The sequence below is a fragment of the Melospiza melodia genome, chromosome 6, assembly GCF_035770615.1.
Source record: "Melospiza melodia melodia isolate bMelMel2 chromosome 6, bMelMel2.pri, whole genome shotgun sequence".
Taxonomy (NCBI): Eukaryota; Metazoa; Chordata; class Aves; order Passeriformes; family Passerellidae; genus Melospiza; species Melospiza melodia.
In genome coordinates this window covers 69,308,350-69,452,528 of record NC_086199.1, presented here as the reverse complement: position 1 = coordinate 69,452,528, position 144,179 = coordinate 69,308,350, and the positions used below count along the sequence as shown (strand labels likewise).

At 36.5% G+C, this 144,179-nt stretch overlaps 1 protein-coding gene and 2 long non-coding RNA genes across 10 annotated transcripts; 1 reads left to right on the top strand and 2 right to left on the bottom strand.

Annotated features, from left to right (window-relative positions):
* Nucleotides 1-37,753: 37,753 nt before the first annotated feature.
* On the top strand, nt 37,754-137,443 carry FUT8 (fucosyltransferase 8). 8 transcript variants are annotated; one of them, XM_063158866.1, is made up of 13 exons: nt 37,754-37,793; nt 59,150-59,226; nt 79,845-79,939; nt 87,584-87,715; nt 89,234-89,462; nt 97,782-97,897; nt 98,031-98,199; nt 104,159-104,273; nt 110,300-110,537; nt 124,762-125,008; nt 126,156-126,332; nt 130,201-130,351; nt 134,076-137,443. In XM_063158866.1, the coding sequence occupies exons 5-13, from the start codon at nt 89,260-89,262 to the stop codon at nt 134,391-134,393; spliced, it is 1,734 nt and encodes a 577-aa protein (XP_063014936.1). In that variant the 5' UTR covers nt 37,754-37,793; nt 59,150-59,226; nt 79,845-79,939; nt 87,584-87,715; nt 89,234-89,259; the 3' UTR covers nt 134,394-137,443. The 8 variants fall into 8 exon arrangements, with proteins under 8 accessions (XP_063014936.1, XP_063014935.1, XP_063014938.1 ...); XM_063158865.1 differs by having other exon boundaries at nt 89,225-89,462; XM_063158868.1 differs by having other exon boundaries at nt 89,042-89,462; nt 98,034-98,199.
* LOC134419873 (uncharacterized) lies at nt 49,285-51,864 on the bottom strand. The gene is made up of 2 exons (XR_010028185.1): nt 51,118-51,864; nt 49,285-50,898 (listed from the first exon to the last, which is right to left on the bottom strand). It is a non-coding gene; the product is annotated as an uncharacterized LOC134419873 (long non-coding RNA).
* On the bottom strand, nt 55,947-77,036 carry LOC134419531 (uncharacterized). The gene is made up of 4 exons (XR_010028076.1): nt 76,936-77,036; nt 68,002-68,101; nt 58,048-58,163; nt 55,947-56,251 (listed from the first exon to the last, which is right to left on the bottom strand). It is a non-coding gene; the product is annotated as an uncharacterized LOC134419531 (long non-coding RNA).
* Nucleotides 137,444-144,179: the final 6,736 nt, after the last annotated feature.

Sequence of the window (144,179 nt, the reverse complement as noted above, 5' to 3'; positions counted from 1 at the left end):
GGCACAGGGTCAGTGCTGTGAGGTGTCCAGCACGGTTTGGGGCATGATCAGATACTGTGCTTGAGCTAAGCCCTTCTTATGGTAAGAAGCTCTGCTGATTCTTGCTTGTTTGCTGCCAGGAGAGTGAAGGTTGATCTAGGCAAGAAATCTTTCCACTGGGAAATACTTTATTTCAAAAGTGAATTACACCTGAAAATAAAGGCCAGATTTTCAGCCCCCAAGAAGATCCCTTTGAAGGTGAGGAGTGCCATGGATATTTGCCCTCCACACCAGCCTCACAGCCAGCTCTTGTGCTCTCATTTCTTGAGTGAGCACAATGGATTTATTTTCTGACTGCTGCCTTTGGCTTGAGGGATATGTTGAAGATAGTAGTGGGGGGGGTTAGGACCCAATGCAGTCCATCAGTCCCAGGTTAGAAGAATGGTTTGAAAGGAATCTGTGGACAGAATGCCCTGAAGCTTTTTGAACAGGAGCTGACCCCTGCTCACTCCAGAGTTAAAAGCTAGAAAAGGCATTATCTCCCTTTGATTACCCTGCCAAAGTAAAAGCTCATGCACCAGAGAGAGTCTTTAATTTTAGATCCAGGTCCTATTTTGTGCAGAGCAGCACCTGCAGAGTCAATGTTTTGACTAAAATGGCAAAGGCTCTCATTGTCTGTACTTGGCTATAAATGTATCCTCAGCTAGTGCTGTGTTACTTTCTAAATTACATTTTCCCATGATGGAATTTAAAGGATCCAGTGGGTTGATGTAATTGTTTAAAAATTATTCTGATGGGGGCTAACTTGTTGTTTTATATGTTTTAAAACATCAGGTTGAATGAAAACTGGCATCTGCTACCAATGAAACAAACCAACAACCCTCTTTTTCAGATCTCTTTCTTCCTAATAGAAGTCAGTGTCTTCTTCGGTGTACAACATTGAGTGAGGTACAGTGAGGTAGCTCCTAGTTGTTTTCCTTTCTTTGAACCTAGACTGAGAGTTGAGATAAGGTATCTGACTAAGTTATACTGAAAGAGAAGGAAAATCCCTCTAAGTTGGTGGTAAAAGATGAAGATCGACTCAGACTTTTTCCATAAAGGACTGGATTTGTTTTCAAAATGTTGTGCTAGTGTCTCCTACAAACCAGATTCAGCAATGAATGGGAATATCAGCCTGAAGATAACAGTTCTTTCAGAAACAGCATATCTGTTACAGTGTTATCAGGAAGCTGCAAAACGCTTGGATTTTTGTTACAGTAAACGCTGGAGCTGATTTTGTCAACATTTTAAATAATGGAAATCTTTGTCTCAGTTTATAGGTGAAGATCATTCAGATATATCTGAAGATGAATGCAGATATCATCTCTCTTTGCATGGTAGCACCAGCCATTTAAAGACTCAAAAAGATGATGGTGTGGAAAGCTATTATCAAAGAACTTCCCTCTTCTCTGCCTTTTTCCAGACTGGTGGACAGCAGGTGCACTAATACTTTACTTTGCAAGAATTAAGGCTTTTAAATAATAAAGCAGATGGCAAAGTTGACTGTGTTTATGAAGGGCAGTTTGCAAAGGCTGCAGTTCCCAGTCTGTGATATCACACATATGTTTGAGAGGAGGATCTTTGGAGTATAGAGGAGGAGGAGCAGCCACATGTACCAGGCGTTAAGCACGGAAGCATTTTTTCCACAGCCCCAGTGGAAGTGACAAGCTGGTTTCCAAACTAGAAAGGGAGATCTAAATATTCTGTGTGAAAATAGTTTAATGCATTGGTAAAGCAGAATTCCCTTTCTCTCCTGTCCTGTCCTGTCCTGTCCTGTTCCCCAGCTGTTATGACAACTTAGCAGTAAAGGCCCATATCTAAATAGGATAGAAAAAAAATTACTAGAAACAAAAAAATAAATCTAGGGCTCACATACAAAATCTAAAGGAAACACCTGATGGTGAAAAAGGTTTCAGCTGAACAGATTTGCTAAGAATTGCTTTTTGCAGACAGCTTTCATTGAGGGGGAAGAAAAATCAAAGGGTTGAACATTTTTTCAAGCCATAAAATGGATTTAGAGAGCTATTTTCAGTCCCTGGATTTGTCTGTCAAACTTGATGATACCTGCACTACGGAAAAGAGCAAGACGAGAGGTCACTGTGCCTCACAGAAGGTGTAAGCTGAAGGAGAGCTCAGGCTCCAGGGGAGAGTGTGGGCATGAAGCATATGCCAGTCTAGGGAGTTGTGGTTTGACATTGTGTGAGATGGAGCAAAATACTCTGCTTCAGCTTCATGTATTGGAACCTAAGATTTCTCTCTTGGAACACTGAAACATTTAATATTTTCATATTTAAGGGGGGAAAAAAGCAGAAATATCATTAGTTTGACAATTCTGAATGTCCCAGTTACCCAAGAAAACGCCCCAAACGCCAGTATATTTGTAGAAAATGACCCAAAGAGAAAAGAATGCTTTGTCCAGCCTTTATTCCAGTAGGAGACTGTTATGTTACCTTGTGGATAAGAGAGGAACTGAAGGTCTTTCAGCTTCAGAAAGTGTTTCTACGACTTGGACAAAAGCATCTTCGGATAATACCTAGAATTAATAGCCAGATCTTAGAAAAGAATCTGGCAACTTTGCACCCTCTCTCCCATCCAAAAAAGGGAAAAGGTAAAGAGGTACAAGGAAAAAGAAAGCTGGTAATCAGGTTTTGTCTGCATGGGATGAAATCTTGTAGACATTGATGGAGCACCAGCATCCCAACCAAAACCCAGTGAGGCTGTTTTTCTGAGAACAAAGCTGCTTTCAGAGGGCTATTGTTTCCATTAGAGAATGTTGTGCTCTGACAAAGAAATCTTCATGTGTTTAATGCATTCTGCTGTTTGTCAGTGAAAGTGCTCTATCACATGTTTGTCACCCGGCAGGATTCAGGCCCAGATCTCCTCTAAGTGACTAATGCTATCACCTTTCAGCCTGCCACTGACAAGCTCACAATCCCCTATTACTGTCAGCATTGTGGGCATGCTGAAGTATTAAAAGCTCTTTCTTGTTCCATCAAAGGAAGAATTAACCTTTTGATCTACTTTGCAGCATTCTGAACCTTGGGTTGTTTGTTTCATGTTAATGAAATTCAATCTTTGTGCAACAGCAGAGGCTTCTTAAGTATTACAATTCTTCAACAGAGGCTGGGAATGGAAACCTGATCTCACAAGTGTGGTCTGAAATCTTGCTGTCAAGGTCATTCAGCCTTTTCTGAACAGAAAGGAATTGCAGGAAAAAAAAGAATATAAAATGTTTTCTGCTTTATTTTTGACCATTTATTGGACAAAAGATATTTTTCACCTTCATCTTTAATATTAGGTCTAATAACAGTCCTATAAACAGCCTCCTGTCAAAAAATTGTCTCAAAGCAATGCTGTGAGAATGTCTTCTATTCTTAACTCTGCATCAGAGAAGAGCTGTGAAGACAGTGCTGAATCAATTACATTAGAGGCTATTCTAGATATTTCTAAGACTTTGGTTTGTCTCTGTATATCCAGAACATGTGTAGAACAGCATAACTGGTAGCTTTTTTGAAGGATACTGGTGGATGGTCCTTAGTCCAAGAGCTGAGGATGACACAGTGGAAGAGTGGTAATGACACTAGATTCTGTCATTGATCACTAAAATAGTAGAGCTGGACTGGAAAGGTGCTGGCACTGTCTGGCTGCAGGGCACGTTTGTTCAAAGCACAGTTTGCAGTGTTATGCCATGTCATACAACATACAAGGAAAAGAGGCTGCCTTGCTCTTTGCAGCAATTTTCAACAGCCATTTTTCCTGTTTGAATCCCTTGCATGGAAGACATGCAATTTCTATGACTCTGGAGCATGTTTTTCATTGCTTGAAGTAAATCAGTTCTGTGCTCAGGTGGGGAATGCACTACAACTGCAGAACAGTGATGCCATAAACCTTTCTAATTCCTTTGTTTTTGAGAGGCTGTAGGGTAGGCAACTTGCAGCTCATGCACTCGTGACTCCTTGTGCTTGTAATAAAGTTATTTAAATGAATCTTTCACAAAATATGGCTCTGATAATACCACAAGAATTTCTCAGCAGCTTTTTTGGAACTTCCTTTGACTGCCAGACCTGTGCAGACAGGTGGCTTAGTGTGCGTGTGTGTGAGAGGGGCAGAGCTTTTTCATGTGACTGTGGCCATCACCTGGTTCTATGCAGGCTGAGAGATCACCTTGCATCCTGATGTATCAGCACCTGCAGTGCAAGCTCTAAGCACAAATACAGAGGCACAGCCAACAACAAAACCCTTTGAATAGATAGATGCAAGACAAAAATAGGATTGGTTCTGTGTCTACATGAACAAGCAGCAAGATCCATTGTCTGCCTTACAATTTAAAATGTAATGAATTGTATGAAGTATGACTGTCATACTACCCCATGTGTACCGACAGAAATTGAGGCCACAAAGAGAGAAAAAGCCTGGCTTGTGATGATACAGCTGTTCTTCAGCAGAGGCTGGGAATGGAAACTTGATCTCACAAATATAGTTTGGAGTCTTAATGTCAAGGTTATTTAGCCTTGTCTGTACAGAATGAAACTGCAAAACAGAGAACACAATCTATTTATCATTTAATTTTGAACTGTTTATTGGACAGAACTACAAATTTCTGTCTTACCATTAATACTGCTTCTTCATACTTGCTTTGAAACAAAAATACTTCAAGACATGGAAACTGTCTGAAATTGGTAAATGTTTTGTTATCTAGTCCCACACTGTATCATTATTCTTCTTTTCCTTCTTGGTTTCTTTAGAAGTGAAAAGAGACATCTAGAAGCTGGCATTGATGCTTAATTTGTAGACTGTAAAAATAGGAGATGTTTGGAAAGGTACATCAATATTGATTGGAATTGTGTCATTCCCAGTGCAGTACATTCTTGTGTAGAAGACTAAACTCTAAATTCCCTGTTTCACTGATGACAAGGTTTTGCAGTATTCGTAATAGCATGGCATTTAGCCTGCAAAGACCAGAGCTGCAGTGCAAGGGTGCCTCCCTCACCTCTTTTAATTCCTCTTCAACCCTCTGCAAAGCAAATTTACAGGTAGAAAGTCTGAATGTTGTAGAAACACCTTCTGCTCATGTCTGCTCTTATTCCAATGACAGAAACTGGAGTCCTCTTTTTCCTGACATGTGTCTAGCTTTCTGACCAGGCTGTATTTGCTTCCTTATTTTCGTCTATCATCTCCATTTCTTAAATAATTAAAGAGCTTTCACTGACTTGATCTGTACTTTAATGCTTTGAATGCATATATGCAGCAGCAATTTTTGCCCTCTAGCATCAGGATAAATAAGGATGTTGTACCTCTGAACTGTTCCACCCTTGTGGTAACAGTCCTAAAGTAATCTGAGTAGCCAAGATGCTGAAGGAAAGAAGTTGGTTTTGATCTGCCCCACTAAACTAATTTTTCTTTGCATCTCTTTGCAGATTAGTTATTTGTCCTCTGTAAATTAAAGCACTTTTTTGAGTAGGAAAAAGTAACAGAGAAACCAAGAAAAGAGTGTTTTTGTAAAAAAATTAAAACAATGTCTTCAAAATTAAGAATATTTATTTTTAACCATTTGCAATAAAGCCATTTCCATTGTAGTTACTGTGGTAAGCATTAGGACAGCTTTCTATGTGACTAAGAATACATAACTGCATATTGAGTGTAGCTGTCTTCTGTTTTTAAATTTTATGGATAGTTAACCTTTTCCAGTAGCTTTTACTATGGACCTGAATATTTGCTAGGATGGAGGAGGTGAAAATGCTTTGGAAGGAAGGCAGTATAGGCGATTAGAGAAGGAGAAATACCCAATTCAATGATTTTTTCCTTGGGATATTCTTTGCTTCTTTTCTTCTTGCAAGATTGCACGATCTGCATCAAAGCTTCTCCATAAGCTCAGTTCTTCTGCTGTGTCATCTTTTCTCTGCAAGGTGCACCACCCCTTTTGTCCAATTTTGAGAATTTTTGTGGCACTGCTCTTACAGAATATGTCAAGTCTTCCATTATTAGATACTGCACTGACCATTTTTTTCCCCAGTGATATATAATGGGAGCTGTTCCTTGGCTCCATGGTTTTTAGATTGCTTTTTTTTTTTGCCTACAAAGAGCAGAAGCAAGAGTAGCTTCCTCATGCCCATCTTAAATCTTCCAAATGGACCGAATCCCAATGCACATGTCTATAAGTCCTGTTCAAGTTCTGTCTCTAACAATTTTTTATTGCTTTCAAGATGAATTTTCAAAATATTTTTACCATCTAGTATTCTCATATTGTATGTATGATGGAAAACCAGACTGTTTTGCATTTCATACAGACATCTGGGGCAATATTACGTATTTTGTGAGATAACAATAGGGAAATACACATTCTGTAAACTAGATTGTACTGAATCCTGCCTGACAGTTAGTTTTGGAGCAAGTATTTATCATGTGCATGATCTCATCTCAGTCTTCTGCTGTTATTTCATATTTACAGTCCAGACTAAATAACTTAATAGTTTTTATGCAGTTTGTCTTTTAAAACCAGCTATGAATCATATATTCTAGACATAATCTTGATCATGGAAACTTCAGCCTTTGCATTATACTTTCTAATGAAGCTAGCCTAGTTTGTCTCTTGTCCAGAAATATTATAAATAACATAAGCAAGCAGTGTACTTTTATATTGAATGGCCCTTTCCCTAGCTTTTCCCTTTCCTTCTGATAAGAAATCATCTATTTGCTACAGTTTATTTTAATGAAGATATGAAAGAATTTTTATTTTCCTTCTGAATAAGAGAAATTTCTAAGTTCTTTTTTTTTCTTTTTCATTTCTTCTTCTTCTTTTTTTTTTTTTTTTTTTTGACTTTATAGCTTGCCTCTTATGTGACCAATTAATAAATATAGTTTTAATTACCAGGTGATATTTCATGGGTACCAGAATTTTGGGGGGAAAATCTTGTAACTGCTATAATGAGAGTTAGTTTGCCATTTTATGATTGAGTCATAATTGCCTTCTAATGCCCCATCCTCCAAAGGTTCTCATACACATGACCCTAACATGTTTTTCAAATGTTCTCAGTTACTGTGTTTTAATCTTGGGCATTTTAATCTCTTCTGTAATGTTTCTTTGTGCTTTTGGCTTTGTTTGCTTGTTTTGGTGAAAGAGGGGTAAGAAGTTCCTGAATTTTGCCAGATAATTTCACCTGCTTGAACTACCGTATAGGGCTCCAATTAATGTCTTAAACAATGATTTTTGTTTAGTTTTTCAACTTTTTTTCCCCTCCAGAATAAGGTAGATGATTTTTGTAGATAATTTTGATCCATTTGAAAATGAATCACAAAATAATTTCTCCAAAATATGACGCACTTACCATTGGTAGCTAAAATGTTACGGTTTTCTTCTTCATATCCTGGGTGTGCTATTCCATATGGAGAAATCCTCTTTTATATTTTTAAATTTATATATACCAAAGAGCTCCTTTTTTTATAAAGCCTTTTGGGTCCTGCTTCACCCTTGTAAATATTTCTGTGCACAATCCTCAATAGCAGCATTTTAAACTCTTTCATTTACGTTCAAAAAGGAGGTCTATAAGACTCTGGATTAAGAAAAAATTTCCATATTTGGTTTAAGTTTTAAAATTACCTCTTTGTGACAAGTTGATGATCAGCAAGCCTTCTGTCACCAGAGGGAAGTGTTCTTATAATCAGGGAGATGACTGTATCTCAAACATTATGCAGCATTTATGAGCACATCCATTTGTTCATGTCTCCTTCATTTTTAAGAATTTCATTGTCTTGCTGAGGTCACCAGGCTCTTTCCTTATATTAGAATCAGACATTTTTAAACCTGTTTCATACTAGCTCTTGCAGCAAAACAAATTGTCTTGATTTTCTTGTTCACTAGAGCTTATTTTCTAAAATGCTCTGAAGTTGTAAACAGCCTTGCTCTTTAACTATACCATTTTTGTCTTTAAAGTGTAGTGTGGCTGGCTGGACACGTTCATTGAAATCACTCAAATTCCTACCCTCTGTGACTTCCCCACTTACAGAGTCTGTCTTTGCCAAATAGATGAGCTGTCTGGGATTTTCATTATATCAGTGGTTTAGATGCCATTTGCATCTTTTTAATCTCTTGGAGAAAGTCTGCATCATTCTGCAGTCATCTTGAATTTTCAGGCAACTCATAGTGAGGTACTGGGAAGTTCTTGGAGAGCACTTCACCCCCAGCCAGAGAAAAAAATGGGACAAGACCAACCAAAGTCTTGAAAAATGCTAGTATATGTGAGGTTTAACTGAAGCCTACTGTTTATCTGTGAAATTACTGAGCTTTCTTGCATGCAGACAGGTAATTTTTGAGAATCTTTATGTCTGGTGTAGTGGTGAAGCTTTATTTAAGTAGGATTTGTGAACGCTGACAGGGAAGAAAGGTGTTTACGAAGAGGAAGCACTTGAGTTCATTGGTATCTGGTATTTTGGAGCAAATATCTGATTAATCACAATTGACAAGGATGATAAAAATCATCCATAGGCTGAAATGAAAAAAATTTAGTATTAATCAGTAATCACTGTCGTGATAATTAAGTGATTCTGTCTTCAGGTGACAGTTAAATGGACATGTGGCAAAAGCTACCCATGAGTTTCTTTGGGTTGTCTTCTCTCTGCCTCTGTTGGATAGCTCATATGAATGGAGAATTTCTTTCCTTAACTAAATATGATTACAAATGAAAAGTGCAAGCTTCTTTGTTATGCAGCTGTGGGCTTGTCAGTCAGTTACTGTCAGATTTCTTTGGGAAGTTCAAACATGAAGCTTAATAGCTTCGAGTAAAGACCAAATTGGGGTAATCAGTTTGGGTAAATCAGAAGAGCTTATTTGACTTCAGCTGAAAATCTTGCTGTCTAGGTCTGATTCTCAGTGATACCCTTGTATTTACATATTTAAAAACTGGGAGTTGCAGAAACCTAACTTGTGATAGCAGCATTTTTCCCTGTTAAATGCAAAGCAGCAGAGAATTAGGTCCCAGCTTCCAGTCAAATTTGGAAAAAGAGAACAGCAGTGGGAGATAGCTTTTAAATATATTACAAAGTAAAAAAACCTCAAAACTATAATACACTCCATTTATTTTTCATCACCTTCCTTGTATGTGTGAATAGTCACACTGAAGCACAACTATATTTAATCCTCGTTTAAGTCAGCTCCTGTCAACATAAGCTGTAATTGAAGTCGGTACAACCTCACCCAGGAGCGGAAGCGATTGTGGCATGAATTCCATCAGCTCCCTGCCTCTCAGGGCACAAAAACAAGTGCTGCAGTGCCTGGCACCTCACCAGGGCCGGGGCTAGAGACACCAAGGAGAGCCTTCTTCAGCAGACTTTGCTGTCTGCCAGCAGGAAGCCAGGTGACAAAGCCAGCTCTCAGTCTTGTGAGGGCAAACCCCTGCGAATGACCAATGCACTGTTGACAGCAGGAGGTATGGCTCACTCTTTGGGTTTGGTTAACTGGAATACCAACAGGGTGATTCTGGGGATGTGTTACTGTCCCTACCACAGCAAAGACCTAAAGTGTCAGCAACTGTCTAGGTCTCAGTAATGTTTTCATCTTTTTTACACTGGTAAGTGCAATAGAGATGCTATGAACTGAAAGTCAGTAATTCTTGACCCAAATAGTTCAGAGGTAAATTATGTAAGTATAGAAGCCGTGTAATAAATCCTCAATTCAATGTACAATTATTATGAGATATATAGAGAGTACTTGACTGTCTTAAATTTGTCCCTTTGTTTTTCATGTTCTCCTATGTGAAATAGCATGAAAATATGATTACCCAGTGAATGAGAAATTAACTGAAAGAAAATTTCATAGATCTGAGCAAGGTGTTTGAATTCTGCTGCATTTACACAGAGCCTCTCACATCCTGACTGATGTCATTAAGTGACATCATAGTGAAACCTGACACAATGCTCTTTTAAATGTCATCAAGTCCAAAACTGGTGGTACACTAGATGAGAATAAAACCTCAGGGCATCCAATCATATTTTTTTTCCACAGACTTCTTGTGGAAAAGATCCTTTCAGCTCTTTTTGTGATTCTCTTCCTAGTTTCATTTTCTCATAGTGAGGATATTATGCACCATGAATTGGTGAAAATGCTATTTAATGTATTAACATGGTCCTGAGGGTTCAGATTGGTGAATGCTTTTGTGCTAATATTACTTTGCATCATCTTCCCCTTTTATCTTTCAGATTGGTGAGTTTGTCTCTCGCATGACTCCCACAATTGTTAAGGGTCTGAGTGTCTCTGTGCCCTTGTGAAATCCTGCCATTGTTTCTCTAAAGGTCATTACATTAAATAGAAGCTGCAGTGATCTTTATGAAGGCAAGAAAACCTGCCCAAAAATGATAAAAGAGCAGCCACACACAAAGCCTTTGGTAATTCTTTTATTGAATGAATGAGTTCCTTGACCTGTTGGGAGTACTTCAGTATATTTTTGCTTTAAACTGAGTTTTGGTTTAAACCATAAACTAGTATTGTCAGCACAGTTGCTCAAAATGTAGGAAAAAAAATCAGAGACATAATCCAGTCAAAGAAACAGAGCTACTGAAAACCTTCACAGCAGTACACTTCTTTGTATGGGGAGGGATGCCAGTTTTCTTCAGCTGCTGCTAAGGCTGATGAGACTGGTTGCATTCCCTGAAAACAACCCAAGGCATAAAGCCACTGGGCTCCCCTACTCCTTGTTCATATGGATGTGCAGATAGACCAGGAGTCCACAGAACTGGCTATCTCTGCTCTTTCCTGTGGGACTGCTTTCAAGCCATGGACTCTGATCCATGGCCTCAGGCTTTTCAGGCTATGACAGGCAATGGCACAGCTTTCTTGTTCCATGCCTATGAATCTGGGACCACTGAGACCACTTGAAGGCCTCCAGGAGTACAGATATTGATTGCTGTATAGCCTAAAATGTTTATAAGCAACTCTTTGTGGATCAATAAATGACAATGTTTCAATTTGAATGTTATTTTGTAAAGAAAATGCTGCTCTGCTGAAGGGATGGTCAGCTAGACTGGCCAGGTGAGTTGTCTCAAGCTGGACAGTCTCTCAGAGCTCAGATATACTGGAGCTTCTTTGCTTTCCTGGCATTCTATATTGACCAGGTGTTAAGGAGCAGCACAGAGACACAAGTAGGCAAGAGCAGATCTGAATCCCATCTTGTCTGCCATATGCCTGACATCCAGGCTCCTGTTTACTCTTTGGTCAGCTTGTGGGCACTTTTAGAGAAGATATGAAGACAGCCTCTCTAGTCCAGCCGCAAGGGATACCAAATTCAGAACTCTCTTCCAAAGAGGACACTTATATTTCAGACTTCTGTAATTTCAGGGTAACGCTTACCACCTAAGGTTAATTACTTCATGCCGCAGTTTACCTGCAGTAAAAGTCATCCACCTCTTGGATTGGTGCTAATGGATGCTTCAAATGGTACAGAGCAGAGCTACTCAAGGAGCAAGGGCTGGGAGCTTCACATCTCCAGAGTAGTGTCTGTAGGTAGCAGAGGCTCCCCAGCACCTGTGTTTGAACTTGGCACAAGACAAGGGCTGCTACTGGTCATTTGCCTTTAGGTTAGGAGGCAAAATACTGTTGAGCTGGTGGCAACATGCCTGATCTAAGATTGGAACAGCTGATATCACTGCAACTGTAAGGCTGAATGAGGATTTCTCCTCTTCCATGCAGAATGGGACACTTCATGTAAGGATCTGTAAAGTAAAATTCCAGAAGTATAGCACTGGCCAAAAAATGTAATCAAAACAGCGTGGCAGTTAAATGTCTCAAAAGAACATTTTTTTTTGGTGAACTTCCAAATTTCAGTAAATGCTCCCCAGGAAAATGTAATAAAATGAAAAATGGTTTTGGAAAAATTAATTTCAGAATTTTGGTATTTCAATTTAGCTTGGGATGTTTTTACTTTAGTGTTTTTGTTCCCAAAACAAGTAGTTTTAACTACTAGTGAACGTTTTATGTTACTACTGCCATATTTGATAGTAAAAGAGCTGTGTTTACTTCAAAAATAATGAATTGAGTTTGCTATTTTGTAATGGTTGAGAAATTTTATCTGTTTGCTAGATCAGAGTATCTTCTGTTTGTATCATAATGAAACCACTAATATAAATAGACAGCACTTTGATCTAGAAAAAGTACTTGTTTCAACTTACTGTTGAGTAACAGCTTATTTTTCTTTCAGGTTTTTAAAATGAAGCAGTATCTGTGTTTTTTTCAGAAAACTCTTCCTGACTTCCTTTAGAATTCCACTGTAAAATAAATATATTTTCCCAACGCAGCATAATGCCAATCAGACAAAGGTTAGGGAGAATTTTACACTGGTCCAAATGCATTTTTGGCTCCTTTCATCACTCCTGCAGGAAGCAGACAGGGAGATGGAGCTCCAATGTCTTTTCCTGGTCAGATGCACGTGAGCAAAGCCCAGGTGTCTTGAACTTGGACATCCTGCCTGCTGTTGTGGCAGAAGGGATGTGTGACTGCCCAGCTTCCCTGGGCCCCAAGGCAGGGTGGGGAGAGATGGGGATTGTTTCTGCTTATGAACGAGCACAACCTGGCTGACCACGGTGTTGGGGACAAAAGACTTTCTTCTACGACTGCTTCTGGCCAGGGGTAGCTTATCTTGTTCCACTGGGCTCTAAGTGCAGCCTTCTGTAAGATGGGAAAAAGAGAAAGGGGATTGAACAGGGTAGGAAGGAGAAAGCGAGGATGGATTTCTGAATTGCTTCACATGGAGGAAAACACAACTCTTTCTCTTGATTTGGTGAAGGAGAAGGTAATTTCTGAAGCTTGAAATGCAAACTGAGACTCTTGCATCATTCTGGGAAAGGGAATAAATTGCTTGGAAGAAACTTAGCTTTAAAGAGGTTCTTGATTTTTGATGATAATGGCTATCAGAGAATGATTACAGGATTTTGTGTGGAGAGGGCTATGAGACCCAACTAAGCAGAAAAACCACAGAAAGTGCTGATAGAAAAGATATGTGCAAGATTAAAAATAAACACTGATTTTTTTCTGGATGATTTTTGCCAACTGCTGGAAGTAGCTCTCTATTCTTGCTGGAAAATATCTCACTGTGTTCTCAACTACTTCATTTTATTCCAGCAGGTTTGATTACTTAAGGGCATACATTTGTCTTGGTATATGATTATGCAATGCATTTTCTAGTGGCTAGAAACTAGAAGTAGTATCAAGGTCACACTTGGTAACCAAGGAAATAAGGTGCCAATATTTATAGATATATTTTTCACCTGCAGAGTTATCTCATGCGGATCAACATAAAATAACAATAATGGCAAAGTCTGGAAGAAGTTTGTACCATTGCTGTTGCAGGTTTGTGGCTGCATGGAAGATTTCAGCCTCAGCAGCCACCATCACCAGCATCTTCTCCACCATTACAACACATCTTTCCTTTTGCTCAGACCAGCCTGAGCAAGGTGCTTTGTGAAGAACTGTGTGTGCTATTTGTAGGTAAAGGACTTGCACAGTCTGGTCTATTTATAGATAATACAGTTAATCTCATCTTGAAAACAAGGAGAAAAGCGATATAGACAGTGGCAGCTGTGACACTATTATATTATATTTAGCCATCACATCCTCTTCTAACCTGCTGTTTATTGAATGTCACGACTGCACACAATTAGTCACTGTTTTGTCGTGGCTGGTTATCTCCTTCTGGTCTCCTCCATTCAGCTTTGCAGACTTGTTAATAGTTAACTTGTGGTTTTCTTCAGGGAGCTTAACCCAGTTTGTTCCAATGTTCAAACCATATTTAGCTGGGAGTTTTATATTGTTCCAGCTTCATTTCCCACACAGCTGTACGTGCTTCTTGCAGACAAAAGATCTGTACAGTCCTATTTATTTATTGATTACAAGATTCACACTGCTTGGGAGCAGGAAGAAAACAGCAGCCTGTGGCAGGTGGAACACTTTTTTCCAATTATAGTTGAGAAGTCTTTATCATTAGTCCAGTTATACCCATCAGAGCATTCTGGACTGACCTGCCAGTACATCTTCCTTGGAAATTACCCCATCCAAGGCTGTGTGCTGAACAAGATGGTCAAGGCTACATTCAGCATTGTGTGTTTCCTTGAGCTAACCACTGGTTAATTCTGATTTTTTTTTTTCTTGCTATATTAAACCCTTCTCTCCCATATTTAAGAAATCCAGAGCAACAGATTAAAATAGCCCATTAGACCCATGAGAGAAAACAAATGTGGTTATATCAGCAAATGATCTCTTCCAGATGGCCATGATTCTACAGTTCCTTGCTCAGAAAGGGCTTGGTCATTATTTTCGTTTTGTCATAGACCAGAAACTTGCTATAAAATCCTTGTCCCAAAGTTCATCTATGTATAACACTAAACACATAAATAATATAGGGAAAATGTTTATATCTAGAAAGATGAGTCTATCTTATAAATACTTGAAATGTGAGACAGTAATGGTACTAGTAAAGATAACCTTACAGTTACATAGTACTTACAGTTGAGGGTTAAATATTTTTTCTATATTTTCCATTTTATGCTTACGTCCAAAAGCCAGATAAAGAAGGTTATTTTTTTCTTGTAATAGAAATATTTCTTTCTAAACTACAACATGCAACATGATAAGGTGACATTTTAGACTTGGTCTATGTCAGAATGATACTGAAAGAACAGTTAAGGCAGCAGCAAGGAGAGATCATGTTAAAGGCAGCTAACTTCTTCCTGATAAGTAACAAGGAGAGTAGCTCCTGCCAGCTTGTCACTGCAAGAAACAAACCCTGGGATCTTAACCAGTTTCCAATGTCTGTATTTCAGCAGTGGCTGACAGAGAAACAAATCTGCTTTTATCATCCTCGTGCAGGCTGCTGTAATGTCACTGTGGCTAACCTCCACTGTGTGAAGGACAGGACATTGCTGCAACCTCAGAGAACATGATAGAGAAAGTCAAGAAATGGGATGCCATAAGCAGTGAGAGGGAGGAAAAATTAGCTGAAGAAACCTTTTGGAAGAAAAGTAACTCTTTTTAGTTTTGTGTCTTCTTTTGTGTGTTTAGAAAGCTTGGGTTTTAGTGAAGCTGTATCCAAACAACAACAAAAAATTCTCCTCCACGCTGTCCCCAAGAAAAGATCCACGGCGTCTTCTGGCTTATGTATACATTAAAATTATTGGGATTGCATCTCAGAGTATAGAAGCCTGTTTCCAATTTTCAGATGGTGAAATACAAGTGCAGTAAATCATAGGTTGAAATTTTTGAAACTTCTCTTGGCTTGAGGAACAAATATTTCCTCAGAAAACATCAATGATGAACATTTACAGTTTATTGACTCAGTTTGTATTTGTCTGTTCTGCACCTTTGCTGATCTGGAACAGCATCAGCTGAGGGTCGCTTCCCCTTTGCATGAACTGCATTTGAGAAGACTCAAGTCATGCCAGAAAGATTTTATGTCCATCATTAAATCAGTGATGTGTGTTGAAGAATGATGCACAAATTTCCAAGTGCAAAAACTTTTTAATGATTCACCATGACTCAGAAACCTATGATCCTGCAAATAGTAAATATATGTGGCAAACAAAGTTAGCCGAGTCTTTTCTTCAGCCAAGAAATACAGATATATTTTATTTAGACTGGGAAAGACACCATTTTCTGATGTTTCCTGTGAGATGGATTTTTTGTTGAAAAGATAGTCTGCAAATACCAACACATGGGATTTCTGAAATGAAGTATGACCCCTGGCAGCTGCTGGCTGAAATTGGTGTGGTGCTCACTGGGCTCAGTGCTGCCCACCTCCTGAATAGCAGCTGTGACTTTCATGATTGTGTTAATTTTGCTCAGTGCCTGCTCCCTTCCCAGGTCTGGATTGCTGGGATGTGTCTGCCCTCTGGAAGCAGTTTCAGAGTTTCTAGGCCCCCAAGCCAGTTGGCTGCCTGGCTTGCAGGGGCTGGATGCCTGGCAGTCCCTTGGAAGCCCACTCCATGATTCATCAAAGATGCGGATCTCATCCCAGTGCTGATACCAGCCTGCTCTGATGAAGCCATGTCTTGTTGGAGAGTTCACAACCATCTTTGACTGGTAAAAATTATTGATTGATACTCCCAGAGACACTGATACACAGTCACATCATTATAATTAGTTCCCTTGCTGTATAATTACCAGACATAATTCAGTATTTCTCTCATGAACAAAGCATTTCCCAGTTATGCTCCACCTGCCCCTTTGGCAGTGTCCACAGCACAGAGTAGCTGAGCAGGCCTGCCAGCCCTTTCCAGACTCATCCTCACGCCCTGGCACACAGTTGCAAGGCAGAAGTGATCTAATGCCCATTACCCAATTGTCTTCACACAGCTCATCCTTATGTCAGCCTATCCTTTCCCCATCTCTGTCCTTGGCTGCTGGGCCTACTGCCTTCTGTCACTTCAGTAAGGTGGCACCACTGTATTTTCCACTGCTGCATATACTCACTTTTCTTCTCATTATCTCCTCCTTCAGTTTACTGATCTCTCTTCTGCCTTCAAAGCTCTTTTTCCATATTGCCTATCACTGGGGAGCCAGAGCTTCCTCTTCCCTTCCTACTTCAGAAGCAGTCAGACACAGCCTTTTCACATCCCATCCCTTTCTCTCCTGCTTTTCAATAAATCAGTCTCTTCTGCCTTCTTCTCAGGTCTCTATTCAACACTGTCTTAATATGTTTTACCTCCTCTTTCACTATTTTTCCTGGAGCCATGACAAAGTCAGTTTTCTCTTTCTCTTGCCTCATTCATCTCCTTTCCACTCCATAGCCCCAGCTCTTCTTCCACTGGGATTTGTTCCACCCAATTTGTCTTATTTCTTAAGGCTTATTTGATTCAGCTATGTGTGTGTTTATGTGAGCATCTAAGTCTAATGACCCATTCTTTAACCCATTGGTAAGCTGAAACCTCAGCAATAACAGTGAAGATCTTAAAAACTACCAACTTCCTGCAGTTTTCATGAAGATTGATGACTGGGTGAGGAAAAAAGATTTGCACTTGCCTTTTCTGCTGGAAAGGCTGCAGCATGTGCTCCTTGTTCCAGTGAATGTACAATTATTAATTAATTGTCAAGACCGGGAAAAACTCCACTCAGAGTTTGCATTTTCCTTGACAAAGGAAAGTGTAGTCATAAGCAACACATTTTTAAGAAATCAGACATCAGGAATTCTGTTGCTCATGGGGCTGCTCCTTTTTCACTCTTTAACTCAGTGTTTTATTATTTTACTTTGAAGTTTTACTTTTTTATTTCATATCTACTTTTATCTACTTTTATCTTGGCTTTATCAAAATGTCTCATACAAATTTTTAGTCACTCAGGTTTCTGGTTTGAACTCCGTTTGTGAATCTGTTCTTTCTGCATCTTGACTTCTTCAAGGTATCCCTCTTCATGTCTCCTTTCACCTTTATGCATTGTCTTCTCCCTTAATGCTTCTATTTCTCTTATTTTCTGTCTGAGGACTTTTCTCATGAATGCCAGTTCCTGAAGTTTTGTATCTGCTGGTGACTGCCACCATCCTTGAGCACTTTCTTTATAGTCTTTGCCTCTGTAAGGAGAAAATTGCCTTTTAAATGCAGAACTAAAAAAACCAAAAAAAAAACAAAAAAAACCCCAGGCATTGATTTATCTGGAAGAGAAGGGAAGAATATAGAACCTTTCTGAAACCTTGTAAATTAATTCATAGCCACAGTGAAAACTGATCTGCCCTCTTATCAGACTTGAAAAATTTTCATAAAAATGTTCACAGTTCTGTCACGTACAGAAGAAATCTTTCTCTTATTATGCAGATCTGTTTCTGAGACATGTAAAGTTATTCTGCAGTATAGTTCATGCAATGAGAAGGCTGTATGGCTTTCAAGTCCTACAAGTCTTATTTTGCTTATTTTATTCTCAATGACCTCTCAATAATATTTAAAAAAAATAGTGGGAAATTAAGTTGGGACCTTCTGAATAGAAGAATTTCAACACTTGGAATGGAAATCTATTAAAAAACAATGAGACATGAAAACAAAAAGAGCAGGATAAATTGTTCCTTTGTCCTGTGTTGCAAACATTTTTTTCACAGAGATTCTTTCTTTCAGATTTCTGCGTCTTCTGGAAGGCAGAGGCCTCAGAAGAGAATGTAAACAATTGTTATCAGCTGCTGTGAAGTGTAATGGGATGCACCTTGATTGGCTCATGCTTCTATGTTTATAATTAAGGGCCAATGACAAAGTGCAAGCTGGGGACTGATCCCTGGACACAACTTTGTTTGGGATTCTTTCTTTCTATTCTTAGCCTAGCAGCAGCTCTGCAAACTTCTCTCTTATTTCTATTTAGTATAGTTATAATGTATTATATATCATATATCAATAAATCCAGCCTTCTGATCTAGAAACAAGATTCACCGTCTCTCTCTCACCCTCAGCGACCCACTCAGGACGCTGTAATAGTCCTGGAATACCATCTGAATTGTTTCATAAATATCAACAATGAGTTAAATTCAGCATTTCAGAGGTAAGATCCTAAATCATATACTTGCAGAGAGAATTTCTTACAACCTGAAATAAAAATATAAGTGATGCAAGAAATCAAGGATAGAAGTCTTTTATAATTGAATGACAGATAATGAGAAGCAGCAGAGAATAGATGCTCTCTAGTGGGCCTGGTTATGAGGGATGCTCCTCATTTTCAGTCCAGGAGCACATAGAGCAATCTCTCCAGCAGAGTTTTCAATCACTGTATTTCATAAATCCCAGAGACCACACACAAGTGCCTGCATAGGACTGAAATTAAGATCCTGTACTAAGTGAGAATTCGATTTTGCCCTGAGCAATTTCAGCAGAAAATTTTCTTAGTACTTCAGCCTGTGAAATATTCCAGGTCCAGCGTTACGACAGGTAGCTTCATTTCCACAACCAGTAAGAGCTCCTGAGTGACAGTAGCTTCAGCTCCCAGTTTCACACCTAAATTGAGCAAAAGGAAATCAAGTAAATAGGAGCAAGGAAATTGCAGCTTGTTGGTGTACAATCAGATCAGGCCAGACCACAGCTCTTACACTAACATGAGATAAATGGGCACATCATACTCGACAGGCAATAACCTCAGTTCTGACCAATAGGTGGAGAGTTTTGAAATATTTTTTTTTAACCTGGATTTTAGTCTTTAAATCAGGCTAGAAAAAGAAAGCTTCTCAATATATTATTTAATATATGTGTCAAAACCTATTGTGTGGGGAGCAGTTTATGGTTTAGATTTGTAATAGCTGGTTGCCTTGTAATGCACTACCATTCATGTAATTGCCATCAAATTTTAGTGTTTTGGTGGAATAGTTATTTGCTGTTAAGTCACAACCTGCTTCTTATGCACTGCTTGTAGGAACTATGAAATTATCTGTCTATGATAAAATGGCTTATGGAAGTGGGTAGCAGTTGAGACTAATAGTAATGGTTATGTAATTGCAGTGAAATGTGGAGAGATTCTTCAGGTCACTATTTTTCTAGAGTGTGTGCAGACAAGCAGTTAAAAAGTGCCTACTTTAGTTACAGGAAACATTGACTGTATGAAACATGCTGAGAAAGGGGAAACAATTATTGGTACATTTAAACATAGTTAAACAAAAATAAAAGTAGGCCTACGTATTTCATCAATGAGAATCTTCGTCATATGACCATTTCAAGTGGAATCTAGCAGACATTGCAGACACACTGAATCAGGTGCTGAAAAAAAGGGTAAATTGATTAATATCATCTCAATAGCACTGATTTTGTACCTCAGATATCACAATGTTCATTCTTTGCTTTAGACTGTGTTAGTGAAAACAGTTAAGAAGCATACTCTCCTTATTGCTTTATATTCTTAAGTCTTCTCAAAATCTCCCTTGCCTCTGGATTAAATGCCAAACCTTTCCTCACTTGATTTATTTTGCATTTCTTCAGTTTTCTGTTTGTTGTTGATTTCAGTTTTCTGGCATTTCCTTTTAAATTTGTGGGATTTTATTCAATAAACTTTATCCAGGAAATTGAGTGAAATGCAGCCACTTTGGTGGAATATTTTCCCCCGATCTTCCGTAGCAGAAAATAAAAGCAGTGTAAACCTCTGCCATTATCTCATTTAAATCTGTTTCTGCTTTCAGATTATAGCCTCACTAAATTAGCATTAGAGAAACAGACCTTTATGTTAAATTCATTGCAGGGTTGTGCCAGCAGGACTAGTTGCATTTTAGTGGTCCCTCATTGCCTGTTTGCACAAAATTATAGCAAAGCCTTGAATAGTAAATTAAAATGGAACACAACCTTTTTATGTTAAACTTCGAGTAGTTGAAAGCTTAAGCTTCTGTAGAACCCCATTACTATTGCATAAAGCATGTTTCCCATATTTAAAATTCTGATTAATTAAAAACACTCGCAGTAATTAACATGCATGCTAGAGGAATCCAGAAATTATCTGCACAAAATTGCTTGTGGTTTATTTTGGTGTACATACAAGAAAAGTTGATACACAAACTCTTTTCCTGGACTTCTGACTCCATGAAGTAACACTGTCTGGGTGTCTGGTTTTATGTTATTCCTTACAGTAGATTTTTCTCTTACAGGCAGCTCTGTCTCTTCGAGCAGAGTTCTGCCTTTTGTGTATTTAATGTCCCCAGTTTGTGTCCCAGAAGTTTGTGAACAGTTCTCCTCTTGCTTACTACTTCTACCTTTTTTTGGCCCATGAGCCCTTCTTTGTCTTCTTTACATGGATTACTGTATTAATACAGTATAAGACACTGTAGGAAATGTAATAATTAATAACTGATAACTATTGGAGCCAACTGCAGTGCAACCAGGGTTGCTGAAAGATGTTGCCAAATGAGGTGAACTCAATGGCACCTAACAGTATTTAAGGCAGTATTTTGCCTTACCTCCCTGCCATATATTTCTTTCAAAACAAGGGTTCTCTGGGCCATAATCCTCCGAAGATCCATAATAAGATGAAGTATCTATACATAACTTAGGACTAAAAATTGCTAAAAGGATATAGTAAACACCCCAGTTTTATAGCACTGCATCTCAGTAAGCTCCTCTTTTATTTTACAGTCTGAGCAAGAACAAGAGTAAGCCAAGCCCATCTAAACAGTAAAGATATAGTGCTGGTTTTCATGGAGGCTTTTAACAAAATCTACTCTGAAAACAGATTTTACCTGATAGCTAACCTGCCAATGCATACTGAATGAAATGTGACATTACTGAAATGGCTTTAATTCTTTCATAAATACAAATAAGATCCATATCAGCTTGTACCAGAAGATGGGGAAAATATTTAATCCACAGTTTGTTTTGTTCTTGTTTGTGTCTAGGTTGTTTGGGAACATGTGGCCACTACATGTGGACCAGAGAGACCATGAACCTGCTTAAGTATCATCACAACATCTTTTTGATGAATCTCCATTTTAAGATTTTGAGTTGATTTTGATGATACTTGTAAAAGATAGTGTAGAGTCTGTGGGTGATCTGTTTATTCAGAGTGCATGTGTCCAAGCACACCCACTGAATGGAAATTATTCATCTCATAAAGCTGGCAGAAGACACATACTGAGTCTGAAGCTCCCCTGAAAACTCTCCCAGAGTTGTAAAGGTGAGTTCACCTACCAAGACTGACTTTGTGGATTTGGTTTTTCTACCTGTTCCTATGGCTGTGAATTCAGTGTGGTGCTGTTGGTAGATGTTCTTCTTCTCCCCTGGTTTACTAACAAACCACTGTGATTCTTCATGGATATGCACTTGTGTATGAACAGTCTATGGAAAAGACAAGCTCAATGACTTTCAAACACCTGTGCTTTCTTCCAGTCAAACCCAGCACAGCCTCCCCCAAATTTACAATTAATAGCTGCAAGTGTATTTCAAAGAAAAGTGTTTTTCTGTATATGCAAAATTTCCTTAATAAAATAACCTCTGTGCAGTGCCTCATAGGGGCAACTACAATGTTTTCTGTAGGTGAAGGTGGAAAGACTTCAGGTGACTAAAGATGATTTTTAGACAATAGAGAGAAGGCTTTTAGCAGTTAGAGACCATGATACTTCTCACAGCGTCTGTCACTTATTTATAACTTTGTGTAAGTCTAAGTTGTCAGGTATAAGATACTGACATTAATTTTTTCCTGCATGTGGAAATAGACTATGATAGTCATTGCAAGCTGCCTGAGATGCTGTGGATTTATCTCCTGCTTTACTGTGCACTGATTACTTCTTGTGGACAAGCCCATTAGTCTCTGTTGGTGTGTTAATGGTTTCCCCAGATCACTCTGCAGCAGGACTTGTGATGATGGAGTCACCTCACTTTACAAGTAAAGCAATTTGAACAAAAATCAAATTTGAATCAAAGATTTCATAATTGTTTAGGAAGCTGTTTCCTAAATATTTATCCCTCTTTGCTCCTTCTCCTGTTAGTACATGAAGACGATATTATACCACACCACCATGAAAGTTTTTTGTCATTGTTTGAGTAATTCCAGGACTCAATCAAGTAAAAACATAACCAATATAAATTCTAGGTGGTGACACCTTTGAATTCCAACAATTATGTATTCTGTATATCATATAATGTATTTTTAACTCTTTCAGGTTACACAGGAATCAATTAGCCAGAGTGTGAGGATGTCAGACTACTAGGCTACATATTTGCTGGTATTTCAAATTTGCACTTGTTGCTAATTTATTTGATTAAAAATTAGCATATCCAGATTTTGCCATGCTGTGATTATGAGGACTGATTTAGGAGCAAATTGTAGAACAGACTTATTTGGTAGTGTGCTGCTCTAGAACAGGAAGAGATTGTTGAGCTTACTATTAGATGGGGTCAAGGAGGTAAGGCTTCATTTACTCTGAAACGCATCACTGATGTTTTCATGCAAGAACCTGACTCATCTAAGAATCTGTACTGAGTGTTCTGGGTCAGATAAGAGGCCCAGCTAGCCCAGTGACCCATGCCCAGCACTGGCCATACAGAGAGGCCCAGGAAAGAAGCACAAGGCAGGCAGGAATGACCTTTCTCCTAACACATTCCTGCACTCCAGCTGTTTCCAGCCGTCTTTCCTTGGGCTGAATTTTTGGCAGTCTTTAGTAACCCTTGGAAGACCTCTCTTTGTGCCCCAGTGAGCTTTACTATCTGCAATTGTGACAAGATGTTGCACAGGTCCACCACCTGTCACATGAAAAATTACCTTTCTTGTTTGCTTTGAACCTGGCTGCTTCTAGCCTCTTCTCTAGATGATCAGTAAGGTCCCCTCCAATCCAATCCAGTCCAATCCAATCCAATCCAATCCAATCCAATCCAATCCAATCCAATCCAATCCAATCCAATCCATTCTTTTCCAGACCTGGGAGGCCTAACTAATTTAAATCATGCTCTAAATGGAAATATTTCCTTTTGCCTTTCAGCATTACTGGTAGATTAGACCTTTCTGCCCTTTCATAATAGAAATTGTTTGGTAGCTTTTAGAACAGCTGACTCCACAGCTTCTATTGCATGGAAATATTTAACTTCTGTATAATTCTGTGTACATGTATGTCTGATCCTGGAATGGTGCAAATCTGTAAATTTGCTGTTTTCAAAGCAGCTCTGTTTAGACCAAATGAAGCTCTCACTGGGGATTTGCCTTTCTGTTTATTGATGATGATAAAAATTTAGTAAGTGTTTGAGGATTTTTAGAACTTTTGTAGCCTACCTTAAAGAAAATCAATAACCTGAATATTCAATATAATCTCTGTACAGAATTAAATGATAAAGACAAGTGTGTAAAACAAAGCAGAGCTCTGTTTTGTCCTTTTTGGACTTGGGCCTACTTGCCAATTGATTTTGGTCTGATATTACTGATCTGGTAATTCTGGTGAGAATTTGGATTATGGAAACAGGAGTGCCTTATGTAATTTATTCCATGGGTAGTATGAGAACACAGCATATTTCAGTAGTGAATATTTCAGTGCACATCTGATAACAGTGATTGGCATGGACGAGTAGCCTCTGTAAATGAAAGGTCCTGTCCTTTACATTGTGTATATTTGGAAGAAATATTCAGTAGCATTCAAATTAAATGTGAACTGTAATGAAACAAAGGAAGATCATAAAATAAGCAAAGTGAAGCTGAGTAAGTGCTTTATTCAAGGAACCTGTGGAAGAAACAGGAAATGGTGTAGGCACAGTCCACCTTTTTAATTACCATGTTAAAAATCCACATGCAAATTGTTTATGCAGAAGTCAAAACCAAACCAAGCAAACTGCCTCAGAGCTGGGCAGCATTCCACCCGCAGAAGATTTGTTACATCATGCCTTAAAACTGCCAGCAAGAGCTTTGGGGAACATTAGCACTGCAATGTTGCAACAGTCCCAGCACCACCCAAGGAACTGGCACACAGAGTGCACAGCTGGGCTATGCTTTGTAGGTCTGGCCACAGTTCAATTGCAGGAATTCAGTGCATAAATATTAACTTTGAGCCACACATATGCCCCTTTTCAATAGTTTGAACAGTCATCTGAGACAATAATGCAATAAAGATCTTGTTTGCAATTTCTGAACGAGATAACATTTAACAGGAAGCAAGTCAGATAACTGACTTCTGCATTCAAACTTGTCACATGACAAACTGTATTTCACATTTAAGATATAAAACAACTCTGTCATTCCTTGTTGCCTTTTGAGCCAAATTTTGTGCCTTTATGAGAATGGATTTTAGCTTCTTTTTGGCTTAGGAAACTTTGGGTAGAAGGTGACAGCCTGAAGAGTTTACTGTCATATCATAGTTTCCATTCCTTCAGAGATACAGATGTACAGTTTTAACCAGCTGATTTTGCCAAGGCAATGAAACTAAAGGTTGACCAGAAATATAGACTCTCACACTTAACTAATTAAATGTCTTTTATTACTAAACAGATGATAGAGACATATGCTCTAGCAGACAGGTTATTTGGTTATTTGGCTAGCTGCAGATCTTTCTTTGGCACTGCTCTATTAGTCTCAGCTTACAGGGAACCTTAAGCAGTGTCTTCAGAAGACACAGGGACTGCTGAGAGGCTACAGCAAGTCACAGCAGAGGCAGGGCCCTGAATGCTGAATGACGTTTCAGCAACCAAATCCTCCAAAACTGTCAGGATAAACAAGACTCTAACACTGTTGTTTTAGTATCAGTGAGTAAGGCATTACTTTATTCCTAGCCTGGAGGCGTGTGTGCGGCCAACAAAATTCATGCCTCTACACAAATGCAGATACAAAACTCATTCACTTATTTATACATTTTTAGCAAACAAAGAAATTAATGTTCATTGGTTCTAAATTACATAATTGTCTTTCATTAATCAGTATCATGTTTCCTATTGGTTATCGTTTTCTCACTTCTCATGCTAATTAGTTTATATTTTTCAGTCTTTTTAGTATTTTTTTTTCCAGGTAGAGACTTTTCAACACACATATACTGAGTCTTTATTAGCTTCTTCTCTATCTTCCGGTTTCTGCAAAAGTCCTTGTAGTCCATAAATTCTCTGCTTCTTGTATCCAATTTCAACAATACATCACTCTCTACCAGGCCTTGTTCATTGAAGCATATCAAGGTTAGCTTAGCAAAACTCTAAGTTTCATTAATTTTCCCAAGCTCTATTCCCACACTAGCTGCTTATGACTACTTTGCTAAATGCTGGCTAAGAGTACTTTAAGAATAGTATACTATTTGTAATATATATATATAGGTAACAATTAAACAATTAATTTAGAAGTTAATTAAAACCACTAACTGAAATTATTAAGAGTTTCTATTGTTTCCAACACTTTCAGAATAATTTCACTACTTCTGTGCTATTTTATAGAGCCAGCTTGGGACATCAGTGCCTATGCTGCTGTCTCAGTTACTTACACAATCAGCTGATTTATCAAACAATAAGAGTTTCTACCAGTTTCCCTAAATTATGCATGGCACAGCATGTAAACCTTTTCCAAACTGTTTGTCACTCACACCCCTCAGTGTGGATTCTGGGCCATATCTTCCTCTTGATGTCAAGGAAAAGGACCAATTCCTTATGAAATTACTGCCAAAACCATACCATTAGCTGGAATTAAGCTGGTTAGCCTCCTGCAATGAACTGCCTTCTGTGCTACATGATCGTCTAATTTGTGAAGCCTTATTTAAAAATGCACACAGTGTGCCAGGTGGAAAAAGTGGCACGGAGCTTGACACGGAGTATTTTCAACTCCTCACCCTGCAGGATCTCAGAGCATTTTCCAAAACAATATACATGTGTCATTTACTGAGCACCGTATGGGGCTTATTACGCCTCAGTAAATATTTCACCCGTTCAATAAAACCTACATTCAGAGCCTACATAGGGTGTGTGTCTGTAGGAGTTCAAGAGTTGAAGAGAGGAGGCAATACCAGAGAATATAAAATCTACTGAAATAAAATTTGAACCAATAGGACTGTTAACAGCCAAAAAATCCCCCAGGAACAGGGTGTGTGATGAAATCTTATGATAAAAAAGCAGCTTGCCTGCATTCACTGAAGGTCTGAACTTTAAAACAAAACACTCCAATGCAATTAACCTCCCCAAGATACCCATAAAAGAACATCTTTGTCATGCCAACAGAGAAATAAAACTTTCCAATAAATTCTGATGAAAATCCAGTGTCTAACACTATTTTAAAAGAAACTGTAGCATCGATATTTGATACATCCCATTGCTGTCCTGTGAGAGCCACCTTCTATCTGGTGATATCAGATCTCTTTGGCACAGGATGGCTCGCTGCCTTTGAGAGAGTTGTTATCTCACCATTCTTCAGATGAGAGCAGGAAAAGTAATGATGAATAGAGCTATAAAGTGATCAAAGTTCACACAAAAAATCAACAGCAGAGCTGATAGGAGAAACATCTTCATTCCAGTTCATCTACTGTAACCACATTTGTCTACATTTGCAAGGTATGTCTAACAGCAGGTTTATCCTGGCAGGTTATTGTATACAAAATGTGTCAGGTTTTGTGTGGCTGCCCTGCCGGAGGCATGGGTTAACAGTTGTGGTGGGTACATGGGTTGGAGGGTACATGGGTTATAGTGTAGCTGTGCTACACAACAGGCTACGCGCACTCCAGCGCACCAGTTCCACACCTGTCCATCACAGCGATGGAGCAGAGCTTTACCATTTACTTGGCACAAAATTTCAAAAGTAGCCAAAACCCAAATTTAAAATCTGTACAGAATAAGTTGGAGATTGGAAAAAAAAAATTGGAAAGTTGGGATTGGAAAAAATAAGACAGACAGGAAATCCAGATCAGTTTTACAGTGCTGATGAAGCTCATAGGTACTGCAGCCCAAGGAAGCAGTTGGTCTTAGTGAAAGGCAGATTGCATGAATTGCAGGATTATCAGCAATCTAATAGCAAAAAAAACCCCAAAAAAACTAGTAAAAGCCACTTCACATATTTCTCTTTCTTCGGAAAGAGACTACCCACACTCAGAGGAACAGAATAGCATGAACGTTTCTCTTCACTAGGGGCCAAGTGGATATTTTGAAACATTTCAAACTATTGCAGTAGAGATTTAAAATGTTCTTTTACGTGTGCATATTCTGATTCAGAATATTTAGAAACTTGTTAACAAGAACAGCTGTACTATTTTAATATGTGAAATGGTCAAAGGTTTTGTACATATTTTTACAGCTGCATTGATGATGAGAGTGAGGTATGGCTGACTGCCACACAGAACTCAGAGAAGTCATTGGCAGATGAAACATGACCTGCATCATTTGTTTAGGTGGGCACAGAAGCTGCTTTGCTTACCCTGGATATGTAAAATATAATGTCAGTCAGATGGGCACACACATTTCTTTCCATGAGCTGCTGCTGGTCACCCTCTGGGACTCTGCCTTTAGAAAGTACTCCTAAGTTGCTTATGCAACCAAATCTTTTTTGGGTTTTGACTGACTCATATATTTGCAGCGATTGGGAATACATGTACAGGTACTTCACAACAATACAATTTATTATTTAATTCTCTAATTGCATTATTTTAGCTACGTAAAATTTTATCTTACTCAAGCGTGAAAGAGAAAATAAAAAACAATCTTATAATAATTACTACAGGTTTGAAGGCTTTCTGGATTGTGGCTATCCTTTCTGGCATTGCTGTAGAGGAACCCTGGAATGATTGAACCCTGCTATATAAATCTTTCTGCTCCAAGATCTGTGCTGCCATTGAAGTGTTTTTGACTCCTCAGTGTTTAAGCTGTATTTAGATATATCAGTTTTTACCAGTTCTCTCTCATGGCACTCCTATTTCTCTTATCAAATATGAACTTGGCTATGGGATCAAGAGGAAATAGAAACCTTAAAAGGAAGCAATAATTTGTATTAAAACATGTTTGTAAAAGATTATGTAAACTTTCCACCCTTGATGTCTCCAATGACAGGGGAGCTAAGCTTTCTTCAACTCTTCCCTGGAGGCAACTCTTTGAGTTCAGACGAATAGCAAGCCTTATTTGAACACAATATAAATGTAGACCACGCTGGCTTTATAAGATTGCATTCCTGCACTGCCCATCAAAGAGGGTGGAGTAAAATGCTACAACTTATCAGTTGTTCTGTGGCCACCCTGCAAAGATACATTCAGTTAGGCGGAATTAGGAAAGAATTTTGGTTACCTCTGTTAAGATAAGACTAGATAGATTATATATGTGTTCCTAGCTCAGTCTATCTACCATCTGCAGCATACTGGGGAAGGGAAGAGCACAAAAAGAAGCTCACCCATTTTGAGTCCTTATGAGGAAGGAATCTGTACTTATGTACTGCAGACTTTTGAGCATAATTCCCAAATTAGTTGGGACATAATTCCCAAACAACTTCTCTCTAGATTCCCTGTGCAAATTAAAGTTTTGTGCTACCAGTCTAAATAAAATATATTTTAATCTCACACATGCACCACATTTGTATCCAAATCTTACCTCAGAATTGGAAAAAGCTTGCAAACAGTAGATTGCTTATGATTAGTGCCAATAAACACTACTACAGTAGCCAAACACATATTTGCTTAGAGAGAAAGAGTGAGTCTTTTAATCCTCTTTCAGCATTGGCCAGATCAGCAACTGCCTTTGGTAGTAACCAGGTCCTAACCTGGGCCTTGCTCTGCTGCTTTCTGTGCTGCCAAAAGGCATTGCAACAGCTCAGCTTAATCTGGCACAACTGAGGAGAGAAGGCTGCCTTAGGCAATGCTTACATACTTAATCTAAGAACTATTAGACTTTACAAGAAGTGTACCTGTATATTACTGGAATTGAACCCGCCCCAGCTGATTGTTAGAGATGCTCTGAAGTAATCACTTGAATGTTAATTCAGGAAAGGTGAAAGGTTAGCAAGGAAAACAATTTCAATTCTTCATATCATGCAATATAATATTTTTCAAAATTACTAGAGAAGCCTTAATCATTTGGCTTTTCTAACTATATTGAATAATTTTCCTTCTTTAAGGTTAGAAATAAATTGATTATCAAAAGAATCCAGAGAAAATTACAAAATGAGATAGCCAGTTCTAAAGCCTGGTAACAGTGCAGTGCCTCTGAGCATTACTGACAAAAACTTTCTCTCCAATAGCTGACAGCTTTGTGATTACAGTGGGACACTAAGGGAGCTGCCACCAAGTGGGAATGCTGGATGTTAGAAGCAGAACCTTAAACAACCTTGGCATTTGGTGGAGAAACAACACAGACGGGCATGCCAGAGTAGCTTGCTCACAGCAGCCCTTCATTCCCTACAGCCTTTCATTCCCAGCAAAGAGCCTGGTATGTTTTTAACCATCTGGAAGTTGGGGTTGGTTTTTTTTGTTTGTTTGTTTGTTTTTGTGGGTTTTTTTCCCCCAGGGTTAATACGGTTTAATAAGTTAGAAATAAAGTCTTGAGTACATCCATCACTGCAGCAAGACCCACTTCCAGAGCTGCAAGTAGATGTTTTTCTTCAACTGTAGAAGAGCTGGTGGAAGTGAAGGCTTTACTTATTTTCTGGGTTTTTTTTGTTTGTTTGTTTGTTTGTTTTTTTCATGAGACACAAAGCCATACTTAATTGTTAGTCACAATCTTTGTGTCCATGCTGCTACAAACAGGAAAGCAATTCTAGTGAATGCCCTGCATAGAACTGTTAAATTTCCAGGTGGGGTACAGTATCTGGCTTATCTGGCGCTTGCTAGGAGGTAGATCCTTTTTCTTAATCTACTTGCTAATGGAAGGAAAAACTGGTCGTTCAAGTTACATGTGGGACATGTGACATGAGAATGGGCTGATAAGTAAATTGCACCCAGAAATTGATTTGGTTGCTTATTAGCTGTTTTTCCATTTGTGCCAAATACTGATAGATGTAATAACAATGAAATGCCCTTGGGAAATTTAAGAACTCTTTCAATTGCAGCTACTGATGTAATAATAAATTCACATATATTAGTCAAAAGGAAAACAAAATAACTGAATCTAATGAAAGCTTAATTGAATAAAATGAGTTGGTCTTGCCTGGTTTTAGTTTACAGAAGTATTTCTGTCCAGAATGCAGCAGCATTCCCTGTGACATGCCAGGCCAGTGCAGCAGACTGTCCTTCTCCAGCAGATCTGATCTTTTATTGGCTGCTCATTCTTTGAAAGTGTGTGCATAAACCTCTTGCAAAGGCCTTGCTGAGAAAGAGGACAGCTGGGGTTATTATTTGAAAAGCCGATAGTACTCTCTTTATAAGCCACAGATAAAATGTTTCACATTTCTATTTCAGGCTGTAAACCAGACCAGGCTGTTCTTGAGTGTAAGTTTACCTTCACAGGAAATCCATTGTTTGGAAAGCTAATGGAATCACCACACCCTGTGAGCACACAGATAAGGCTCTCAGATAAGTTCTTCTTCTCCATGAATACCTAGAAATTATCGGATAATGCTATTGTTAAATTGCAATATTGAAAATCTTACAAGAAATGATACCTTTATTTACACAAATCTGTTGGGGTTGGGAACTTGATCTGAGAAAGGAAGCAAATTAGCAAGTGGGAATTTTCATGTCCAATGCAAAGATAAATCATCAATCTGGAATAAATCACTAAGCAAGTTAGCAAGAACCTAAATCTAAGGTCTAAGATCTTAAAGCAAGAGAGCTTGACCTTTTGTATAAAAACACTGGCAACCCAGTAGCTTTATTTATTTCCCTCTGGATGTGTACAAACCAAAAATTACTCTGAAGAAACATTCTTGCAGAGTCAAGCCTTCAGAAAAATGTAGCACTTTCCCCTTCCCTCTTGTGGCAGAAATAGGAGCTGAGTAAAGATAGGAAATTTTCATGTGAAAATGTGTGGGTGATGAACAAGTGCATTTTCTCCCTAGATGGAAAGAAGTCCAGAAGACAGAATTAATACAGCTGTAAAGTACTATGAAAATAGTGTAGACACCAGCACTCTTTTGAATGTCTTGCATTCAATTCTTATAAAATAAATCTGAGCAAGGAAACCTTGAAATATTGAGGCAATTAGCATCTTAGCAACACCACAATGACATATTTATAAGTTTGTAATTACTACTCAGCTCTAGAAATGCTGCTTCTTCTAGTATTTTACAGTAGAAAAAGTGATGAGTTTGTCTGTAAGGATACCCTAGCTACTCCAGGCGTAAGAAATGCATGGAGATGATGTGAAACATGAGAGAGAGGACTTCCTTCTTTTAGTCTCCATATACAGCGAGACCAGAAACTCAGTTTCAGATTAGGTCCCATTAAAAGAGCAGGACATATCCATTAGCATATTTGGAAAATTTGATGAGAAAATCTAGTTGCAAAACTCAATTTGTTTATGCAGCAGTTCTGAGGGCGTGAAACATCTGATTTTTAAAGTCATATCCTCCTCCTTGCTCCTTACAGGAGTAGTCTGGTTAAATACACATAGATTCTTAAAGGAGAAACTAAAGGCACATTTTTTTTTACCTGCATAATCCTGACAAATTTGAAACTGTCACTCTGAAACTTAAGGCACTTGAGAAAAAAAGGGACAGAGCTTTAAAAATGCTGGTCCAAGCAGCTGAGAGTTTATGAAAAGTATTTCTGCTGTCAGCAACTGAAATGAGATCTTAAAGTGGAAAGTGCTGGGCCAACTTCAGGTGTTATGTCTACATTGCAGCTCATCCAGCTTGTAAAGCAAGTTACATTGTTGGATTTTAATCCTGAAGTAGCTTTTACTGTGCATAGTTTTGGATAATCCAAATCACAAGTTTTGGATAATCTGTATTTTACTTACTCCTCTGCAGGGACAAATGATTGTGTTTACACAGCTGTACTACTTGAGGCTCAGTTTAAAGAAAGAATGTACACATGGAGAAGATCCTTTTGCCTTTGCAATTACATTTCTGTCTTTCCAATATAACACAAGAATGGTCTCTGTTCTGCTGAGATGTAGAGACTACTGCTGTTAGTGAAGCTGTCCCTGCTTCATTTCCCAGAAGAGATACCACTGTGCAGCTGTATTTTCCACATAATCATAGGCATCTCTGATACTTAATGAACATTCACAATATGATTTTTAGATTACACAACTTACCCAGCACATTTTAATTGTGTTTGCCCTTTGTTCCTTTTGACCTTTAAGCCTTTGCTTGAAATAAAACCAGTAAAGAGACAGAAACAAACTGCTGTGCCACATCAAATCAGACTACAATTCAAGGAGAAGAACTGTAAATGTGGAAGTGTCAAGAAAGAGTAAGTTTTTCCTGATTCATATAAACACTTTATTCAAATGCTTTGGGCACAGATAAACAGTCCTTGTGCAATGTTTGTTATGGTTTCACCTACTTCAAGCTGGAAACTGAAAGTGTTTTGGTTAATGGGACAGAAAAGTTTCTTGAGTTCTCTGCAGCTGCAAGTACTTCAGTATGTTATGATGAAGCACTATCTCACATCTTTTAACAGCAAAGCATCTCAGTAATTCAGATTTTTTTTTTTTTGGTTTGTTTGTTTTGTTGTTTTTTTTTTTTTTTTCCTCGAGGAGGAACCATTGCTTTGTAGTGCACTTACAGTGACTGGCTGTACCTGCTGGCATTTCCTGGAAAAGCAGAAATAAATTTTCATGATATCCTTTAGTAGACACAGATATAAGTCTTAGTAAAAATGTTTTAAAATTTTCTTATGACACTACTAACTTGGGAGGGGTGCTTCAAGTATTTGAAATTCTTTTCTATGTAAGCTGAGACCTAACAAGTACAAGATCTGATTTCAAGTGAAAAAAACCAGGAAAAATTCTGAGGGCTACAACAGAAACATCTGATGGATCCTTTAAAATGTTCTTTAGAATTTAAGAAATTTGGTTTTATATTAAATGATTGGTAATAGTCTTAGAATTTTTTTTAAGTTTTATGTAATATTGGCAGTTTCTGTAATCTTATTCCTATTGTGTATTGACCTACCTTTAACCCTTGTGAAATATTTTCTGTAGTTCTTATGTTACAGTTACATTTCTGCAGTTTCCTGACTGGTGCAGTGTATAGGTACTCATAGCATGTTGACTTCTACTTCGAGGAAAAATTAACTGATTTAGATTTTTGGGTTTTTTTTTTTTTTCCCAACTCATCCTCCTCAGTATATAAAATCTTTATTTAAGAGGGACAAAGGCATAACACCCTTCCACTCCAGTTGCATTTTTTTTTCAAACATAATTTCTACATTTCTTTCTTGAATATACTGGTTCTTGAGCTGGTTCTACCCATGTCTGCTTCCTACTTCATATGACAAAACAAAGCTTGGATAAATGATGCTAGAAACTGTATTATTCTTTATAGCAAGCAAAGAGAAAAATATCTGTAACACTCTCCTGTTCTGATCTTAGTTTTAGTGATCCTTGAGTATTACCATTTTACAGTGGTCTGCAACAGGTAATATAGAATAGTTGGTATGAAGTAAAGCCAATTTGCAGCACTAAGCTGCATATGGGAGGATTCCAATACGTGTGTGGTTTAACTCTGGTGTCACCTGAAGAATTGGATGTCTTTATAAGGGAAGTATTTCCAAGGTACAGTTATACTGCAATAAATAAAAAGCGTTCACAAAACCTAAAGTAACCAAAGCCCTTAACTGACGCTAAATTAAAAAAAAAAAAAATTAATCTGAGAAGTACTTTTTTTAACTTCCCTTCCTGCTCTGGTGATTCTTTCTTTTAAGTTTACTTTTACTACTGTGATAGCTAAAAACTGAATGCGCTTCTAATCATTTAATATAAAGGGATAAGGACTTAAGGTATTTTTTGGAGGAGTTGTTGTTATCCATTGAGAGGGTTTTATGGCTCTGGGGTTCAGAGATAATGAAGAATAAGAGACAACTTGTTAACACTGTGCAGAGAAATAGAAGAGATAATGAAGAATAAGAGATGACTTGTTAACACTGAACAGAGAAATAGAAAGTTCACAAAAGTAGAATTTTGCTTCTAGGGAGGTTTAAATGTGGACTTCAGTATGTGCTCATGTGTTTGGGGGAAAAAGCCAAAATACCTTTACATTCCATTTTAACTCACATTGCTAATCAGAGGAGCTTCTGAGACAGGTGGCAGGATGTCTCATCAAAGTGAAACTAGAGTCACCCTGCTGAGGTTCCACCTGCTATGTAAAAGTCCTACCACCTTCTTGCCAAGTGGAAAGAATTAGCTGACTCAGTAGATTTTGGGTCTGTATCAGGTGAAAGTGATTCATTAGGCTGTGAGATTGAGCACTAGAAACTGTACACTCCGCAACTAGAACTAGAATCTGCCTTAAAATTGTTTAAGAAAATTAATTTCCTAACCATGGTAGTGAAAAATTGTCCCATATTCTAGTGTAAATTTCTCTTCCCAAGGATTTCAGAGCACTAACAAACTAAGGCTCTGCCCCTTGGTCATGGGATGAAGAAGTTGTTGGAGTCACAAGAGGTATTCTACACCTAAAAATGAGCTTTTTGTGGTGAAAATGAAATTAGCTGCTGGCCTTTCAGTATAATTTGGGAAATGTACTTCAAATTGTATGTACCTGCTGCATTTAGCATTTGTAAAAAGTTAGCACTCTGTAACAGCACTCTTCTTACTAACTTTTCATCTCTCTCCCTAGTAATTTAATTTTTTTCTCCCATTATGTCATGGCTTAGCACAGCTCAGGTCACAAATTGCTGATAGCAGTAGGTGCTATAACATGGTTAGAATTGCAATATAAATAAAAGTAACTCCTAACTGTACAAGTTATGTGCAGATTGATCACATTTTACCCACTGGTATCTCCAGTGGATGCTGGGCATGGTACTGTGTAATTTTCTTCGATTTAGGATCATAAACCTGTAGCACAGAATATCATGGGCTTGAAAGCAAGTACACCAGCAGTAGTTTCCTCATTGCATTAAACAATTACTTGAAATGAACTTAATTTCACATCACAGTAAGTACAACTGAGATCAGCACGAGTGTATCAATGAAAGAGCCCATCTAATGTGGCCTGATTTTTGTCCAGTTTGCAAACATTGTATCTAAGAACTGTTTGCATTGAAGGTACCCTAATATTTTGTGGGTTAATAATCAGATTTTTGTCCATAAAATAGTATTTTCCTACCAGACAAAAAGACCCACCACAAGATCTCCACTTTTCAGAAGTCTCCTGAACAATTTTATTGTCTTTTAGAATCCTTCTCTAGGTGACATCCTCCAAGCAAAGGCAACATACAGTTAAATGCATCATTTGGAAAGCCATGCCTTGGTTTCTGGATCATCAGCTTTGAGTCACAGAATGATTTGTGTTGGAAAGGGGCCTTTAAAGGTCATCTAGTCCAAACCCCCTGCAATAAGCAGGGACATCTTTCTTCAGCCAGATCAGATTGCTCAAAGACCCGTTCAACCTGACACATTGAATATTTCCAGGCATGGGGGCTTCCTTCCCTTCCCTGCACTGCACACACTTTTGGCCCATTTGCACATACCTAGACTTTTAAAATGCTTTTGATTTATGGAACTGGATTTTGGTATATAAATCCTTGACTAAATTTGTAGGCAATATAATCATTAGTAGATATAACAACTGTTGCAGTCACAGGAGCTAGCAACTGCACTCAGCGCTTGACAACCATCAGCAATCTGCTTATCGTCTCAATTTCTCAACTAATCTCTATTATTGTCAGTTAGGAATCAAAACCTTAGGGAAAAAAGATATATTAATTATTTCTGCATTTCCAGATTGCTCTGGAAGGTTGCTATGGGCACAGAATATTGTAACTCTTCTTGGCATCCCCCAGACAATGCTGGCAGTGGTTGTGCCCCAAGCTCCATCTTAGCACGCAGCTGATCCAGAATGTATGAAGTCAAGAAAGAAAAAAACAACAGACACTGGCAGAATGTCTCACACCTTACAAGCTCATTTGTGAATGTTTACTACTTCTGGGGAAAACAACAAAACCAACAAAACAAAACCCAACAAAACAAAAAAACCAACAAGAGGGCTAGTGAAATAAACCAGGGAAGACAAGCGTGAAGGAATACAGGACAGAACACCAATATGCAGGACAGCTCTTCTGAGCGCTGGGAGGGGGTGCAAAAAGGATGTGATGGTTACCAAGTATCCACCCTTAACAGCTCTGGCTTTAACCGAAATCACAGTATCGTCGAACATACTCCTACCGCAATTCCTACTTCCCATGCTACCTTACCATCGCTGCCATTTCGTCTCCCAAGCACACCGAAACATTATCGGTGCACATTGCAAACTTTTAAAATGTACATAGCTTCCCCAGATGAATCTTTAGGATACTATAGCTACGTCAAATGCCTGAAATTCCGCATCCATCCGAGTTTATCCGTTTACGTGCACTTTTGGGAAGGTTCTGTTAAGCCACAAAGGAAGGAACAGACAAGGATGCTTGGACGAGAGCGGGCCTCTCTCTAGTCCTGCTGTCACCCAGCAAATACAGAGCTCTCCTTTTTCTCTCATAATAGAAAATTTTGTGAGATTTCTGTCTTTTCTAGGGATCTTTGCATTAAAACCACAAAGTCTGTTCCCGGGCAGGATGCGCTGGCGCTGCGGGCGGGACCAGCCTGTTGCGGGCAGCAGCGGGGGCTGTGGGCGGCCCTGCCCGCGGCTCGGCATCGCAGCCGGGACAGAGGGCGCGGGGCAGGGACGCCGTCCCGGAGGGATCAAGCGGCAGTTCAGGGGTGCCCGGGAACGCCGCCCCCGCGCCCGGTCCCCGCCGCGCTCCCTCGCGGGAGGCAGGAGCGCCGCGGCGGCGCTCAGCGGGCGCTGCTGCTCCGCGCTCACGCCCGTCGCCGGGGTAAACGCGGTCGCTCCCGCGCCTGCCGCCGCCGCCCCCCGGTTCCCCGCGCAGCGATGCGGGGACGCCGCCGAGCCCGTCCCGGCCGCTCCCGGGGCGGGGGCGCGCGGGAGGAGGCGGCGGGGCGGGGGCAGCGGCGGCGCTGGGAGGTCCGGGGCGCGCATGCGCGCTCTGGCGCTCCGTGACGGGAGCGCTCCCGCGGCACCGGGGCCCGGCTCGCGCTCCCATAGGCTGCTTCCCCCGGCAGGCGCGCGCCCGCGGCGCGGCTCTTCCTACCGCGCTCGCGGGGGCGCGCGCTGCCCGGGCCGTGCGCCGCTGTCACGGCTGCCCGCGCGCCGCTCCCCGCCCTCGGCGCGCGCCCTGCCCGCGCCCCGCGCCCCGTCCCCGCCAGCTCCGCTCCGCCGCCGGCGGGTTCCTGCTTCCGTCTGCTCCCGCCGCTCCCCGCCCGCCAGCCCCGCCGCCCCCCCGCCCGGCACCCGCGGCAGCGGCAGCGCGGGCTCCGCCGGCGGCGCCGGCACTCCGGTAAGGGGATGCGGGGGCTGAGCGGCAGCCGCGGCGGCGGGGAAGCGGGTACCGAGGCGAGACCGGGCGGCTCCGGCGAGCGCTCCCCATCTCTCCCTCGGGCCTGGCGCCGCCGCTTTTGCGACTCGGGCGCTGCTCAGCAACCGCTGCCGCCGCCGCCGGGGCGGTGATGGCGGGGAGGGGGCCGGTCCCTGCCGTGTGCCGGGGTCCCCCTGGGCTCCCGCACCTGAGGGTCGCTGCTGGGGCCTGAGGCCGCCGGAGAGCGCGGCGGAGGAAGGGGAGGCCGGGGCTCGGCGAGCGGCCGGGGCATCACCGTGGGCGGCGGGGCCGGGCCGGGCCCGGGAGGGAGATGCGTGCGAGCCCCGGGCGGCGGCGTTGCCCCGGGCGCGGCGCGGACAGCGCGGTTCCCGCAGCGCGGAGCGCGGCTGCCGCCGTCCCGTGCGCCGCGGCCGCAGGGCAGGCGCGGGGGGCGGCCTCCAACTTTCCTTGTCCCGGGAACTGCGGCCGCCCGAGGGGACGCCCGCTTTTGGCAGGGAGGAATACACGGGGAGCGGGGGCTGCGAGGACGGACCTCACGCTTTGGGGCCGCCAAGTAGCTCGAGGAAGTGCTTGCCTGACACGGGTACAGAGCCTTCGGTTGTTGCCTGGGGCTTTTCCCACGGCGACCTTTCCTGTTTTTCGGCACAATTGGCTTTGGTCGTGGATCCTGTTACTGGTAAGGCTCTGGCGATTTAGTTAGTGCTTGATGTATGCTCAGGTCTTTCACACGTGTGTGCCAGTAGTGCGCGCAGTGTGTTCTTGGTGCACTGCAAAGACTGACCTTCTGCTTTCAGAAGCTCCTGGTTGAGGGTACAAGAGGCAGAAACTATAGTGCCGTGGTGCAGGGTGTACCAAGAAGCCTAAGGGCAAAGGCATGAGCTGTAAAATTGCTTGTTGAAGACTGTAACTTCCTCGGGGCAGTACCTGCTGTCCTTGTGCCCTTAGCGCACGCACGGTGTGCTCTGATGCACATGCTGTGTGTTCATGGATGTGGCAAACAACCCTGTGCTCACAACATTCGTGTGCTTTATCTGTGATCTTCTATTAGCACTTGGCACCTCTTGTTCTGTGTGTGTGTGTTTGTATACTGAAACGTACACATCAGCTGAAAATTGTATGTTTCAGTATACATGTGTACATATATATATATACATACATACTCTTTCTGTCCCCAAGAAGAGGATCTTAATGTCTAGGCCTGAAATTTACTGGTGTAAATGCTTCAGAAGGAGTGAGCATGAAAAGGTTTCTTGATTTTATAGTATTAATCTTATTTATTTTTCCAAGTAATTTTCCACTGCAAGTCATCAAAAACTTCAGAGAAGTCTGAACTGCAAAAGCAAATAAGTGGCCAACTTGCCTGTGCTGCTGGTGCTTGGGGTGCTTTTACAGATGACTGTTACAATTCCTTTCATTATTAAAGAAAACTAGTTATGGGGAGTTGGTGACTCTGCTTTGATGTATTTCCAGTAGCGTCTGTTTCTCTGGTTATTGCAGGTATGCTTACTGCCAGATTTTTAGTTATGCTTGTTAGGGTTTTATATGAATATTTACCTTAAGCAGGCACACTAGCATATTGCAAAGTTTGCATATTTTCCCAACTACATGTAATAAGACAGCCTTTTTCAAAGTTGGAAGTACAATTAATTACTCATATTTTCTGGGCAAAAAGTTCAACAATGAGAGAAGGGCAGGAATCAACTTGGAGTGTTGAATCAGGTAAATTCACTCTTTCAGTGATATAGTTGCCAGGACATTTGACAACTGGGAAATACAGAAGGTCAGTTTTAGCCCATTGTCTTCATTTGTTTAAAATTTTGGTGGTTTAATTAGCTGAACAACTGAAAGTACAGTAGTTCTAGGAAATACAAGAAAAAAATATGTTAGCTATACATGCTGGAGTAGAAATAGAGCTACTTCACCTTAAGTGAATTGGTAAAGGTGGTAGTAAACCACCTAGGGGCTTCCCTTTGGTTTGACATCTGTGGTTTGTGATCACTTTATTGCAACTTCAAATAGAGACTTCATTGTATAATTGAATACCTATATATTGCAAATATTGCACACCATTCATACTGTGGAAATTTTTTTGGATCCATTTCTGTCTTTGTGTGGCTGTATGGAATAGGTTCTTTATCTGTCAGATCTTTTCTAAACCAAATCATTTTCCCAGGCTTGGAATGTATGCAGTTAAAAGTAATAAATGTTAATTTTATTTATAGTTTATCAAATCAGTCTGTTCATTGACATTTCAATGGATAAAGAAGAAGAAGGTTGGGATTTGAGTATTTATATCTTGTTGCAGTCAGAATTAAAGTAAAAAGTAATGACTATAATCTTAAACTGGTCTGGAGGGGGAGCTAGTGTCAAAGCAAAACTGACTTAATTAAATCTTGTTGTCTGGTCATAGAATATGCTTCTAATACAATAAGAAAAACAAATATAGATGATGCATTCTATGTATGATTGCATTAATATGCATCTCTTGTATGATGAAAATAATCTGAAAGTGATGTGTGATTTTTTTTTTTGGGAAATAGAGTATGCGTTTTGCTGTTGTGCAACAAAAACTGTATCCAAAGAACTTTGAAGTTGCAAGATCAAGCTCTTACACATCATGAAATGGCACAATCAGAGATTCTTGTAGTCGTGTAATGTGGCCTATAAATGTAGGGTTAAATTTTACGTTTTTCCCTACAATGTTGCTTTCAGTTTATAGCATAGAATGGCATAGATGGTGTTCAGTGTGCCATACTGAATCCTTTTTCTTAGTATCAAATAATGTGTGGCCTCAATATTTGTTTATGTGCTGTTCATACTGTACTTTCTTAATTTCCTCTTTTGCTGTTTCATTACCTTCAGTCTCTAGTGCATGCATGTTTCACTAGTAATATTTTCACATAAGTCTCCTGAGATATATTATGTATTCCTTTGTGTTGAATATCCAATTTAGGAGCTTTATGATATGATTTTTCAAAATAATCTATCAGTGTTTTAATGATTTATGTATTCCAAGACGTTTTCCCATAAAGGTCTAATTTACTAACAATAATCTGGCTTTTTTTTTGTTGTTTTTAATAAACCCCTCAACAGGGATCCATGAATGCCTATCTAGGAAAGACCTCATTGCTTGATTTGTAGAATGGTGTGTGTTGATTTAGACTGCAGGGATAAATACTTAGATCTGTTGCAGTGTTAACCCCAAGGTACTAAGTCCATAATTTTGATGAAGAGTGGATTCCCCATTAAAAGTTTGTAGGGGGTTTTTGATATGTTTTTTTCCTTTAAAGATGATTTGTGTGCAAGAAAGAAGGAAAAAAAATCCAGGACAGTATTAATTCCCTCACTTTTTCTACAATACCTGTCTTATTAACAGCACACTTGCCAACATTTGCAGTGCATATGGCAAGGTCCTTATATAATATAATGTTGTTATTTATTGTTTTTCTAACACATTGTTCAGTAACACAGCAAGAGTACCTTGAGCACAAGGGCTCAGAGAACAAGAACAAATAACCTTTAATTTTTGTGATGTGACTATATATATATTTTTAACCAATGGGTAGGTTTTTGGTAGTCAACTGTTTAAAACTCTCTGAAATTCTTTGCACATAACCAAAATATTCAACGTTCTAGTTTAAAAAAAAAGTCAGCAAACCTGATGGACAGTAGGAAACCCTCTGTCCTGTGGGATTGCACATATGACTAATACGCCTATAGCATGAAAGTCTCTAAAAATGCTGACATTTGTCTATTTTGCCTTGCAACTTGTGCCACTTGAGCTAGCTGGGAATGTGATACTGGTAATTTGTTATTCAGCTGTACTCCAGATGATGTTGTCTGTGTATGGTTTTCTGAGATTTTGAAGTGTTTGAAAGTAGAGGTGAAACTCTGCAATCTTGGGCTCTATTCCAGGCTCTGGGAGTGAATGTATTCTGTTGGATGCTGATTTTTCTGCTTATTCCTTGTGTGATATCCCTGTCCCAATCTTCTTTGCCCTATCCTGAAATTTTTATCACAATTCTATTTTCCCCATGAAAACAGTTTGTTTCTTGCTAAAGGGCTTATCTGGCATCCAGTACTATCCAGTGTGCATAGAGGTTCTGACTAATAAGTTGTTTATCTGAGCTTTTTCCACTGTTTGAATCCTTTCACAGTCCTGTCTGCTGGTTTCAGGTTTCTGTCCACTATCCTCAGTTTCACATCCAGTTCTCTGTCATAAAAAGGATCTCTCTGTGTTGTGCATTTCCACTGGCTCCTGTAGTTCTGTATTCTGTAGTTTTCCCCCTTCAATGTTGTGCTTCATTCTTCCTGACTTCCCTCATCTGAATTTGTTTTTTCCTTTCATGCCATCTCAGACTTGGTCTGTATCCCAAACTCAAGATTGTGTTCAGTGTGTCAACTGTATCAGCTTTTTCCCATGTTGCAGTTCTTTCTTTAGTCAAATTGTATTGGTTCCTCTCTTTTCCATCCTTTTGTTTACATGGATAGCTTATATTTTCATACTTGTTGGATCCAGCAGGGGTATCATTGAGAATAAATTTAGATACCAGTGGTCCATCCTGATAATCGGGAAAGCAAGCTGGCCTATCAAAAGATGACTTTGTGGGGAACTCATGTCTGAGCTGCAGTGCAAAAATGGGATATACAAACAGGGGCAGCTGGGACAGGCTATAAAGGAAAAATTTAGAAAAATTGTCCTGGTATGTAGGGATGACATCAAGAGAGCCAATGCTCACCTAGAGATGATGCTTAGGAAGGAGATCAAGGGCAGCAAGAAGAGTTTCTTCTAGTACTTGAGTAGTGAAAAGCAGGACAAGTAAAAGATGAGCTTCTTTTGGAACATGATGTGTCACAGTGGATACAGATAAGGCTGGGGTACCCTGATCCTTCTGTTCCTTAGTGAGGCATCACCAGCAAGGTCTCCCAGGCCTCTGTGCTTAGTAACAAGGGTTTGAGGAGAGCAGCTGCCAGCAGTGGCTGAGGATTCAGCTGGGAATTGTTGAGATGACTCAAATCCTACCAGTGCATGGGGCCAAAAGGATGCCTGTAAACGTTGATAGAGCTGGCCAGTGTCACAGCGAGGTCCTTCCCTAGCGTCTTTGAAACCAGGAGATCCTCTCAATGGCTGAACAAATGCATATGTTGCACCCTCCAGAAAAGGCCAAAATACAGCCCAAAGAGCTACAAACTGGGTAGCTTCCTTTTTTGTCCCTGGGAAAATAGGGGCGTGGGTTTTCTCGGAACACATTTCTGGTCACAAGAAGTAAGTGAATGGGAGCAGTCAGCATGGATTTGTCAAAGGTAAATCATGCATGATAAGGCAGATTACCTTCTATGGTAAGATGACTGAATATTTGGAAGAGGTAAGAACAGTGGATTTAATTTTCCTGGACTTTAGCAAGATTCTCAACTCAATCTCCAGTGATATTCTTATATACAGATTTGGACATAACAGATTAGTGGAGAACTAGAAGATATAAAAAAGATTGGATGGATGGATGGATGGATGGATGGATGGATGGATGGATGGAAGGATGGATGGATAGATGGATTCAGAAAGGAGTGCTTAGTGTGTCATATAGGGAGGTTGGTAACAAGAGGGGTACTGCAGGGATTTGTGCTGAATAGTGACAAAGTGTGCTCTTGTGCTTGCAGATGACACCAAGCTGAGGGGAGATAGTTGTGCTTGATGATGGGGCTGCCATTCAGGGGGACTTTGTTGCTGTGAACACAAGGCCCATCTGGAGCTTTATTCAAGAACAACTGCAGAGTCCTACACTGGTGAAACAGGAGCACCTTGCAGTGTTACAGGCTGGGGACTGACAGGCTGGAAAGCAGCTCTGCTGGAGAAACCTGGGGTCTTGGCAGACAGCACTCTGCCTGTGGATCAGCAGCAGCATGCCCCTGCAGAATCATGGAATGGTTCCCAGCTACCAGTGTAAAGCACAGCACTGAGGGCTGTTATGGAAAAGGAAAAAAACAACAACTCTATCTCAGTCACACCCTATACAAAGGGATGTAAAAGATCATCCAGTTCCAGCCCCCCGCCATGGGCAGGGACACCTTCCACTAGACCAGGTTGCTCAGAGCCCCATCCAGCCTGGCCTTGTACACTTCCAGGGATGGGGTATCCACAACCTCACTGGGCAACCTGGTCCAGAGTTCCACCATTTTCACAGTAAAAGATTTCTTCCTAGTGTCTTATCGAAACTTTCCCTCTTTCAGCTGACGGCCATTCCGCCTTGCCCTATTACTGCATGCCCTTGTCAGAAGTCCCTCTCCAGCTGTTATGTAGACCTCCTTTAGGTCTGCAAAGTGCTCTAAGGTTTCAGAGGAGCCTTCTCTCCTTTTCCTCTTCGTTTCCCTCTTATTCTCCACAACCCTGACTCTCTCAGTCTAAAAAAATGAAGGGCAGCAACATGCAATGAGATGAAACTCTATGAGAAGGAACATAGCCAGCAATGGAGGGAAGTGGTTGTTGCTCTCTGCTTGGTGCTCATGAGACTGCATCTAGATGCTGTGCCCAGTTTTGGGACGCTGAATACAGGAAAGACATTGATAAGTAGAAGTAAAGTTGATGGAGGACTACCAAGATGATTAGGGAACTGGAACACTCATCCTGTGAGGAGAGGCTGAGATCGGTTTTTTCAGCTGGAGAAAGAGATGATCTCAGTGGGATCAAACAACAACATACTGTTTTTTTGAGGATATCACTGAGAAGATGGAGTCAGGCTCTTTTACTGAGATGTGTGGGGAGAGGACATGAGGCAGTGTTCATTAGTTGAAACACAGAAGGTTCAGGCTTGATATAAAGAAAACCTCTTTCCATGAGGAGTATTGAAGCTGTGTAGGAGGTTGCCCTGAGAAGCTGCGCAGCTTCTGTCTTAGAGGTTTTCAGGACCCAAATGGGAAAGCTGAGCAACCCATTCTTATATCTGACTTTGAGCAGGAGATTGGACTGAGGGACATGTGAAGGTCCCTTCTAAGCTATGTTATCCTGTGGATCTTTAGTTCCCAGAAGCCTTACAGGAATGGAATAAGTACAGACAGAATATGTAGGTGGCTCAGCTGCAACATATCAAAACAAAATCAGTAACAGTTACATTACAGTGAGCTTGACAAAAGCATCACTTGTATGTCAGGGTGCTGTCTCTTAGAAAGATGCATGTAGAGCTTAAAGCATATGAGTGATTAAACTTTTTGAAGAAAACCTTTTGTAATGAGACAAAAGTGTATTTTTATGTAGCTTTCCTTGGAAGGAGGAAAAATATGTTTTGCATACCGTGTAAACTTTGAAGCAGCTTTGACATGGACACCTGGCGCAGAATGGGTCGTCTTGAAAAGCCTTTGGCAACTTAAAGTAAAAAATTATTCTTTTACAATGAAGTATCTGTCAGCCTTAAAATTGGTGATCTCTCTTGGTCGTTTGTCATGATATGTATGTATATTCATATTATGTAGCTCATAATGCATCATTTCAAGGTGATGATTTTCTGACAACCTGTTAAATCAGTTGCAATCAATTCTGATTTCCACCCCCCCTCCCCCTACCCCCCTAAATATTGTATACTAGATCCCTCAGATGATTATTTTTTCTTCCTACTCTTTTCTCCCTCCCCTGCCACATTTTCAGGGTAGGGAATAAATAAAGGAAGAGATGTAGTCCTAAGATGCAAGGAGCCCAGTAACTGTTTTGGAAGACTTTTGACTAAAAGTCTTCAAATCAGAAGACTTGCCTGTTGCAGAGAGCTACTGTGAAATAACAGGCTGGATGTACATGTGTAGTTAAAATTCATTTTTCTTTTTTGTTATCTAAGTGTGAGATGTTATATGAGGAATGATCTTTTTCTGATGTTTTTGTCTCTTCATTTGTACTTGCTAACCTGTCCTCTGTAGATATCCTCCCTAAAACAAATGGTGATTCTGTAGCAAAGCGTAGTTTCCATGAATCAATGATTGTATTTAGTTCCTTCAAGTATTAGATATTTATAAGCATAATGTGCATAATTTATTTTCAGAATATATCACATGGTAAAAATAAATACTTCTGTTGGTCATTCTAGAGCTTGATGAAGTTTGTGGTGCTGCAATTGCTTTGTGGTAGCAATACTCTGAATGTAAATGCTTTTTAGGAGAGTGCTTTCATTATATGTTTGCTTCATAATCTTATAGTATGATGAATAATTTTCTGTAATATTAGAGAATTTCTTTTGTGAGGCAGTTAATAGCAATAAATATCACCATGACATTATTAATTCTGCATGCTACAGACTCTTTAGGAACTTGTGGAACATTGCTGTGAATATCTTATGGACGTCAATTTTGACTTGCTGTGAATTAAACTCTTTCTTCAAAGCATTGCTCTTACAAAAGGTTTTGTAAAAGAGCAATAGGAATTCTCTTCCAATAACCTCCCAATGTTCATCTTTAGTTTGTTATATTACTTTTGTTGTACTTCATCATAGTTTGTTTGCACAGTGACACAGTAACTTTTCAAAGTAAATCTGATTTGTATGGGTACTGATATATTTGTTAAGCTTTTTGGAGTTTATTTTTTTGAAGTTTTTTTTTTAATTGATGTAAAAAGTATTAAAGTAAGTATTTATCCAATATGCTGTTTATTGAAGAGTTTCTAAAACATATAATAAAAATATTTGTTTAAAATATTAATGTTTTCAATTACAAAATTTCTTCTTAAAACCCTTTGCCTCTAAGGAAAAATCCTGTTGACCAAGTTCAGAATGTGAGCTTTCAGATTGCCTGGACCCTTTAGCTCTGTGCCTCTATTTGTGATGATAAAATGTGTAGTATACCTGATATGCTATACTTATCTGATATTTTTTTCTCGTTTTGGGTGCTTGCTAAACAACTTCCTTTGTTTGACAATCAGTGCTCACACAGCAATAGCAAAAACTGTTCCCTCTCAAGGATACAGTCATCTAATGTGGCTGTAATGTGTTGATGAATACTCTGTCCCCCCACCCCTTTCTGATTTTCTCCCACCCCTGGTTGTATTAAACCATTCCTGGCAGGGCAACGTCTTTGGTTTCTCTCAGCTGCCTAGGCAAGCATTTGTTTCTTATTTAGGGCAAGATTTGAATACACAGGAGAAAAACTTAAACAGAAATGTTGTCCTTACTTTTGAGGGTTTCACTGGGACACCTTTGTGGTATTGTGCCATGGTTAGATAGTCTCTGCCCTTCCCTTTCCTGTAGTCTGGGGTTTAGAATGACTTGTTCACAGTTTACAGTCTTCTTGATGCATGTCTTCACATTTCTGTTCAATAACTAAATCTGTTTCACAGTTATCTTGGGATTTGTTTTTTAACAGTACAGCATCTGACTTTTTGATCTGTCTATTGCTTGGGGTGTTTTTTAAGTTATAGCAGCTAGGACAGCGTGACTTACACCTTTTTCCTCCCGTGGCCCACTGCAGGCATTCAGTGGCATTGAAAGATGTTCTCCTTGAGTTATTCTTCATTGCTGATGCCTACTCAGCAGTCTGAATTTTGGATTGAACTGCTAGACATTCTCTTTTCAATGGTTTTTACCTTTTAACGTCAATGAGGTGGTGCTGGACTAGGTATCAATACTCTGAAGTTTGCTCTGCCAGGCTGTAAAGATGGATGGCAATTTTGGTAATATGGCAGCTTACATTACACCCTATGACAGTATTTTCAGATTCTGCAGATATATGCTTTGTGTACTTCCTAGGGAGCGGGGGATGTCCTCTAGCAGATTGTTGATGTTTTTTTTCTGATGTAACTTTTTTTCAGTGGCAGCAAGATCCTTGTAATGCATGTGAGAAAGCCCTTTTATCCTTCTTCACTTAATTACAACAGATAGTGCTCTTACAGATGAGGAATTCAGTATAAGTAGAGCACAGAAATGTTTGTCTCTCAAGGAGCCAGGCATACATATGAGATAGAGAGAGATCAGCATAATTTAAAATGCTTGTTTGATTTTCCGGTACAACGTACTGCAGCATCATGCATAGGTAATGTTAATAATTCTGCAGATTCTGTGTCTGTAGAAGAGCTGAGAGAACATGGTCTGTACTCAGTTGCTTGCTCTTAAGAGCCTTCTGTGTGTGTGCACAAAATCACTCACAGTTTATCCTTAGGCACACTGAACATGTCTAGATGCTTCAAGCTGTTGGAACAAGAATAGGAAATATCCCAAGGACTGAAATCTGACACAGGGTCATAAAACCATGTGTTGAGATGTGACAGGGTGTGCTGGCATCTCTTCACCAGAGAGGTTTTGATCTAGACTTTCCGAAGAATGAGTTTGAAATACTGTTTTACAGAGCATTGATTTTTGCTTACTTCCAAATCCACTGTGTCCTCGAGTCCTTCAGCAGATACGATCCTGCTGTCCTGGCTTTGAAGAGACAGTCACAGATTTGTGACCAACTGTATTTTCAGTTAAGACTTTGAAGACTGTGCCTTTTGTGGCACATGTTCTTATGTAGATTGTGAGTACATTTACTGTTCCAGCTGTGTTGGTCTCAGGTGTTTGGGTGTTGTGGTTGTTTGGGGTGGGCTTGCTCATTCTTCACAAGAATGGAAGGGGAACTGACACATTTGTATGCCTGCTGAGGGGATTGGTTAACTGCATGCATGTCTCCAGTGTTGGTCTGTTCACAGTTACAGGTTTCACCTGTGGTTAAAATCCCCTTTTATCCAACTTTTTATGTCAAGTGGGCATCAGTTGTCATTAGAAAAAGATTAAATCTAAGTCCTTTTTAGCTGCAGTTTTTGTTGATGTGACTTGTGTTTCCCCCCCACCCCATCTGATCTTTGATTGGTCCTTTTATATTTGTTAACTTTTGGGATGCCTTTTGTTGTACCTTGGCCTGTCTGATTCCAGGTTTTCTCTTGCTTACCTAACATCCTGCTTTCTCCAGTGGAGAGCCCTTTTCTTAGAGAAGAGATTTGGAAGAGGAGCATAAAATTGAGATTTGGAAGAGGAGCATAAAATTGTGGCGCAATGTAGTACAGATTTTCAGGTGTTTTCAAGTCATGCCATGCTGATTAAGGCATTGGTATGATATCCTGAGTGTCATGGAATCATAGAATGGTTTGTGCAGGAGCAGACCTTAAAGATCATTCAGCTCCAACCCTCCTGCCATGGGCAGGGATACCTTTCACTGGACTCCCTTCAGGTACTGGAAGGCAGCATTTAGGTTACCCTGAAGCCTTCTCTTTTTCAGGCTGAACAATCCCAATTCTGTCAGTCTTTCCTCATAGGAGAGGTGTTTTGCTATAGATTGTTTAGAAAATTAAATGATTAATCTTGGGCTTTAGATTTTATAGACTTATATTACTAATTTTTTATGCTTTCAAAAATCTGAGCTAGTAAATTGAGGTAATAGTTTAGTGTCCCATCAGAAATATTAACCAGAGTATCAATCACATGGTTATATTTAGAAATAAGTGGAAAAATAGTAAGCAGAATTGTATCTTATTTATTTCACAGAGCTATTTTGAAGGTGCATACAGATTCTGAACAGCTTTCATGCTGAGTCAGACCTTTTGACTTTCTTCATGTTCATATAGCTAGTATAAATACAGAAACACTTTTTCACAGTTCCTAAATTTTCATTTAAATATATTTCCTTGTGATGCTGATGTGAAATGCTACAATATGGTCATACTGTGTTAGACAGCAAAGGTGCAACCTCGATGTTCTTAAAAATTGTTTCTTGCAGAGAAGTTTGTAAATAGTGGGTAACACTCACTGGCAACTGTAAGTCAAATATATTTAGCCAGGTTTTTGTTTCTTAAAGGGATTTACTGTGACCTGACTTCTAGGACAGTAAAAACCTGCTTGTGTACCTAATGTTCTCTGTGCCATTCTGTTATGCAAGACCTTAAAGTCATAAGCAAATAGGAAATCTTCAGATTGCTAACCTTTTGTTAGTGGCTTTTCTCATGAAGTCTTCTACAGTAGTATTTAACTTCTTACTGTCCCTGGCAGAAGCAACCACAATGAAATTGATTATTTATCTGGTTTAAGCATACCTTATCAAAAAAGATTATAGTTTTAACTGTTTTTTTTGAAATCATTAATACTGTGAAATGGAAGCATTTGGAGCGCTCCTTTGGACAGTTATTTTCCTGATTTTTGCTTGAAAATATTTTATTAATATGATGTTTATTAACTGCCATCACCTGGTGTTGAATTGTATCTAGAGCTCAGGGCTCTACTGTGGCTTTTTTAAAATTGTTATGTTAGGTCAAATGTGATTGTAGGTAAAAAAAATGCTGTGAACTGTGGATTCCCATCTGAGAATTTTTCAGCTGTGTTTGGATATGCGGTGCAAAGACTTACTGTTATTTTGAAGGTAGATAGTCCCAGATGTGCAGTTGGTATGTACTAACATAAAAAAATAGAGTGACAGTATATAAGAATAAACAATGGTAAACCGAAATGGAATATTGTCATTTGAACTGATTTCTAATGACACTTGTACTATTACAGGTGTCTGTTTCCTTTTAATTGCACTAATTACATATTTGTAATTGGTGACAGCGCATATAGTATTTAGAGAAAAGTTATTTAGAAGGCAGTCTCAGTACTTAAGGGTACATTTTGAGCTTCAACAATTTTGTCTCTCATCTGTCTTTTATCTTGTACTTTCTCAGCTTTAGACTATTTCCTGATGGAAATGTATGAAATGTTGTGACAAGTTTGTCCTTCTTTATCCAGTAGGCTCTCTAATGAGTTCACTGATGGACAGCACTGATGTCAAACTGTCTCTGTAAAACTAAATGTACAGTGAAAGCTCCTACAGAATTTGCTTGTGTATCAGGCTTAAGATTACATGTGGGTTTTTTTAATGTTGTCTCAATGTCTTTTCTTTCACGTTTCCCAGAGTTCATCCATATACTTCCTTTTCTTTTCCTAGTGTCCTGTTACTGGGATCAGGATTTAGCAGAAACCTCATTTTCATAATTCTGTGTCTCTTGGTGTTGGAGTACTGCCTTGTTTTCTTGGCTTGGTGTCTGCCAGCATCTCTTGACTGATGGGAAAGGGTGATCAATGGTCAAATGAAGCAGCTGTTACAAAGGGAAACAGAAGTGAAGCTCGGTGCAATTTATATAAAGGTCTTTGCTCTTTGAAAACTGGGTTATATGTATAGTGTAGATTAAACTTATCCACATTACATGCATATAGACTGAGATATATACAAAAATATGTAATTATACCAGATTATACTGATCAGATTGGGTGGCTTGTACCACAGTCATTGGGTATTGTAGGGAAACCCAACTTACTACCAATGTGTTCTTGCTTTGGGTATGAATGAAGCACTTTTTTGTGGAGCCTTTAACCCACAGTAAATTCGTTGCAGTGTCTGTCTGCTCTCCTTCATACATTATAAACTGAAAGAGAAAAAAATATGAAATTCAACTTGAATAAAAATCAACATGTAACTTTTTTTACTTTTTATCCCTAAGTAGGAAGGACATGTATAATTTGCTAAATATTTTCTTTATAAATTAAGCATGAGAGGAGTAAGAAAGTTATACAAGATTGGCTAATGGATAGTAAAAGTGAGAGACAGGAAAATAACAACCACTTCAGGAGGAACATTGAAGTGTACATTTGAAGGAATAGGCTCTTAATATCACACTGCTTTAGTCTGTTTGTGGTGAAGCCTGCTCAAGGAAAAGATGTCAAAAATTTTTCAAATACCAGCAACTTAAAAGACCTGAAATCTCTCTGAAATGAAATGTACTCTAGTACTAGTAGATGTTTTTTCCCCTAACGTTTAGGTTCTGTAAAACTGGGTGTGTAGTATCAAGGAATATATTCTAAGGGCATTTTCTGCTGCACTGAATGATATAAATTATATAGGTTTTCTGTATAATATTAATACTGATGGAATTATATTTAATACAGATTTTCATCTTCCTTCATTATCAGGCACCTAACAGATATTGCAGAAAGGTCTTTCATATTTTTTTTATTGAAAATCCCTGACCACTTCTTTGATCTTAATTCCAAGGATCTTAAAATTTGATAGTCTTCTTACTTTGTTTGAAGATCTGTTTGAAGATCTACCTTTGATTAACCCATCTGATAAACATGAACATTTTCCGTGACTGATAAACATGAAGCTGCACTGCTCTCAAGGGAAGCAGTGTTGTGTGTTCCTTTTTTTCTCAGCTTCCTGGTGGCTGAGTGCTGCTTGCATCTGTTCTTAGCCTTCCCACGGAGGAGCAGTGGCAGCGGTACAGGATTGACACTATCTTTGAAATCTGCGCAGCTGCTGGTGTGGCTCTGAGTCACAGCAGTGAGGTTGACCACAATCTTGTTAATGCACTGCTGCTTGACCAGTCAGTTAATAAAACCAGAATCACTCAAGCTGATCGATGATAGACTTTGAAATAGAGTGCTATGATTTTTATTTGCTTCTCGTTTGAAAAGCTTTAAAGGAAAAATGAAATTACGTATGAATTCCCAGTATAATTTCCATAGCAAAATCAAACCATGTGCTCACTGTGGGTAGGTTTGAAAAACTTACCCTTTTCTTTCTTCATTTTTTTCTACCTTCTGAAAAGGGTGAGGCATCTAAGGCACAACAGAAAATGTGGTTTCTTTCTTTTAATTTACTAGTGAATTGTTACAATTCATACGTAGAGGATTTTTAATAATTCTGTTGGTATTTCTCTTGTGTGTTCAAATCTCTTTCAAAATAAATTTTTTCTGACTGTAAAGGACTTGAGTAATGGTATTTGTAGGGGTAGCTGGTATTTGCAGTGTAAGGTGTATACTTTTTTAATTTTTAAAAAACTTCACCTGCTTTATGTCAGAACTTTGATAGTGTGAATTTAATTCCACAGTTTAAAATTATTCTGCCAAATTAATAGCAAGATTCTCTAGCTTTTTTATATAAATATGAACTAGAAACAAATAGGACTCTTTTTTTAATTGGCTTACAGCCATGTTTCTTTGTGTTGTATTTTCAAAATCACAGTTGTTTTTCAGTGAAATATATGGTACTGTCTTCTGTTAAGCTTGCTGATTTTTTTTTCCCATGACTGTCAAACATTGTCTTTTAGTAGGATGGACTTTCTCTTTTGAACTAATTACTGCAACTGGTAACAAATAAACATGAGGCTGTACTGAATGAAAAATTTCATCCCTCAAATTCAAAGCCTTTTAAAAAAAACCAAAATTGTCTCTTGACCTGATTTTAAATGAATGGGTTTTGCCAGCATTTCAGCTTGTAGACTGTTATTTCTTCTATATGTTGAATGTATTCTCACTTGACAACATTCTTAATTGGGTTTTCCTGACAGCTTTTTTTCCAGTATTTTCATTCATTAGTCAGTGTCTACAGAGTATTCTTTCTGTGTGATTTCCTTTCCTTTAAATTTTCTCATTCTTTTGGTTGAATTTCTAAAGATAGTTACTACTTTCTCCTCTTTTTTTAAATGTACTTTTCCAGACTTTATCTGCACTTAATTTTAGTTTCCTTAAGCTGGTTTGATTTCAAATCCCTTTTGACTGCATCATCACTAATAAAGTGGACCATTGTCTGTTACTGAGGACAGCTGGCACAGATTGAGATTTGTCCTCTCTGTTAATCTTTCAGCCTTAAAACAGGTAGCTGTGTGTGCAGTGCTGTTGGAAGTTTTCCCAGCCATGTGATAACCCTCAGATTGCTCCCAGAGGTTGGGAGAGTGCAGTTGGCCTTGATCAAAAGTATTTCAGGACTTGTTCTGACGTGATGATTTGCATTTCAGTGTCTGGGAAAGTTTTGGTCATTAATATATTGATGCAACCTTTCAGGTTAACTTTTGTAAATGCAATAGTTAAGCCAGTTACTAACAAGAGGTTAACTCAGTTTTATCTGTGATCTGCTTCCTAAAAGGCCTACTCTGTGAATCATTAATACTAAAATCTGATGCTTTGAATGATTCTGCTAGCTGTCTAGAAAAAAACCAAACTATACCCAACAACCAAAAAAAAAAAAAAAAAGGAAATAAACAATCTCATCAGTCCATCCAACTCCCTCATCCACTTAAATTTTCTGGTTTTGTCATTTATAGGAGGTCTACATTTTCCTGCTCATTGTAACTTCCCCATTCTGATGTTATGCGGAGTGTTTGGCTTCTTTTGCATTCTGTATTTCAGAGCAGACTAATCTGAAGATATTCAAGAGAAGACTTCCTGCCCCACCCTATATATCTGTCCTCCCCGAGCCAAGTGTGCCTTCTAACAGGGTGGAGTATCTCACGAGATGTCTTGTGTCAGTTGAGTTATATTCTTGTTCATTTTCCGAGATTTTCAGCTACCCTTTTTTTTATTCCCATAGTTCTTGTGTTAGCTTGCTAGAGGCAGAAATTTACAGAGAAGCTCTGGAGATATTCTACTGTTTGCCACTTTCTCCTCCCTGTGACCCTTTAGCTACCCACGCTTGCCACTCATTCCTTTGTTGCTGTGATCTAGGTTGCCATTTGTAAGTCTTGTTGTTTTATTAAAGAGGACAGTCTTTGCCTTTAATTTGCTCACTGGTGATTTGAATGACAGCAGAGTTTTAGCCTGCCAGGCTGGGAAGCACAGATGGCACTTCACATGGCTGAGAAAAAGTGGAACTCTGGGGAAAAGGAACATATGTTTCCCTGGATTTGAGAGAACTAAAAGAGGTCCAGTGCTTGATATGTTTTTCCAAATTTTCCCCAAATTTGCATCACATGTGCAATAGTGTAATGCATTAGCAACGTTACTCTAGCATACAGGAAATTCTGTAAAGTGATAAATGTAGGCCTGCAAACACTGAGCAACAGTGATGTGTCTTCCAGGTGTAATGGGATGTGTCAGCTAGGGCCATGCAAATAAAAGGGAGAAATGAGTCAAGTGGTTGGGCCATTGTGTCTTGAAGGAGAGGAGCAGGAAAGAACTTGAGAACTGTGCAATAATAGGTTTATTACCTTCTGAGTCGCCTGTCTCCTGGCGTGTGTTTATATTTGAGATGTTATTTTTGTAACTTAATTCTTCATTTGGCCCTTTAACATGTCCATGAAAGAAGTCAGGGGATTGTGCCCTGTTTTATGTACTGCATCAGTTTTGTAGAGTGCTCTGAGTTTGTTCCTTGAGAAACCATTATGTGTCAAAATTTCCATATCATGAAGAACCTTCGTACCTTAAAGCAGCTATTTTATATTTTTTTCTCTAAAGGATAAGCACTTAATGATACTAAGTTTTGTTCTTAATTGTTGATTATGCTGTTAAAAATGGTGTACTCTTAGAACAAGGTCAAAGTGGCAAAGTACTGTGTTACAAAAAAAAAAAACAAAAACAAGTGTGGGCACATCATTGTATTTTATGCTTATTTTGATGAATATTGAGGAATAATGCTCCCAGATCTGGCTTGATTGAAAGTGGAATTTCATTGACCAACTTCTATGTCCTTCTCAAACCATTGGAAATCAAAGCTTGTTTGAAGGGGAACCTCCTATACCAAATTGAGCTGCAGAAAGAATCCTGTGCACTTCCCTGCAAAACAGATGATTCCTGGGAGCTGCTTCTCTGGCAGTAGAAATTTGATGATTTGACTTTGTACCTTGCATATGCCAGCTTTTTTCACTCTTAGCAAGGAATCTGAAGGAAAAAAAAGCAACAAAACCAAACCCCAAACCATTATGTAATGTATATAGAAGACCCTATATGATTTTTTAAATATATACATTAAAAACAATAGCTTTCCTTCTGTCTCCATGGGATGTTTTTCTTTCCATATTTGTTTAAGGAAATTTACTTAGTGCCAGCAATTAGCAGTGCTGCCAGGCAGATGGATTGATAGGTATAGGAGAAATGAAATTCAGTTTTTCAGTTAAATACTCCTTCATTAGAAACATACATTATCTCTTAAAAACTGGAAAAATTGTGTTCTGAGTCTCACTTGGGCTTATAGAAGGAATAATTTTCCATTTCTTTTTCTTTACCAATTTGCTGATTTTGTTTGTTTGTTGGAAGTGGTTTTGTTGTGTTTAAATGTTTTTAGTTGTTTAAAATAGATTCTTTTCATGCAATGTTCTCCCTACCATGGGTTCAGTCACTTCTCTTGAAACTTGAAACTGTAGAACTGGCCGTGGAAAATGTGGATGACTTTAGTAAAAGCTGGTCTGTGTGCTTCAGAAATTGCCTGTACTAGAGAAGGTCGGATTATCATGCTTAGGAGCAGATTTATGTGTTTGGAGTAATAGAAAAATTGTTGAACAAATAAAAAGTAGGTTGCAAATTCACTTACTTGTGCACTGGTGAGAACTCTGGGTGGACCCAGACTGGTCACCAGAGGCAGATTGCTGTTGTATGACCAAGCTCCTGATCTGCTTCTTTCTCAGATGATGTGGCTTGGTGAGAGTAACATGGTTCTAAGCCACACCACTTGCTTTCTAGCTTTAAAAAGAAGATTGTTAGGACCAGCCAATAAAGGATTTGTTGATTTACATTTAGATCAGCATTAGCTCTGATCACAGTCACACTCAGAAAAGAGCAAGTCATGTGGATAAGAGCTAGTTAGGCTGAACTTGCCTTCTTAAAGGAGAAAGAAAGCATTTGGCAAGGAGGACCTGGGAAGAAATAACAATAGTCTTTATTGGGTGTGAGAGCATATATGGGAGAGAAACATCTGAAAATAAATATATCTGAGGTATAAATTTACAAGCAAATCTTGTTTGAAAATCAGAGGATGAGGTCTAGTCCCAGAAACGGGGAGAAAGAAACTCAGTGGCTCAAAAGATGATCTTTTATATATTTATCTAAGAATCCTGTGTAAGATGATGAAGTTGATCCTGGACTCAGAGGGTAGAGCAGATAAGGAAGTATATGATTGTTATTTGTCATAAAGTTTTCAGTTCAAATTCTGTTCCTCAGATCTTCCACTGGTATCCTGTCCATGTCCGAAGGGAATGTTTATTGTTTCTCTTTTTTATATTCTTAGTGCAAAGTTCATCTTCTTCTGAAACAGGACAATTTGCATTCTCTAAAGGTGGGATTTTGAGTGATGTGTCTGATTTGTCCTGTGGTATTGGGAAAGTAGTCCTGGCCTGGCATATGGGTCTAATGTCTGTGTTCAGAATTGAATCAGTTTTCCCAAGTCGAATGGAGAAAGGATGGGAAAAGTGTTTCTTTTTTTTTCTTTCTCCTTGCTGCAACCTTCTGTATTCCTAAGGTGATATAGGTATTTTCATGTTACACTTCTGTAGTTACAGTCACTAAAGCGTGGCATCCTTGAACTCTATTACCTTGCTCTTGTGCTTTCAAATTTTGTGTCTTTTTGAAATGCAGCTTTAATTACATGAAAAGTGTTGATGAAATGTCTTGGACTTGGTTTTGGTTGCAGTGCAGGAGACTGGATTGAACACTGCAGTTGTTATTGAATCCTTTATAAGGATGTATATAATTTTTTATAAATAGATGAATTTAAAAAAAAGAAAAAAAGTAATGACTAGTCTTTTTAAACACAGCAATTCAAAGTCAGAAATGGGCATATAACTAAAATTTTCTATCTATAAGTTCTCTTCATGACCTTTATATCCAAAAAGATCTGTGTAAGAGAGCAAATTTATCTGGAAGGAACAACTGTCTAATTAGTGATATTTGTACATACTCTTGAGGTGATTGAAACAGAAATGCAAAGATTTTTTAAAATACTTTCAGTTTTTACATTATGAATAGAATTCAAATCTCAGTGATTTATTAGAAATACTGGGCTGTAAAATTGTAAACTTTTTGGTAGTTTTGAATGTTTCAGAGTAGACAGGCTGTTTTAAGATAATGACAATTTATGTAAAGTGGCTGCATTCTTTTTATGGAATTGTGGGAAAAAAACCCAAAGAGCTTTATTTCTGTCCTATTAGTAATGTAGGACATGGGGATTTGCCCAGTCTGGTAGGACTGGAAGGCCTTTTGGTACTGCTTGCAATTCTGCTGCTTACAAATAAATCAACTTGTAAATTTTATAATAGTTCTTTTTGTTATATGAAATGTAAATGTTTCCACTTCATGTTTACCATGAGCCAATCTGTCTAAATCTATTTTTCCATATGTATGGCTCACATAATGTACTACCTTCTACTTGTTAATGAAGTTGGAAATATGAACTTGTGAGAAAATACATCATAATGCTTCATACAAAAGTAAGAATAAGCATCATTCTAGACCATGCTTTACTGTGTTCCATGTAGGCCTACCTCTTGCAGCATGTGGACTCTGAATTTTGTTCTGCTTGGCTTCTTAAGTCACCTTCAGCTGAAAGTTTCACCTCTCAATTTTTGTGAGGCAGGCAGTGTAGCTGATTTGATGAGTGCTACAATAAAAGAATGAGTTTATTTTTTCTGATTTTGCTTTTTATACATGGAACTACAGGGTTGTATTTTTTTGGTTTCTGAGATACTTTATCACATCAAAAGCTATAACCTTTTCATTGAGTGCCTTAGCCAAGTATACCTGGACTATCAATCTCCAATAGAAGTGAAAATAGGCTATCTCCGTTTCCCTCAGGCTTTCCATTTTTGGAAGTTCATAGGCTCTGACTTTGTAGGTGCTGATTACTTTAAATAATTTATTACATGAATAGGAAAACACAGAATTCAGATTTGTTTTTTATCACTGTTGCTGCTTCTGAGAGCTTTAGAGTCGCCAATTCACGTTTAACAGTACAGCTGCTGAAGCTTCTCTTTTAAATAGAAAATCACTTAATTTTCATTCAAAAATAAGAGTAATTTGGCAGAATTCTAATTGCAGTAAAAGTCAGTTATCTGAAGCATTTTTAATTTTTTGGCCTTTGTTCCTGTTCCTGGTACAATTGTTGCTTTAATTGGTTTCCTGTTTTTTTTTTTTTTTTCTTTCTTTCATTCCTTTCCTTGAAGTCAAGTTCACAAATAAGCTTTTTCAACAACCAGTTTCTAGTCTGATAGTGCAGCTTTTGATTGCTTTTCTGTTAAATGGCCAGGAATCAAAGTTTAGCTCACTAATTCAGTGTGCTGCCATCCTGAATTAGCGAGACAACTGTTAGGAAATGGTGTGCTAACTCCGTGCCTTGATAACCCCAAAGTAAGATTTTGTTTAAAATAGTTTTTTCTTCACTGAAAGAGTTGTCAAGCACTGGAACAGGCTGCCCAGGGAAGTTGTTGAGCCTCCATCCCTGGGTGAGTTTAAAAGATATGTAGATGTGGCTCTTAAGTTCATGGTGTAGTGGTAGATTTATGGCTGGACTTGATGATCTTCAAGGTCTTTTCTAACCTAAATGATTCTGTGATAAAAACTAATGAACTTTTCCTCTTCTACTTTCAGAGTCTTGCCTATGCTTCAAAATGAAAGTGAGGAAGAAGAATCCCTGAAAGTATTAATTTGAACAGTAATTATTGCTTGTAAGTAAGTACTTCTCATTCTTTGTGATGTTGCCTTCACAATTGAAAACTGCTCTGTCGATAAGTGTTTGTCAGCTGAGAAGAGAAAACTGCAAAAGAGTGATCAGGTTCTTCACTTTTCAGTGATCACTGACAAAATGGGTCAATCAGATACCCATTTCACCATTTGTTTCTCTGTACACCTATATCTCTCCCTTCTCCTCTTTGCCTCTCATCTCTAAAAAGATAAATTCTTTGGTAGGTTTGTTATGTACCCTCTGTCTTACATACTAAATCCTGTATTTCTCTGGCAGTGTTTCAGGGTGCTTTCCATCTGTATTGCAGATATTACATGTATTTCTCAGAGGTAAGCTGCTCTTCTACAAAAGCTGGGCACAGGCCCGACTCCATGAAGTTTTTCAAGATTTATAAATAACTAAGCTGTTGTGGGTGGAAAGTATTGTGTGCTCTGGGATATCCCAGATCCAATGCTTCAGATTCTTATGGTTTTGAAGGTCTGGGCAAGTACCATAATAGTCATGTTTGAGGACACATTATTTTTATTGAAATATAAGTTAGCAGAAAGGTAACTCTCTTCATTTTAAGAAGAACGTTTAAAGAATGAATTGACCTACACTGAAACATGAATCCAGGTGTGAACTTGGAAACCAAGAATATTATGACAATTCTTTCTTTGATGTAATTGTAGAAAAGACTGTTATGATCAGTATTCTTAACTATGATAAGAAAGTTGTGAAAATTTCTTAAACTTCTGCAATTGAACAAATCAGACTAAGAGTTCCAGCAAATTTGTTGCAGATTTGATGCTTTTACAGTTCACCCAACTTCACTAGTGCTTGTCAAGCTGGTGACATCTAAAGTGCTCTCAATTATTTTGATTTATTTTGTGCACTTATAACTTTAGAAGTATTGTGGTATTGTAGGAGTTTAATGGATAGTTTATTAAAAAAAAAAAAAAAAAAAAAAGAAAAATGTGGGATTTCAAATAATGTTCTAGGGACCTTCTGACCAGGCCAGAACAAAGAATATGGTGATAGCTTTCCAAGTGTCCAGGTAGTGTCCAGAGTTGGCTGTTGTGACTGCTTCCTGTTGGTGAGAAGACTTGTTTCCATTTCCTGAACCCAGCTTTCTTCCCTGTCTGACTCCTACTGAAACGAGTTACCTGATTTATCTCACAAATCCAGAGGAAAGGTTTTGTTTCTTGGCTTTTGGGGTGGATCAGCTCAGATGACTGTTCAAAGAAGTGTCCAAATGGTGCAGAAGAGGCAGAGAGACTCTGCAGGCAGGAGCAAAGTGTGGCCATGTAGGAGCGTAACCTGTCCCTTCAGGCAGCTGCCAGTCCATGGATTTGCCCAGCAGTGTGTGGTGCTGCTCTCTTGGAGTTGTTAGGCTGGGAATACATGGTTTCACTTTGGAGAAAAACAGGCTTCTCTGGATGTTTCAAACTAGAAGTGGCTTATCTTGCCAGATCCCTCCTAGCCATTGCAGAATGGTTTATTGATATGGAGTAGAAACAATGATTCAGATGGAAAAAAATCCTAGCAGGGAATTAGGAAATCTGTACAGTCTTTCCCCTACCTCACCTTCCAACTTTGCAGCCCCATGTGTAGTATCTGTGTGCTCCAGGCTCTGAAAATAAATGAAAGGTAGGAGAACTTTCATGACTTCTCAAAACCTCACTTGTAGTCAGAATTGGCTGGTCCCTTGTACATGATGTTATGCAATAGAACAATTTGTATCTTGATTTGAAGTTTTGTAAATTAAAATCTATTTCCTTGTGGGAGCCTGCTTGCAGGCATGCATGCATGCATATGAATTACTTTTGTACTTCCTGTTGTTCTGTGTTCCCACTAACTTGCTTTGTCTGGAAGCTGTGGTGATGGTTTGACTGTCTTTAGCAGAGATGTGTTCCTTTCTTTAGCAAGAAAGAGGCACAGTGCTTGAGAACTGCATGAAACCTCTTCTTGCCTTTTCTGTTTAGTTTGTGTGGGAGGGTAATTAAAAGGATTTGAGCAGGTCTATAAACTGCAGTGCCTGGAGCTGTAGTTAAGCCAGTGGTTTGGTATATGCATTGCTCAACTACTGAGGGAGGTTGAGCAGTGGAGGAAAGCTGATTTGGGCTCAGTGTCTGGGTAAGATCTAGGGAGTGCTGGTGGGTTGAGACAAGTAACTGAGCACTGCAGTGAGGTAGTACCTTCCCCTACTTGGATTGCATACTTGGTTATCCAATCCATGGATCGTCTTGGATTCCTGCTTCCAGTCAGATTTTGTAATAAGCGGCATTTGGAATTATGTTCTGCTGTCACAATATGGCTTGGGGAAACTGTATTATCATCCATACACTTATTTGATATTTTTTCCTGATGCTTTTCAGATAGAAAAATGTTTCCATGGTAACCTTTCTTTTTTTTTCCCAAATCATATTTCACACTTAGTCTAATCCATTCCATCTATGAACTGCTGTTCTGTAGTTTCTTGAGAAATAAAGATAAAATCAACATTTTTTATTGCATTCTATAACACTTTCTTATCCTTTCTTGGATATTCTGTAAGTTAGATTAATCTGCGATAGGCTTTTCAAGATAAACTAATCTCTGGAAAAGGCCTGTATATCTTGAGTTCTATTTATTGTAAGGGCACCTAAAATCTCAGATACATATTCTCTGTTTCTACATATCTAAATAGATCAGTGTATGATTCCTGATGGAAAATACCTTTTCAGGAGGGTATGTTGCTGATTTAGCCCTGCCATTTTATTAAAACTGTCCCTTTGTGGTTCTGGAGTATCTCCGATCATACTTACTACTTTCCCTCTTGCCTGAGGATCAGCAAAGTCTGTTTCTTGTTCTAACATTTGGCTTCAGTGTGCTCTTCTATCCTGGTAGGCATTTAACTTGGAGTCTTCTTTGAAAGATTGCTTCCTGCTCCTCTGTCTCTCTGAACTATATTCTTTATTAAAAGTGTGTTCTAGATATGTCATTTCTGATGCAGAGGCACAAACAAAATTCTTTTATGTTTTTCTTTTCAAGAAAAGAGAATGCTAATGGACCCATTGACACACATGTTTACTGCAGTGAAAAATCATACCAGGCTGAGACACTGCAGAGATGTTGGAAGATTGGAGGAGAATTTAAGCAAGAACTTAGAATGAACAGGGGAAAATGGGATTCAAGCTATTAAGGGCTAATTTGAAATCCTGATTTTAGATTAAAGAAAAAGAAAACAGGGGAGTCCAGGATAAGGGATGGCTGAGAGTTCTGAAGAAAGAAATTGGGAGTTAAGAGCTACCTTAAATCAAGAGTATTGGGCACAAAAAGTAGTTCTAAGAAAGTAACATCACACCAGGATGAATAAATGAAAGTGCTGTCATTCAGCACTGTAAAACTCACGTAGATCTCTCTGCACAACCTGGAGTAGAAATGGAGTCAGCTAGGTCATTGTGTCCAGTTTGGAACCATGCACTTAATGCACGCCAATAAATCAGAATTATCTTGCTGAATTGGGGAATCCAGGAGAAAATAGTATTGAAAGGGTAATGTTTCATCCAAGATCTGTGAGGAGAGGTTGAAATAATAAGAGGCTGATTAAGGAGCAAAATTTTTTCCCCTGTTAATTGTCTGTCTCTTTTGTGAATGAAGCATAGGGAGAACAGCTTTTTGCAGAGGATGCTGAGAAGGAGCACTGGATCTCTTTTTGCATATTGCAGTGTTTCTTATTTCGGTTTTTTTTAGCTTAAATACTTCTTTCAATGGACCAAGTAACATTTTATCTTGAATGCATCTGAGTTTAAGCTTAAATAGTCCCAATCTAAAACATCAACAGAATATTTGAAAAAAACTAGACATGATAACCTGGTGGATATTATTTGGCTCTAATTAGTACTATTTTACAGTGCCTGAAAAGCCAAATTTCAAATACCACTGATAGTCTGTACCTTTTAAAATGTCTAGGATTAGTCTGTTATTTGAAACTAAACTTTTGTAATGACAAATTCATTAAGGGGACAAGATCAGAGGAACTAGCCAGGCAAGAAGTTTCCTGCTTCACAAGTTCTTTCAGTTAAATAGGTGAGGATGTACATCACAGGGTTTTTAAAATTATGTTTATAGTATGAAATACAGAGAGATAGAGTATGTGGGATAAAGTTATCTGTGCGTTATGAATTTTTATTTAGTATTATAATTTTTAGATGAAATGGTAAGAGGGGGTGATAGTCTTGCACACTTTTTGCTGCTGAGTGAAAGAAATTGTACTTGCCACAGAGAGAAAAACAAGATGTGGATAAGTGTCAAGGTGACACCTACAGTATAGAAATGTTCTGCTGTTCTTTTGGCTTTGCTCTTTTTTTTTAATTATGTAATTATACTACACTGATAATTCAGTACTTCTTTATAGTTTGGATTATATTAAATAGTGCCTAATAAACATCTGAAATTGGCAGATCCTGTTAGCATAAGAAAATCTTCATTTAATTGTTTTTGCACTTCAGTTGTGGTGGGTTTTTTTTGTTACTTCTTTTGTTCTTAAACAAATGTTGAAATAAGCCAAGTCTAAGGGGAATGAGAAAAATTAGATGTTTGCCAGTATGTGGAAAAAAATCTAATCAAGACGGAGGTTAATTGTAGGGTGATTCACTTGAAACTGATCCTAATGATACTGCCTTAATCAGATTGGTTTTGCCTAAGTATATTTGTTGTAACTCATGTTAACTGTATTAAAATTGGTTAATGAATCCAAAAACCTGTCAGTAAGGAGGGAACTTACAAACTCTAAGGAAGGCTCCCCCATTGCTACATGGCAGAAGTTCTTGGTCATTGGCTTTAGCTCTTGGGAAGAATACATTGCTCCTAATAAATGTCCAGATTTGATAGAAAGAGATCACTAACTGTTAAATTGCTTGGCAAGTTGAACTGGAAAGTATTTTGATAGAGCCAAATGTGTGATCTCAGGTCTAGAGACCAATATTGTAGATTGCACTTATGGATTAGAGACAATGGTTTTGAATAACACAAGCAGTAGGAGGGGTGTAGGGGAGGTGATATTAACTGCTGTATACAATATTAATGGTCTGTGGTGAGTGTATAATGGCTACTTTGGGGTTCCTAAGATTAGTCAGAAATAGTCTTAAGAGGTTTAGAAGAGAGCTGTAAAAATGCAGGTTCTGGGAAAGTATATCTCATTTTAGAGATTTAAGAAGCTTGTTCTGTTAAAGTGTTACTTGAGCAGTTTTGAAGATTTGAACTTTAAGCCTAAATGAAAAGGCATTGGTGAGAGCTGAAAACAGACATTTGGTAACTAAGTAGTTGAGCAATTTATCTGAGAATCATTTGTTCTCATTTTCTTTTTTAATGTATTTGAAGCTCATGGATGGTTTTAGTAAAAACGTGTGCCTTTTCTTGGAGAACATGTGTGGTTCTGATGCAAGAAATAGGAGAAAGTGTGTGATCATTGGATCACAAAGCAAAGATGGTAGTCATGATCTATTAGAGTGCAGCAAGACAGTATAGCAGAATATCCACATTAGATGGAAAGAAGGCAAGGATTGCCATGGAGCTTGCAGATGGAGCTGAGACCTCATGTTGTGGCTCAGGAAACTAAGATATTGCAGACTGTCACGGAGCAATCCCAGTCCAATTCCCAGTGCCGTATTCCCCTCTGGGGGCAGGCTGTTAATATAACCTCACCCAGGTCAGCACCTTACTGGTAACACTTTTGTCACAAATATTATGTAAAATACAATGTATCACAGTAACAGGAATATAAATCCGTGAAATCCATCCTTGTCTCAAGGCATTACCAGCTCCTTTTCTGCCAGCCAAGTACATTTTCAGGCATTGTATTGCATCTTCTTATGCCGTAGTTGTATTACTCCTTTCTTCTTTCTAAATGGTGTACAGATTTTTCACCTGTTGAGCTAGTGGTAGAATCCTTCTGAGTGAATGTTGGCTTTGCAACTCTTCCACTGAACATGTTCCTTTCCAGGAAATATGCTAATGTTTTCACAAAGTTCTTTTTTTAAAGGACTGCTTTTTGCACCTTCCTTCCCAACCATATTAATATTATTGGTATTCTTTTTTTTTTTAACCATGGAAAAGTACTCCTTTCCCCTCTCCACTTAACATTGGCATAGGAAGGCAGAACTACTGTATATCTCTCTTCTCTTGATTCATCACAGTGTAGAAATCCCCTTGTGTTAAAATGTGCTTTTTCCTGCATGTTACAGGTGCAGCGCTGGGCAAAGGCCATGTTTTTAGTGTCTCTAAATGTATGAGAATAGCTATTTACTTTCTATTTCCCTTCAAGCAGATAGCAATCTGGAGCTGCAGTCTCATGGAGGGCAATCTTTCCATTTTGCGCCATTGTCAAATGACGTTGGTTGTTTCGTCAGCATTATGTGCAGTTGTGTTTGGCGTGAGCCTAGTCTGGAGGGTGCAAGGGGATTGCTGATTGTCCTGTAGCTGTAAGAGTGAGTGAACTTACAACCTGGTGCTTTTCTCACAGACCCACTCAGCGCTGCGCAGGTGGTCAGTGAACGCGTGCAGCATTTGATGGCTTTGTGCACCATCTGTGTCACGCATCCTTTCTTCTTGATTATCTTCATTTCAATGTGTTTTGGTAGTTGCTGAAGTAAAAAAAAAAAACTGGAAACATTATGTATGCTGTTGTTACATGTTCATAACACTCCTCTGAGAAGAATTCGTATATCTTCTGGAGAGTGGCTGGATGAAAACTGGCATGATGAGCCACATGTATTTCATAAAGGGGACACTAAAAAGCCACTAATGAAGTTGTGGGAAGTGGACTCTTGAGTCCTTGTAATTTCCTGAATGCTGTGATTAGCATCCCACAGAGCATTGTAAAACAGTTCATTAATCATAGTCAGCGACAAAGAAGGCTCTGGAATGTCAGCTGTACTGTGCACCTTTCTGTGGTTACAAGATCTTGTGAACAGGGGCCAGAATATTTACAAAAACAAGTATATGTGTGGTATGATGGGCCACTCTTAGCAGCAGTATTAAAGTATATTCCAGTATACTTTCTGGAATAAAGAATAAATGGAATAAAACTTTTTCTAGTGTAGCAATACTATTAGAATGGGTTCTTAAGTTATTTTGCTGAAAAAATATTTTATGATCTTTGTATTTTTCTGTTACTTAACCATTTCTATTTTAAATGAATGTTCATATTAAAAATGCTTGTGCTAATTTTGTTCCACTGGTTCCATTCAAACAATTTATCTAGTTGTTTTCAGTTTGCTGATCTACATGTTTTCTTATTATTTTATAACATTTTATCCTAGTGTTCCAGATATTCCAGGAAACTAATTTACATATACCTGGAATCTCTGTTTTTCAATTAATAATTGTTGCTGTTAACTAACATGTGTTTCTTAAAATGTGTTCTGATTTAAAATGATCTGTATGATGAATCTGAGTTACTAAGCTCCACTGGATGGGAAAAATTAAAGCAGATATTTTTGGAAGTTATTTTGCAAAACCTGAAAATTGAACATTCATTCTAGATCAGTGCTACATTGTTTATTTGAAATGGCATATTTCTGAAAACTGTTCTAAAGCATACGCTTGAAGTCATAAGAAACTAAATCAGAAGTAATTCACTGATCCTTTGAGTTTTCAGCTAGCAGTTTGTTAGTTTTGGCTCTTTAGTCCAATAGGAATATTCCAGAGAGTGTTCTTAGGATGTGACCAGTGAAAAATAATCTCAGAGTTTGGGAGAATTATACAGCAGCATATATTAGAGTGGGCTTAATGTTTTGGTGTCTCACTAGAGCAGGGAGCATAGCTTGAAGCAAGGTCAAGAAAATGGATAACTTGAAGTCTGTTCAGAAAATCAGTGGAATGTAGTTCATGCATTCTAAAGGCTTCAGAGGGTATTTTAACATAAGCTTTCCACCTCTTGTTCAGCTTTTTTTCTTCCACATGCCTTTTTGGAGTTCTGAACTTTCAGTCTTGAACTCTGCAAATCCCTTAAATTTGGCAGAACTTGAGGGTTTTTCCATTTGTCTTCTATTGCTTATTGCCTGCTTTTCATTTATTCCTTTGCATCAAATTTTTCGTAATTGAGTAAGTGTAACTGTTGTAAACATGTCAGCTAGACATGGAGTGGGTGGCAGAGGGAATGGGATCTTTTCCTAGTGCCTGCCAAACAGAATGAGTAGGTTTTGTGTGCTTTCCCAAAAATATATGGATTTTCTTAAGACCTATGTGCACTGAGACTCAAAATATCTTTCATAAAGAAGCATCAGAAAAATTAATTGATAGCTTGATGCAGAAAGTAATCAGAACTCTGATGCAACTCAGTACTCCTGTGCATGTATGTGCTCTTTCCATGTAGTTGCTCACTAAGTCATGGCCAACTACTTCCATTGCTGTCTTGTATTTCAACAGTACTCTAAACTCTGCCATTTCTTTAGACATGTTAGGAGCATATATCCATATGCACACAGAAAATAATTTAAAAAATATTTTTTATCTATGCCCTTTTTAGCAGTCATAGTATGAAGAATTTTTTTTCCTGTTTTCTGTTTTGTTCTCATCTAGAGTACTTTTTCTAAAATGTAATTTATTCTGTACTCTGCTTAAGGATGTAACTTTTTTTGGTCTAATTCCTGGCCTGTTATGATGAGTAATCAAGTGTTTCTTTCATCTAGTAAGATTGTTGTGTTTATGAATTGATTATCTTTCTTCAGCTGCTAAATTTCTCAATTCTGTTTCTCAGAGTGTTCAGTGTTCTTCAAGGCAAGGACAATTTTACCTTTTTTTTCCTCTGTTCCTCTGGCCCAGTCCATGCAGTCAAATTGTGAGGAGGATTCTAGACTTTTTTGCCATGTGAGCAAGTTTTTATCTTCCTCCACCTGTCATTTAATTAGACAAGATTAAGGAATGAAGTATAAAAATGCATTTTTCCTAAGCAAACAAGGAAGACAAATTATTTCATAACAAGCTAATAACCAGATAATTAATAAAATGTTATGGGTTTTTTCTTAATATCAAATATATTGGTTTTGGAATTATTTGGATGAGCTGGTTGAAAAGTGTTTGTGGGAACATAATGTTTTTCTTTGTTTATTGTCAGAATTGATTCCCATTCTCCCATTTTCTTGTTGATAAGTCTCCTCAAACATTTTAAAATAATAATTCTCATTTCTAGAAAGCTCAGAACTGTAAGTTAAGAATGTTGTGGTAGTGTGTGATTATAATGATAGATTCATTTTCATTCCTTTTTTTTGTATCCTGACATTCAGTGTGTTTGATCTATAATCTTTTTGGTCAAGCAGAGAAAATCTGAGAGGATGGGGCAGGAGAGAAGAGTCAGCTCAACACTTAAAACATTAAAATGCTCCAAACCGATGAACAATCAAACTAACAAGAAAAAAAAAAAAAAAAAAACAAACAAAGAAAAAAAGATAATTTAAAAAAAATTTAAACCCCCCCAAACAATGCAATATGGCCCATATTGCTCCCTGCAAATGTGATTCCTTCATAGGCTACACCTTCATCTTAGTTGGCTGCACTTCTGTGCTGGGATCAGGTGCTTCCAATTGCATCTATAGAACTGACTTCCTCGTGTAACTGTTGCTCATGTTGGAAACCAGAACATGCTGTACCTAATGGAACCTCATTATGCAGGAAATCCAAAGATGGTCTTTGAGTTAAAAGATCTCTAAGTTTAACTCCTGTTAAACACGACCATGGAAAGAGTTATTGGATGTGTGTTCAAGTATGGTATGTTGAAGAAGAGCCAATGCAGAGACGACCAGATCAATAAACTATAATTAAATTGCCTGTTTTTGGCAAGGCTATTCAACAATTGCTTTTAGAAAAATGAAATTTTGGGGAGAAAAGAGAAACATTTTTTTTTGTGAATTTGTAACCCCATAATGGAATAGAAAAAACCCCCAGAATATATGGTTATTTTTTTGTAATGGTAACAGTGTAATGCAAGGTTTCATCTTATCCTGCTCCAGGGCCTGTGCTGGGTCATGTGTACTTCATCATAAGAATAAATTTTCTGAAAAACAGAATCTCTTGAGCTTTTCTGGATAGAACCTATATAGGAATTATACATTATATTTATGACCAAATCTTGGCATAATGTTTTCATTTTAATTATTTGTGTGTGTGTGTGCTTCTCTAATATAGATAGGGGGTGAAAGAAGCTGGAAGTGAGTACATATTGAGATTTGGAAGAGCTCTTCCTGTGGTCAGGTGATGAATTAAATACCCTGAATATTACTAAATGAACCTGTGCATGTAGCATTCCATGAAGATATATGATATGTGTTACATGGTACAGTATGTCTAGTAATGGATCCATTTAAAGCAAATCAGGGTTGTTTTTTTTTTAAATACCATTGTTGAATTTTTGATCACCTTTTGAAAGTCTTAGACTTTCATCTACCATCATTGCTGTAAAAGACAAGGTATACTACTAGTATATGTAAAATACATATTCCATTGCATGCTGTTTTAAAAAAGCTTAACTTCTTTTGTATGGCTGAAATGAATAAAGATCTTTAAGCTCAACTCTGGATCAAAATTATTTATTTATCTCTGGAACCAGCTGTGAAAATCACAGTGAGATAAACACAGTGTATGATATTTCTCTTCCATCAGTTGCTGCATAGGGAGTTTTTCCTAGTGAAATCTGATGAAATCAATTAATAAATATTTAGACTATTTATAAGTGATGTTATATAGAAGTAGGAAGTAGTGCTGCTTCTTTTTATATGTCATTAGGGAGCCTTTTTGTAATGTTATATATTTCTGGGAAATAATGAGTAAATATTTACAACCATAAATTATATGCTTTCCACTCTATTGTTTTTCAAAAGAAAACAAAAATATTTTGCTACATATCTGGTATTTGAAAATTAGCTAATTTAGGCTAATAAACACATCCTGGGCTAGTGCAGTAATAGGATGTGAAATTTTTTAATAAATGTCTGGTTATTCTTGACTGTCTTTCCCTCAATATTGTTGTCTTTAATATTGATTTGAAATATATTTAGTAAGTAGACAGCAAAATTCATCTCGCTGTCATATTTTGGTAGCTGTTTTTTGAAGTTTCATTTATTTGAGAAAGCTTGCATCAGTTTTAAACTCCCGATATAAGGAAACTGATGTCACCACTGTGCTTGGGAAAAGTGATGGTTATTTTGTGAAGCAGAATATCTTGCAACCAGACCTGTAAATATTTTAAACTGCTAAAGAATTCTACTGACCATAGCAAAAGGTTTATCATTCACTTGTGTTGAGCAAACACTTCGGTAGTGAGAGGCAAGACAGCAATGCCAGTAGGAATTAGTGGTGCTGCTCTAGGTGAAAATAAAAAGCACAGCATTCTTGTTTAACCTTGGTGTTGTAATTTATTGAAGGAATTTATCACTTTGTTTTGTTCTGAAGTTAAAAAGTTAAAAAGGAGAAATGTTACTGCAAAATTTTTGCACCTCTTCTGAAAGAACTTCAAGGTGAACATTCCTTCAGCCATACAAGCTGTTTCACTTCATCAAGGAAAAGACTAAGGTTTTACTCCAAATAAATGTAGTGGCAGCTACTAACAGTCTTGAAGTCATTTATGGGGAGTTAATCAACACCTGAAAAGGTGGCTGAACAGACCATAAAATTTATTTTCAGAGGAACCATATTAATATTATATTTCAAGTTGGTGCCTTCATGAAAAATCTGAAAACAGCCACATGTATGTGGTCCTAGATAATTTAGGTTTATATCAAATTTGAATTAACTGTGAGCAGAGGAGACAGAATTAGAATTGCATCTGAGATACTGTAATGATATTTTGATTCTCATGTCTTTGCAAACAAGTCGATGTTTGCAAGTTATAGAGGTTGAGAAAAAGAAAATTTTAAAATACAGGTTGTATTGCAGATTTTAAATCTGTAAAATACAGATTAAATTTTACAGATTTAAAATGTACAATTGTTTACAGATTGTAAAGTGCAGTCAGAAGTTTGGTGACTGTTTGATTCAGTCTCTGTGAAAGAATATATATATGCAGCAGGCAAAAACTGCTGGAGGGTTGGTATAGCTGCAAAGGTCAATCGAGCATAAGGAGTCTGTTCTGAAGTAAGAATTCCAAGTGCTAGTTAGGTTGGTAGTATTGTGTAGTGATGGATGCAGGGAGAAAATCAGTTACCACCTTATCAGTGTTATTTGTCCAATTTTCAGTTCATGTTTCCTTATATACTACACTTCTGGGGTATCTGAATAGCAAGCATAAAGAATTTTTAGACTTTAAAACATAGTTCCCTGAACTCTGAAAACAAATTTTACAATTATCTAAATGTACTTTTTTCCCCCTTCTGACTTGAAATGTAATGCTTTATGATTACGTATATTTTAAATGAAGTCTCTGGGTTTTGATGTTTTGGCAATCTAATTCTTTTCCTCTGTTTTATGTGGTTAGAAAACGGGTTAGAAGACTATTGTGCTGAGAATGCAGTGTTGGTATTTGTGGGCTTTCTCCCTCCAATAAGTGTATTTAGCAAATAGTTAATTTATTTGACATCACTTACAGAAATGCATGTAAATGGGAAAAGGAAAAATGAATAGCTTTCCTTTGAACTGATGATTGGATCTGAAAAGATTAGCAATAATTCAGACTAGTTTTCAGAAAATGAAAATGTTTGAAATCACATAGGTAGTATGGGTTTGTGTTTTGTTTCTGAGAATTCCCCTGTATTGTTTGCAGCTGACACTTTGGATGTGTATGGATGCCCCTGTGAATGCTGGTTGCAGGATCAGGATCTAAGTTAGGGGTGCAAAGCAGGAACAGTAAGTCCTTTGAATACAGAAGGACTTTAATTATACCAGCAGCAGCACGTGACACCCTGTGAGCACTTTTGTTTATAATACGTTCTGAAAAGTGCAGTCTGCCTGTGTTTTAAGTGAGGTGAGGTTCCTAAATTTAAACATGAACACAAAATGTTCACATGCACGCATTTCATTAGGATATGAAAGTCACATACAATTACAAGATTTCTTCAGTTTTCTTTTCCTAATAGACTGCTTTTTGGAGCCTTTAACTGTGTTTGTCCTAATAATGCTCTGTTAGTTTGTAGGAGAACATAATAATCACTGCATTTACAAAAGTTATTACTGGGATTTTTTAATAAATTTGTTATGGGGGTGGAAAGTTCTCTGATTAGAACAAAGTTACAGACAGAATGTAATAAGTTTGTTTCTTCTAAGCTGCAATACTGATAGTTTTATAAACTACAGGTAAAATGTTATGTTTCATGTTGTAGTTTACCATCCAAGTATCTTTCATAACAGTTTTTTTTGTAGAAATGCTTGTGCTGAATCATCTTTCTCCATTTTCACATGACTGGTCACACATTGTGACTTCTTTCTTTCTACGTTTTGCTGCTGCTTTTCATAAAAAGAAGAGTATGAGAGAAAGCAGTATTAAAAGTAAAATTTATTTTCTCTATAATATATTTAATCTGTATTAACATTGACATTGGTAAGATTTAGTTTTGAAAAAGTTTTCCCTAAATACTCCAGCAGTATGAGTTTATTGTATATCTGCAGAATTCAGCTCTTGCTACCTACTTCCAAATGCGTACACATGCACTGTACCATTCCAGCCAACTCCCAAATAATTGGTTTTGAAATTCTGTCAGTAAAATATTCTCCCTAACTCCGGTCCTTCAGCAGATCAAGTTCAAGATATTAGATATCTTGCAGACTCTTAAGAACAGTATCAGAGCTCTATTAGAATGGGCTGAGTTCTGTTTATTTACTGTATTTTATTGCAATTTTGTTCACTTTTTTCCTTTGCTTACTGAATAGATTTTCAACTATGACCATGCCTACAATAAGATCCGGGCAGAAAAAGTCCTATTTAAAATTGATGTGATCTGAGCTTTTGTCTGCGAAGGCTCCCTGTCCTACTCAAATGTCAGTAGCAGTTATCCGTAGAAGTTGAAGCAAGCAGCCATGACCCCTGTTTTCTGAGCTTCCAGGACTTGGATTGTTCTAAGACAGATGCAGTATAGTATCCATGCGTGGATTTTCGTAGAAAGAATATCTTAGTCTGCTTTCTTTAACATATCAAAGTCTTTAAACTCAAACCATTTTAATTGCAGTGACTTTCACAATCTAGTAGTGCCTTCTTAAAATCCTAACATTTTACATCAACCAGGTCTCCCTAATTCCATGATAAATTAGTTTATAAAACTTAGTCACCTTCTGAAGCATGACATACCTCAGAAAAACAATGTTCTTTATTTCCCAGTATCTGGTGTTAATTGATGTGCCTCTTGTTTCTGGTGAGTATTGTAGTTTCCTAGCTGCAAGAATTCTTCTGTCATCTTCTTTTTGAATAAAGATTACAATGTAGTCATCAATTTAAGTTCCTTCTAGTAACTGCAAATGCATTTATTTCATTTAACTGTTCCTGCTGTGGTCCTGTATTTAATGTGCTGTAATAATCATCTCAAGCATAATTTGCACTTATGGCATCTGTGTCAAGTCTTTCAGTTCCACCGTGCTTTAAAAATATTTGATATAGTTTTTATGCATGTAAGAATTGGCTTCTCAGAACTTCTGTAGGCTGTCAATTTAGTATCTTCTAATTAGGCTTTATCACCACCTCTCTGCTTGGTTTATGTGTGTCATAGGAAGAAAAAACTTGGTCATTGATATTTTACAAAGCAGCTTTAATTGTACTCCAAAGACTTCTTTTCTGCTGATTGTAATGGTTGTGGACTTTCAAATTGCCAGCTCCTTCCCAGCATTTTCTAAAAGATCATCTAGTTTTCTTATAGAATTCTGTCTTTATTCTCAGCAGTCACTTCACCACAGAGCATTCAGTAGTGTTAAACAGCTTGTTATCTTATACAGGTGATATTTTATACCTTATTGTGCAACCTGCCTTCTGTCTTTTAGAATCTCTGCTAGTCTCCACATAAGAAGGATGTCAGGATCATCTATTTATGGGACCATTTATTTTGTCAAAGTTTTCTTGAGGCCCCCTTGTTTTGGGACCCCAGAGTGCTCAAAGTATTAAAAAATTTTTAAAAAAATTAAAAAATTTGTTGTACTTGTGTGTAGATGCTGCATTTTAAGACATGGTTTGGTGGTGGCCTTGGCAGTGCTGGGTTAATGGTTGGACTGCATGATCTTAGAGGTCTTTTCCAACCTAAAAGCTTTTATGATTGTATGAGTCTACTTGTCTGTCTAGAATATTCTGAGTTTAGCAAAACTAACTTCAAAAACCAGTGTTTCACTTAAGTTCCTCATTTACCTACCTCTATGTAGATAATCATGTGTATAATGCAGCATGATGGGGTAACCCCTGCCTTCTAATCTACTGCTGCCATTTGTTATAATCTTCATTTGCAGTTTTAAAGTGGGGGAGCAGATTGATTTTCTTGTTCCCTTGTTGCTTTTTGATTTTGTGAGTAACTAAGGGCTAGAGATGTAGATCCTTTATGCCCTCCTTCCTTGTGGAACTGAACTCTATATGCCACCTGGACTCTCCTTTAAATTCCTAGGAAATTCCATCCTGAGACTCAATTTGCTAAAGCAGGGTTGCTTGCTTAAAAAAAGAATACAAAGATTTATAAACCAAAAGCCTGCTATCTGTATTTAGGCCTTAGCCAGACTCGAGGAAAAAAGAGTGTGTGTGTGTGTGTGTGTGTGACACTGGTGGGAGGTAGCTCAGAACCCTGGAGAGCTCTTTTAAATTCTGGTATGGGGAATAATGGACATCCTTGATTTTTTCTTGTTATTGTTGCTAAAATTAGCCTGAGCTATTCAGGAATGAAGGAAGCTGAAGGGCTGGAAAAAGCCTGCACTGAAAGTAGGAACAAGGCCATAATACCTGCTATAAAAGAGTAGGTGGAAAAAGCCTGACTTGCAAGTTCAGGAATTGTGAGATACTGCTGTAAAGCTGCTAAACATGGGAGCTGCTGGCTCCTATGATAGTCACATCCTTATTGTAATGTGTTCACCACAAAGGAAAATACTGCTTTTCTCACAAATAATGAGTTTATGCACAATTATTTTATGAAGGAAATGCCTTTTTGTGTGCTGGAAACAGTAAGAATAGCACAATTTTAGGTTTTTCCTACAAGTGCTTGACTTCCAGATTGATTCAAATGGTGATTTAAAGTCCTGCATTTTGTTAGTTATTATCAGTCTGAAATACTTGAATGGGATTTCACTAGAATTACCTTTGAGAAGATATGCAAATTTAACTTTTAAGTCTTTTGTTTCTGTAAAGTATTAATATTGCTTTAATAATTACAGACTTTATATGGAAAATTAATTTAAAATCTTATTTTTAGAATGTTTACCTTACAAAAAAAAGGATTCTTTGGTAAAAAACTTCAAGCTTGCTTAATTGCTGTAGAAAAAGTTATATATATCTGGGCACAGAGACACAACAATCCCATCTTAGATATAAAAGAAAATAGCTCACTCATTAAAGCTGATAGTTGCTAACACTCACCATGGTTTGACAGGAAATTTATGCATTAGGGATAGTTGTTATAAATAAAAATGGGAACTCTGATTAACAGTGTAAAATTAAGTATTAAGTTTAAATGGACATAAAAGGAGCTAAGCAAGAAGTGAATACTTTCAAAGGTGTTTTAAACTCAGCAAGTTTTAAACTCATCTGTCATTTTTCCTTAATAATGTGTCATGCCAATTTTGAGGGGAAAAGGCATTGGCAGCATTATGTGAGGTTTTGACTTGCAGCTTCATAGCTCTGTTATATTCTTAGCCTTACTATTGTACAAAGTGCTTTGAGTTTTTCACTTCCTTCACTTTTAAATAAATGAATAGATCTTCGATCAGTGGTACACTTGAGCTATGGGAATGATGAGGATCACATGCAGAAAGCAATTAAATTTTGGTGGCATGGAGCACTACAAAAGCTGTAAACCAGTGTAAATTAGCCAGCATGAACCTATATGCTAATACAAGTAAATGGCTACTTGAATTAGCTTGTTAGGTGCCTTTTTTGGGGCTTTTTTGTGTATAAAGTTCTGTATCCCAAGTAAAAGGAAACTGGAGTGCCAAGGGAAATTTTTGCAGGCTAAGATTTGTATATTTTGGCGCAGTGGAATTAAAGTTAAGGCAGATACTTTTTTATCAAATGGCAATATTACTATTTGCAATCCCCAGTAAAATTTGTCTTGCTCTAATAAAAGTACTGCATAAAACATGGTTCAATTTGAACTAGAAAATGGTAATAAAAAAGCAAGTCTAATTATTTAGTTAATTATCCCATTTGGCATTCTTTCCCTGATGTGGCCCACTCAAAACTGTATTCCAGCATTTCTATCAAATCACCCAGACCCCAAGCCTGCCATGTATAAGAAGAAAGTCTTTTAGCTCAGTTCTGTGACTGTTTTTTGGTTTTTTTTTTGTTTTTTTTTTTTTTTCTCCCCAGCATCTGAATACCATATAGCCTTCACTATGCTTTGATTTTGCAAAACCTCCTGGTTGCAAATATCACTTCAGTTTTCTTATGGCTGCCAAGTGTCATGCATTTTTGCATAACTATTACAAACTCAGCAGCTCTCTCATCTGCCTGTTTTTCATCTTGATTTATAAACATCCAGCTGAGTTGTGAACAGACTGATGTTAAGTTTCCTGGTTATTAGATTTTTGCATGTTGCTTTGATGCCAGCCAAAAGAGAAAAGATCTTACCTCTGATCTTGCTTCTGATGTCTGCAGCCATTAAGGAATGACACGGGGAAGCAAGTGGAAAAGAAAGGAAAGTTTAGTGGAGCACTGCAGCAGAAACAAGAATGGAAAAGTCAAATATTACCTTAAGGTTGTTTTTTTTTCTCCCTCTCTGTTCCTTTCCCAAGACATCCAGATTATTCTGCTGATAGGGCGCTGCACTTTCCGCAAGAAGAGGCGGCTGTACTTTGGTCCCAGATGAGCACTGAAACGGGAGGCAAACATTCTGTTAAGAAAGGGATGCACCATTTCTGTTTGTTAACTTTTATATGACTAATGCAGAGCAGAAAGCCTTGTTCTGTTCAGCTTCTTGATTCAACTACTGTATATTTTTGAATGCATTTTTGGTGCTTTAATTAAAAGGGAATAAGCAATTGGGAATCCTTTACTTAATGAAATCATCATTTCAGTGTCTGTTCCTTTATCTGTTTTGCACTTACTTGTTTAGGAACTACTTTCTCCTACCTCATGAGCCAAATTTATCTAGGTGGAACTCCTAATTCTCAAAGTTTGTTATGTGTTTATTTACAAGTGTAAAAAAAATTCAATATCACGAATTCTTTCTTTTTATAACACATAAATTATGTCCTTCAACTTCCATAGTCTGATCTTTTACTTCATTGCTTCCAAAGATTCTCTTCCTGTTTTTTTTTTTTTTTTGGAATGAAGCTTCTGCAAGGATTATCAGTAGATTATTAACTTATTACTGCGGAGGAAGATCATGCTTGATGTTAGAGGTTTGAATTTTTATTATTCATCAACTGGGGTTTTATTAGAATAGGGTTCTATGGAGTCACGGTAAGTAAACAAGAGAAAATAAACCTTTACTATCATGCGATTGTCCTGTTCATTTTCTGAGGTAATTTTTATCTTACAATGACATTTCATTAGTTCAGATTAAACAAAGGTAACTTCTCACTTCACTGTGTTTCTGGTTAATGTATTATCCTAGTACTTAAAAAGGACTGTAAAAGTGAAGACTGTTTTATCCATTGCTTATTAAAATGAATCCATAGATGTAATTTCCTTGGAGGAGAGCATTGTTTCTGTAATTGACTCTTTTATCATTCTAAAAGAAGAATCACCAATAAGTTTTTGTCTTTTTGACAGAAAATCTTGTATATATTTGTCAAGTACTCTGCTCTTTTTATTTCAAGGTACAGTTCCTTCTTTTGTTCAAAATAACATTGATTGAAAAAAAAAGAGAAGTTATTGTATCTTTTTTGAAGCTTTCAAATGTAATATGCTACAAGAACCATGAACACTTATATTTAATATTGTATCTAATATGAAGGAGTGCTTATTATTTTCAAACTGTATTTGTTACTGTTGATGTACTGTTGATTCTTTTATCTAGTTTAGAAAAATAATTACTTCTGATTAGATTCTTAACCCCTGATAAACTCTTTCAAGGTCAGTGTTCTATGTATAGCTTTAGCTTAAAAGCCCCCAAGTGCTGTGGGTACGGACTCCTCAGAGCCTCTGCTTTTGTGATAATTGAACCTTTAGGTCTTCATGAGGCACAATTTTGAGGAATATTTGGTCTCTGATACTAAAAATTCCTAAATTGGTGTTTCAATAGTTTGTTTTTTATCTCTGACCAGAAGCTATGTAGTTGAAGTAGGATTAGTACTTAACTCTATTGTGTTTTTTGTTATTGTGTGTGTGTGCTTTGGGGTTTTTTTCTTCAAGTAGAAATAAATTTAGTAACTACAGGGGCATAGGATCCTGAATTTGCCATAATTTTTATGTGGTTCACCTTAGGCGTTCTCTATGTAATTAGCTCTTCAAAGGAAACCGAATGTTTTTTAATTGAAAAACTGCTCAGTTTTATTAGAGTAACAGTTGGACAATTACCACTTTAAGTTTTGCAAACTCAGTGAATAGGGAAGAAAGAAGAAAAGGGAAAAAAATGTTTACAAGGTTTTCTCTGCCCACATTATCATTGTGAGTGTACTGTTGCTTCTACTTGCTCACAGTTAATTCAGTGCCTTTAAGCCTTGAATTGCATGAAGAAAGCTTATGTTTCTTTGGCAGATAGCAGGAATTTCCTTGAAATTTTGGAAGTTGTATTCTTTTGCTCTGGAATACTTTTAAAGAGCTGTTCAACTTATTTGTATTTTGTTTTCTCCAAATTTCCAGATCTATGATTTTTCCAGTGATTATTCTAGTGACTTCTAAAATTTTGATTCAAAGAAAATTCTTTCCAAGGTTTCCTTAACATATTCATAATTTTTATAAATGAAAAAAACACATAGATGATAAATGATATGAGAGAATATATGAATATATTTCTATTAATTTTATTAAAATTACGGTTAAATATTCTGTCTTGGATTTTATTTTTTATTTTTTCCATTTCAAAGTTTTGCCTGATATTTTGAACAGGGAGTAATGCTTAGAGAGGGGTAAACAATTATTTGACAAAACTGCTAAATGACTGAACTGCTTTAATTGATTATGCTGATTTGTATCTCTCATTCAACATGTATAACATCTTTCAGCTGCAAATTTGATGGTATCTGTAAATATTAATGAATCAACTTCAAACATAATTTTGAAGCTGGCAAATATTGACAAGGGAAATTGGGGCCTGGTGAGACTGACTTGTAAAATGTACTCATAAAATCAATACAGAGCCTAAAATATTCTTTGATTTAATTCTTTGGTTGCTAGATCACATTGTATCTTAATCTAGATATAGTTAAAAATGTTCAGAATTGAGTGATTGAATGATCTTTGTGGATAATCTGTGATTAGCTAAATAAGAAAACATTACATTCTTTCTCACTCTTATGATGAAGAGTAAATCAAAAGGAAGTTGTTCTTACAGAATGTGAAATTAAAGGGATTTCTTTTTTTCTTTCAAACAGTTACTAATCTCACTGACTGCTGGAATAGTGGAATTACATGTTAACCTCCAACCTCCATGATGCAGTTGTGTTTCCTTCCTTCTGTCACGGACAGGGTAAGCTGTTATTCATATGTGTCACAAAGTTAGGATTTTTTAAAATTTTCTGCTGTTTATGTGACTGATAAAATACATTGTATGTTTGCATGTTGTGCCTTTCAGAATAGTACTTTATACACAAAGCTGTTTTTAAAAAACAAGCTGTAAAAGTTATTTTATATCACGGAATCACATCATAGCTGGCTTTAGGAAGTTTCTTTGGGGATCTTTTAGCCCAACACCAGTGATCAAGGTAGGGTTGATTGGACTTCATTGCTTGGGTCTTTGCCCAGCCTCCCAGGATGGACACTGCACTGACAATTTTTGCTGCACTTTCACCACTGTAACCATGTGATGTGCTAAATACAAAGAATTTAATTCAATGGGACGTGTTGTATAGAATAAGCTATCATGGAAACTTTTAATAATGAACTGTTCCTTTGGTCATGAAAAATGAATAACTAGAAATTGTCCTGCAGATTTATTTGTCTAGATATTTTGAATCAATCTTTTCTACTTCCTACTTTTTCAAAATTTTTGCATCAAACGTTTGTACTTTTTATAACCACTCTTTATTTTTTTTTGAGGAATAATTTCCATTATCATCTGATTGATTTATTGATGTGAAACTTCCTAAGTATGCAGGTTTTGGTTTTGTGGGCTTTGCTTTTGTTTGTTTTATCTTCATTTTGTTTTGGTTTTATTTATTTTTTTCTTAATGGTGGATATTTAGACTTGCAAAGGATAAAAATCTAGAAATTACCTGAGTAATTTGTACCATTTTGAACAGCAAGGAGGTAATGCAAAGGAATATAATAAAACAGAAAGTAATATTAGAAATTATTCTGCGTTGAAGCACTTGTTCAGGGCTTCAAAGATTATTATTTTTGATAACAACTCAGGTATTTGTGGTAGTTAGGGATCACTGATGGAGGAGGAGGAGGCTTATAGGAAATAATTGCATACATTCCTTAATTACCTTCCTACATGATTCTGATTGAACTTAGACTTGTGAGGGAAATTGCACTTATTATTCTCTCAGCTTCAGTTTTTCCTCTACACACCACCATAAGAACTTGAAAAAAGCCGTAGCCACCTTGGTTTGGTGATCTCTGTTGTGTCTTTTTAGGAAATTTATTGATGCTACTCTGCTTGCAAATGAAGCAATTCTTGAACTGTTGATGATCTCTTACTTTGTATTCTACATGTGCTCATCCTGTTGATTCATTTTGCTTGCATCAGTAAATATTGGCTTCCTAAAAGAAGAATAAATTTGTCACAAGATTACTAATTGGACATTGTGAATATTTCTCTATTTATTCCTTTGCCTTTCATTCTGAAGGTGTTTTCATTTCAAATTTTTGCAAAGCTGTTTTCAGGTATAAAATACCTGTTAAATTTAAAATAGTTTCTGTGCTGTTCAGCTGAGCATTTTACATCAAATACACACTATAAGCTCCAAAATAATACCAGAATCTTCCCCTGCATTCCCCTGCTTTGAATATTTTGTCTGTATTATAATATGTATTGTGCTAAAGCTTCTAAATGAATCTTCAGATGACTCATCTCAAGTTGATAATCTTCCTTTTAGACTCGAGGTTTTAATTCCTCAAGTCCTGTTAATTTATCTTCTTCATGATCTCTCTAAGTCTGAAAAATCATCAAGCTCCTACATTCAATGACAGAACCTCTTCAGTGATATTTCAGGAAGGATAAATCACATTGTGTCTTTCTCCAAAGCTTGTTCTGATTGGTTAAGATTTTGTTTTCTCACCAAATGAGTGGGCCTGGAGCTTTGACACAGTTAAGGAAGTCCCTCAGTACCATCTCTTCCTTCTCAAATGTTTAATTTGAGAATGATCTGCAGATTGTATCAGACACATAGATGTATTTATTCATGTACAAATGTAAGGGACTATATGAAGAGAATATCATGCAAATGGCTCAGAGCAATCTGTACAGGTATAAAATTAGACTTTTACAAAGAGAAACACTAGTAGACATTGAGTTGTGGATGTACGAGTAAATAGGGAGTGAGTTTGTCTACTTATGGCCTCTGATACATGTGAATAGAAGTTAAGAAAAAAGAAGTAAATTTCTACAATAATTAAGTATATATTTGTAATACTATGAATTTTATGTCCTGTATGTTCCAGAAAAAGAGGAAGTGGATAGTTTTTATGGGGAGAAAGAATATAAATAAACCAGTGAGCTTGACTAGGAAACTAAATGAACTTAATTTTGGAACTTTTAGAACACAAACATTAATACATGCTCTGTCAATGGGTTTCTGTTCTCTGGTTGAAGAAAACAATAGATATAATTTGTATGTTAATAAAGGTAATTAAAAAGTTATAGATGAATGAAATGCTTTCCAAATTGTTTCCAGTCACGATTCTAAAAATGTTTGCAACTAAATGGGAAAAGGTCTCTTGGGATTGATATATATGAATGCTAGAATTAGAAATAATTATCAGTCCTGGCTTGATTATAGTAGTGTGCAAAGCATGGAAAAAAAATTCAAAGAAATGATGGTTAACAAAGTAGAGGTAGATATAAATGGGAAATTAGATAAATGCAGCATAGATTTGTTATCAAATTTTCTTTGATCTATATTATTTTGGGTTTACTTACCTGTTGTTTCAATGGGGTCAATTTACCAATGAAACACAGTTGGGGAGATAATGTGTATGTGTCCCTTTCAGCATTTCTTGGCACACAGAAAATTCTATATTGCGTGAGAGAAATTGTGGATGAAAATAGAATCATTTGTAGGAAAAGGAAGTAGCTGAAGGGATGAAGTGACAGGGACTTGTGCTGCAAGGAAGAGTATCAACCTGGAGGAGAGACCCTGTTAGGGCAAATGATTACATGTGTTATTCATCTGGGATGTTTTCAGTAGTGACAATGTCACAAAAATATAATAATTTATAATGAAATATAGGTCACAAAATAGAGGAGGGTTCTGATGGGATCAGAAAAAATGTACAAGAGTTTTTTATGTGATATACTGCAGTGGTAGAATGGGATAAAGTGTAATAACAAAAAAAGGATGAAAAATAACAATTTCTGTGTATAAGATAGGAGATTATAACTTTGAAGAGAGAGAGATGCAAAAAGGTTTGAATGTATGATGTCCTTTTAAAGTGGTTGCTGACTGCCAGAGCAAAGCAGCCATGAAAAGAGAAATCCTGTTTTGGGACACATTACATGAGGCAGGTCCAAGAGAGAAAAGCAAGTATTTGGTTCATACAAGACACCAGCAATGCCTTGTGTTACATGCAGAATTTTGATTCAATTACTGTGTAAGTCTTCATAAAGAATGCATTGCATACACTGTGAATAATATTTGTAAGGTTTGCTTATTTTTATCAAACACTACAGAAGGATTTACTTGTTACTTTTGTCCTTTGATCCTTAGTTTTATTTTAATATCCTAAAAGGATTATTTCCTTAGGCTCTAATCCTTTGTCAGAGGCTGTGCCATCACATTATTCTTAAATAGGAACTGGAATCAGAAAGTTGGTTTTAATTTTCATTTTTATGAGAGTACAACAGGCTAACATTACTTAGAGTAGAATACTTTCATTAGAAGGTAGTTTTAGTTAGTGAAATCTTAAAAATATGAAATCTTAATATCTTTTAAGTTTACTTTTAAGAGAAACTAACAATGTTCTGAGGATTCAGTGTAAGTTGTAAGTCTGCTGTAACCTGCTTTTTGAGTGTCTCACAGTTAATGGTAAGTCATTGTGATGGCTCTTAGAGTGGAATGAATTTCATGTTTTGTACATTGTACAATTTTAGAAGATGTACGTACCTTAAATATAGTCCCATATATGTTAGCTAAAGTGATGTGTGTGTTTTACTTTTTGAGTAATTTTCTCCTTTTCAGCTTACATAAGGTACACTTTTTTCCTAGGCCAGTAGGTGGTTGAGCCAAAAGTAGACTTGCTTAGTTTGCTTTGAATTTAATCTAAAATAACTTGAAACTGTACATTGCCAAGAAAAATCATAATGCTATTCTGGGGCTGTAATTCTGTAGGAAGCAGAAATGCACAAGGAGAAAATACACACTGTGTCACTGAATTTACTATTGAAAGCATGTTTGGAATAGTGCATTAAAAATAGTGCATTAAGCTATAGAAGAATTTGAAATTAGGTAGTATTGGGCTATTAAATTTTTAAATTCTTAAGTACCTTTTAAAGCTTTAAAATAACTTGAAGGCTTTGTGGGAGCAAGATGAAGAAAGATAGTATTTTTGGGGGTTTTTTTGGTTTTTTTTGATTAATAATTTTGTTTTGATTAATCATTTTTGCTATAGCAAAATATTTTTGCTATAGCAAAATAAATTTGACATGGGTGCATATTATTTCTCATTAAGATATTGGTGCTACGCTTCAGTCACTTTTTTAGTTATCATTTTAATCAAGTCTCTTTAGTATTTCATTTAGTTGTTTTCACTTAGTCATTCAGTGCATTCCATTGCAGCAATGTTTTTTTTTAACCAAATTTTTGCTGTTAATTTGACAACAAAACTTTTTCACATTCTTACAATCAACTGCGGCTTACACGAGTAGTATGCACAATTTGATTTCCCAATTAAGTCTTGAAGCAGACCCTTATTTTAGGTAAATATTCTGTCTCTTCTTCATGGAGTCTAAATGAGTTTGTGGCACTAACCACATTTTCTGTGCTATGCACTTATAGTAAATAAATTTTAACTTGAGTTCCTTTCTCACAATGTTATTTTTCATTCAATTGATGCACTGAACATTATGTATTCCCAATGATTTATGGTAGCCACTACTTACCAGACATAGTTTATTTCATAGCTAATGCTGCAAATTTCGTAGTGACTTTTTATAATAAACCTACAAGATTACATTAAACCTGAAAAATAGCTTACTGTATGTGATGCTTTCAACTCAGCATTTGCTTTTAATGTTATTTCATTCTTATTCTACAAAACTTTTTCCTGATATTGGTTTGATGTCTTTAGTAGCCGAAGTAACAAATCAATTTATAAGGAGTGAGAGGGAACTTCTACATTTAAAACCAAAAAGCATTCATTTTAATCAGCATCAATGTGCTGCTTATTTCTCATTATGTTGAGAAAATTTTATAGATATCTGCAGCCTTTTCATCTTCTCTCTCAGGGAACCAGGAGACCTTTTAAATTTGTATATGGAAGACTTTGCACTGTTAATGTCGTACCAAACTGCTTTATTTCATGGCAGCTAAAGTTGTGTCTTTACAAGCATACGTTGAGGGATGACTGGAGGTTACCAAGTTCACTGTGGCATCTGCAGCCCCACACTGGTACTGGCGTTAGGGCTGGCTTTGATTTGCTGCACTGATGGAAGCTGCTGCTCGTACTGAGCTTTGCCTTGCCTAGCCCCTGAGACTGGGATTTCTGTGGCTGCTAGCTGGGCTCTTATAAATGGGACATGATTTACCAGAGGGATCAGGTTGAAAAACGCTCTTAACTGTGTGTAGTGATGAAATTTGTTACGAAAATTGGCTTGAAAAATTGCTCTAGAGCTGCTGGGAAGAATAGAGGAACACATTCTTTTTCATTTCATATATCCAGGGTAAGCCTTTTGAAAGAGATAAGAAATTTATTTTATACATTATTTTAGAGAGTAACATTGTAAGAATGCAGTTGACTGTTCTCAGGATACCCCAGAAAGGAAACAAGAACTAATCTAAAATTGAAGGAAAAATTAACTAATTACCAATATACTATGTAATGTATTTATGCCCTGGAAAATGCAAGTTTATGGGTAAATCTAATCAAATGTAAGACAAGAAATCATGCTAAATCTCAGGGGATAACTAACTACTAAATTAAAATTCATGGCTTTTTCTGGTAAAATAAAATGAACATAATATTCTTAGAGAAAGGACCTTCACTATATAATTCCAACATAAATTTATAACACTAACAACTGCTATTTAGGTATTTTTCTGTCTCCTGCTTAATAAAATACATTTATTGGTACTGCTCTGCCCTACCTTTTGGGTTTGATGGACTCTTATTTAGATGTTCAGTGTCAGATGGTGGTGATAACCATGTTATGATCCATGACAGGTTTGAATTGCTGCATTTGTGGGCTGCTGCTGTGGGTTTTTTTTCTGACTCAAGGCTCAGTTCAGTCTTGGCAGTCTTGAACTTAGTTTAGAGTATGAAACCTCATAAACAGCTGTAGAAAATTAAACAAGTATAAATATTGACATTACCTCTTGACTTTCTGTCAGGCAGATAGCTGTGGCATACGTCTGCATGTGGAGATCTCAGAAACCTGAGACAAGCTATAAAAAATGAACAGTTTTGAAAATGTGATGATTTCTCCTTTGTTTTGATTTATATACAGATCTTGTGTGAACTTTGAAACATGAATCACAGAGTGACAGAATGGTTTGGTTGGAAGGAACCTTAAAGATCATCTAGTTCCAACTGCCCTGCCATGAGCAGGGATGCCACTAGGTCAGGTTTCTCCAAGTTCCATCCAGCCTGGATTTGAACTCTTCCAGAGAGGGCACATCCAGGGATACTGCATATCTCATCCCTGGAATGTCAAATACGTTGACATTTTGCATTTCCAGAACAGTATTAAATAAAAGAAATTGTGTGAAAGCCACATTACAGTACAAAGTTGATAGTTAAGTGCTGTTGGAACTCATGTATAATTAGATACACCACATTTGAGATATAGGGTTTTTAATGTTTTTTTCAGAATGTTCTTCCTGTTCATTCAGCCAGTTTAGCATCTGTACTTTATGTTTAACTCTACTGTGACCTAACTTATGAAAAGAACAATGAAATCTTCAGAGATTGATAGAAATCTGATAAAACCTGTGAGGACTTTGTTGCAGTTAGCCCAACGCTGAACTGATATTTCCTAGAATTACCAATGATAGCTAAAGCCCATTCATAACGGGCCTCAAAGGTCATTTATACACAACTCTGCACACTGATGAACTGATTTTTTTCCCCATTTTTTTTCCTCATTAAACATCTTGATGACCTCCAGATCATTGCTATCAGACTTTTTCACCTCATGTTTCACCTTGTTTTCCAAACATTTATGAATATGTCAAGCTGTACGGAGTCTGCTGTGGGTGCAGAGAGGTTCCTGCTCACTCTTTCCACTAAACTGATAGTCTGGTCTTGCTGTACATCTCTTCTAACAGGGTGGGCACTCACATGAGGATCTTTCTTCTTCCATTCAGCTTAGGTTTTTTTGGAACAATTTGGGAATCTTGTTGAATGCCATTTGAAAATTCACATTGATCAAATAAATTATGTAACAATTAGAACTGGTTCTGTCATGCCTGTGTGTTTATTTACATCTTCAAAGGAACTTTAATAAATTTATGGGGCACAATTTGTCTTTCTAAAAGTAATGTTAGTACTTTTATACTTCGATTACTTTCATCCTTATGTCTGCAGATTTATTTCATCTTATTATTTCTGCCAGTTTGGCTAACATAAATATGTTATTTTCCTGGTCTGTAATTACAGGGTTCCATGCTGTAGACCTTAGAAATAATTCAGTTTACTTTTTAAATTTTCCATTCCTTTGCTACAAAGTCATTATGAGTAAGTGGTTGCGTGCCTCCGTTAATAATTAAACTATTGTATTCTTTAATTTCTTTAGAACTGTTGGAAGAATACCGTCTGTTCCTAGTGACTTGTTATATCAATTTTGTGGATTTTTGATTGTCTGATCTACTAACACTGTTGTTTGAGACAGATCAACGCTGCCTCTGGTAAAGAAGATACCTGATTTGTGAGTCTGCTTAAACTTATATTTTATGAAAAACAGATTGGAAAAAAAGTCAATATTTTGCTTGCAAAGTGCTCTGTAAACAATTCTGTCCCATCTTACTAGTCATTACTGGATTTTTTTTGCCTCTTTTAAACATACACAAACTACCCCTCTTCTCAAGATAACTTGAGAAATTTTTCAGCATTTTCAGTGCTGTTGAAAACACTGAGCATTTTCAAGGTTAGAGTTATTGTATCTGGAAATGTGTGCTCCAGGCATATTTCCATAACTGGATGAGTTTGGAAGTTATTGCAATTTAGGAAGATTTTGCTCTAGACTTTAAATAAGTGGGAACAGAATAAAATAACTAAATGAAATTAAAAAGAAGTTAAGGTGAAAGAAGGATCAAACAGAAAAGAATAATTCGGGAGAAGGTAGATGTGGATGGTATCTCAGAGGAAATATTGTGGATTTAGAGATTTGAGAATTCAAAAAATGGGTTACTTTGAAAATTGAGTCAGAATGGCATATATGTGCCCTTAAAAAAAGGTAGAAATGTTACATTGCTGAGAAAGAGGAGGAAAGGGGAGAAGTACTTAAAGAAGACCATGGACATGCTGTCAGTTAAAATTTTATCTAGATAGTTGAGGAAATTTGTTCCCTAGTAGAATATTTTGCCAAGTAGAAAATGAGTTGAGGTAATTTTGCATTCTTTTAAATGGCATGGTGGTTTTTTTCATGAGAGAAGGTATTACCTTTGGAGCATTTTTTGCTTTTATTATAATTTTAATAATAACAACTTCTCAAAATATGTTTGATAGTTTTGAAACAGCAGAGAAGTGTTTCTAAAGTCATGCCTGATTTTTAAATACTTGCAAATAACAGAATATACTGTTAAACTGACTATAACTCATTTGTTAGAGTGGCAGTCATGATAAAAATAGAGAAGACAGTTAATAAAAGTGAAAAAAATGAAGATGTATTTGTAATGAAATAAAAGCTATTGGTTGATAGTAAAGGAAAACGTTAAGTTTACCAGAGTGACTTTTAAGCAATTTTAATGTCTGAAATGACACATGAAATGGTAAATATTTCTCTTATAAAAAGCAGCATTTCTTCTGGCCATTTCAAAGCCAGGATTAATTGCATAGTCTTTCATTCGTGAATTCAGCATCATGTTCTCTGCAAAGTTAAAAGCTTTTTTCTTTGTCTCTGTGACAGAAAGTACTAGCATTGTCAATTGTCATTCTTGAATGTTAATGAAAATACATTTAGCTCAATTGCAGTCCACTATATTTTTACATATCAGAATTATAATTTCAGGTTTATTTTCATTTTTTCCTGCAGTATATAAATGAAGAATGACGCAATATTAATGCTTTCTATGTACAGCCTTATAAGAATCTTCTTTAAGGAGTTGCAGTAAGACAAACACTGAAAATAGTTTTTCTCTGGTACAATGTGTTGAAGCAGAAGAGCTGGAATTGTCCACCTTTGTACAAACTAAGGAAATGTTTGCTATTTTGTGAGTTGAAGCAGCTCTGGAGTGAATCGAACTTCTGAAAATGCGGCCATGGACTGGTTCCTGGCGTTGGATTATGCTCATCCTGTTTGCTTGGGGAACTTTGCTGTTCTACATTGGAGGGCACCTGGTGCGAGATAGCGAGCACCCGGATCACTCCAGCCGGGAGCTGTCCAAGATCCTCGCTAAGCTGGAACGGTTGAAGCAGCAAAATGAGGACTTGAGGCGCATGGCAGAATCTCTCAGGTAGGATCTCAGAGTAAATAAAACTGCTCAGAAAATGTTGGAAATACGAAATAGCAGAATTTAAATTGTAAGGGTTGTTTGTGGGAATTTCTGCAAGATTATGTTTCATGTTTAAAAGCATATATTAACGTTTTAATCTGTGCTCTAAGTAGATGAAAATATATTGCAGAACTTCTAAATAAATAATGTACATTTAGTTCTGGTCTAATGTAATCATTACTTAAGAGTCATTTAATGGTGTAGAAGTGTTACTGTCACAATTACAGAGTTCTGTAGGTGATTCACCCCTCAATGCCAACTTCAAACAAGTGCAATTATTGTGACATTGATACAAATTAGAACATCTAGTTCTTTATACTTCTGCATGCAATAATTGGAAGAGCTCATTTTAAAATTGCTGAAAACATTTGTACAGCTTGTTGAAGATAAATGCTGACTTGCTGAAGATGATCTGCAATAGATTGCTGCATTATACAAATCCTTTTATCTAAGTTTTCTTCCTTGCGTTGCTGCTAAACTTGTAGAAACACTTGTAAAAAAGTAGTATCATCTCCTTTTTTACAATTACACTGAAATTTTGAAAATATAAGAGTCATTGAAATATAACCCATGCAAATTACACAGTGGCTGGAAGAGAGTAAATGGTTTTACTGGTGGCAGGGTACTCTTTGCCACTCAAGAAGGAGGCAGTAGAGGCAGGGCGTGCTAAGTAGATGCTAAACTATATTTTAGGCAGTCATGATTTTTCTAAATACCTTTCAATATTTTACTAACCTTTAGTGAAATGTCTATATTCAGATAAATATTACATTTTTGGCCGGCAAGGTTTAAGTGATAGCTTATGCTGTTGATAATTTCCCATGCTTTATAAAAAGTAAAACCTCAGTTTGCATCTACTTTAAACATGCTACAGTATTTCCACATTCCTTCTCTATGGTTCCATTAATGGTGTCAGGATGCTGGAATTAGACGCAGAACTGTGTGGACTGGACTCCGTTCAGCTTTTTTGGAAATATGTTCTTTAGCAATATTTCTGAGACATTTCCTCAGAGTGTTTCTATATCATAACCACAGGAGGATCTGAAATTCTGGGATGAGAAAGCCTAAATGACTTTAAATACCAGTTGAACAGTGACTCATGTCCAGGTTCAGTTGTCAGTGCTCTCCAGGAGTGAGCCAGCTTGAGACTGGAAGACCTTCAGGCATAGTTTTTTTCTGGAAGTAATGTGAGATTGCTGAAGTACTGGACTTTGAGGGAAATGATGCATGACAATATAGGGCCTTTCCATTATTTTTACTGTGCCAAATCCTTGGTACTGTTTACGTAGAAACATCAGAAATAGGTTTTAGAAATATCCTGGTCAACCTCTGTTAGTAAAGTATTATAATATAATGTGGTACAGAATTTCAGTATTTCATTTATTTGTTTGCCAGACAGAATAAGCTGTGTTGAAAATAGCTGTTAGCTTTAAAACTGTCCCATTTCTAGTTTTGTAGCACCATGTCTGTTTAAAACAAGGCATTAACCAGCAGTCCATGGATTGAGTATCCGTGCCCTGGAAGAGATCGCTGCTGCTGTGAGCATACAATTACAGGAACAAAACACCTCTTAACTTCAGAAATCCAATTAGACAGAAAAGATTACTTTTGCTCCAGTTTACATCTTAAAGTAAAGATGTAATTTATTTTAGGCTTTATTGATCAAAGACAGAAAGATTGGAACTATGATTTGAATATGATTTAATTGCTAAAATATTTTGTTTTGTACTGAAAACTTTAATTACTGATAGTGTCAGTTAAATCTGAGTGGTAAGACAACACTCTCTACATCAATAGAGCTCATAACAGGCATGAGGTAAAACTTGATTTTGCTGCTCTTTTCCACTAAGATTTTGTATCTAGAGAAGAAAACAGCACATTAAAATTTTGTGTGGTTAAAACAGAGAATATATTAGAGTATGCAATGGGGCTAAGATCATTGCTGAAATTAAGAATATTCCAAATCAGAACTTAAAGTTACTTGTGGAGGAGTTTATACAAAATGAGGGTGCCTACCTGTAAAATTGGAGCAGTAGACAAACATCTGATTAACAATCCTAGTTAATGATACTAGTGAAAGTATTTTGGCACTATTAGATAAAACTTTTGCCTGGCAAAAAGTTCCAAGTTAACAGAATTTACCTTAGTGGGCAAAGAAGTTTTGTGAATGTTACAAAATTATCCTGATGAATAGTTGTTCTATTAATAATAGCTAGTTAGGGCAGGCAGGAAGGGGCAGAAGGCAGGTGTGGTTACAAGAATCAGTAGTTTAGTAGGAGTGTAAGTTGTTTTTAATTTCCATTTTGAAGTTAGAGAAAATTGATATTTCATCTTTAATTGTTAATTGAAATGATAAAATGCATTTCAGTACATTTCAGTTGCCTGGACTTTCCCATTATAATGGGTTCCTGAGACTCCCCAGACTTCGTTATCACCCAATAAAAATCTTCTGAGATGGTTGAAAACAAGAGCTGGGCTGTGCTTGTTTGCATCTCTTAATGAATGCCAACATGCAATGACAAGAAGTGATCTTTCCACCCTGAGATTTGAATCCTCCTTTGCTGCCAATTTATGTGGCAGCCCCTCATGCCCAAAGACAACAACAAAAAAAACCCCCAAAATCTACCCTTTGAAACATACCTGATGTGCATGCACAGCCAACCATTCAAAACTTGACAAAGATCATATCTGTGAAAAGGCTTTATAAAATCATGCTTAACCCTTTTCTCCTCTGTGATACTTAAATAATATCTGATTTTGTAATTTTCTCCTGATTGCTTCTTTTCACACAAGATGTGTAAGGAATAGAATTAGGGTTTTAGGGCAGGGGTAGGTACTTGTTTGGGTTATTCTGGTTCCTATCTGCTGCAACCGTTTGTATGTTTGTTTTCAAAAAATATGTTCTTATGAATTTATGATCTTAAAAATACTTATTTATTACCCATATTGTTTAAGAGTAGTTCATATTTTTGCAAGGATTTTTGGTGAGCATATTTTTTAATACTTATTTTCTAAGATATACCTTTGCAAGAGTGCAAGTTAGAACAGTCACATCTTTTTGTAAATGGCCTGAGATTTAAAGTATTCCTTTAGGAACTGAGTCCACTTTTGTGGTGCAATTCTGATTACTTGAAATTGCATCAGGTACCATATAGTTTTTATGTTGTATTTAAAATGCCTTAGGTGAGAAGTTACTGTACTTTTTCTTTTGCCAATATGATGCTTCGTAAAAACCTTGCTTGTGGGCTAGAAAAAAGCACAGATGTATGTTAATGTTGCAGAAGATAAATGGAATTAAAGGTATTTTGTAGTGTGAGTTTTAAAAATTATGTGCATGAATATTGTGGTGTGGTGAGTTTGGAGAGTTACCATAGTCTGTATATGATTATAAACAATATTGTGTGAGCAGATCTGAGTTGATTTTAGAAGCATTCTAGATTTCATTGGTGTAAAATAGTAATAAATCTGTGTTTTTTATAGATTATTCTTTCACTATTCTGTATCCAGTAGACCTGGAAGAGCCCTTTCAAGGACACTTATTACAGATGTAGTAGGTGTGACTGCAAAACTGGAAATCTTTACTACAATTTTTGTGCTTATTTAAAGGAAACTTGAAAGGGAGTAATAATCAAATCAAAGCATTACATCATGTTGTTTCCTAACACCAGTAGTTTTACCTAAATGTTTTACTTGCTATTAGGATTATGATATGACTTCCAAAGACTGTCCCTGTTGCATATGGGTGATACAAGGCTTTTAGGAATAGGAGAGCTTAAAATTACAACTTTTGTAATGTCCCATTTTCTTGGATGGAAACTGTGAAGCTGTGTATGCCTTCATCCTTGTCCTAGCCTTTCTTTATTTTTGCAATACATGAATTCTTCGTAATATTCATGTGCTTCTTTATTGCTGGGTGGTAGTCAAATTTTTATATTTTAGGGTATTTTGATGGAAGATAAACCTGGCAGTTTAGGAACCAGTAATTTCAGAGTTCTCCTCAGGGGAATAGAAAATCTTGTTAAATGGATTCATACTGTGTTCATGTTATGAATACATCACATTTGGACTATATTTCCTTCCTAGACTCTTTTAAATATTGCGTTTTGTAGAACCTGCAATTCTTCTAATAAATATGATAGCCTGTTTCTTACTCTGAATTAGGAGTGTGTGTTATAAAGCAGAACAGAGGTGGAAAAGGGCAAAATGTCATCAAACACATGAAACCAAACACCTACATATTATTCTTACAGTTCTTAGTGTAGCTTCAGAAAGAAGAGATCAGATTTAATTTTGAAAGAGCACTAGAGTTGCTTTAATGTAGCAGGTGCTGAGGCTGGTAGAGAATCCAAACTCAAGATCAATTAATCATAAACAGCTCTATTAAAGTAGTTCTGTCATTTACTCTGTGCAATTTTTTGGGTCCTTTAAACCTGTAGAAAACATTAAAGGGGCTTGGATAGAAGAATGGTTTTGGGTTGATAAAAATTTAAATACCAAAGTACAGTTTCCTACTACATGTATTTAAAATACATGTAGTAGGAAAGTTTGAAGCTGAGCTTATTGCACAGTGTGGGAAGAATGACAATAATTGAACTAAATGGTGGCCACCTCTGCTCTTTTTACTGTTTTTTTGTGCAATTCTGAGTTAAGGGAAGCAAGGCATGCAGTGGATATAAATCAGTGCTGATCAGGTCTATGCTGATCTAAATTGATAAGGGATGTTGCTCTTTATTTGCAGATAACATTGACTCTTTCTTTCAGTTTTATTTACTGAGGAGGTTTTATCTAAGGAGGATGAAGTGACAGCCTGTAGTATTCTTTTTGTTTGTGTGTGCTAGTGGTCATGAATAATTGAACGTGATTTTCTTCTTGGGAAGAGAAAAAAGTGAGAGGGGAAAAGGCAATCATAATGTGGCTTTAGGTAGATACAATCCTAGTTCCTTACAAAGAACTTGGATATAAATGAAAGAATGAGAAAGTGTTTGAGTATGAACTAGTGAAATCTTACTTTTTCCTTTTGCTGATAAATTAGTGTAACCTTTTAGATATCTTGGAAATACGAAAAGGTTAGAATGGTTTTTATAATTTATGGATTTTTAAAAACTATTTTTACAATTATTTTACACAGTATGGCAGTTCTTCTAGCTAAATTGAATGTCACTATGATTAATTTTTAAGGGGTTCTTTTTGCCTTCAGAGATCCAGACTAGAGATCCATCGCTTTGTCATTGCCCCTTTGTCATTGCACCTGAAGGTGATGAGAAAGTGGCCTCAGTCATATGGATTATGTACACAGAATTATTTTTTTAAAATCTGGATTGCTGGCAAAGGACAAAGCAGAAACAGATTATTTCTACAGCATAATCTTTTTGACGTTTAAAGTTATCCAGTACTATCTTTATTTGATGAGTTAATTATGGGAAAGATAATTTATATTTGCTATCAGATGGTAGGAAGCATGCAAACATCACACCTTTTAACTATAGAGAATTGAAATAAGCTTTGTTTATTAGCTTGGTTGACCATTTAAGTGGCTTATAATGATGTTTATTTTGGATTCATAACCTAATTACAGTTTTACCATAGTAATAAGTGAAGGATACTCTGTACTGGATGCTTACTGATGTGTTTTTTATTACTGCTTAGAATCATCCTAGTTTAGATGAATTTACTTTAAACTCACTTCCCATATTTTAAGGAGTAAAATAGTTGTCAGGACTTCGGTAAGAATTCTTTTTCCCATAAGAATTCCTGTTTTTCAACAGGCATTCTAATTCATGAGTATGCATAATTTCTAGGATATTCTGCACTAGAAGTTACCTGCATGGATGCTATGAGACTAGACAAGGATTTTAATTCAAACACTTTTCCCTCAAATGTTATACCCAGCTCAGCTGAAGTACTTGTAGAGGGTAATAACTGCCAAGCTGTGCTGGTTGCAGAGAAGAATCTTTTCTCTAATTTTGAGACTGGATGAAAGTGAGGAAGACAGCAATTCCAAGTCTGATGAGGTAACAGATGTAGAGACACAACTGAAAAAAAGAATAAGCTATCTTCGTTTAGTCCTAAAATGATGTGATTTTTGGAAGTCTAAGCAACTAGCTTAGAGACCATCCCCCCCTCCCACCTCTTTTATCTAACAGTCTAAGTATAATAAAAATTTTTATTGCAGTGTGCCAAAGTAAGAAGAATGTTAAATGGCAAAATGGTACTTTTCTTTTTAAGATCTTAATTATATCAAATGCTTAACATTACTGTGCTTCTTTCATATCATCCACAACCATCCTTCTGTAGGATTCTCTAATTGCTACTTTACAGACTTTCCTTATGCTAAGAGGATGTGTGCACTGTCTCAAGACTTCTTATGGTAATGATTTTCTATCCTTGCACCCTATTGTTCCTCACAGACTCTACCTTTAGGGTATGTGACTTGTACAGGATAAGCTGTTTCATTTTTTTCTGGCAATTTTGTGGTTAGTTGTTCTTTCACAACTCAAATTGTGGTACCAAGCTGGCAGATCACAAACACATTTCCATCTGGTGGTTTTAAATTAGTGTAAGAATGTAAATGGTTTTCAATATACTTTTTAAAGGCTTGTTTGTATTGTCTTGTACATGGCTATCCAATACTCTATCTCAGTAGGATATAACACCATACATTTGTTGTAGAAACAAATTTACAAATTGATTGTTGAAACAGATTATATTTAGGGAGTGCACATGCTTAAGATTAGGATATTTTACACAGTTCTGACATGCTTTTTCCATCATTGCATGGAAAAGCAGATGTACAAGCAGTTAATGATAATTCCTTTTTGTTTACCATGGTAGTTTTAGAACACAAATATTTTTTTCAGTAATTGAATTATCCCTAGTAGGATCGGGATAGGATAGCTTTAGTGGGAAGCTTTAAGACTGCAGAGTTTTTCTTCTAAATTTCTGTTAGGCTATGTAGCTGCTTCTTCCTCCGCCTCTCCTACTCCCTTCTGAAAAAACATGCTTGAATGCTGTGCTTCATGTGATGCACTTTTCTGATGCTCACATTAGGTATTCTCTTCACCTGTTCCAGGGAAAATGAACTTTTCATCAGTCCCTGAAATTTTATTGGAATTTAGTTATCCAGACCTGAGAGACACTAAAGAAATAACGTCTCAGTAGGATATTTAGAATGCTTTAATTTCTTTTTTACAGGAAAGGTGCTCCCTCAAACCACTGTTTTCTCTATGCCAGAGGCAACTTTTGTCTGTCAAGGACTCTTCCTGTGCATGGTGCTGTGAAACTCTGTGTGTTTTTGTGTAGAGAGTATCTGTTTCTTTTTATGCTCATATTCCTTTATGAAAGAAGAATCATCTTCATATTTTGCAAGAATTCTGTATTCTTTGCAGTTCTAAAGACTTCTCATTGCACATCTTTTTCTTTCTGGGGTCAGCTCTTACATTATAAAATGTGGAATAATTTTTAACCAGAAGGGTAATTTCTCTTGAAATGAAAAGGGTTTTTAATTTCCCTGCATTAAATTTGAGGCAAGAAGATGTTAGCATCTAATTTTTAAACGTTAATCATTTTGCTTTATTAATATATGGATTCAAGTTGAGATGATGAACAAACTTCAGTAATGGCCTCAGGGCTGATTTATGGCCCATAGATTTCAGGATGTGTGTTTCCATACTTCTCCTGTGCTCACATATCAGAAATTTAACAGATGGATGTTACAGTTGCTGATGGTTTTTTAGGTGATCTACACTTCAGAATACTAGAGTTGTCATAAAAAAACCTTGATAGTGGTACATTTAAGACGACTGGATCTTTTTCTGAGTCCAGGGAATACATGGAAATCATCCTGTGTGGATGTGTAGGAAGACAAAACTGGAGATCAAGTGCTGGAGCCCTGGTTCTCCTAGAAGATATGGCCAGGGCTCAAGAGCAGAATGGATTTGTTTGTGTGCCAGTCAGGTTAACAGTTAAACTGCCACAAATATTATTTTCACAAGCAGAGCCTTGGATGGTTCTTGTTGGTGAGTGGAAGTCTTGTAAACCACACAGTTTAGGATCAGGACCTTGCAGCTGTGTTGTGCACTGTTTTTCTCCTATGGGATTGGGCTTTTAAAATCTTTATGTTAATATGTTTAATTTCTTCTGGTTTTAAGGAATTCTGATGAAGGATTATCAGTAAAACAGTATGAAATAAAAAATGAGTGGAGAGCTGAATTGTTAATGCAAATAATTTATCAAATAATTATATTTATAAATGATGCAATTTCTTTGTTTTCTGTATCCTAGGATACCAGATGGTCCCATTGATCAGGGACCAGCTGCAGGAAAGGTACATGCTTTAGAGGAGCAACTTCTAAAGGCCAAAGAACAGATAGAAAACTATAAGAAGCGGACAGGAGATGGTTGGTAGATGATTTTTCTTTTAATTCTAAAACAAGTTTTGATGTTTTGCCATTTCATATCACAGATGTATTGGCTTCTTAACAAATTATTCAGCTACAATTACTGATGCTTTTATGCATTTTTTTTTTAAAGTAGGCGGCCTTGGGAAAGACCATGAAATACTGAGAAGGAGGATTGAAAATGGGGCTAAGGAGCTTTGGTTTTTCCTCCAGAGTGAACTGAAGAAGTTAAAAACTCTAGAAGGAAGCGAACTGCAAACACGCATTGATGAATTTCTGTCTGATTTGGGTCATCAGGAAAGGTACTTTCATTAGTCGGTTCTGACCTTTAATTTAACTGTCATTATATTATTCAAAGATGTGTGGCAATTATAGTTTTCATTGTTGTCAATCATCAGGCCTCCTTATTGTTGGAGAACCTTTTGTATTTTATTAAAATATTCTGCACGAGTTTTGTTTGTGCTGAACAACATTAATCCAAGAACTGTTAAAAATTCAGTGACATCTGTCTGTAAGCATATTACAACTGTTCCCAACAGGATTGCAATGACAGTTTGTGTCTCATCAGTAAACAGTTATACAAAAATAGCTGAATTGACTAAATACACTACTTTAAATCGTTGCCCTGAAAAAAGCTGTGATCTCTATATATGAACATCTGTAATAAAGCAAGAGCCTTTGAAAATAATATAGTAAAGGGAAAAAATCATAAGAATTTTCAATTCCTTAGAAATAATGCAAACACTATTTAAAACATAAAGACAATATGAATTTGGTTATTAATATGGGCAAATAGTATAGTCCATTAAATTTTGTAATTTAATATTCCGCAATTCCAAAATCCATTCTGTCACAGATTGATTGAGTTGAAAGTGAGAAGAGACTATTCAATTATTGAAAGTTATTATTTATATAGAAGACATGATTAAATTTCATCCAATTAGTTCTCTGCCAAGTGCTGTTTTATATATTTGACTGAAATTAAAGTAGTGCTTGGCTGAAGTGGAATTTTCCAAAAGACTTGTGAGGTCTTCACTTGAACAGTGAATTGGCAGAGAAGTGTCACTTCCCTGGGCAGTTTCAATAGTTATCTCCTCTTAGAAATATTTTTTTCCACAGAACTTATTTCCATCTGGGCTTCTTGAACTTTAGGTCATGGATTCTTATGTACCTTTTAAACTATCTCTGCTAAAAACTGGAGCAAGTAGTCTAATACCAGACTTTCTGTCGTTTGTCATGGAAACTGAATCACTTATGTGCATGTTATTGCTCTATTTGTAAAGCCAGGATGAGGCAGTCACCACAGTGAAACTTTGAATAATGATGTGTGTGTTTGGTGCCAGAAGGTTCTTATGTTGCTGCCTTCCAGGATGAGTTCTTTCCCTTAGTCCTTTCCATTGTATGCCAATGATTATTAATTCATTAAGTCTTAATTTTCCACCCTGACACCCTTATGTTCACATGTCACTGTACTTCAGGATGAGGTGAAACCCATTTGAGAGGTGCATAAACTCCTTCGCATGGAGTTATACTGGAAGTTGAGATGAATCTCACTGTGGTACTGAAAGAAGTTTGTATATGATGCTAGCAATCACAACTGCTCTTTTTTTTTCCTCTGAGAATTTTTGTGTTGAATACAAATATTCTTTCAGTTGTCCAGGTGGTTATTAAATATAGAATAATCTGAAGGCTGTTTAGACTTTGTAATAGATCTGTGTAGATATTCCTATCTGGTGAGGTCCTCAAAGAAGGCTTAGGTAATTTAAGCTAAAATCAAACAGCCATAAACTAGTTTTTATTAAACTGAATCTGGACAATCTGTTTGTAGTGTAGAAATTCAAAGGAATTGCATTAGAAAAAAAACAGATAAAAAATGTTTCTACGATATTCAGCCTGTGTTCCCGGTGCATTTGCAGTGTTGCCTTCAAGCAGTAGAAATATCTTGTGTTGCAGAATGCACAATTTGGTTCCTCTAGTCCTGAGGAAGTTTTTTCCTGCACCTTTGTGGTCGAGCTGTCTCCTTCTTTCCCTTTAATCTTTCAGTCTTGTTGTGTGAATTGCAGGAAGATTCCCGGTCTGTGTGCACATCCTTGGGCATGTGATGCACTGCTGCCTCTGGGGTCTTCTTTGCCCTTACAATGCACAGTACCTCCCCAGGGAAGGAACAGTCTCATCTTCCCTCCACACTGTCCATCTGCTTGCTTCTCTAAAGGAACAGAGCATAAGTTTGGAAAGCAAATCAGATGTTTGTCATTCACTTTGAGAAGCACGGGTTTTTGCTTTGGTGTTTTTTTTTTGGTGTTTTTTTTTTTTTGTCTGTTTTGGGTTTTCTTTTGGTTTGGTTTTTTTGGTTTTTTTGTTGCTTTGTTTTTTGCTTATTGTCTGTTTTGTTTGTTGGTTTGGTTTGGTCTTTTAAGTACATGTGCACTTCTTGAATTTTTTTAAAGGAATTATACCTGTTGTCAAATGCTCTTTTGTTTACAGTGTTGTCTTTAAAAAGTTATATTTTAGATAAATGGAACACTGCAAGTGCAGCTGGTATTACTTTTATACAAATACATGCACATAAATATACATAAAGATATCTCAGAAATTTTAATATATATTATAATCTACTGTTTGGATTAGAAAGATTAGTGCTTATTATAAGTACTTAAAGGAGTTTTTCATGCTGTCCTTATGTGGGAAAACAAAGAGGTGGGTATCAAATGATGAGGTACCTATGTAAGGAGAGAGGATCATGCTTATTTTGTTTTGTTGGTGAGGAAAGCCTTCTGGGTCATAGATTAAGGATTGCTTTTTAAGAGATTATAAACTTTAGTTTCTCTGGTTCTGGACAAGTATTAGAGTTCTTTGTTAATTTTGGTGATGTTAAGCAAATTGTTTACTACTCATATGATGGTGCTTCTTGTTGGATGCTTTAATCACTGTTGGCTATGCCCTAGGAGCTGTGTGGATTTTCTCCAGGGCAGTGCTGGTCTCACCTAAGTATTGGCCAAGTATTTCAGTACTGATTCTGTTTGAGAAACAGTGTTGCCCAACACAAGATTTTCCTTGAGAATTACATAATTGTATTCTCATAGTTGCTATAGGAAAGAGGGCTTTTGAGAGTAAATTCATCTAAACATTGGAAAGACTATTTGATATTGAGTTATTAAAACAGAGAAAATTAATCCTCTAGTTGTCATGGTTGTTTCCTGTGTTGACAAATGTTGTTTGCAAGGTGGCTGTTACTGAGTTAGTTTCATTCCTTCTCCCAGGGAGTAGCTGTCATCAGGGATTTTGTGGTAACTGACCAACATTTGATGCACAGTATTCAGAGAAATTTTCACATTATTTCCTTTGAATTACATATTTTCCTTTGAGCTTTTATTTGTTGATGTAAAATTTTAGGAGATTTAAATTTTTTCATATGACTGGAATAAATGTCTAGACTGATTGTTAAAAACGCCCACACTTCCCCCCTTATTTTGGCAATCAAATACAGATGAAACGCAGACAGATTTTTTTCCTCCATTCTGCTTTCCAGGAAAAAAAAATACTTTTAAGTGCGGCTCCAAGATTTATTTTATGATATGAAGCAACAACAGCAACAAGCTGATGGTGTTGGTTAGTAGCCCAGAGCAAGTTTGATGCAGCAGATATCTGCAGTGCCACTGGGTGAGGTTTCCTGCCATTTCAGCGCCTGCAGTAGGCTCTAATAACCCTGTGCAGGCTCATCCTTTGTCTGCACTGAGCTATCTTGGGCTCATGGATCACCTCTCCCTGTGCACGGAGCATGACCCTGTTCTTTGGTATTTGCGTCCCTTCTAAGTCTGTATTAATAAGTTATCACAGCGATCTGTCACACTCAAAAAACCTTAGCAGATGTAGCAAGAAAATGCACATTTCTGAGCAGTAACAATCAAAGAAGAAAGGACTCTGTGACTGTGTCTTAAAATAGCACTACTTTCTAATCATTTCTGTGTGATAACACCTGTGAATTTTTCACTTCCCAGTTTACTTCAGGGTTTTATAATTTTTTTTTAAAGAAGATTATGGATACTGTCTGAAAACTCTTTCATGAATTTGTAACATTTCCTGCAAATCATTTGATACTTTTTATGGTTTCTACTGAGCAAAGCTGCCTTTATTTAATTTGGTGAGTCACTGAGGCTGTGTAAGGACACTCACCCATTTCTCTTACCTCAAAAATTATCAAAGTAATTATAATTCATCCATAAGGCTAATTATTAAAACTTAGCTACTGCCTTTCCTTTGTCGTGGTCACCATAGCCAGTAATATGAAAAACAAAATTTGGGCAACACTTTTGTTCTATAGAAATAGGAAAAGCTAGTTAAGAGCTGACAAAATTTTTATTGTTGTCTTTAATTGGTAAACTTTGTATTTTCGGTTATTTTTCCAATATTTAATGGAAATATATTTCTATAAAATATAGGGAGAGTACACTGATTACTTGCATTACAGGTACTGAAATGATTTGTTTAAGGCTAATGAAAGAGCATTTGACAAAAGTTTAAAATGTGGCTATGTGGTTGCATGGCTGCTTTTAATGAAATAGGATTTAAAATAAAAATAATGTTTTATTTTGAACCTTGAAACCTTGACTTTGTATTTTTTTCTTTAAACACCCAACTTGGTTATATTCTGATTGGGAGGAAAAACATATTTAAACTCCTGAGAAATTGCATTGGTTTCCTTTTCTAGTATGACTACTAGCCTATGTGTTTTCTATAAATAGGGAAAGTGTCTTAAGAGCAAACCCTTTATTTGTCCAGTTATCTGTATATAATGCATTGTATTAGAGCTAATCCATTGTTAGTTCTGTTCTAATTCTCTTTAAACTGTGTGTGCATGTTACTGTATTTTGTGTCTTTAATAGTTACTGATTTAAAACTAGTTACCTGGTGATGCTTAAAATTAATTTTTATGCAAAGCCACAATGGGGTGTTTCAAGCTCAATTACCTTGTAAAAGAAAATTGACTTTATAGTTTCAGATTACAATGTAGATAAGGTTCCTGCAGTTGATTGACAGAAGGTGAGGGTTACTGCTGCTGCATAATTTGGGTAAAATGTTTAATACAATAATAGTAGATGCTATAGTCAGTGTCTTTGTTACCCTGTGTAGAAGCATGAGGATAAAGACCAGAATGAGTGTTTGAGAATAAAAATACAGATCCATAAATCCAGTTATTAAATTAGCAAGAAAAGTTTATCTGATAACTCTGCTGATAAATCAAATTAGGGCACCTCTAGCTTTATCTCGATGTTTTCTGCTTCAATATTGGGTCATTGAAGTAGTTTCCTAGTAGGGAAATGCAGCCTCTCAATTATGGACACGAGGTAGCCTTGGCTTATTGGATTTGTGCTTCCAGTGCTAACAAGTGCTGCCAAGAGCTTGACAAGACCACTTCAAATGTTGTTAGAAAATGTATTTTTCTTACCTTCACACTGTTTTTTGGTCACCTCCCAAATTTCTCTGCCTTTGTTCTCTTTTGCTTCTCTTTCTAGTGCTCAAACTTTTGGTTTATCAAGAATTTCAGGCAATAAAAGCAGCATCTGAAGTTCAGATGAAAGTATTAAGAAAAGTGGTTCAAACTTACAACTTTAGCATTGTTATGGAGAAATGTTTAGCAATATTAAATATTCTCAATCTATGAAACCAACTCTGAAATTAATGCTTCTGAGTTGGGCCGTCTTTTACTTTTAGAATAACCATTAACATTTCTAGAAACACTTTGAATAGTTTGTCTCTAGTTTTCTATTTCTTCCCAAAAGCCACAGAGATTAAAAAAAAAAAATTTTTCCAGGGTGGTACTGTTTGGACAAAATCAGTAATTTTAACTTAGCTGCAAAGTTTAACAAATGCCGTATATAATTTTTATTTTTGTGGTGATGAGTTCTTTATCCTCTTATTTGGCCAATGAAATGTTATAGCCCTAAGAAGAGAATCTCTAATGTATTAGATAATCTCAATTTAATATTTCATAGTTCTTCAAAATTAATGTTTTGTAGTATGGACTTGCATGGCCATGGGTCTGTTTAGAATTTCTAATTTTTAATTGCTGATGGGTGTGGAACATTTGTTATATGAAGGATGCAGTCAGTCTGTCTTGGCTGCTGTTTGAATTGCGCAGAAGGAGATGGGATGAAGAAACTGATTTTGAAGCTGCAATTGAAATACCTCTTTAATTTTCTTTGATTTAATTTAATGCTCCAAATTATTAATGTTAAGATTGTTTTCTGCTGTTGTTTATAGGTCAATAATGACCGACTTGTACTACCTCAGTCAAACAGATGGAGCTGGAGATTGGCGAGAAAAAGAGGCCAAAGATCTAACAGATTTGGTACAGAGAAGAATAACTTATTTACAGGTAAGAGGATAGAGCTTTTGAATCAAGGGAAACATTTTTTTCTTCTTACATATGTAGTGCTTAGCTAAACCTTGCAATAGAATAATTACATCACAGTTTAAAAGTGAATGTTGGTATGTGAACGAATTATGTAGAAAATAAATTATTACAGTTGTTTCAAACATTATTTTATGTGTATAGGGAAGGTAATATTCAAAGGAAATCATTGGGGTTTGTATTTTTGTTGGTGGTTATTTTGGTTTATTTGTTTCTTTGTGGGTGTTTTTTTGGATCCACAGTTTTTACTGGGCTGTACTTACCTATTTCAGTTCTTCACTTTATTCTAAAAAAAATTGTCTGATTGATTGTTTTTTATTTATTTTATTCTTTAGAGTGTCAAAACGCATTAATTTGTTTGCATAGTTTTAAAACAAAATTTAAAAGTCCTTGTATCAAACTTCTGAACTAGCAGCACATTTTTAAAAACATAGGGAAGCAAAATTGAAGTGCTTCTATAGTGTATTGTCTAGTCCAAGATTGTTTCAAGGGATGTTTGAGACTTCTCTAGATCCTCATATTTTTGAGTTGATAAGGCCTTTTTAATATGTGTGCTTGTGTGTGTGTGAATAAAATCTAAATAAAACGTGATCTAAAGGTGTTGGGGCTGTTTTTCATGACTGAATGCATGCAGCTATTTGTGTAGTGATCAAAAAGATAATTTAGTCTGTTTTATTCGTACTTGGTTTATTTTTTATGGCATGTGTGGAGCTGTTTTGTATGGTCACTCCTAATGCCCAATCTTTTCTCTTGTGTAAATAGCTGAATTTGTTTCTTAGATTTTCATTATTTCACAGTTCAGCTGTTAGAACCTTCTCTTCTGTGACCAAGCTATGTATATGTTGCTTGTGAAATAAAAAAGACACCCTTCTGAGGAAAAAACCATCTCTCTAAATTGTGCAGGAGTCATCACTTTTATTGTACTTCTTCAACTCCTTTCTGAGAACTGTTCCTTATTTTTTCATTTTGATACCACTGTTTGGCAGTAGTGTACCATAACTACTTTTCATGCTGATAAATGTAGCCTTTCTCTGCCTTTTCCTTGTCTTTCACTTTCCATTTGTTGTCCTGTTTAGGAATATAACTGTGCAAGTCATCAAAAAGAGCACAAAATTATTTGCTTTAACAAATATGCACCAACGTAAAGCAGTCAAATGGTTTGCAGATTTATATATCTCTATTAATAATAAAGCTGTATTAAAAATAAAATAAAATGAAAAAATTTAACAACCCTTGTCCCTCAAGTCGATGAAAAAAAAAATTATATGGACCATATTTGTAATTGTTTTTTAAGTATGAAAGTACTGCATAGCTTTTTTCTGGTACATGTTGAACATTGACAGCTGCATTATTTTGGGACATCTCCCTGGGAAGTCATTTAGCTGAATGATTGTGAGTAGTGATGACTGCTACTTCATTTGGATGACATTACCATAAATTTGATTTAATGAGGCTACATGAAACTAGTTTCCTATAGTTGGAGCAACATTTTAAAAGCTAGGACTTTATATTTAAGGAAAAGGCCTTATTTTCAGAGATCTTTTTTATCAAACAGGTGTAGAAAATGTGCAAGAGAAGTCAGATAAGAGCACCCGTAGTGCTGTAATCAAGTGAATAAATAATTATGAAGGCAGCAGTTTTCTGTCCCTTCTCTTTTGTGCCTATTTTTGTTCTGTTTATTTTAGGAAGTTTGTGATTCAGCATGCAGTCTCACAATAGCAGAATATTTTTGCCTCTGATTTAAAAAGAATCCAAAACTTTTGTTCAGCTTTGAAGGTTAAAAATGCAATCAGGTGAGAAAGGTTACTAAGTACTCAACAACACATCAATTCTATCAGTCATAGTTTGCCATATTCAAGTTATATTCTGCTATACTATTTAGTTGGGGCTTTATATGTATGCAAAGAGCAGAAAGTTGGTCACAAGACTTTTTTTCTGAGCTTTCTGGACTTTGCAGTATTTTTGTGGTTTAATGTGTCACTTAGATTTTTCTGTCTTAAAGTGTTTTAAATCCTTTCCTTCACATTAAAATTACTGATTAGTATTTTTAATAAAAGTCCTCATGCTAAAATGACAAAAGCAATAAAAAATGCTTTGGGCACTTTGCATGCATGCAAGGGGAGGCACCCCATAGAACTGTAATTAATCAAATCATAAGTATATTATATGTTTTTAGTATAATAACCACCTTAGGAAGTGTGGTTACTGCTGATATCTGTGTGAGGTTTTCTCTAGGATTGAGGAACACACTGTGTTAAAGTCCATGTGCATGCTGGGATGTTTCACTCAAGCTGAAACTTGCGTGTCACAGAAGGGTAGGTGCAAACTAGAGGAGTTTATATTAGAGGAAGGTTTGAGATCTCTGACTCTCAAATCAATTACCTACTATTTCTGACTAGGGAGAGAAGAATGTTTTCTTCCCGCAGCTGAAAGAAACTTCTGGCGGTTTGTTTGGATTTTTTGTTTCTTCGCGTGGTCTGTCTCCAAATTCTTGAGGGTATGAAAAGGAAGGATTACAAATGACATCACAAAATAAGGGGAATAGAAGATAGTATTAATTACATTTGTGATCACTAGGATGAGAAACACCAATTTTTGACATATTTCTCTAAAAAATGGGATTTTCCAAGATTTTGAGTGGGACTCTCTTCTCCAGCAGACTGTGTAGCATCAAAGAATAAAATATCTGTTGAAAATATAAAAAAGAACAGCTTTGTTAATGGGTATCATACTGTGTTTATAAGGTTACTCAGTAAATGGTAGCAGATTGCTTGCCTACTCCACTCTAATCTGTTGTGATTCATTTGATTAAGTACATTTCTCTGAACTGTGTTCAGTCCTCTGAACTGTAAATTCACTAGCACAGTATTTTCTCATACAGTAAAATGTATGTTAAGGAGCAGGGTTTACTTTTGCCAGTTTGTCATGTGTTTTGATGGCTGACTACACACTTGAAAGCACTGGAGGATGGTGAGGCATTGAGGCAGCACTTGGGACATTATTCCCACCTGAGCCTGCTTTTTGTGAATAGGCCAACCAAGAGCCCTGGGAGTGCAGTGGAAACCCTGAATTTTGTGAGAACAACAGTATATGCCCATGTTCTTTGTGATGGAAGACCATTCAATCCATCTCACCAGTTGAAAAATCTACTTTTATTTTAGATGGTATTCTCTTTCATAGAAATAGGTAATTCTAACCATTTTGCTATTCTGAAAATTTGTTAATTTTATCGGTTGCATTGTTCATAGAAGTTATTCTGGGGAAGATTAGAGGTGTAAACTCTGGAATGGCTTGATGTTCTAATCTTCTATATATTGAAGTATGTTTTGTGTAATTGGTCAGGTGTAGGTATTTTGTTTGGGATTTTATGTGGGTTTGTTTAATTTTTGTTTGTATTTTTTTTTAAATATCTTTTTACTGCAGTTTTATGGCTGTTACATTACGGGACTTGACATTCGTGGAGGTCCCTTTCATCCCTCTCTTGATTATATAGATCATTAAATTGCAGATAGGAGTGTGATCAGCAGTGTCATTATGGTTGAGAACGGAATGTACTACCCACTCAAATCAGGGATTTATAATCCTTTTCTGTGACTTTGTGACAGGAGGAAAAATCTTTTGTCAGTCTTCATTGGTTTTGAAATTGTTGTTCTTTATCAGCTCAGTACTGGTTGCTTTGGTTGGCAGTTGTGGTTATGAACACCCAAACTATTCTGATGCTTGAAATGTGACTTTTCTTCCTTATCAACGGGTAATATTTTCACCTTTTCCTGGAAACCAGTTGAAACTGCAATATATCCAAGTGTCTCTACTCTCCTTTTCTTTTAAAATTCTCAATAGACAATTGAAGCTCAGATAGTGCTTTGTCTTTTTTGCTACTTGAATATAGCAATTTGAAAAAACACCACAGTCATAAAGAAATTAGTTAAATAGCTTCCTTAAGTCACAAACTAATACTAATATATCTAGTTTTTAGTTAAGTCTACAAACAATGATAAATCCCAAGTAAGTGCATTATATTAACATTGATAAGCAGTCACACTATCAAATTACATTTCCTTGTGTGATTACTACTTGATTTCCATAATATTGTTCATAAGCTATTATATGAAGTTTGCCTTTACATGAAAGAAAGTGAGAAGGGCATACCTTGACAATATTTCAAATATGCCATTGATTAAATGCTTTCATGTTAGAGGACACAAGCATTTAGAGGTAATGACAAGTGTAGAAAGCTTATCTAAGGTCATTTTCTAAAAATTCACAGACAATATTCCTTTCAAAAAGAATAATGTTGTAGCTTTACCCAAGCTGGTTACAAATACCCACCAGACACTCCCTCGTCCTTCCTGGTAGGACAGGGAGGAGAAGAAAACCCCCCCCCCCCAAAAAAAAAAAACAAACCAACCAAAAAAAACCCAAACCACCCGCAGAAAAACCCCATTGTGTGTTGAGATAAGAACAGTTTAATAACTGAAACCAAGCAAAATACGATAATATTAATGACAGTAGTAATAATAAAAATATAATACTGCTGATAATCATGATATGAGAAGGTATTTTTTCATGGAGTTCTTTCTATGTGGACTTCTACAGAATACTAAAAAGGCCCTCTTTCTCTTCTGGAAGACTCTGGGAAATACATTTGTTATAATTTCAAAAGATACCTGTTGGATTTAGTCTCAAGTTATCCATTAAATTTGTGATGACAAAAGTACTGGTCTGAGGAATAAAAATCTTGAACAAAAATTTTATTTCATTTATTGTTTTCATACCTAATTAGGCTTTGAATCAGGTATATTTAAAAAGAAAAATATAAACTGCTGATGGTATAGCACATGTTTTAGAGTTTTGGATTTGTTTTGGTACCTCCACCCCTCCCTGTCTGAATTGTCATCCCCTCCTTTACATAATTGAATGCACAAAGTTTTATTTTAAATTGTTTTAGGACTCAGAATATTCAGATTATCTTTTAGATCACTTTAAGGAGTGATCTCAGTTCTCCGGACAGGGATCACTGTTGTTTGAAGATTTGATTTGACTGTTGCAAATTTACAGAAAATTTTATTTTAAGTTTAGATGTGAAAGAAACAGAATTTATATTGGTGCCTAAATATCAGTATCCTTGTACCTTATATGAAATGCTAATCCTGGAGATTTTGTGGAAGACCTTTCTGGAATTTAGAGCTGTGTCTAGAGCCATGCAAGTATGAATACATACAAAAAAAGTACTATCTTTTACGTAAAGAAAAACTTCTGTTGATTATGATGTTGTGTTGTCCACATACCTGAAAATTCCACATGCCTAAAAATACTTATTAGTTTGAACGTTTAAACATAGCATTCAAACAATGTAGGTATTTGCCTGCTGTCTTATGGTTTTTTGGTTTGTGGAAGTGAAATATGGTGTTTTATGGAAAGTGTATGCAGATTACAATTCTGTCCTTTATCATTCTGCTTGGGAATGTGTTTTGCATTCTGTATTTGCTATGTGGTCAGCTAGCCTGGGAAGCAGTCCCTTAATAAGTATTTGTTTTATTCTGTACCATTCGTTTTGTTCTGTACGTTGTAGACAGGTGGAAATTTTCTTTCATTGGGTGACATGGATGCTTATTGAAAGAGAACTAACAAACTTGAAAAACTGCCAAAGGAAAAAGCATTCTAACACTGAGAATCAAGTTGATGAAATGTGAACTCGGAGTCCAAATGTTGTCTTTTTCTGACAGATTTACAAATGAGAAAGTAATTTAAAATCTTGAATGTATTCTATTTTATATTAGGATAGTGAAGTATGTTCAATAACTGTTCATGCTCGCAGTGAAGAATTCACATAAAATTTTCATGGAGCTGAAGCTTACTCATCCATTTTAGTCGGAGATGTGTTATAGCAGGGCGGCTTCTGTGATTTATGACATTTGCCAGTTTTTCAGAAAAACGCAAGCCTTTGGTGCAGCTTCCCTTCAGCTCCACTTTTTCGCCCACCCTTACAGAACCCGAAGGATTGCAGCAAGGCTAAGAAACTCGTGTGCAACATCAACAAAGGCTGTGGCTATGGCTGCCAGCTTCACCACGTGGTGTATTGCTTCATGATCGCGTACGGCACGCAGCGCACGCTGATCCTGGAGTCGCAGAACTGGCGCTACGCCACGGGCGGCTGGGAGACCGTGTTCCGGCCCGTCAGCGAGACCTGCACCGACAGGGCGGGTGCCACCACGGGCCACTGGTCAGGTAAGGCCGGGCCACCCTCGGCGCTCCTCCTGCTTCTGTGCGCCTTCCCTCCCGTAGAATTAACCGGTTGTCTCCCTCGTGTTGTGTGCGGCGTGATAACTGTGGCTGCAGCTGGGTATGTAGGCGCCTTTTGCGTCTTAGTTGCCCACTGTATTTAAAAACAAATTCCTTCATAAGATAGCTCTGCATTGGTAGAGTCTTTATAATGCAAAAGTTTAGTATTTGAGACTTAAATTACAACTTTTGAGCAGGGTGCTACTCTGTTCTCTGCTAGATATTCTAATTTTCATGGGAGGAGAGTATTAAATAGAGGCTGTTGTTAATAAACTTTTTAAGAAATAAGGGATGTTTCCAATATTAAGCAATTGAAATATAAAAGAAATGGTGTCCAGTAGTCACACCCCAACAAAATAAACAAATAGTTGAAATAACTCCTAATGCGAGCTGAGCAGATCCAAAATTCATGCTATAAAAACAATGGCAGTGTTAAATATGAGTTTTTATTTGTATATCAGCAAATCGTTCCTTTCTTATATCATGCTGAACAATTTGCCTAGAGTTAGTAGATGGACACTGATGTTTGGAGGATCAGGTAGCTTTGTTTGTGTCCAAGTAAACAATGTTTGTTTTAAATGACGTCTTTCTCCATGTGATTGGTAGTCAAAACATATCAACATCTTCAGTCTTTTCACTAGGACACTGCATACCCAGTGCATATGGAATCTTAAATTAACCCTTAAAATTTTACAGGTCTGAAATTAACTTAATCAGATTTATAAAATCCGGTTTACAGGTTGCATGTAAACTTGTGTGTTTACTCATTGAAGCAGCATTTGCACATTGAAATAGCATCTGTTCTTCAGAGCTTCAAGATGCCACAAAATTAGCTTTGAGAATGCTAGTTAGTTTTTGTGAATGAGATTTTTTTTTTTTTGCAAAAAATGTTTCTTAGGAATGGTTGGATGTTTTATAAAAACAACTATAAATGGAGAACAGATATTGAGAACTCCAGATGAAGTTTTATTTGTGTTTGGATAAGTTAGTAAGTGAGTCTATAATCTGGACATGGTTCTCAGTGTGGTCTCCTATACGTGACTCCAGAATTTAGATGCAGGCAGTTTTGTGAACAACTTCAGAGCCCAGTAAGCTGGAAAACAGTTCACTCATGCACACATGGCTTCAAGAGATCATATATTTAATGAAAATCTATTTAAATAGATGATGGTTTCCTGCAATATAGGCTTTTGCTGGTGAAAATACAAATAATGCTTTATTTTAGGTTCCTACAGTGAGGGTACTTTTTTTTTTTTTTTTACTTTTCAATTAGTTTCTAGATCAAAATGAATAATTTGAAGGCTGAGCACATGAAATACCCTGATGCAATCAATTATTTTTTAAATAATAAATGCCACTAATTTGAGTTTTGGTGTTCTAGAGCTAGAGGGCTATGAAAGACAAACTTTCTGTAGTTGGTGTGTTGGCCAGCCACACATGCTATAAACTGTGTTAAATTCTGATCTTGTGTAGTGGCTTGGTCAGTGAGGATGGATGATTCTGATAAGGGATCTCTTTACTAGCTTCAGCCTGGCTTCAGTGGGAGTCATTATTACTGCTAAATTTTAGAGACAGCATATCTTGCTGAAGATTTCTGTGTGCTTTTTATGTCTCCCTAAATCTATATAGATTTTTATTTACTTGTATATCTGTTTATTTATTCCCTGTTTTTTCAGGGACAAATAAGTCTGAAATTCTTAACTCTAGTTAGGAGCAGTTGGTTTGCAAGACCGTGTGTTTAATTTTTTTTCTCTACAAATTCTGAAATCAGTGTGGGATTTTCTATAATTTCAAAATAAATGTATTAAAATGCATTGACGTTTATCAATTTTCATTTTTCATAAACAAAACATTTCTCCTATGTAGTGTAGGGATTTTTAAATTTTTTAAAATTATGTTTCAAAAATATTCATACTAATGAATAATTTTAGCAAGTGTTCAATGTAAATTATGGAAATAGGCCAAGCCAGAAAAATATATCCTCTAAGAGAGATGCTTTAATGGAATTTGCAGACCTGATAGATAATAATATAGTAAAATGTACTTCATAACAAAATAGTTTAAATTTGTTTATCTATTAATTGCTCCTGATTGACATTTTTTAGTTCTATTCACAACACAAAATTTTGCATTTTCTGAGCTTTATCTTCAGTGAAACAATTTAGAATGTAATACCTTCTCCAAGAATCAAGAAGCTTATATAAGCTGAGAATGCATCTAGTTCTGGAATTTTCTTTGTCCAGTCCTCTCCTGACTGGGTATAAAAGCTAACCTTGTTTTTGGGATTTGGGAAGTAGAGTGACTTTTAATGAGCAAGCTGATATTTGCCTGATAGCAGAAGATTAGTAAGACGTGTTCTCATCGCTGAAGAATTAAGGGTCAGCTCAGCCCATGTCACGTCTTGGAGGAGTTGTTCTTTGTGTTTGACTTGGTAGTTCTGGAATCAAGTTCAGCTTTTCTGGCTTAAACGTATTAAATGATTGAGAATTCTATTGCAGATTTCTGTAAATGCAACAGTTATTTTACACTGAGGCATAAGTTTTCTTTGTCCTTTGTTTCACTCAGACTGTCTTTCTAGAGAAAAAAATCTAGAGAGGTTGTTGTCTTCTTAGTTCTAAAATGATATCTTGCCTGTAATTGCACCTTGCCTGTAGTTTGTTTCTCCTTTGCTATCCATGGTCAAACTGTTTAAAAATAATTTCAGCAGGAATTTTTATAAGAAACATGAATGATTTTCTAGTAGTAAGAGCCAAAATGTAGACAATTTATGAAGACATTTATCATGAAATTTTTGATTAATTTTATTTAAATTAATTAATTAGCCAGGTCATAATGTTATTATCATTGCTGCATGCTAAAACAAAGCCTCTTCTTACCATTTTGTCCTTGCTGATTTATGATGTTATGGTGGCATTCCCCAATGATAAATTGAAAGAGGTCTACAAAATAACTAGACCAAAAAATCATAAATGAAAAAGAAAACAGATTAATAGGAAGGACAGATTAATGTACTGTTAGAAGTCATACTTGCATGTCAAGCTGGAGAATGAAGGGATGTAGAGGTAAAGAAGCCATCTACTTGCTTTAAATAACAGTATGTGCTCCTTCCCATAAGGCCTAAAATCCAGAAAGATCAAAGATAACTTGAAAAAGGAAACCTGAAACAAAGTTTCCTGCAGTTATCCTTGAATATTGATTTTGCTGCCTCTAACTATGGTTTGATGAATTAATGCTTTTGAGGAAGGGATACCCAGAAGGGAGAAAATGGCAGAACTCTTCATTTGTTGGTAGTGCCAGCTTTTAAGTATTAATTAAACTACAATCTTAAAATATAAATTAACTAATATGTTTATATGTATAATTCAAGAATGAGGATACAGTGGGTACACAAAATGAATGTTTAATTTATTAAAGTCTATCTGGCAACAGTAATCAAAAGGACTAAATAAAAATTGCAAAATCAAACCATAAAAAGTTGTACAGAATTGATTGCAATAAATTAAGAAGTTTCACTCCATGAACTAGATATTCCTTGACAGTAGTTTTTTATGGAAATCAGCTGAATATTTAGTATTTGCCTAAAAAAACCCACTTTAACTTGCATACAATTGTACGAATTATGTTTTGCCCCCACATCTCACTCTTATCTATAAACATTTGCTGAAAGAATGGATTAATTTCTAGTTCTAATTCTTAACATTGTGTTTATACAGTGGCTTTCATTAGTTACATTTTAATTCAAACAAGTTCAATTTCTATGAAGCAAGCTGGAGAATGGTGATTTGAGAGAACAGAGTGGAAGAGCAACCTCTCTGAATTTTCCCTTTTTTCAATTGTGTTAATCTTGAAATAGAGCTACTGATGCTGTGTAGATTTTTTGTCTTCAAGGTGCCTTGTAAGATACTCTGTGTAAAGGCATTTTTCTGTGTAAATACAGAATATATTTTTAGGAAGTGGTACCTTTTAAAAGGACCTTGGAATTCTATTGAAGTAGGTCTGAGTTTTCAGAGCAATGCAGTAGCCTAAAAGAGCTAAGTGTGATCCTTGTTCATGTCTAAGTGGAAGGTTTTGGAATAATAGCAAGAAGCTTTTTTCGCTGTGCAGAGCAAAGACGGGCTGCAGGACACTGTCTACTTCTGTTATCTGGCCTTCAAAATGAATATTGATAAATATGAAAGGATTCTGAGAAAGACCTACACTGATTCAAGGACATAAAAATCTGCTTTACAGTTGGAGATTAAAAACCATAATTCAGTTCTAAAATAAAGCAAGTTTTAAAAGCTGGTCCTGCCACATTTTATAAGTATTTCTATATGTGAAATATTTCTACTTTTAGACAAAGATGTGGCTGGATTATTTTGATTAGAGATGAGATCTGCTTTTCACAATGACTCGCTGCTGCTGTTGACCCCTATTATGGCAATGGGTCCAGAAACAGAAAAGCAAAAAAAATGCACGATCTAACATTGGAATTACAGGAGATGCAGCCTTTTCTTGTAACTAGCTTTATTTCTTTTGGGGATTTTCAACCAGAAGAATATTTGCCTTTTTGTGTTTTGGAGTGGATATGTTTTTTTTTTAATTTGTTTGTTTTGTAGTGATACTTTTAGTGTTGTCTTAAAATTTGTGTCATGAAGTTCACTTGTGCAGTCCCAAATCTGCCATACTAAACTAAATTACTTTATTTTACTTTGCTTTAACCTATTTTAAGGAGGTTGTAATAAAACACATCTGTGTGTTCTTTCATGCTATAATCAATCAAGCCAAGTTGATCCTAATTAAGCCATTTATGTGGCCTAAACGTACCACTGGTTCTCATCTAATTATATGAGGAACTACATCGAATCTAATCCATTCTTGGTAAGAGAATGGTGTTCTTGGAAGTTGTTTTGCATGTCAGTGGCATCTTTCAACAGGATGGGAAATAAATGGGAAATACTTTAATTTAAATACAGCTGTTGTCCAGTAAATTTTCTAACAGCAGAAGTAAGAATGTCTGTATTTCTTTAAAGGCTGATACATATAATCATGCTATCTGTCAAAAAATGTTCAAGAAGCAAAAACATTGGGCTTGTATACAGTGAGTTGTCTTTATGTCATTGCTAATTTAGATGAAGATTTGATGTCTGCATAAAATGCAATTGAGTGTTTGATAATAGTTCCTTGCTTGGGCAGGACGATAAACAGATTAGGAAACATGTTCCATCAGAATTCTTTAACTGCATTGAAATGAAGGAAGGTAACCTAAATGTGCCCTGACTGAAGAAAATTACTTTCCAAAAAGCAGGGGCTTCTTTCCCTACATTTCTTGATAAGGGGAAGCTGAATACTTAGAAATCCAAAGAGTGCATGGAGGTGGGGTAAAGGATTCTTGGCTTTGTTCTGTTCAGTGGTAGGAATAATTGATCATGTATTTGATCACAGATCTTATGCTGTTTTCATTAAATACTACAATTTGAAGCATGACTTTCCCTTTTTTCCTAACAGGTTGATGTTGCCCCCCACAATGTAGTAGCCAAACTAGTACCTGGAGGTTAGTGGTTAATTGCAAACTTTCCTCACGAGCATTAAATCATGGATGAAAAATTACAGATTGGTAAACAAAATATCCATTGCAAACTGGAAAAAAATGTTTTTGCTTAATTGTCACCCTTTTAAGGATTTTTTTAATAAGCAAAAGAGCTACAAATTGGCTTAATATTAGAGTTTATTTGATTTTTATTTTGAAAAGCTTTTTTCAAAACATTTTTACTTGAAAAGTTGTACTGCAGCATGCACAGTAGGGAAGAATAGCATGTTTTGTACTGAAATGAAAAATATCAGTTTTTTTTTTTATATATATGAAGAGGTGGCATGAGGTAAATGAAGTATGTTAGGTTTTAAACAAACTGCAAAGTTTGAAATGGGAATCTGAGTTCTTTGTTTGGCTGCAAAAATTTCAATCCAAACTGAAGCATTGTTAGGTTTTTGGGGAATTAGGACCTGAATTCAAGTTTTGAACAACTTTTTAATGTATTACACTGGTCATTACAACATTCTAGTTAAGTAATATTACCTATTTTAAAGTAATCTTTAAACAAGGGTAACGTGAGCTGGCAGTTGTGGAGTTGAATTCAAGTCATCCAAACTCTTCCTACGTCTTGAAAATGACTACTGCCATTTCCAGGTGGGAGACATCCCAGAGCACTGCCAGTTATGGTTATGGCTCTCGTGCTTGGGAATATATCAATTATTTTGGTGGCCTTTTGTCCTCTTCATGCAGCTACTCTTCGTTCTTTACAGTAGCGCAAGGCTGGGCATTTCATTCGTTTCAGTGTAACTTCACCAAGTCCTAAAAGGTTTTTGTCTTTTTACATTTGAGTAATTAATTAAAAGAGAACCTTAAAATGTCAGCTAATTCTCAAGATATATCTAGATTTAGAATGTCATATTGAAAAGCTGCTTATAGGCAAATGGCTCTGAGTAAAGTTTTTCCACCATGTGAAACAACTGAAAGTTAAACTAAGACTTTTAAGGCAGAAGTACTTTCTTGCATTTTTATGTTTGTTTCTCAATCTTAAGGCCTTCAGCCAACTGATTTATTTCTAGTGTTGTGAACAGATAAGAAATTTAAAAAGCTGCCTTTTATTGGACTGATCTACCCATTTTTGAAGACCCACATTAATTTTAACATTTGATTTCATTTAGCATTTCAGATGAAACAATGGTACTTACTTTAGTACCATATTTTTGGCACTGCATGTCCATGAATGTGATTGTGCTAATTGTAGAGAAATCTTTGGAAGATGTTTTCCTGTAGCTGGTATTACATAAATCCTGAATACAAACCTGAACAAAACAGGTTTTTTTTTTTTTTTTGCAAGTAGCTTTAACTAAACTAGTGCTTTTAAGTTTCCTGTAATGTGAAAATTAACAATAGTTTGTTACTGTAATAGTTATGAAGCAAGCATCTCTATTTCTGTGTGATTTTTCTTGATTTTTTTTCTTAATGCTTCCCTTACATTTTCCCCTGTGACTGAAGATCAGAAAAATTTCCTTTTCCGTTATTGCAGGCTTACACCCTTGATTTTCTCCTTTCATGTTGGTACACCATAGGAAGTAGAATGCATCCTTGTTTCTTTCAGATGCATTGTTAAGGTGACGTGTGCTTCACTGCTATGAATCTCAAACAACATGGAAGCTTTATTCTCTCCTGTTTTATTTATGGTTAACTAAAGTGTCCTTTTGTCTACAAATACCTTTAGAGCCGTGTTCCATCTGGGCTTGCATATGGAGGTACTTTTACTAATTCATTGAAAGAGGAGTCCTCCAAGCGTTCAAATTAGAACAATACAAGATTAGGAGTTATTAACCACTATCTCAAAGAGACAGTAAATATCTTGTCTAAACTGGGAGTGCTTCTCCATTAGATGCCTGGACAGGCAGCTGCAAATATTAAGCTCCATTGTCATGACCTGTTGGAAGCTTCTAGGTCATGAAATATGAAATACTATCTGCATGTTGTCTTGTTTTTTACATGCTTATACATGCCTGTTACAGGCTCGAGTCAGCATATGCAGGCAAGAGATAAATCCCTGAAGCTGTTGAAGGATTATTGTAAAATTAAGCTATTTTCTATTACAGAAAAGATAACCTAATATTCAAAGCAAGTATTTGAATAGCAAATATTTGAAAAGCAGCTATTTTCAAATATATAATAATTAACATTAGACTGAAATAGATAATAAGCTTCAGTGCAATTGTTTGAAATCAAATCCGAAACTGGTTTTTCATCAATATAGTTGTAAGGATCTTTTTTATGTGTTCCTGAGTTATTTCAACTATCCTTACATATGATCTTACTTTTAGAACATGAATTCTGTTTACTTGAATGACTAGACTTGGGTAACATGGAAAAACCCTTTTGCATTTTTAGAAGTGTATTTGCCTTTACAAATACATTTCATTATATTTTCTGGCAGCCAGGGAATTGGAGCTCCTCTTTAGCAGGTACCCCTTTCATATCAGCTCTTTAGATGAAATGGGGCATTGTTCAAAAGCAGTTTGAATATATAAAGATAAAAGAAAAAATAAATTGCTAGTAAGCTTCTTGATTTCTACCTAGTTTGATGGTCTTCTGACTGCTCTGTGAAGTCTGTTTGTGCAATCTCTTCATCTGTTTCCAGATCTCTTTCCAGCTGACATGCTGGGTAGCTAAACAATTGAGGATGGGAAAAGTCTTTACTTTTTAATGTTCTCTCAAAGTGATGTGACAGTTGCCACATAAAGCCACAGTTGCTTCTGGTGAGCGATAAGAAGTTTTCAGTAGAGTGAAACAGAAATATTGGTCATTATAATGCAGCTCACCCGAACTGCTGGAAAGGGAACAAGAGGCTCTAAAGGCCCCACTGCTTTTGTTTTTTAAGAGAGAGCTGTTGCAAATGCAGAAATTGTTGTGCTCAGTTGAGGCCTCCATCAGGTCAAAAGGGAAAGCATTCACTGGAATCTCATCACTTGTTAGGACAGTAAGAGCACTGTTCATCTTTGTGCTGTGGTTTTGATTATGGATAGGATTATCAAAGAACTGGAATAACATGGGAAAATAAACGTTATTGCAATAATGTCACTTGTGTTAAAAAGACATGTTGGTAGTTCAGTAGCTCTGGGAGTTACAGTTTTTGCAGGAGCAGAAGACACTATCATTAAAGTTCTACTTCTCAGGAGGGAGATGATAAAATAATATCTTTACAGATTTATTTTAGACAAGTTTCTTGTGAGAGCAAAAATCTTGTCCTCATGCTTTATCTTTCTATCTGCTCTTCTCAAACCTAACTTCATTTAAGTCCTGAATGTTGGATGAATTTTGGCCAAATTTGACTAAAATAAATAGGTCTTGTTAAAAGTCCTCAAAATAGGTATGTGTGTGTAAAGAGCAAGTGAAGTCAACATTCAGGCCTGTGAGGAAGCGAGAGGCAGTGACTGATCACAGATGCCACTTTTCAACATGCACACGGTACCCACAGAGGTAAGAGACGTGAGAGCAAGTGAGGGTAGTTGCAAGAGTTGTACAGGAGAGGAGAGGAAAGAATGCAGGAAAAAAGCCTTGGAAGTGCTGGATTGAGAAAAGTAATAGAAGGCATGTTGGCATGTTTGAAAACATTTTGGTTTATTCACTCCTGAAGGTATCAAGAGTCAGCCCCTTGGGATGACAAATGGGACAACACTATCCATATGGCATGTGAAACCTGGGAAAAAAAGGACTATATTCAGTTTCTTTAAATCAGAATTGTACCAAATTTATTCAACACCTGTTTGCCTTACATGGCTTGATTACATAAAGGATGATTAAAAACTTAGTAAGTGGAACACTAGTGAGAAATAGTTCAGAAAACCAAGTTCAAAAATTCTGTATTAAAATTGTACAAAGCAAAAGCTTAGAGAAAAAAAACCCCATTTCAATATATGAGTTGTATTTTACATTGACTAGTTTAAAAGAAAAATATGATTTTTACCTCATGGCAATTCCATTTTATAGTTCAACTATGGCATAAAGCTATTGTGAGGTAACTTGGTATTCAGGAAGAGCATAACATGACATAACTTTGCATAGTTTTCATTTTTTACAATGTCTGAAAAGAAAATCACTGAGGTATCAGGATAAGGCCTGAACCTGCTGTCCTTTGCAGTACGTAACAGGAACCAGCAGGACATTGAGGAGCCTTGAGAGAGTTCAGCACAGTCCTCTCACCATGCCCTGTGCTAGGCAAACAGCTTTCCCAGCACTCTGACATCTCCTGCAGTTGGATTTAGAGTCGTTCACTTGGGTAAAGTTCCAAATTGGCAGTCGGTCTTTGTGCTGTAGAGCTTAGTTAAGTAGATCTGTGATAAGTCTATGCAAATTAATATCAGCTTAATTAAGCATATTATAGAAACAGAAAAGCAGGGAAGCTATTCCGTTTTTACATCAGTTTATTCAGTTGTGTTGCTAGCAAGACAAACTGAAATTAAATTGAAATTCTCAGTTACATGACAGGAATGTCCTTAGCATGGCTTTCTTTGGCATACCTCTAAGGACTTCTTGAAAAAATTAAAATTAGCTGATGAATTTTGAAATATCAGGAGATATATGGGTTTTCAGTTAACATTAACTAATAGTAGTGATTGCGTGGTTAAATGTGATCCTCCTTTCAGGTAAGAAATTAATAAAAACCCAAGGAAAATGCCCATCCAAGTGTAGGAGCCAATGTTCAGATGGCAGGAAGTAAGCTTACCTAAAATGACAAAATTCCAAAGACCTTTTTGAGTCAAGTCAACATTTTTCAGGCTTCCAAAATAAGTTGATAGGAAAGATACAAAGAGCAAATTTTTTTTTTAAATAGGCTTTAAATTGGAGTAAGTTTGAGAAGTAGACGGTAAGGTTATGCCAAATCACAAAAATTATATAAGTCATGAGGGGTATAAAGTGATTAAGGCACATTGGGATATTGCAATGAAGCAAAGTTATGCTTTTTATAAAACACAGAGCTCATTGCAGTGCTTAAAAAGTATTCAGTGTGCCTTGTGAAAACTGAAACTGTGTTACTGATGTATTAGTGATGAACATATCCAAAAACTGGTAATAAATAAGAACTGAATGGTACAACTGGCATGGGTCCTCTGAATTAAAATAACTTTCAGTCCAGGACCTTCCTCCTGAGTATGTTGTTATGGTAAGAGTGTGTGTTTTCAATATTGCAGTATTTTATGACTCTTGCAAAAACACTCAATCTTCGGTTACTCAGTGAAGTAAAATCCAAAACAGGATTAAGTTGCAGAACTCTGGAAGACAATTATTTAGAATATTCCAAACTGAAAAATATCACCTGGAGTCATATAAAAGTTAAGCTGTTAATAGAATTATAGTGAAAAATTTTGACAACTGTAAAAGTAAAATAAATCACATCAGAAGAAGTGACTTGAAGTATTGCTGACATGTAAGTTATGTATAACTACTCTAGAGGTATCTTACTACCTAAATAATTCTATGATTCTGTATTAAATATCAAAATTGTACCACCACTGAGCTGGGAATTGGACCTGATTGACATGATGATGCTGTGATTTAAATTTCCAACTTGAGAAAAATATGCACACACTAGTATGGATTATTACCTTTTATGGCTTGTCTGTTACTTAACAAAATACATCTGTGAAGTAGAAAAAATTCAAACATTTTACAAATTAGAGAAAATGTATCTAACAACTGAAGTGTGGATTAAAAATTAATTCTGTATTTTTAACTTGGTTTCCATATCTTCAGTTGAAAATTCATATGAATCAGTGATGTGACTTATTGTTTTCTAATATATCTGCTTGTCTGTTAATCTGAGTTTTGGTTGGCTCCTGAATCATTGATTTTGATTGCAGTTTATTTCTGAATAGAATAAAACAATATCCTGCTGCCCAGAAAAGGATAACAGTTTTTTAAACTGTGCCTGTTGAAAATAGGACAAGCTCATTGCCTATTGTGAATCTTTTCACAAATACTGGAAAAAAAAGTGATCAGTAGGGTAAGAATGCTGTCTCTTGCCTGTATGGCTGTTGCAGGGCTGTTTACTCCTTCAGGGTTACTAAAGAGTTGCTCTACACTGGTTTTGTTCAGTGCAAAAGCAAACAGTTGCTGTCTGTTTTCCTTTCACTGCATCTGCTATCTCATATTTTTAAAAGTGGATGAAGACTGATAGGGAGTTTTTCCTTCACTCAGATATGATGATACAGCTGATACAGCCTAGAGAGTTGCCATAAGGTTTTCTGGAATTGTGCACGTAGCTACACATATACATCCGCAGATGATGATTGTATGTTAGCAATTAACATGCCACAACATAACTGAAATAGCCATGACCAAATTTATGATTTAATTATAATTTTTTTAAAGACAACACTCGACCTAGTAGTTAATTTTAAACAATCAAATTGTTTTTCCTTAACGAAATACATTTGCAACTTCATTACTATTCAAACAACATATCATGTAGAGTTGAAAGCTGAAATCTGATTCTTTTTCACAATCTTTTTGGATATTCTGTGAGTTTGGTATAATTTAATAAAGTTTGCTATATATGCTGAGAGTTTTCCTAGTTCTTCCTGGCTAATCTCTTTTTCTTCAAAACCTTAAGACAGCCTATGGAAATTTTTAGAAGCATGCTCATCCTTTAAATAGGATGGAACAATGTATTGAGTGCTTTTCAGGGTAGGAATGTCAAATAGTAGGTCAGATTGCTCAAGCAGCTTTATCAATAGCAAAACTTTACAAATGACTGCTTACAGACCAACACATTTATTCAGTCACAGAACAAAGTTTTAAAGCTTGTCAATGATGCTGTACTTAATAAAAATCTACCTTTTATATGCAGATTTTCATTACCTGCTTTTTTCCCCTCAAAAGGTTTGCAGCAAATTTCCTTCTCTAACTTAAGACTGAAGTCTTTTATTTCTTCCCTTGGCTAAGACTGCTATTGTTTTATTTGCCACCCTGTTTCTTCTCCCATTCTTAGCTGAGGGGAAAAAGGTAATGGAACCTCAAGCGCTCTTTCATACCATTCCCAAGCTAAACGTTTATTGTCTAAACTTTTGCCTGATACTTCACATCTGCACCACATTTAGCACTTCCCTGGCTTCATGCTCCTTTTCTTTATTGCAGCTTTCTGAAGACATACTAATAAAGTATTATCCATCATATTATAAGAAGATTTAAATGCTCAATATTTTTGCTGAATTTATGAACTTGTATTGAATCTTTTTCTGTGACTGTGATTTAATAGATGGTAAAAAAATGAACTGGCTTCTTGAATTAAAAAGAATCATCCATACCTGTAGTATAGGAAATTCTTCTAAAGAATCCCTTAGAGTGATGGTATACAGTGGTAAAATACTGACATACCGATACATCTTAGAAGATAGATTTCCAAATGTGGTAAAAATGAATTGAAAATATACCTGAGCATAACAAACATTCCTTATTTAAATAACTATATCTCAGAGAGTTACTGCAGCATTTTGACTAGTCTTGCAAAAGTGTTGTAACATTTTGAATCTTTAACTGTTCTTAAACTCATTATTCTTTCCTTGAATTGATTTTTTTCAGCATTAAGATTTATTTGGTCATCAAAAGTTATATGAGTTTGACTTGCTTATATTTAAAGCAGTTTTTTTTTTTTTCCTGGTTGGTAAGCACTAAAGAGAGAACTAACCACCTTTGCCAGTAAATACTACAGACAATGGAAACATTATTTTGGAGGAAATGAGCATCCTAGAAACATTAGCTAAAATGTTCAGTGCTTTAAAAATGTAATTTTTTTAAATGTTGCCATGTATTATAATTTATTTCAGTATATGAACGTAGCTTTGAATTACCAGTCATGTAGACACTTGTGTTTGTGTAATTTTTAAAAACTCTTAAAATATGTTTGGTGACTATTTAGCCTTGAATTGAAATCCCATCTAAACCACCTGTATGTTCTACTGTAGTTAATATTTAAAACATAACAAATTCTTACCTGTAGGTACATCACATGCTTATACGGTGCCTGTGTTTTCCGTGGTCTATTTAAGTTACTACTTCATAGTTTAAGTTCTTGAGGACAGGAATTGTCTTTCTCCTCTTCTAACAACAGAATAGCTAATTCAGGGGTTATATGATATCTGAAATTTACTGGGAGGAGTCACTGAACAAAAATATTTACTGAATAAAAGGAAGTCAAAATAGCAGCAGAGCTGTATTTATTTTTTTAACTATTTCCTATGTCTTAAAATTTAATTTTTAAAGAAGTAACTGAATTTTAGACATTTTAGATAACCAGATAAGCCTTTGCACACAGTAATGGTATAGATGTATATAAGAATGTATCACTATATAAGCAGGAATACATTTTATATTTTATTAACTACCAGCTGCTAAGAATTCAAGAACCTTCAGTTTCGTTCTATTTGAGGTCATTGTTAGATCCAGCTCGTCTATAAATCTCATTTAAAATTATGATTTTTATTAGATTTGTTAATGCTGTTTTTGAAAAAGTAGAACAAGGATTAGGTAGTCTTTTTGAAATTGAAGATACAGATGAATTGATATGTTTGGGATATTATTTGCCAGTGGTAAAGCTTATGAATAAAGTAAAGTACTTGACTCATCTTAGTATGTATTTTAAAACAGGTGAGACTAATGATAAGGATGTTCAGGTGGTGGAACTTCCCATTGTTGACAGCTTACACCCACGGCCACCCTATTTGCCCTTGGCTGTCCCTGAAGACTTGGCTGATAGACTAATTCGTGTACACGGGGATCCTGCAGTGTGGTGGGTCTCACAGTTTGTGAAATACTTGATTCGTCCACAGCCTTGGCTAGAAAAGGAAATAGAGGAAGCCACAAGGAAACTTGGTTTCAAACATCCAGTGATCGGGTGGGTATTTACTTTTCTTTTTAACTGTCTGTCCTTTAATACGTGTATGTAATGATTCCTGTACAGGAAAAAATTGTTTTATGATGATAATCAGAGTCTCTAAGTATTTTTTGGGGAGAGAAGGTGATTTCTAGATGAAGCTCTTATTTTTTAATACAAGTTGATTACAAGTACTTCTTCAGCACACTTGTCTACCTGCTGTTGGACAGATATGTAAAAGGCAGCTCAACAGAAGGTTTTTTAACATGTCCTTCCACATCTGGTAATACACAGTTTCATTAATGTAATTGCCTTACAGCTTGTATTCCAGTCACTTTACTGTCTATGTCTTCTTTCCAGTGCCTGTAGCTTTTACATTGAGATAAAAAAGGCTAAGCCTATAATTTACATGCCACAATTCACGACTAATTTTATCACTGGCTACATATGAACATCCTATATGCCATTCCCTTCCCTGCTGGTGTTTTTGCAGTTGTTGTTTCCCAGCTATAATGATGAATTGGAAAGGCCTGTGTGGGGAGATATGGGGAGAAGGAAGAAAAGCAGTAAAAAGCAGCTTGTGGGAGAAAGGTTTTTCCATCATGTCATCTGAAAAATGCTGCTGCTGTGCTGGAGTCTTTTTCCTTTGCCAGAATTTCCTTCAATCCTTAACCTTTCTTTATCTAGGAGTACACAGTAGGTTGTTCAAATGTTAGTTGGCTTTTGACGTTGAGCCAGTGGGCACCTCACTGCTGCTGTGTCTGGAGACTTGTTACATTTCAAGGAGGTCAAAAAAATGCATTTGTAACTACCTTAATTCAGACAATGCATTATACGAGGCAAATATTCCTATTTTCCTTTTCACCTGTATTGATCAGGCATTATCTATCTTCAGGAGATAACTTAGCCTTGTGCTTGAAAGGAATGCCACCTTATATGCTATAATTCAATGTCTTTCATTCCTTTCTTTCAGTTACCCTTTGCCTTCCTTGTCAGATTGTTATATTTCTTTTGAGAACAGACTGACTTCATGTTGCCAGTGTGTCATGATGGACATGGATGAGTTTTAATCCCTCGTTATTTTATGTATTCGTTCAATCTAAAATTTCATTTGCTGAAGTATGTGTAGTGTTAATAAATGTAATTCCTAGATTTTCCCCTTTTCCAGTGTTCACGTCCGAAGGACAGACAAGGTGGGGACCGAGGCAGCGTTTCACCCCATTGAAGAGTACATGGTGCACGTGGAGGAGCGCTTTGAGCTTCTTGCTCGCAGGATGCACGTGGATAAAAAAAGAGTGTATTTGGCTACAGATGACCCTTCCTTGTTGCAAGAGGCAAAATCAAAGTAAGATGAATTATGTTTATATTACAGTTCCTTCCGTCCAGTTAGCTTTACAGTTTCTGACTACTGTGCACCACAAGTTTTAGTATAATATTTTTTAATCCTTTATTCGGTTAAGACTGCATTTAATTTTCCAGTGATTTTGATTTTTCTCTCAGATATGCTTTTCTGGGATTTTTTTCCTCCCAAGTACGCTTTTCAAAGCTTAACGTTAAAAATCTGGAAGTGTTGAGCAAGATACCTGTGACTATGTAAAAACAAATCAATGCTGTAGAACAGAGGTAAATAAAAATTATATATACATAAACAATAGAAAATATAAGTAATAAACACACAGCACTTATTATTGAACATACATAATAAAAAGAAACTATTTAGAAATATTGTAAAGCCTGGTTAATATATTAAGAAGTATATAAAACCTGTCCAAAAAACGCGAGCATTTGCCAGAGGAATTTTTTTTAAGTGGGTTGAAAAGCTTATGATGCAGCTCTTCCCTCTTTCAGAAGGACTTCTGTAGTGATAACATAGAAGACTTGCATCTACATGTTGAATAATTTTGTCCTTAAATATAGGGATTCTCAACTTCTTACAGCGTCTTTGTCCCTTTTTTTTTTGTCCCTCTATCCTCTTCTAGCTCTCTAGAACATGGATACACAGTAAACATTCATTTACTCCTAGATGGCCTGTATTTCCTTGTAAATTAATACTTCTAATTAATTGATTAATACTTTCTAAAATCAAAGCAACTCAGTAGTGGCAAAGTTTTGAACTGTTCTGTTCCTGGTGACATTATTGGAAAAATATGTAGGATAACATACTATATAATAGATTTTCTTTGGCATGTGCAAGGCAAGCAGAAAATGTTATTTTGTAGTAGAATAATTTTCTACAGCATTGAAAACCTGTCTATTTCCACTGTGCTATTTCTGTTTTTCTTTCATATTTATAAAAGGCTGCTGTTTAAAATGATGATGTTTTGTGAAAACTAAATGAACATACTCAACTCCAGATGATGGCAACCTAATCCTTTTTTGTATGTGTAAAGGCAAGAATAATAATAGAAACAATTATAGCATTTGAAGTGCAAATCTAAACAATGAAAAGATGGATAATCCAAAGTTGAGGTTATAATATTTAATTCATTATATGGTCCTAAATAACTTTAGGAACTGTTTGTAACATAACAGAATTCAGTATTGATGTAACAATCTTAGTTATGCATTTTTATTTATTTTTGTTTAATTTTCAAGCCTTAGCATTCTTTGTGAATAGTAATGAGATGCTCTACCTGTGTAAACATATAATCTCAAGTTTTTAATAGCAACAAAAACTAATTGTAACCTATTCAGTAAAACAATACTGAATTTTATTAAGAATTACAGCTCAAGTTCATTCCAAATCACTATTTTACTTAATTTTGGATGATACAGCCCATTCATATAGCATTAATTTTATGTTTTCTTCATAAAAGGCATACAATCTGTAAGTATTGAAGAATTTTTTATGTGTTACTGCTGGATTTTCAGGTCACAGCTTACACTAAAACATAATTTCTTACGTTGCTTGCACCCTACTGTTGCTTGCAGCTTCAGATGCCTTGAGTAGAAGGCATTTGAAACTTCCTGTGATTTCACAGAAGGCAGGGTGCAATTTGATGTTGGGGCATTTAATAGCATCTGAAGGCAGGTTAAGGTCATGTTTTGGCAGCAAAGAAGCTTTTCTTTCTCTTCTTGTGAAATCAACTATAAATTGGTTTACACTTCTGACAAAAATGTTCTAGTCACATTGAACTACCAAGCTTTGATAGAAACAGCTGTCACATTGCAGTAGCTTATGTTGCATTCATTATTTTGTGAAATAATATCAGTAAGTCCTAGGTACTGTATCTCTCTACAAGAGAGTGACTGGCTGTCAAACAGCGTTGGCATTTAAGTAAAGAAAATTTAGCCAACATTCACATGAATAGGCATGTTGTTTCTAGCAAGAGTAGTATTTAAACTAATCATAGTCATAAAACCAGAAATGTTTTGACTTAAGTTTCAGAAACTTCCCTTGCAGACAGATGTCTACCAACTGCGAGTACTGTAGTAAAGATAGTGCAGTCACTACCACCAGTTTGTAGAGTGTTTGTGTTCTATTTCCAAAAGAAGGAAAGAGGTGATATATTTTCAGAATTAGGATCATGTAGAACAATTTTAGTAGAGAGTAGCAGGGTTGAGAGTTCAACAACTGTAATGATCAGGGGATTAAAGCATTTGACAGCTTCTGGTAAGCAGAGGTCATGGTATTTATCTTGGATAAGTGATGTGTTAGGGATGGTGTAAATTGCTTTTTCTTTGGCTGATTTAATCGTTTTCACATGCAAATTTTTGAATGTCTAGTACATGTATTTTTAGTCCATAATACTCTTACAGTATCTTCACTCCTTAAGGTATTCAAAATAATACAGATTATATATACATAAATTCTTAAAGAGACCATATTTAATATATTTCTGGTTTGTATATGAACCTATTTAGGTATTGTTCTTTAGTACATGAGCACAAAAATTCAACAAATCGCATTCTTCTTTCCAGAATGTTTTCCTGTAAAGTCATCTGTATTTTTTTTTCTCCTTTTTTTACTGTTTATTTACTTCCACAATACCAGGTTAATATCTTTTCTCCCTTTCTACTATGTGCAGTTTGGCTAACCCTCCCCACCCCGCAAGTTATAGTATGCCTGACATACAGAATTCAGCAGTGCTTCAAAGTACTAGAACTTAATGAACAGCTCATATATTTTCCAAACTTTTTTTAGAGCAAGACCTGAGGAAACACATTATTTCTTACTCAATCTGCTTACACATACACTCACAATATTCTTTCAGAGGGAAGAAAATTTTCAGTGCCTGTTCTGGACACCTGCACAGGCCTAGCAGTTGAGAACAGGAGCCTGGGACTCACCTTGATTTGCACCCGCAGTGATAAGCTGGAGTTACACAACTATCAGCTTCTGAAACCAATGGAAACTTGAAACAGTCCTATAACTGTGCTTGATTTGTACCCTTCTCTGAGGCTGTTAAGTGCAGGGAGGAAAGATTTTTAACTCTCTCTCTCTCTTCCCTGCCTTTTTATTTCTCGTTTTCCTGTTCCCATAAGAGCAGAAAAAAGAAAAAGGATTTTTAAAAATTTTTAAGTCATTGTTACATGAGAAAATATTTTATTTTAATATGATATAAACTAAGGTTTCATATTTTTAAAAAAAACCTTTTTGAATTACAGTAGTACTGATGTTTTTTGTAATAAGTAAAGAAAAGTGTATTGCTGTGGAATTTTACATCTATTTCCTTATGACCAGTGAATTGCAAAATTTGTTCTCCACATGGCCTTAAGAACTGTGAAAGACTTTTTTATTATTTTCATTAGTTTACATGCATTTATTTAATATGTCTCTTTCACAGGTGACTGGGTTTTTTTGCAGTGTCCCAATCAGTATCTAATAGTATGGTAGTAAGTGTAGCCTAGTAAAGTCAGAATCCCATATCCTGTTTAGCAGTAGAGAAAACTTAGTGGTCTGAGTATATTTCATCTAAAATCAGCATCATTTGCAGAATGTTGTATGTACTTCCTACTGTGTCTTTCGCTTCAACTTGGTTATATATCTGAAAGATGTACAGAATCTTTTTATTTATTTTTTCTTGATAAAGAGGGGGTATGCTTGGAGGCAGCAGTGAACTTCTAGAGGGTTCAGCAAAATTGTAATTAATTTCCTGTAAAGCAGAGACTCACCTAAAATGAATTAACAACCCTATCTTGCAGCAGAGGTAATGCTTCTTAAAAAAAATAAACAGATCAATTCTATTAACTGTGTATTGTATTTTTCACAGGTATCCAAATTATGAATTTATCAGTGATAACTCCATATCGTGGTCAGCAGGACTCCATAACCGATACACGGAAAACTCCCTAAGAGGAGTCATTCTGGATATTCACTTCTTGTCTCAGGCAGACTTCCTGGTCTGTACGTTTTCATCCCAGGTAATATGCAATGCAGACACAGTGTTGATTATATGTACCAGTTCTAAATCTTAGTTTTCTTCATGCTTCTCTTTATAAAAAATAGTTTTAAGATGAAAAGCACAGCAAAAAGTTACCAAGTTGACGTGGCTAATGTGCTGATCCACCTAATTCACATATGGCAAGACATTATTTCTATCCGATTAAATGTTTTTTACTTGCTGTTTTTATTCTCTTAGGTGACAGAATCACATGATTGTACTGTTAGATGGAAGTGGACGCTAAACTCAAAAGTTAAAATTCACTTAAAAACTAAATGTTTTCCACAGCCTCAAATGTAAATTTTTTGCTGCACTGTAATGACAAATAGAAACAAGCGCATATTAATATTAATATATGGTCAATACAATGATATATTGACCTTGACAGACTAAGAAGACAGCAAAACTACAAAAAGTATAGAAAAGCCTCTTATCCTTCCATCATGCTTATGCATACATTTTATTTACCATTCACCACATGCTGTAGGAGAGAATGACATTTTATAGCATATTTAGAAGGTTATTAATACAGGCTGTTTCAGACCAAAGACCTGAGTAAAATCCAAAGTAAAAATTCTCACTAAGAAGAGCTGTGAGGAGCCATCCTGTTTAGTAATAATGTTTGATTTAGCTGAAGCACATCCACTGAATGCATATCACAGAGAAAGAAACAAAACCTACAGCGGTGTGTCTTAAGTGCCACACATGCATTGGTGTAGAGACAGTTCATAGTCTGAAGGAAGAATTATGTAGTCTTGGATAAAGACTTAATGAAAAATCTGTAACATTTTCTCCTATTGTTATATTCAGATAGCTGTGTTAAAAGTGATAAATGTTTGCTTCAGGTAAAACTATGAGTGTAAACATAGTTTAAATATAGCCACAAATGGTTTGGCCAGAATATATTGTAATTGAATTTTAAGTGTTAAAGAATGAATATGTGTTTAAAATACATCAACACTGTTAAGGTGATACAGGTTGATCAGGACCTCTGGAGGGCACCTGACAAAACCCCCTTTGAGGTTCATGGTGCCTTTGAGCACAACTCTCATTCTATTTCACCATGCATTTGACAGTAGGCTTTTTTATTGGATAACATACTTGATTTTCTAGAGTTGCAGAAAGTTCTACTGAAGAATAGGAGATCCAATATTAGGGTGTTGCTGTCAATAGCTGGACTATGAATTTGGTCCAGTAATTAATTTATTCTAGGCAATTTATTGTGCTGTAATAATTCAAACTCCTTAAAAATAATTTAATACAATTTTTCTGGGCATGCAACATTGTGGATCTCTACAGAATCTTCATATATTGGGCTTTTCTAAGGTCTCTTGCAAGTTTTCCCACTATTCATAAAGTTTTCTTTTAAGGGGTTTTAAATTTGATTCTCTTATCTCTAACATTTGAATTGCTTTCCCTGTCCTTTCATCAATTAAATAAACAATTTGATATTTACTTTGGCATTGAAGGTAAGCAAAATAAGGCAGTTAATGACCATCTTTTGGCCAATAAGTGTGAAGAAAAAGTAAGGTTAAAAATGTATTCCTATTTATTTTTATTGTGATTTTGGACTTTCTCATTAATCGATTCTATGCTGACTTTGTTTTCTATTTTTCCAAAAAGACTCTGAACTTCTTAACAGAGGTATTAAGAGAAAATGATGCTATATGTGAATAGAATCAGGAATTCCCCTGTATTAGTTTGAAATTAATTAACAAAAATTAATTATCTAAAAGAACATTGGTAGAAATTGAAGAATAGGTATTTCCTTAAAATACTGTTGTTAAAGAATTGGTCCTCTCATGTAATGGAGAGTCAAGGGAAGCAACCTACCTTGGCACTACACTTCAGCAACGTCACATTAATTGAATAGATTAATTTAATTTTATAGGAAAACCACATGGGAGTTACACAAATCATAACACAGCAGGAGAGTTAAGATTACACATTAGAAGAAAGATTTTTTTTTTTTGCTCTCTTCGTTCTTCATTTAGTCTTCATGAAGTCATAGCTCCCTCTGACTGATATAACTTCATTTCCTTCCAGAATTTATTAGTCTTTGTTTTTTTCATTGTACAGGTTAAGTGTACAGGCTGCAGAACATGGGATCTGGGAATAAAAAATGGGAGGCTGGTTTCAGCTATATTTCTGCATGTGGGTGTTTTGCCTGCTGTCCTCACAGTTTACAGTTTAGTCACCCAGGTTTGGTGCTACAAAGAAAAAAATTGCTGAGTGAAGGTGTTGAATGTTTTGTGTCAGATATGCACAACATACTTGCTTAAAGCATTTCTACTGAAAAGATTTAAAATCTTTATAGTGTGTATTATGTATGTCTCTTCCTGGGGTACACACATATGCAGATAACAAAACAAATACAGTCACAGAAGCTATAAAATAAATAGCCTTTTGCAAATATATGGGTAATCAAACTTGTTTTTATATTATGGTGTGTAACAGGTACTTTGAAATAATTAACTTCAGTCTGATCTTCTGAAAGGCACTTCTGAAAAGTTTTTTTAAAGTTCAGATGCAGAGGGATAAAAGGAAATCTATTACATTTTTAAAGAAAATGCCTCTCTCAAAGGAGCTAAGAAAGTACAAATATGTCTCATATGAGCGATCAAAGTTCTATTCATTGTATCTTCAAAGGCAGAAAATAAAAGCAAAATCAAGCTTTACTATATTAACATAGACTGAAAATTATGAAAAAGCTGAAATGCTGCTTTGTATTGGAGAAATCTGCTGTATTGTTAATCAGCCTTTATCAAACTTAGGTGAAGTTAGAGAAAGACACAGTAATGCAGGTCAGAAACCAGAGAACCAACAGCAGCCAAGTCAGACACCTGACCGAGAAGAGCCTTCTAGCCAGCTGTTGAAAAACCTTTTTTAATGTAGTGGTATGCTTGTGTGTTTCTGGCAACTCTGAGAAATACAATATAATTCTGATGTGGGAACGTGTGTTCTGTGTGAAGAAAATTCCCTTCATAAAATGGGTTACAATGACAAGTAAAAATGCATCTTCCCACCGACATAATAATTGTCTTCATGGAATTAATTTCATTTATTTGTCTTCTAAGTTGCCAGCAATTCTATCGCTGTACTAATATAAACAGCATTTTAAAGCCTTGGACTTATGGAACTGTTTGGTTGTGAAAATTTGAACTTCCTTTAGAAAAGTAAATGCAAGACCTCATTATTGCAGGATAAATTTAAATGTAAATTCTCAAGGTTCAAAGGGAAGTAAAATGCAATTTTTAGTGGTTATAGTAGAAAAAGAAAACTTGTTTTTACATTTCATTGGCTACACATCATTAATTTTAAAAAGCAGAGTTGCTGGTGTTCATATATATGTTTTCATTTTAAACTGAAGAGTAGATGATACTAATTATTTATCTATTTATTTATTTGTTTGTTTGCTTACCAAATCTGATCACCAGAGGCCAATTAAGATTCTGCAAAATTTCATGCTTTTTAGTAGCAAATATGCAGGGATTCTGTAGAGTTTTTTTGGTTTGGTTTTGCTTGGTTTTTTTATTTTTTGGGGGGCTATTTTTGTTGGTTGGTTGATTAGTTGTTGTTTTTTTTTTAACCCAGACATTCCAGACCCTGATATTCTTGGGAAATATTACTATACGTTAGTTGTTGATTTCTGTGATATATTTCAGTCACACACAATATTAATTACTTCTGTTTTTATTTCTAAGGTTTGTCGAGTTGCCTATGAAATTATGCAGACGTTGCATCCAGATGCTTCGGCATATTTCCATTCTTTGGATGATATCTACTACTTTGGGGGACAGAATGCTCACAACCAGATTGCTATTTATGCTCATCATCCACGAACTGCTGATGAAATTCCTATGGAACCTGGAGATATAATTGGAGTAGCTGGAAACCACTGGGATGGTTATTCAAAAGGCATCAATAGGAAATTAGGAAGAACAGGCCTGTACCCATCCTATAAAGTTAAGGAGAAAATTGAGACTGTCAAGTATCCTACATACCCAGAGGCTGACAAGTAGATTAAAAGGAAGACATTCAGCAATTATTATAAAAAACTCAGTTTTGATTGGTTCAAACCAGTCAACAATGCACTAACTCCTGGTTTCTATGGGATTTGAATTTGCATTTTATCATGCGGTTAAAATCAAAGCCTTTGCAATGAAACTGGACAAGAAGCTGAGAACAAGTGGATGGGCTATTGTCTGAACTTACTCTTAAACATTTTTGTTATATGCACTCTCACACATGCACACACAAACCCACGTACAGCAGGAAAACTGTTGTTTTATACTTCTTGTCTCTTTTCAGGAGTTGTCCCGGTCATTAGTCTTACGTGAGCTTTGGGCTCACTTCTCCGCCATTAATTGACAATAATGTTCAGACTTATAACACTGCCACATTGTGTAATTTGAGTGACATGAACATATTTTGTATGTGCAAAATTTGAAACATGGTGCCTATATTTGAAAAGTTTGTGACCTTTTTAGAAGAGCCATGCCTGTTTCACAATGGGCAAGAGTCCACTTTCATCTGGTGTTACTGTGACCACTGAACTTGCTTCAAACAAGAGAGTCAGATTTCAGACTAGATTTCTTTACAAGTTTGGGGTTTTTTTTTAGCATTCCATTGATTACTTCTCATCATTAATAAAATAAAGGTTACATTCAACAATCAAGTAGTCACTGTCTCTTAGGAGCTTTTGTAAACAATGCCATGAACAGATTCTTTATTACTGGTAATTTCTGGACATTGCCTTTGATTGAAAAAAACAACAACACAAAATCCACAAAAGAAGGAAAAGATATTCGGAGTTTCATTGAATTTTAAAACTTGTGTAGTACAGCAGTTGCGTAGGGCACAGCACTGCTCAGCTTTGTGGACAGTCAGTAACAGCAGGATTATTTCAGTGGCTAAATTGCTTACATTTACCCTCTGACACTATTTTCTTACCTTTTCTCTTTCTCTTCTGAAAATAATTCAGGGTTTAGGGTATTATGGATGGCCACTTAGCATTTTGGCATTGAATATAATTACTTTTAAGTAAAATACTTCAGGTTATCCCATTTATAGAACCTGTCAGTCTGGACTACTTTAAAAAAATCTAACAGCTTACCCAAAAATAGTAGGTTACAAGAAAATATACAAGGATGAAGTTTTATGCATGTTGTAAGATTATTGGTACTTCTTAGTGTTTTGAAGTCTCATGCCAGTCAGCTCTCATTAAGAAAAGAGATAATTTATAAAATAATTTTACAAATAAATTCATAGATTTGATGATTGTATATATAGATGCATATAATATGTAAGATGACAAGAGGTTGTTTCCAAATAAAAAGAATATTTAATGGCATTTTATAGCTTCTAGTGCAATCCAGTTTGGATTACTGGAGAGCAGAAAATATGTTTACTGTTCAGAGGCTGAGGAAATGCCATATGAGCAAAGGTTAAAACAGCATGGCTAGTTGACCTTAGCAAAGCAAAAATATGCTTAATTATGTTTATGAATAGACCAAGGACAGTGTTTACATAGCGAATGGGTGCACTTGACCATGAATAAATTTTAGGCTGAAAACTAAAAGGAAATCTCTGGAAATGTTCAGTTCAGCAGCAGGCTTCCAATTGAAATAGTGCTGAGATGGAACTGGATTGGTATGTGAAGGAATTACAAAGTAGTACTTTCTGACATTACTTCCAGGACCAGTCCTGTAGATCCCTTCCAGTAATATGTCCCTCAACTAAAAAATTATTTTGCATCTTGAAAAAGAACAACAAAATCAAAGTTGAAAACTCTGGGGGAAAAACATATACATTTACCATAGTGTTAAATAGACATATCAGTGAAAATGAACTTAGATACCAAATGAGATATAAAGACTGATTGAAAGATAACGGAAAGTTAGTAAGAGCAGCCAAAAGTGCTAAAGATGAATTTTTGCAACAAAAGATGCCTAGAGGCAACTGGCGTTTCTATATTTTGGAACTGGTAAGGAAACAGCTTTATGTAAGTTTCCTGTCTAAGTGATAGTGTTAAATTTTCCACTAATTCAGGCAAATGCATATTTCAGAGGTACAAATGTAGGATAAATGATTTTTTTTAACTTTTTTTGAGTTTTACATATAAAGCTATTGCTACTTTCCTTTTCAACTTGAAAAAAATAGAAACCCATTTCTAGAACATTTCTTCCTCAGCAATTAGGTGAAGACTTTTTTTTTTTTTTTTTTTTTTGAAAATAGTTTAATTGTTTTTCCACAAATACTACATTAGCTAATTGGTATAGATTTATAGATTTTGAAAATGTTTTATTTTTTAAGCTATTTACTTACAGCTTCAGAGCCCATCATTTCTAGCTCATTTCTTAGAGTTTGATTCAGAAACAGTATTCATAAATAAATTATCACTAAAGTTTTCCTGTAGTTAGGTAACTCAGTTAAAAATGCAATGAAAGAAGATAAATAACAGAATACCTAAGATGAGCCCAAAGGCAAAAGCAGGTGTGGTAATGAGAGAACTGAAAACACTGATGTTGTAGAAGCTGAACCTATATAATGTGGCAATTCCTCAGCAGACTGTATCTGACAAAACATTGGCAAGGTACACATACCTCCTTACATATTCTAAGTACCTAATGAATTATTAGGTCATCATCTTTGAGAAAATGATCATGAAATTATACAAAATTACAGCATCACTGTTAATAATTCAAAAATGTACTAATGTAGATGCTATGATCTTATTCCCCAGGGTCATATGATCCTCTAGTGCGCAAAGTGCAGTACTTCTCAGAGGAAGAAATCTAGCAATACCCTGCTTGCTGGATGCATGTTTCTAGAGATCTGTTTCCTTTAAGACTACCAATTAGTTATATTTTGGAATCCTGGGACATTGGTACATTAAAACTGATTTTGTTTTATATTAAACAGAATGAATATTTGAGACTTTATTCTCGCTGTACAGTGGGGTCCAGGTAATATAGAAGGATCGATGGGTATGTGGAAAAGAGACCCCCCCCAGATTTTTATTGTAGCTCACAGAAAAGTGAAATAATAGGAAATAAAATTTTGTCTTGAATACCTGGAGAAAGCTGAATCTTTTGAAGGCTATGAACTCATTAAGTTACTAGCCAGAATGCTTGTGAGGAAGCAAGCATGCATCATGTTTCTTCTGTTTACCTTCTAGCCCTGCACCAATCCAGTCTTGTAATTTTTGCTGCATACCAAACCACCTTCTCTGATACCCATAAAACAACACGCCTTCATACCCCCTTGAACAACTGCTGTTTGATTAAATTTTTTCTCTTTAAGAAACTTTGGTGTGTGTGTGTGTGTGTATGCATGTTGCATACATAAGACCCAATATGAGCAGCACTCTGGCGTTCTTCGCTATTTTACGTTATCACTGTCACATTCTCGGTAAAAACGTACTTGCCACGTAAATGTAGTCTTTGGAAACTTCATATTGTCCATGCTGCTTAGAAGCTAAGAAATTTATTTTGAGTGATTCAGTTACCTGGTCTTCTGTGATATTGCTGTACCACCGACCTCAGTTCCTGATTTTCAGGCCAGGCCACAGTCAGATGTGTGGGATTTGCAGGCTTTCTCTGCCAACATCCTGCCCATGTGAGCTGCTGAGTATTATGGGTTTGTTCAAAAAGGATGATGTTTTATTTCAAAGTTTTTACATATTTTTAAATGTTTGCCTTGTTTACGTTCAGATAAGTCTTTTGTCTAACCCTTCTATGACTGAATTTTAAGAAAACTTTAGGGAAATCAGATTTTTCTCCTTTACCAATTTTCTGAAAGGAGATCTGGTGATACCTTTTTTTAACAGAGAGATATTCACAATGCAGATGTTTCCTTCATAATGGGTTTTATGTTTCTTTGGTTTGCAATTATAAAGTAAGGGTCTTCTGAGCTAATAGAAAATAAGTGGATAATTTTCATGACAAATTCTTGATAGAGGGAGGGAGATTTTTCTTCATGCCGGTGGAATAGCACCTACCATTTGGAACATTTTCATAACAGTGAATTGAACTTGGTTTTTCCAGGTCATTAGCTTCTTCAGAATGTAATCTCTGATGTGACTGAGGAACCCAGATAAAAATAATTTGCTTAGTTTGGGAAATGGGAAGGAGAGAGAGCCTAAACATTATATTGTGCTTTTAATATGAGTTGCTACATCATCTTATAAAGCCACAAATAAACATTTCTGTACTGGGTTAAGCACCTCTGGTAGTGAAATCATACATAGAATTTACAACCCTTCTTTTGATTTTGCCTGATACCAGTCTGAGTTGTGTATAAACATCATGGTCATACTCTGATTATTGGTTGTTAATATCCTACAGTTTCATTCCTCTTTTGGTGGCATGGGAGCAGGTTGTCAAGGGGCTCAAAAGGTTGTTTGGTTTTCTTATTGTATGGAATTAAAAGTACACTTAAAGCTCACTTAATTCTACTTCCCTAAGGCACCCCCTAGAATTGTAATTGTAGTCTTCAGACTTTTGTCAAGGTTCTCCCTATCTACCTGCAAGCTTACCTGGAGCAAGACTGGAACAAAGAAAGTAATTTACAAATATGAAATGCATACAGGTTGTGTTTGACTTCATAATATCCTGTTCATTTCTTAAAAGCATGAAACATGGCATTGCATGATACAAATAAGAGGATAGTATAAGACTCCCAAGTCTGCAAAAGAGTTGCTTGTCTGCTTGCTTGCATTACTGGTTGCATTCACTGTGTACAAGATTATTTAGGAATCCAGGTACGTGGGGCAGAGGTCTTTCAGCATTACTACTGAATGTCTAGGTCTTTCAGCATTACCACTGAATCCCTTCCACTGATGTTTGCTGGTCTTTAGCCCTTTCGTTGCTGTGCACAGACAATGCTGGTGATATTTGTTATTCACTGGAATCCCTTTATTTTTTTATGCTTGTTTCCTTTGACTCAGCTTGTCAGCAGAATCCTATTGCCACTGCAATTCAAACAAGTTTGGATTGATGCAAAGGAGTGTCAGTTGTTTGCACAAAAATGTCTTTGCCATTGCTCAGAATTAACGTCACACTCAGGCTGGCTCCTTGTGAGGTGCTGTTGAGGGAAGGACCATCTCCACTGCACTGTACTTTACATGTTTTGTAGCTGCTGGCAGTACAGGTACATGGTTTTACTTTCAGTTTTGCATGATTTTTCCACTTTATCCAGACTCAAGGTTTTGTTTAGTATATTTATGAAGCGTTTTCTGGAGGTTGGTGCGATGAAGTCCCAAATATGCCACATTTTCTTCAAGAAATATAACAGACCTCATCCTATTGCCTCTTAACTGTCTTAAAGACATACTATAGTTGCACCATTTTAGTAGAAGCAGCTAGACTGATGTTTCCTGAAGAGACTGACTTTTTTTGTTCTTCTATTAGCCCTACCACTTACCTGTGTCTGATCTCGATTGACCATGGTTGTATGAACCTTCTTCACACCTTTCTGCTTCACATATTTTGATTTCTCTACCAGGTGGTCATTACTTGACCAGGATTCCAAGGGACAAGTCTGTATTTGGTGTTTTGTAATAACCTGTAAAATTGTATTTCTGGCATATTTGCATTTTTGTTTTTATTTTTTAGAAATGTGTTTTTGTGTTGTCCCTCATTAGTATAGTCAAGGATTCAAAGATGAAACACTATAATCTGCTGTGCCTGGTAAGTGTTTACGAGGCTTACAAGGCATAGAAATGCCTTTAATACTAAGGTTTACACCTCATACCATGACAAGTTTCTTAACCAGATGAAGGATGTATTTTCATAGCATTCCCTATTCATTTTTGGCTGCAGCTTAATTTGCAAGAGACACAATGTGGATGCAGTCTTTTTACAGGACCATACAGATAATTTGCCACTCTTCAGCCTGGGAATTCTTTTTATTAACTTAGTTTTGGTGTTCCTCTCTGGCAAGATGGGGGAGGTTTGTATAATACAGCGGCACTGTTCTCAGTTAAGTAGTCCACTGCAAGCAGAGCTGTGAGGATTTTGCAGCTCAGCTGTGAGAAGCCACTGAATGCAGAGATTGCTGTCCAGTTTGGCTGTCTGAGGAAGATCTGTCTCTTAAAGAAGCCAAGTATATTTGCTAACATCATTGCAAGCAGTAGCGAACTGGAAGAATGGAAAGAGACCAAAAACCAGGACATCCTACTCACTTCTTTGTGAATAAGAAGGAATTGGGCCTGTGTTATGTTGGTGGGGGTAGTTTGCTTCAGTACTTCTGCTTATTGCTGGAGAATGACCTGTGATGATGAGTTTTTAATTCTAAATCTCTGGTCAGTTTGTAACATCTATAAAATTTTGTTTTCACTTGAGAATAAAATTTATATACACTGTAAGTTCAGCCTTGTGGAATTAGACAGTTTCATTCTTGCCTCAGATGGTGTGTTAGCTTTTCTTAAAATGATGGTTGCTTATGAATAAGATTCAGTTATTCAGCAAAGACAGAAAAAACTTGTTAGGCTGGCTTGACCATTTTTTTACCTGTACATCAGTAGAGATTATACAGGGGCTAGGGAATCTTTATGTGATAAATTTAGGATTGATAGACCTTCCTTTTGACTGTTCCTTTTGTTTATAAACCATAGAATATTTTTTTTCAATACTAAAAAGTTATAGTTGCAATGTATCTCTCTGCTTAAAATGTGTTTCTTTAGGGCTGGTGATGTGCTATGATTGTTTTTTATTACACTTTTTATTTTTTTGCTTTTATTTTAATTTTTTGCTTTTTATTTTTATTCATATTTGCTTGTTTGTATATTTCTGAGTGTATTGCTCATTCCTTTTGTGCAGTGTTTAGACTATAAGATTTATGATCTAGGAGTTGCCCTTTTTTGTGTTTCCACCTCTTTGTCGCAGTGGGATTCTTCATTAAGTAGGATCCGCAGACAGTACAGTAATATGAATTATAATTGTAGCCATAAAATGGCTTAAACATTTATATCTGTAATGCTAAATTCAATATGATTTTGTAGTGCTTTCTTTTATTTATGTAACATTATTATTTTGTTTAGTTATATATGTTGCTTATTTGCTATTATGTATGTATGAAAAAAAAAAACCTCAACCCTCAAGGAATCCAAGTCTTAGAAGTGAGATTCAGGAAGTTATCTTAGATATCTCCTACATGCTGATGACCTTTGTCATTGCTAGTATATTTACATATATGGTTCTGAAACAGCACAGTGATTTAAGAAATTATCTTGTGTACTTTTTGTGCTCTCATTCCTCTTGAAGTTAATAAGTGAACATGTGTATGCTAAATCTACTTAACTGTGAATTGAAACAGGTTCATTTCCATGCTGATTGGTCTGGTATATATCAGTCAATGATAATTTTGGCAGTAAGCAGGAATGTATATTCCTAATTTCTGTGCTTTTAAAATTGAGTAGAATAAATGAAGGCTCCACTAGAATAACAGGCTTTTGTCACCTTTTGGTGAAATGTCTAGAGCTTGCTCATGCCCTTTTACATTCTTGCACACATAGACAGTTATGTATCTTATACAAAGGGATAAAATCTGTTGAAGAATCTGAAGAAGCCTCGAGAAGACCAGGATGCAACCAAGGTAATGTTTGGCTTGCTACAAAGATAGATGTGCCAGTCTTGTAATTAACTGAAGGTCATGTTGTTCTTCTCTTCCTGGGCTGCCCCTTCAGGATTGATTTAACAGACATTATTTTCTTGTGACTTCATGCTGGATGGACACAGGAACGTCCTGTTCCTTTCTGATAAGATGCATCATGTTCATGCAGGCGCCCTGCCTCTCTAGTAAAACAGTCTGGGTTTCTTCAGTGCACTGTCGATGCTACTTCCTCTTAATAGTTTCTCTTGAAGGGTTTCCTTTTGGTAAAGCCACACACAGTGGTTGAAAAAAAAGAAAATAATATTATTCTTTACTGATAAGTCTGATATTTTATTTGTGAAGTAGCTATGATTGGCCTTGCTAGCATACAAATCCACAAGACAGATTTTAACTTCACTCCTGTAGCAAGTAGTTACTACTGTTACCTGTTGCCAAAAATTTGGTGCTGAAAGTAAGCTTTAGGTCTTTGAAAATACTTCTGTCTCTTTTTACTGTCCGAGAAAGAGTGGTGACCCCTTCTGACAGCAGATGTATGGAGTCCACAACAACTAGTTAGGGCTAATTCCATGTGATACAATTTTTTCTCTCAACATTGCCACTCTTTTGCCCAAGTCTCTTTTATCCAGCTTAAGTTAATTTTAGAATTTAGAAAAGTTGAAAGCGAATTGTAAATAAATTTCCTTAGCATGCTGCTAGTACAAGGCACAACACTGTCCAATACTCTCTTCATTTATGCAATAACTTCTCCAGCATGTTTTCTACTGCTATTGCCAACTTCTTTTGTTTCCAACTGATTGCCTCCCTGTCTCTGCTTATGCATTGAGTGGTCTTCTACTCTGTGCCTTTATATCTCAAAAAACCCCTGCATATGAAAACAGAAAACTAAATGCAAATTCATAAACACACCTGATTTTTTCCATCTAATTTTATATTCTATATATCACATTTTTAAATTTTAGGTTCTCAGAAGGAAAAAAAAAAATCTTTTTTGTTCAGACTTCTTAAGCCCGAAACAATAGACAAAAATGTTTCTAGGAGGAGTAAAGCTTTTCCAGAAACAGTAGATCATTTAGCCCTAGCACAAACAATGAAAAATAGAAAGCTTATTGAATTCCCAAGAGTAGAACTGCATGAAAGAATACTGAGAGTGCCAGAGTGGAAATACACTGGATTATAATTTAGTTTTCCCCTGTTGGTTTCACAGCTCATCTAAGTTGCTGCTTATCTGTGAGGAATCAGCATTAATTTGCATCTGTGGAACTGGACAGACTCTTAGTGTACAGGCTGCCTGTCAGAACAGCTCTAGGAAATTTAGTCTCAAGGCTTTTTTAATTTTACTACAAGATTGCCTTAATGTTCTCGTAGAGTATTTAGTAGTTTTGCACCTTGAGGTTTTTGGATCACCACTTGTGAGTGGTATATAACATGAATGATAAAACTTTAAGTATATCCATCTGGAAGGTGTAGGAACAGCTGTTTGTACATAAGGCGATACATTGATGTGTCGGGTTAATTAATAATTTTCAAGTCATGGGAAGTACAGAGTGTATCAGTGTTTACTGCACAGCAGTATGGCTAGCAAATGATTTGTGAAATCACTGTTCATTCCAACTGGGGTGTTTTTAATAAAGAACAGTATCTATGATCAACAGTTTTAGTTTGAAGTCTGCCACTTTTCATGGCAATTATTCAGTGACTGAGTAATCAAGAACATGCAATACATTTTACTGTTAGAGACAGATTCAAAGAGTAGTTGAGTCTTACAAATCACTTAAGAACATGTTATTGGACAAAAATGCTCATATTGACTTCAGTGAAAATTCTCTGATCTGAAGTTTTAAGATTCTGTCTGGGGAGGATTCAGTTTTCCAAGTGTATATCAGAACAGTGCACTATACCCATGTATTCCTACTATTACTACTAGTCTGAGGAATTTTATGTTGCTGATATAATGCTTTCTTAGAATTCCTCACATAGATCAAGCTTCAGTTTATATATGACAATATAGTATTATGTACACAAGCAGACAAGGGTGTTCCAAATTCCATAAATCCTTTTCCCTTCTGTATACATTATTGTTAGTGCTCTGGAATGGATGCCTGAGAGCATCATCATATTATCATATCAATACTGAAGTTAAGCATCTCTAGCATGCTTGCAATTAGAGAAAATGTTTTTCCAGGAATCGCAAT

What these genes read in the sequence shown, in the direction of transcription:
- FUT8 (XM_063158866.1), top strand. Translation starts at nt 89,260, where the DNA reads ATGCGGCCATGGACTGGTTCCTGGCGTTGGATTATGCTCATCCTGTTT. An exon ending in CGCATGGCAGAATCTCTCAG is followed by an intron (nt 89,463 to 97,781) that starts GTAGGATCTCAG and finishes TCTGTATCCTAG; the next exon opens with GATACCAGATGGTCCCATTG. An exon ending in TCTGTACGTTTTCATCCCAG is followed by an intron (nt 130,352 to 134,075) that starts GTAATATGCAAT and finishes TTTATTTCTAAG; the next exon opens with GTTTGTCGAGTTGCCTATGA.